This window comes from Leiobunum rupestre, chromosome 8, assembly GCF_980474605.1.
Source record: "Leiobunum rupestre chromosome 8, qqLeiRupe1.1.hap1, whole genome shotgun sequence".
In the NCBI taxonomy this organism is placed as follows: domain Eukaryota; kingdom Metazoa; phylum Arthropoda; class Arachnida; order Opiliones; family Sclerosomatidae; genus Leiobunum; species Leiobunum rupestre.
The window spans coordinates 33,607,045-33,751,223 of NC_143391.1; the positions used below are offsets into that span (position 1 = coordinate 33,607,045).

The 144,179-nt window shown below is 36.2% G+C and overlaps 6 protein-coding genes across 8 annotated transcripts; 2 read left to right on the plus strand and 4 right to left on the minus strand.

Annotated features, from left to right (window-relative positions):
• Positions 1–269: 269 nt before the first annotated feature.
• On the minus strand, positions 270–6,885 carry ND-42 (NADH dehydrogenase (ubiquinone) subunit ND-42). Its single transcript, XM_090156433.1, has 6 exons — positions 6,223–6,885; positions 6,070–6,156; positions 5,892–6,013; positions 5,742–5,830; positions 5,392–5,671; positions 270–2,186 (listed from the first exon to the last, which is right to left on the minus strand). The coding sequence occupies exons 1-6, from the start codon at positions 6,770–6,772 to the stop codon at positions 2,076–2,078; spliced, it is 1,239 nt and encodes a 412-aa protein (XP_090012559.1). The 5' UTR covers positions 6,773–6,885; the 3' UTR covers positions 270–2,075.
• Positions 6,886–16,627: 9,742 nt separating this feature from the next.
• GPHR (Golgi pH regulator) lies at positions 16,628–19,308 on the plus strand. The gene is made up of 12 exons (XM_090156247.1): positions 16,628–17,299; positions 17,360–17,463; positions 17,519–17,625; positions 17,689–17,793; positions 17,851–18,052; positions 18,123–18,244; positions 18,314–18,402; positions 18,467–18,559; positions 18,625–18,720; positions 18,778–18,867; positions 18,936–19,060; positions 19,118–19,308. The coding sequence occupies exons 1-12, from the start codon at positions 17,198–17,200 to the stop codon at positions 19,266–19,268; spliced, it is 1,386 nt and encodes a 461-aa protein (XP_090012373.1). The 5' UTR covers positions 16,628–17,197; the 3' UTR covers positions 19,269–19,308.
• Positions 19,309–21,368: 2,060 nt separating this feature from the next.
• LOC149933257 (uncharacterized) lies at positions 21,369–32,325 on the minus strand. The gene is made up of 9 exons (XM_090156248.1): positions 32,238–32,325; positions 24,470–24,535; positions 23,277–23,472; positions 22,938–23,215; positions 22,566–22,866; positions 22,338–22,502; positions 22,101–22,271; positions 21,823–22,048; positions 21,369–21,631 (listed from the first exon to the last, which is right to left on the minus strand). Exons 2-9 carry the CDS (start codon positions 24,526–24,528, stop codon positions 21,462–21,464), a joined length of 1,566 nt encoding a protein of 521 aa, XP_090012374.1. The 5' UTR covers positions 24,529–24,535; positions 32,238–32,325; the 3' UTR covers positions 21,369–21,461.
• Positions 32,326–34,045: 1,720 nt separating this feature from the next.
• On the plus strand, positions 34,046–36,889 carry LOC149933258 (transmembrane protein 192). Its single transcript, XM_090156249.1, has 6 exons — positions 34,046–34,333; positions 34,418–34,645; positions 34,710–34,932; positions 34,997–35,161; positions 35,229–35,458; positions 36,800–36,889. Exons 2-5 carry the CDS (start codon positions 34,541–34,543, stop codon positions 35,447–35,449), a joined length of 714 nt encoding a protein of 237 aa, XP_090012375.1. The 5' UTR covers positions 34,046–34,333; positions 34,418–34,540; the 3' UTR covers positions 35,450–35,458; positions 36,800–36,889.
• pnt (ETS transcription factor pointed) lies at positions 35,627–84,320 on the minus strand. Of its 3 annotated transcripts, XM_090156244.1 has the most exons (9): positions 83,831–84,320; positions 83,495–83,612; positions 74,108–74,294; positions 48,339–48,455; positions 43,546–43,746; positions 41,628–41,831; positions 38,488–38,745; positions 38,078–38,416; positions 35,627–37,110 (listed from the first exon to the last, which is right to left on the minus strand). In XM_090156244.1, exons 2-9 carry the CDS (start codon positions 83,597–83,599, stop codon positions 36,770–36,772), a joined length of 1,752 nt encoding a protein of 583 aa, XP_090012370.1. In that variant the 5' UTR covers positions 83,600–83,612; positions 83,831–84,320; the 3' UTR covers positions 35,627–36,769. The 3 variants fall into 3 exon arrangements, with proteins under 3 accessions (XP_090012370.1, XP_090012372.1, XP_090012371.1); XM_090156246.1 differs by lacking the exons at positions 74,108–74,294; positions 83,495–83,612; positions 83,831–84,320 and adding an exon at positions 68,233–68,251; XM_090156245.1 differs by lacking the exons at positions 74,108–74,294; positions 83,495–83,612; positions 83,831–84,320 and adding an exon at positions 65,843–65,906.
• Positions 84,321–93,729: 9,409 nt separating this feature from the next.
• On the minus strand, positions 93,730–117,152 carry LOC149933260 (retroviral integration site protein Fli-1 homolog). The gene is made up of 6 exons (XM_090157250.1): positions 116,360–117,152; positions 110,988–111,194; positions 110,839–110,892; positions 101,141–101,239; positions 100,567–100,614; positions 93,730–94,691 (listed from the first exon to the last, which is right to left on the minus strand). The coding sequence occupies exons 1-6, from the start codon at positions 117,150–117,152 to the stop codon at positions 94,138–94,140; spliced, it is 1,755 nt and encodes a 584-aa protein (XP_090013376.1). The 3' UTR covers positions 93,730–94,137.
• Between the last annotated feature and the right edge of the window lie 27,027 nt (positions 117,153–144,179).

Sequence of the window (144,179 nt, forward strand, 5' to 3'; positions counted from 1 at the left end):
AGTGAAACTTAATAATCATGTTAGATCAGCTAAGTTGCTTTGGCATGATAAAAAATAAATACACCTTTGATTTAAGCTAATATAATTTATATTTATATAGTACTATTGACTAAAATATTAAAAGGGTTACAAATAAAGAGCTAAATAACAATGTAATTTTCGAATATTTTAATTGACTCTTTTCTACATTTCGATTTAACAAATGTATAAATAACATCGTTAAAACACACTTTTCCGTTTCATTGATTCGATGTGTAGTTTTGCTAAATTGGCCAATCGTTCTTTCCCAGTAGAATTTCGTAAGTAAGTTTTAATTATCTTTAGCGCAGAAAAAGAGCGTTCTCCAGGCGCGGCAATACTGACAGCATATGTAACATAATTACTCATAAGTATGCTACTAGCTCTATTCCTTCACTAAAGGTTTATTTAACAGATATAACGTCATCTGTACCCTACGTAATATTTGACGTAATCGAATCTCAAATGCCGATTATGCCGTCGCACAATTAGCTCTACGTCTGATAAACCAACGACCATAGTCCTAGTCGATAATTCAAAATAACGGTCAAAAATGCCGCCGATCAGTTTTGTAAAATACTTTCAGCGGCGTAATCGTCGGCCATTTTCGGTATGGAGATACAGGCCGGAAGGCAGGCAAGGCTGCCAGATTTTGATAGATCGAAAACGGCCAACTCTCTCAAATGTTTTCGTTTTCAAAACGAAAATTTTGCGGCGTAGCTGATTATTAAGACTATTATTTTAGTAAACCAACCGGTTTGAACAACCAAGGCTTAGGAACTAAGACGAACTACAATATAGTGTGATTAATTTTCAAATTAATGAAGTTCTCGGAGTATCACTTTCTAAAATAAATTTGCATTGTCACATAAAAGAAGCAGGTTTATTGGAAAAATTAGTTGAAATTCAGGTTGAGCTTTTCTGGGGCATCTACAAGGTTGGAGTCTTTGCAGATTCTTTTGAGCCTAGACCTAACAACTCTTCTAGGCTTGATATGGGTTTTAAATTTTTATAAAATCCCACTTCGACGACTTGTTCCATTTTCGGAAAGCGATCACTTATTGGTCATTTTCCCCAACCTTTCATTTTTCTAAACTACTCATTACTACTTATTGCATGGAAGGGCTCAAGAAATATGGGTTAAAAGCTCAAATATTCAACCAGCAGTAGATTCCTAAAAGACTGGTTCAGATCGACTGGCGTTTGAGTCTGTAGATAGACGGCTAAGAGAAATACAAGAAATTTTTATCTTTAAATTTAATAATTAAAATCGTATCAATAAATTAAAATGGCTTGTATTTGTCTTCAAATTCATTTTACTTCTAAAAGGTCATTCAAGATTTAAGGCTGTGTCCGGTGTTTTGGGGTAGTTTTTTGGGAGCACATATCTCTGAAGCGAAGCACTTTAGGACCCATGTTTATTAGACATTTTTTACTCATAGAGACCCATAGAACGCATATAGAAAGTTTCGGTACTCTTATCCGTAACACCCTGTATAGCATGGACTAATTAAATAGTATTTGTACATAGCGTGGCTCAGCTGAAAATGACGTAGAGTAGTATTTTTTTTATTGTGATTCACTGGTAAATGGAACACTTTTTAATATAATAATGTGGTAGGGCACACGACGACGGGAAGGCACACTACTTTATTTTAAGTATGATCTTTGGATATGGAGCTTCTCCGGATTTTGGTTTTTCGGCTAAAATGAGGCCCCTAAAAATCTAACCAATTTGGGCCAAAATCTGTATTATTTTCTACATTCGGGACTGTTTATGACATACAAGGTAAGAAAATGAAAATAAGCATTTATCAACACCATATTTTAGGAACTTTTTTGGTCCTTTCAAATGTGCACATTCATAATTTCATAAGTCCCTGCATGTCAATAGAATGTTATTTGGATACTTCTCCCTCAAAGCTGGCTTCCTTATTAACATTTGGTAACACCGATTTCAAATAGACACATTGTAATTAAAGTACTACAAACACAATTCCAATAACTATAATTTATACGACCATTCTAATTACAAGAATCTTTTACTTTTCATTTAACTAGTAATACCTCATTTTTTGGTCATCCCAATAATTGCTTTTCAATTTAAATAACACATTTTTATCTCCAAAAAAGCTATTGAATCCAGTTGCGTAACGTAATTCAGGGACCTGAAGGGACAAGTATATATTATTGAGTAAAAATATAAAAAAAAGGAAATCTTTAGGCATGTGCGAGTACTCAATCGAGCTTCGAGCCGAGTACATCGAAAAGCTTTAGTTGTAAAGCTTGAAAATGGTTCAAGCCTCAAATCGGGGCCTAGGCTTAACTTTCGAGCACTCAAATATGACGGCTTTTAAAATTCATTTTGCGCGTGAAAATACTTCTACATGTTATGGTCAAAAAGCACGCAAAGAAGGCTGTGTGCCCAAGACATGTACCTGTAGTGTCGCGCCCTAAAACGTCATTTCAAAATCCGTTAATTATTCTTTAATTTCTTACCAAGGCACTTCTCGCGACCTTTTAAAAATGGCGGGAAAAGCTATTAAAAAATTCCCTTTAGTCCCGCCTTAAGATCTCTTATTGGGTGAGGTACAAGTCCTAGTTGTTTCTGATTGGTCACTGATTTTAAATGTACAAAACGAAACCAAAACCATAAGTTACATAACCTAGGGCACAGCCAACTTTGATCTCTCGCGCTACAGCGGCCATCTCATTCGTTGACGTTTCTGTGTTAACCTATGAGCAAAAGATGTATATGACGTGAGAGCCCCTAGCGGATTATTATTTTTAGAGTAGTTTTTACATTGAAGTCAATATAACATCCGAGCGTGGCGCTGAACTCCTACACGTTATAGTACAGTTTATAGGGAGAAAATCCTTGCTCGCGGAATTTCGAGGAATGTTTTGGCCGCTGTAGCGCGAACAGCGCGTGATCAAAGTTGGCCGTGCCTAGGGTGACTCTGTTTCCCGGTCTACATAGTACTTCCCCCTAAAATTTATTACATAACGTTGTATATTACTTTTTCCTGTTTACGTTTTCCTGGTTAATTTTCCATTACCATTACCTTTTATTTTTATTACTAGTGTATTATTGTATAATTAATGCTGAGCTCCCATTGGAGCCGCCCTGTTACAAAAGGGTGTACTTTGTACGAGCGAATAAAAAACCTTTGAACCTTTGACCTACGTTTATCCATAGAAATCTCATAGGTAACTAGAATGCTGCCGCCTACGGCCGAGCTTGACGCCAGTTCGCCTTGAACCTTCAGCCAATGAGAGGCCGTAGAGTGGTTCCGCCAAGGAGGATAATAATCCTCGTTGGATCCGCTACTATAGCAGGAGATAGGTGACGTCATTCTCTCTAGTGACATTAAATTCTTGGCAGAACCACTCTTTGAGCTCTGATTGGCTGAGATCTGGCAATCGTCTGCCACGGCGTTTGGCCCATTTGCCAGTTACACGGCAGCATTCTAGTTACCTATGAGATTTCTATGCGTTTATCGCATAGAGATAGAAAAGAAATAGAGGCACTATTTTATCTGGCGAAGTTGACCGCGAGTGCCGACCCCATTTTCGCCAATGTAGGGAGCCATGAGATGGGCAGATTACGTGCCGCCATCGACGCGCGGTGAAATGAAAATATGAAATACATTATGCCTTTTGGAAAATAAACTGTCATTTGATGTAAACAAAGGAAGGATAGATGGCGTTGCAAATTCTGCCTATCTCCGCTTTCATACATGTGTGGGGGGGGGGATTAATTTTCCTGGTCAAAAACAGGGGTGCTTTAACGCGGTAATCTTCCCTCTATTTCTTTTCTATCTCTTTGGTTTATCGTCAGTTGTTTGGCAGTTCATCAGTCCCCTAATTACTTTTTATAATAGTCTTAGTCGATAATTCAAAATAACGATCAGTTTAGTAAAATATTTTCGGCGGCGTAATCGTTGGCCATTTTCGGTATGGAGATACAGGCTGGAAGGCAGGCAAGGCTGCCAGATTTCGATAGACCGAAAACGGCCAACTCTCTCAAATGTTTTCGTTTTCAAAACGAAAATTTTGCGGCGTAGCTATCGACTAAGACTATACCTATTATGGCCAGTTATTAATTTAGACTTCACAAATATGGCTGCAAATAAACGTAAAAGTTCTGGTCAGAATCAGAGGCATGGTGCTCAGGGCCGCCTTATCCATAAGGCAAATTAGGCAAAGTGCCTATGGCCTACGAAACTTTTACGAGACATTAGTGCCTACGATTCTATATAAAAGGACCTAAAAAGGTCCGAAAAGTCAGTAAATGAGAGATTTTTGCCTAAGGCCTACGGAAAGGTTAAAACGGCCCAGATGGCGCTGCAATGGCTCACTAACTTCATCTCAGATAGGCGTCACTCTGTTGTCCTTCAAGGAAGGCGCATAACCGCTTCACCAAATTGACAAAAGGACTAGCCACTACCGCCTTGGCCTTGATGCCCCGCTACTTCGCCTCACAATTAATGACATTGTGCATATCTGGAGCATGTGGTCTGGTAAATCTGCACTCACCGCCTCTACTCTCTTCCAGTTCCCTACTCTGTGCAAGACCTGGGGCCATTGCGCTAAGATTTTCAAGCCACGTGCCAAAACTAATGCAGCTAGCCTTTAAACACGCTAACGAACCATTACTCTGAACTTTTTACGGGAGGGGAGGAAGACAATTTCCAAATTTTCCCTTTCTGACAGCAGCAGGCGCTAAAGCGTCTAACCAATGAAAAATGTACACGAGAAAATGCAGGACTTTTGATGGTTTGGGTTCTGATTGTGTGGGGTGCTGTGTTTGTTGCTCCTAGCTGCCCTTGATTGTGTAATGCGGTCTAGCTTCCTTAAGCACATCTGTGACTACCTCAGCAACCAACCTGAACTTTATTCTTAACCTGTGTTCATTTAACCGTCTTGTATTTCAGCTCCATCTCTCAATTTTTCCTTTCTTTACCTTTATTTTTGTTTGTTTTTATTTTCATTATTATCTCCATTTTAGTGTCACTACTTTTAGGTTCACTCTTTGTATGCATATATTCTTTTTGTATGTTATGTCATTATAGTACCCTTTAGTCACAATGTTTCCTGTAAGGCTACACACAAGCTATAACTAGCTTCGTAGCCATATTCTATTGGTTCAAATAAATAAATGAAATATTAGAACCTAGTGATAGAGCTAACCCTAATTATTCAAGTACTAGAAACCCTCTTTTTAAGCTAAGCCTAAAAGCTCGCAAAATTTAAAGCTAGGCTCGATACTCGAAAAGTGAAATTTATCATACCCGAACTTGAACTCGAACTCGAAGCCCAAAAATCTAGGCTGGCACATGCCTAGAAATCTTCAAATAGAGAATTACTAACTTGACTAAGAACATTCTCCATTTCTTCAATATCATTTCCAGACCTGAAAATCTCTGGCACACTCAAATCTGGTATTAATAGCTGGTCAAATAGTTTAGTTTTTTCATTGGAAAACAGTCTCCTCAAATTATTCCACTCCCATTTATCAGACTGGCGCCAATCTCGAAGCTTCATATCGTATTTATCATAGTTGTCAAAATCTACTTTTTCAATATCATCAATTACAGTGTCAATATCTCCAAAATTTGTCCAATCGAAGATTAGAACTTCCGAATGAAGGCTGTAATTGAAATATAATTAAAAGATGAAAAAATAAAATTTATTGTACTAGAGTTTAATGGAGCACTAACCTTATTTCTTTTAAAAAGTGCTGTTTGTATTGCCTTTCAATTTCTTTTAAATATTCTTTACTCAAAACCTTGGTGTTCATTTCATGTGGCTTATTTTGAAAGTACAAAGAGGTTTATATGGGAAGTATTTTTTAACAATTATAAACTAACCAAATTTCGTTTTTGAATTCGCTGCATACAAGTGTCAACAGGTACGTCCAAATAAATGACTAAATGGGGTTGTAACAGATCCAAAATTGTGTTCCTTTTCACTTTGTAATACCAATTTTTTGCTAAAATTAAATAGAATTAATGATGACCAACTTTTTTAATTAATTTTTTTTCTTACCAGGTGTACTCATATAACCCATTTTCCACATAGTTTCCATGAAAACAAAATCACTGTAAACTGAACGTTCCAAAACAACGCCTTCACCTATGTAAGAAAAAATCATAAAACATAACTTAAATTGTAAAAGTTCAAAAAGCTTATCATAAATACCAGTGTTTAATAAGTGAGCCAATGCATTTATATATTGTTCGTATCGTAGACCGTACATAAAGTGTTGAAAGTTTGCTACAAGGCGACTGTTAGGATTTTGATAGAATTTTTTCAAGTCGTACGATTTGCAAGATTCTGGCATATGGTTGTCAAGGCTTCGAACATCAAATCCCGTATCAGTTACATAAATACTATCAACTGAGACTTCAGGGAAATATTTCATTTCAAATTCCTCCGCTAATTTCTTAGCTAACTGGGTTTTACCAGAGCCAATATTACCATCTACAACTATTAACCTGGTATTATCATCAAACCTAGACATGGTATTGTCAATAAATCCATGCCAAAAAGTATATTTCTTCTCTTTGTATGGCCACGGTGCAGGTTTTTTAACGGATTTGTCACGAAAGTTTCGCGACTGAATACAACTAATGCTTCTTTTTTGGTCATATGTGTTTGAGACACTCAAGGTACAAGAAACAACTGGCTTTACGTTCGCGATCTTACTACTGCACGAACGAAGGCTGATGCGAGTAATTTGAAAAATCATGTTTGATTTCTATTGCGAATTAATTTTGAAAATATGATTATCTAATAATATAGCGGTTAAAAAGACTTATTATATCACCCAAGGAAGAGAAGTTAAAGGTCACTCCGCCATTATCCTTCTCTAGTACTAATAAGGGTGACGATAAATATTTAATTAAATCCGCTAGATGTCTCTTCCTGGGATCAAAATGAAAAGCGTTATATATATTAAAAAAAACGCGGATAATTCAAATTTCACAAGTGTTGAACAAATATATTGATTAGGATATTTTCGCCTCGCAGAGTCGCAGCAAGAGGGGCCGGGTTCGATCCCGCCAGCTTATGGTACTGGGTGAAAACTCAGAACAACTCCTTCTGCGTTGAGTTTGCAAGTTCTCTCCTCACTGGTTTAAGGGGTTTTCCCCCGACCTCATCGGTTTCCCCTTCCATAAAAACTTGTCGAGGTTAACGGTAGTAGTTAGCGTACGGAACTTTGGCTCGCGTGGCATGCAGGGCTTTCCCCCACCCTCCTACACATTGTAACCCGGCCACCTGATTTAATAGCTTTAAAAGCCGCTTGATGACTTAGGCCTAAGGTGGTGCCTTGGGTATTAGCCTAACTGATTATTATTTATTTTATTATTATTATTATCGTACAAATACTAAAGGTAGTCGTATAAAGAGGTTAGAGGTCTACAGAATCGTTTGAAAAATTCTGATCGAACTTTAGTTATCTCCTACCCAATACCTCTTCCATAAAATGAAAAGTTTTTGGCGGTAAGGAATTATGTTCTGTACATTAAAATCTAGGGTCAAATCTTTCCAGTCTAAAACATAGTCCTTTAAAGTCTTTGGTGTTCTTTTCATACTGCACAGTCTATCTAATTTGATAACGTTATAGACTTATAGTTTGAATTTCCATTAGAATTTTCTCCCATTTGCGATGCAGGTCCTCTCGACATGGTGAGATTAAATCCAAGTTCCATAAACTTATTTATTTCAGGAACTTTAACAATTTGTGGTTGAGGTAATTTTCGTGTAACCTCCTGAGTTAGATGCTGACTGGACTACTGGTTGAGGAACTTCTTGCGGTATGGGTTGACGAATATTTTGTTGTACTAGTTGACGCGTGGGACCTGTTACCCTTGTATCCATACTACTGTCGGATCTACGAGCCGTCGTCCCCTGGTGTGCTTCGGACTACACTACTGCTTTACTCGGACGTAATTGATTTAGGTACCTTTTAAGATTGCCGTTTTTGTGTCAATTTCAAACAACATGTTTCCTATTTTGTGAACGTATCTTGCCCATAATCCACATTTTGCTTTGGCTTTGGCATACCATCAATTCCACCTTCCCTCATGAATGGAAAGGTCTTTGGATGGCATACATCGAAGAACAACTTGTCCATTTGATGCTGGATGGTATGGTGATGATATCATGTGTTTTATTTCATTGTTTGTGGTGAAATCAGAAAATTATTTACTTGAAAAACCAGGGCCATTTTCCGTGATCAATGTGGGCATAATTTCATGTCGTGCAATCATATATAACACAATTACTCATAAATGTGCTTCTGTGTAACATTTTAACACTTTGTTTTACTTGAGCTCCAAGACAATTGTTTAGATTGGTTGCACAATATGCACTTGTGAAACTTGCCACTTTTTTTGTTTATAAAAAGTCAGCGTTCAGCAGATTATCTCCGTCGCCATTGTTACGTAATAATGTTGTATATTTTAATGAAGTCTAGGGTCTTGAATTTACTAAAATAATAATTTTCATACTGAAGAATTTTGAAATGTAAAAAGTTAGTTCCTACACACTGGAGCCCAGGATCGAGAATCGCTTAATCTTTTTCATTTTTGAGCTCTCACCTGCTCGTACTGGTGTATTCAAATTAACACTACAATCCTCAAAACTCAAACTATCATGTGGCCCTTTAAGTCACACGTGCAAAGGAGTTAATGACGATTCTGACTTTCAAGGAAATAATTCTTAAAGGGGAACGGTCAAGCTTTAACCAGTTAGATAGCCCTATAGCCCATTAAAAACTAAAATTTATGGCGAAAACCACATAAAAAAATATTGAGTGGTTAATTTTTAATAACATAAAGAAATTTCGGGAAATCGAAAAGCGCGCGTCCACCGTGACACCTGGTGAGAAGTCATTGAGACAGAAAAACCACGTAAAAGCGAAAATTTTGTTTTGCACGAGCGGCGCGTTCCAGTTATAAGAGACCTAAGCCTAAATTGCGCGATTTTAAAAGTTAGGATAGTTCGCAAATCACTCATACGGGGTTAGGGGCGCTGGCGGCAGCCCCTAAGATGGCGGCGAAAATTCAAACCCAAACACCTGGCGTTATTTTTCGTTTCAACTTTTTGGGCCAAAAGCTATTTTTTCAAGACAAAATAAGTTACGTGTTAGTATATTGAACGTCTTGTTAATCTTTTGATATGGAAATAAGGCCATATTTGGAAAAGCTTGGCTGTTCCCCTTTAATAAATTTAACGTGCCTCAAACTTAATTTCAGATTTTTAACATTCACTTCAGGCAATAGTGAAAAAACTCAGGATTTAAAAGGCTCGAATCTCTAGCTCAGACTGCTCAAATGGTCAATGTATGAGAATCATTTTGGCCTGCAGGCTGCCAACAAGCAGTTTTCATCAACACTCACCATCCTGCTCTTTAACGAAAAATTGTTGGTGCATAGACTATTGAGAAAATAGCTTATGAATTAAGGGTTAGCAGACAATTTTTCGATTAATATCCTACTCATAGACGAAATACATGTATTTTGAAACTAGCTTTTTTTGCGCCCTGTGCAAAGTTTATTTTTTGGGTAAATTACTAAGAACACAGAACGAATTGCGCAGGGAAAATAATTAAGTTTGTGGGCGTGGTGTTCGACGGTGAGAATAATGGTGGCTCTATGCATACAAATTTTAAATTGTTATGTCATTTTTAACCGAGCTCCTGGTCATTTGGCGTCTTTAAATTCAAATTATAGAGGTACATTTCCATTTACTAATTTCATTGCCCTTTTTGGATATTTACTGAATTTAGTAAATATTTGAAGTTTATTGGCCGAGTGAGCGAAGCGAGCGATGTGTTAGGCTTAAATACAATTCATAAAAAAAAATTGGTATAAATTCAGTAACTCCACTTGAGTATTTTCGCACTTTTTCAGAACTTTTTCCAAAGGGAAACCCGAGGAGCAGATAACTTCCTTGATTATTAGGACACCCTCACATTACTAAATCATGATTAAATATAGTTAAAATCAAATCTTTAGCTTTGGCTGTACAAAAAATAACAATTATTACTACATTATTAAATTTTGAATCATGATTATTAGGACACCCTGCAAAAGAGTGACCTGCATCTCGGGAAACCTCTATAATTCAAACGACAACGTTCCACTTTAATAGCCGCCGACAGTTCTATTAATTTAGTTTGCTTAAAATTCATTGAAATTTTTATCATAGGAAAAATCTAAGGAGACCATCAGCCGTGTAGAAACTGAATTTTACAGATTTAGTTATGAATGTCGTGAGGGTTCATGGGGGCCCATAAACGAGGTGAAAAACAAATACGTTAAATTATTTTGCCGAAGCTGTGGTGGGGTCTGTTGTAATTATTATCATTATTATTTATTACTCAAATTATATTACTATTATTTTAGTGAGGAGTAACTGTTTCTTTATAAACATTTTCTACATGCAGCCACTAGCTAGTAGTATACTTATATATCTTTTTGTGTCCTTCTTACTCCCTCACGCCATCTCTTGGGCGTGATTACAATTATAGCCTATGATAAGTATTCAACAGGGCCGAGATTATTTGTAAATAAGTAGGCACCCTCATTTTTATTATTCTTAAAGCTTAATGGCGAGCCACCGTCTACATTTCAATTTCTTTGTCCATTAGAAAAATGTCAATTATTTTGAAAAGTTTTAAAATGGTAGTTTAATTTTTTTGGCCACCTTTCAAATTACAAATTAAAGGGAATATAAGCTCTGGTATTTCTGTCGCCCTCCGAGGGTTCCAATATTGTCCGCTGCCTCCCATAGCTTTTCACACTTGCGGCGCTGATAATCGCTGATTGTGAAGGGAATAAACGAAATTGATGGGGTCTTCCATAAAGAATGCGTTGGAGGTTCTATTCCCATTAAGGAAGACCCCTTCAGTTTTTCAAATTAAACTGTACAATGGCGCCAAATACCTGAGGTTATATTCCCTTTAACCAGAAACAACTAAGAGTATGAGGAATCAATTACGAAATACGGAAGTTACGTAAAATTGTGATTATTTAGAATCTGAGCACAATCTTGAAATCAAGCAGAATCAAAGGTTTTTTTTGAAGGAATCCACATAATCAATTTGGAATTAAATGGAATAAATTATTTTTGGAATCAACGAGAATCAAGTTAATCAACTCTAAGATTCCTTGATTCCGAATCTTGTACGCTTTTTTCTTAAGTGGCGGACCCCTCGGATTACCCCCCCCCCCCCCCCCCAATCGTGCCAGGGTTTGATAATTATTATTTAAAACTCTTTTCAATCACACCGGTAAGTGGACAGCTAGGAGCAACAAACACAGTACCCCACACAAGGAAAATGCAACCCATCAGAAGTCGTGCATTTTATTTTGTACATTTTGCATTGGTTAGACCATGGACAGTAAATTAAGAGGACAGGTTTTCGAAACCCTTCCACAGTGCATTTTATTTCTCCCCGCGTATCAATCAGCTCGACAGCCTCCGAGGTAGTCTTGCAAGGTCGTTTGTACCACGTGATCTTAAAATTTCAAAATGGCAATCTAATGCGGTTGATATTGTTACGTAATTTTGGTTTTTTAATTCAATAAAAACTATCAACTGATATTTAGTATATCATATCAAGAATGTATTTATTTATACCTAGGGAGAATTTCTATGTCGAGACAGTTTTTAGCCTTTCCCCCCAGTACGCTCCTCCGCTTAAAATAAAACGAATAGTCCCGGTATTTCATTGGCTGCTTAAAATTTACGTCACCTAACGCGATGGAAATCAAACGCCGGTGACGTTTTGTCTTTCCCCCCGCGCGAGACGGGGGAAAGGCGTTCAACGTGCCCGGTGATTGTCGCAACATAATCATTCTTCCTAATAATAAATAAATACATTCTTGATCATATTTAATCTATAAAAACGTGAAAAAATACCTTTTAGCGTAAAAATGTACTTCGTGTTTATCTTTTTTCTTTTTTCGAACAGTATCGTCCACTCTTAGCGATACTTGTTTTTTTTTCAAATAACCTTGGCCGACTCCCTTAGTGTGATTGGTTTACGGGGGGCTAAAAACCAGGCTTTTTACCGATCCTCTAAAATCTACTATCCATGGTTAGACGGTTTAGCACTGCCGTCGGAAGGGGAAAATTCCGATATTGTTTTCCCCCTTTCCATAAAACGCTTAACGCTCAGTGTAAAGGTTCGCCCATTGAACTTTGTACACAACACTGCGTTAATGTGTTTAAAGGCTAGCTAGTAGCTGCGTTCTTGTGTTTGTTCGTCATAGGTGGACAGTAACTTCTAGGTATTTTCTTATGGTCAGATTTACTTGGCATTTTCCTACCAAACTAAAAATGAATATTCTCCAATTTGCGGCATAAATTTCCCTACGTTTTGACATTGGAAGTTATGAAATCTTTCTTCTCATTTAATTTTAAATAACATATGTTCCAGATTTTGTTATACTAATTATAGCGACAAGCTAGTTGCCCATAGCTTTGCCTACATTTTTAACTTCTTATCAAGGCCTGTGCGCGCCTCCTATTTTCGATTTTTATCTGACAATTTAAATTTCCCTATTTTCTTGCCATGAGTTAGACGTGTGACGTCACGCCAATTTGAAATTCTTAAACCTTTTTGTAGATATACCTGTTGTCATTTGCTATTTAAATAACCCAGGTTTAAAATCTTCCCTGGTTTTTTTAGGGCCCATAATGATTTAAAAAGTTTATAGCATTAATCTAATTTCCGTACGTTTTATCGCTTACATGAGATTACCAACAAAATGGCTACCTATTTAGTGGCTAGGCACGAAATGGTTTGAATTTTTTATCTCCCCTCCTGGTTTCATGGAGACCATAGGCCCCTTCCTTAGGTGCTAACTATGTATTTTAATAGTTTTCATCTGTGCTTTTAAAATGTGGGGTGACTAGAAACATTGAGCCCCCAATGCAAAATACAATTGTTTATTTAATTTTATCTACCTGGGCCCCAGATCATTGCAGGTACTGTATCTAGCATAACAAAAATTAAATTCCCACTTTGATTTTTGCCACTGCTATGATTATTCAATTCTATGTCGAGTTCGGCGTTTGGATAAAAATTAACCAAGTATTTTATTTTTATCCATAACCTACAATTATCCAAAAATATAAATTATTTTTTGAATGTTAAATCGTTGTTTATCCATCGATAATATCCACAAATAAACAGTTAACCAAAATATTTACGATTAATCAAAATTTTGTCAGTTAATTTATCTGTTACATAGAGCTGTAATTCTAAGTGCTTTATCAAAATCAAGCAAAAGATTGGAATATTTTCAACATTTAATGCTTTGCATGTAGTTAAATAAACATCATAAAGGAAATACAGTTTAGGTGTTCAACATCTTATTGCCATAGTAAACTGTAAAATAAATATAAAATTTAAAAATCCATCTGAAATAATATAAACAAAATGTTATTTTACGCACCTTAATGGAGAGAGTTCAGGCATACCAGGATCAGCACCTTTTTTGAACCCTAATAAAATTAAAACAAAAATTATGTTAAGGCTTAGTACTGTTGGAAACAATTTTATGGGTTCAAGTTCTTACCTAGGTAAAGTACCGCTGGAATAAATCCCCAGTGGAAAACTTCTTTTGTAAGACATAAAACTGCCGCTAGCCGTTGTTTAGCTTCAGGAGACATTTTATAATACTTTTATAATTTTAAATTCTTTAAAATTGAAAGAACGATAAATACCTAAACGTGAGAGATATTGCAGACGACGTTACTTTTCTAGACTCGAGATATATGGTGCATGCAGCATGTGGTACTCCTTAGACACCATTAAACAAAATATCAAAGCCAAGTGACTCAGATCAAAGATAATTTAAACTCGTACCCTAGATTCGAATACTGAGAGCTTTCCCATTGACGGTTTTGTTACGAAGCGTTTACCCTTTGACCTCAGAAAAATCGGGCTCCATCGGTTGCGGTAAGGCGCAAACCATGGAGCGAATTATTTCTGAGTTTCTGCGGGAAGTAAGTAAACGCTATCAGCCACGCGCGAGAGAGTGATTTCAAATCTAGGGTACGGGTTTAAATTATCTTTGCTCAGATCACGGACTATATTATACCTAAAGTCCGTGTTAAGATTTCTATGGTCATTACGGAACGCTTTTCGGGGGTTGGGCTTATCCCCTTCCTTTGGAAACACCCTGAACTGTCTATTATCGTTCTCCGCTCTTCCGGAAGGTAGCTCCCGCCCGGGATACTTCCGCCTGCTGTCGGGATTTTTGCGATCCCTTCAGCGCTTCTAACGTTGGTGCCGCTATTGTCTGTGACGTTTATTTGTTGTATTGGTGTCTAAGGCGCTAGCCGACACCATATCGTGTGACTAAAAAAAAAAACAACTCCAGGGCTATTCCTCTATGAATAATTGAAGCAAAGATAATATAACTACTGCCCTAGATTCGAAATTACGGCGTTTCTCGATAGCTCGTTTTCTCGTGAGGCTTTTACTGAGTTCGCGCCGGAAGTCGGGAAAATCGGGCTCCATAGCAGGGTGAGAAATAAGGAATTTCAATAGATAACCCAAGATTATATTACTCACCTTTAGTTTTCTTTCGTTTAGAAACATTTTTGGAGCTACAGGCATGATCCATTATTGTTTTAAAACAATATAATGCAAAAATATCTGATATCTGGTATCTTGAAAACCGCAAGTCAAAAACCACGGTGCAATTTTCACTAAAACTTTACGTTTTAACTAGATGTCGGTAGCCCTGCCAGCTCCATGGAGGCAGTTTTTTTCAACTTCCTCCGGGAACTCAGTAAGAGCATGCACGATTTACAAACCTTGGTAAGAGCCTGCGTTTACGTGCAAGGAGATTGATTTCGAATCTAGGGTGCGTAGTTATATACATTGAGTTGGGAATATTAATCTAGAGATCCAATCAAACCTGCTCCCCGCGAAACAAGTTTTTGAAAATTACGAATGTGCCGTCTCCTCTAAAATGACGATGAAACGTTATCATATGACCCGTGGCGCCATCCATTATTTTTGAAGAAAAAAATCATTTGACCGGAAAATGCGTCTTATTTGAACGAACCATTGAGAGATAGACGGCGCCACGGGTAGAATGATAAAGTTTTCTTGTCATTTGGGCATTTGGGAGCAGACGGGAGTATTCTGTTTTTTTTTTTTTTTTTTTTTTTTAAACTTGTTTCGGGAAGTACTGAGAAATCCGATGTTTTGATTGGACCTCTAGATTAATATTCCCAACTCAATGGTTATATCTTGGTCTAAGGTTATATTATCTTTGGTCAAAGTTAGCCGTGTTTTCCAAAAAAATATAGGAATATAGCTGAGAAACGTTTAATAACAACGAATAAAACAATTTCGTATTACACTGTTTCTTAAAATAATCAATAATAATAATAATTTAAAAATTTTGCAAAATTTGATCAATTATTTTACCAATTTGGAAAATAATTTAAAAAAAAAGCAATTTTTCTATATAAATAAATTTCCATCAATTCCTATCAATTTTGATCGTTTTGGATCGAAACTATTGATTTTGATAATTTTGTTCAGTGTTATTAACATTTTTCAATTTGGAAAAAAAATATTTCAAACAATTTTGAGATAAATGGTCGAATTTAATTTATTTTTATATAATTTTTACAAAACTTTAAAATTGGGCTAATTTAGATATATTATTTTCCAATTTTGGTCAAGTTTGATCAAATTGACCAAAATAAATACTTTTTTCAAAAAATCGCAATTTATCTATACATTAATCCAATTTTACACAACTTATAAATTTCCGTCATTTCCTATGAATTTTGATCTAAACTGCTGTATTTGATCAATATTTTTCAATTTTATATTTTTTTTCAATTTTGAAAAAAAAAGTATTTTAATAATTTTTGAAATATTTTTTTCAATGTTTGATTTTTTTTATTTCCTTCTCACATTTTTCCAATTTTAGCCATATTGGTTAATTTTCACCCATTTAGTTCAAATTGATCAAAATGTGATCAATTTTGATTTTTTTCGTCAATTTTAATCAATTTTTTACAATTTTGTTATTTAAAATTTTTTAAAATTTTTTCACAGGGGGGGGACCCTCGGAATCGGTCAAAATCCCATGTTATTTTCAATGGGAAAATTTCTATTTTATGTTGTAAAAACATTTTTCGTTGCCATGGCAAAACCGTTGCCCATTGAATAAAATACCTTTAGGATTTTTCAAGTTACATGAAGGTCTACCAATCCCCCGAGTTTGAACAAAATCGGTGAGTAACACCTCGGGTAGTCTCCTTGTAAGTGTCGGTAGCCCTGCCAGCTCCATGGAGGCCATTTTTTCCGACTTCCGCCGGGAACTCAGTAAGAGCAAAGATAATTTAAACTCGTACCCTAGATTCGAAATCACTCTCTCGCGCGTTGCCGATAGCGTTTACCCACTTCCCGTCGGAACTCAGAAAATATTCGCTCCATGGTTTGCGCCTTACCGCAACCACGGCCAACTGCGATCACGCGCTGCGCAGCGCGTGATCGCAGTTGGCCGTGCCACAACCGATGGAGCCCGATTTTTCTGAGGTCACGTGCCGGAAAAGGGTAAACGCTTCGTAACAAAACCGTCAATGGGAAAGATCTCAGTATTCGAATCTAGGGTACGAGTTTAAATTATCTTTGGTAAGAGCGGTACGTAGTCTAGATTATCTTTGGTAAGAGCCTGCGTTTACGTGAAAGTGCTTGATTTCCAATCTAGGGTACGTAGTTATATATTATATATATAGCAAACCTTTGTAATATAGCTTTAGCAGACGAACGTGACAGTTCCGGAGCAGGCTTGGAAATAAGCGGTGGTCACTGGGTCAAAGACCAGTTTATTAATTGCTCGGACCAGTTTTTTTATTCAATAGCTAGGGGTTCACAGGTCCAGTGTCCAGTTTATTAGTTCAAAATTATATACCGTTATTAACCAACTGGTCTACGTGACCACTTAAATAATTCAAGAGTTGGGAGTCACTGGCCAAATAGACCAGTTTAGAAATAAACCTTATTTCCAAGCCTGTTCCGGAGTTTTCAGCGAGATTTTCACAAGTTTAAGAATTTGCCTGTTAAAGAGAATGTTTGGATATTTAAATTTTAAATTAAGACGGTGCTTCGATTAAATTTAAAATGGGTATTGTTGAAGATACAATAATCATATTTGTAAGCCAAGTTTTATTCTTTGCTGGCGGATGGGTGTTCTTCATGAAGAAACTGTTCAAGGATTATGAGGTAGCTTCAATAAAAACTTGCAGTTGTATTTACGTTAATGTTATATTAATTATTAAATAGGTGCATCATCTTTTAGTGCAACTAATATTTTCAGTGACATTCTCCCTGTCATGCTCCATGTTTGAGTTAATCATTTTTGAGATTCTCGGCATTTTAAGCTTAAAGTGAGTAAAACTGAGATAAATCATTGAAAATTCATAATTATATTGTTATTATCAGCTCTAGATACATTCACTGGAAATTGGGACTTTATGCCATACTTTTCATGCTAATTGTTCTTTTACCATTTTACATGGGTTATTTTATCCTTAGTAACATAAGATTTGGTAAGTTTTGATAATAGACTATAGTAATAAAAAATCATTATATTTACCTATATTTCTTAAAAGTTCAAAAACAGATGATTAAACCTTTGACTGTTTTGGCGTGGCTTATTTTCATATACATGTTTTGGAAAATAGGAGATCCATTTCCAATTCTAAGCCCCAAACATGGTAGAAATTTTATTATTTAGTAAGTTAAACCGATTTAGCATCTTTGTATGTTTTTAGGAATTTTGTCAATTGAACAGGGCATCAGCAGAGTTGGCGTTATTGGTGTGACACTTATGGCTTTACTGTCAGGGTTTGGTGCTGTTAACTACCCTTACACATCAATGGCTTATTTTATGAGGCCAGTGATTCCAACTGATATTGTAGCGCTTGAGCGTAAACTAATGCAGACTATGGACATGATTTTAATGAAAAAGAAACGGTTCATAACCATTCTATCTACAATTCGTTTTCTATTTATATTTATATTATTTTTCGCTGTATAATACTAGAATAGCAATAGCTGAACGGGAAATGAAAATGCAACAGATCAATTCTGTTAGAAAACAGTCAACAGGGATTTGGGGAATGATTAAAAGTGTTGCATCTGCTCCAACCGGAGGATCTAGTGAAAGTAAATCAAATTCTATTAATGTTATTTAATATTTTTTCCCATAACTTCTTAACCTTTTAATGGAGGTAGATGTAACGCAATTGAAACAGGAAGTGGCCATTTTAGAAGAATTAAGTCGTCAATTGTTTTTAGAAGATGTAGATATGCACAACATGCAAGTTAGTATAGTTTTCAAGGGTAATTTAATATAATTTACATTTAATTAACTTTTTTTATAACTAGGAACGAATTGAATGGTCCAAAACTTTGAAAGGGAAATATTTTAATTTTATTGGCTATTTTTTCTCCTTGTATTGTATTTGGAAAATATTTATTGTATGTATTTTTACTTAATTTTGCATTTGCATTACAACCTAAACCGATATTTTTATTGTTTTTAGTGTACAGTTAATATTGTATTTGACCGAGTTGGACGAGTTGATCCAGTCACTCGTGGTATAGAAATTGCAGTGAATTATATGGGATTTGACTTTGATGTAAGGTTCTTTACTAACTTGTGAATTTGAATATTGAAAATGAAATTTTTAATTCAGGTTAAATTCTACTCGCAACACGTGTCTTTCATTTTGGTTGGAATTATTGTTGTGACGTCAATTAGGGGTCTACTTATAACTTTAACTAAGGTAATATTAGTGTTTATGTGAATTAGTTTTTATGTATTTTCATGTAATTTTTTTATCATTTAAAAAAGTTTTTCTACGCAATCTCAAGTAGTAAATCTTCAAATATCATTGTCTTGGCCTTGGCTCAAATAATGGGCATGTATTTTGTTTCATCAGTTCTCCTAATGAGAATGAATATGCCTCAAGAATACAGGTACATTTTTTATTCAGAGTTGTTTTATCAACATTCACTATTTGTATTTATTTATAGGTCCATAATAACAGAGGTTCTGGGTGATTTGCAATTTAATTTCTACCATAGGTGGTTTGATGTTATATTTTTAGTAAGCGCTTTATCGAGTATTGGTTTTCTATACTTGGCTCATAAACAGGTACCGGAAAACCAACGAGGTGCCATGTAAAAATATTGAAAATTGTAAAAAATAATTTTTTTCAATTGAAGTTGGCATATTATTACTGCCTTATGAAGTGCAAAAGCATTAAGCAACATGAGAAAACGTGGTCATTTCTATTTTGTTTTTTTAGGCTTTAGAAACATCTAATTAAAATTTTAAGACTCAGACTACCCAGAAGTAAATATATGTTAGTTAACAGCCAGTCATACTTTTTTTGTGAAATCATTCAGAAATGTGCCACTCATGATCAAACAGATAGTGATAAATCTGTGTCTGAAGTACACTTTTGAAACTTGAATTAATTGTTCTTAATGCTTTTGTGCTTTGCAATTTTTGCAAAAGAATCAAATAATACATTTTGAAAAGTAAATTAGAAAGAGAAAGAGAAAGAAACTGAGCAAGAATGTATTTATTTATACTTTTGAACAATGACTGTTGAGACGCTTTTTGGCTAAAAAGTAAGCTCCTTTTCGCCGAAATTTTTTCCTCCCTTTCCAGCTGCCATTGTGCCATTTAGAACTACCCAAAAAATTATTTACTAACTAATAGCCCAAGAGCCCATGACAAAATAAGCATGTGATAAGGTACATGGTGGGTCAATATATTTATAAATTAGGTTAGTGATTTGTAACCAAGAACTGTTTGCCTTACGTATCAAAGTGGGGGCTTTCCGGGAATACGAACCACGTGACGTCACTTCCGGTGACCTTGAAAATTGATATGACCTGATATTGGTATCATTCGATTGGTCTCAACGTGCTCTTACCAAATATCGCTAATTTAACTATCAAATAAGTACCAAGAGGCGTATAAGATTAAAAAACTAATTTTGAGCCCCCCCCCCAATTTACATGTATTAGTCTTATACGCCATTTGGTTCAGATTTGAAGGTTAATTTACGATATTTGGTAAGAGCACGTTGAGACCAATCAAATGATACCAATATCAGGTCATCTCAATTTTCAAGGTCACCGAAAGTAACGTCACGTGGTTCGTATTTCCGGAAAGCCCCCACTTTGACCCGTAAGACCAACAGTTCTTTGTTACAAATACATTGACCCACCGTGTTCCAGTCCTTATCACATGCTTATTTTGTCATGGGCTCTTGGTCTATAAACCCCCAAAACATAATTTCAATGAGCTGTAAAGGCAGTTGGAATTTATAATTTGTAGCAGATAAATATTTAAACAAAATTACGAAAAAAGAAAGGGCTGTAAATAAGTGACTATAGTTCAGCAAAAATGGCTACATTTGTCGATATGCCATAATCCCCTTGGCATCTAACATTTTCCCAAAGTAGAAGTAAATATATTCTTTAACAGAATTTAGACTTTGCCCTCAATTCTAAATTAAAATCTTGAAATTGAAAAAATGGTACTTACTCCTTCTGTCTAAAAAATGCATTAGATAAAAAAAGTAAACAACACTTCTTACAGAAAAAAAGTGCTTCCACAAATAAAAATTTAACATTCCCTTAGTAACTTAACATAGTATAACAATTGTTGTGGCTTTGCTCAATGAATTTTTAAAATCTATCAGAAGTAAAAATTTAATAAGCGCATGCTGCTGCTTCGCTGTTTGTTCCCTAGTCGTTCATTTTGTCGTTGTTCGAATATCCCTTTGCATATAGGTCTATATGAGCTGGATTATATTTTTTATATAGATTTATTTTTATTACAACCATGATGGCCCCAAACCTAATAGTCCAAAACTCTTTCATAAAATCTAAAAAGAACCCTGCAAGGAAACTTAATTAAAAATCAAAACCACCCAACTTATGAGAGCACATATTTCAAACTTTTTATAAAAAACTACCCAAATTTACTTAAGACTATCCACCAAATTACGCTATATCCTAAAACAGGGTTGCCATAGAGTAAAATTACCTTAAAAAAATGTCAAAAGAAAATTAAGTTCCCTGACTCTCATAAATTTTTAAAACTCCCTGACTTTATAGGCCCATTTTAAAATTCCCTGACGTGTGGCAACCCTGTAAAACTAAAAGCCAATGCCAAAAATATATAAAAAAAAAACTTAGACACGGTTTAAAAATCGCCCCTAAATGTTTCAATACAATTTGAATAATTCAAAGTTCATACCCCAAAACGGTGGTCTACATAAAATATTTTTATTTAAAACATTCTACACATGGCATAAATATTTCTTTACAATAAAAAACTCAACTAGTTATAAATACATTATTGTGTCAGACATTTTAATTGCGATCCCAAGTGTTCCGCATATTTATCAGTCAAATCTTCTCTTAATTTAGATAAATGTTTATTCAGATCTTCAGCTTCGTTAATTTCATTAAGGATTAATTTGTTTATTGGCCCATGATGTTTTGAGTGTGATATGACAGAAAGGGCTATTTAACACAAAGTTAATAGGAATGGTCAATAATAACGAGAATGTATTTATTTATACCTAAGGATAATTAATTTGTTAAAGTTCAATTGAATTTATGAGGTTGGTTGAGAGAAATGCAGAAAACAGTCTATCCCAAAGTATAAATAAATACATTGTGATACCCAAATATTTTTCTAATTAAATCTTTACCAGGATTTCCCAAAAGGAGAGACATATTTGGATTTCCTTCACTGACTTGATCTTCAATGATTTCGGCAATAGCTTTAAGCTCAGCAACGCAGACTCTCAATTCCCTGAAAAGTTTCTTTTCCAAGGTGTAACGTTCTTCCGCATCAGTAGTAACCAAGCTCAAACTCTTGACTTTCTCCGCAAGTCCCAAATTATCTTCCAAAAGTTGATTTCTCTTTGCATCACCCTAGATTACAGCTCTTTAAAAAATATTACTTAAAATATTAATATTTATTTACTTCTTTCATTTGAGCCTTTAAAGACAAAATGGTTTCATCTTTGAACCGCAGTTCAGTTTTCTGAGCCTCTTCAAAATTCTTCTCTTCTTCCAAACTTTCTCTCAGAGCTTCAACATCTTTATTATATTTCTTTTGAAGAGCATCATTTGCTCGTTCATAGTTGTTCATTTTCTAACAATTTAAATTATTATTAAACTAACACCTCCAATTAACAAATAATATAAACAGTGAAGTAACATTTTTTAGTAGTTTGATCTCCGCTAAAAGATTGTCCCTTTCTTGAACTACATTTGCTTGGCTGTCATCTTTCCCAGAATTGTGATTTAATATGTACTGATTCAAGGTACCAATTTTGCCCCGATAACACAAATTCTTCTTCTCCAATTGTTCTATGAATAAATTCTGAGAAAATAAAACAAATTAGTATTTATGGAGTAAAGAATAATTTACATTTAATCATTCAACCTTTTTTTTCAAGTCCTCTCTAACATCATTTAATACACTATTCAGTTCCTTATACTTATTAATGGTGTATTCTTTCTCGGATTCCAATCTGGCACAAGTTTTTTCCAGATTTTGGACTTGTTCCATTGTTGGAAGTAGTTTGAGGTAGTCATCAGTGGATAAAAGTTGCTGCTCAAGCCTCTTTAGCTGACTTTCTTTTTGTTCACACATGATTTTATACATAAGCACCTCTTCATTCTGTTGCATCTGATGAGTACAAACTGGTTGATGAGTGAGCATCTCGTGAGAGAGTCTACGTGGACTTGAAAAAAGGAAGACTCATTATTCATTCTTAAAAGTAGAAATTGAGAAAAACGTTTGATATGAACATACAGGCACTCGGGGGTTCCCAGAGTGTGTTCATTGGAACCAACATGAATTTCAGGATTAGGATAATGGTGATTTTCCATATGGGACAAGCCACCGTAGACTCGAGTATTCGATGGTGATCGCAGTATTTGTGTTTGGTGGTTCATTGGCACATTGCATTGTCTAGAACTCAAAACTGGAGCTGAAGGCCAATAGTTAAAGCCTTCTCTTGATTCCAAGTAAAAATGAGGTATACTTTGAGATCGGCTAATTCCAGTGTTAGATGAGGCAACGTTCAAATACTAGAAAACCAAAACAATTTTCGACATTTATGTCGCAAGTTCTTAAAAGCCCACCATTTACCTCATAATGATTAGAATGATTACGATATGAACATCCATGAGGAGATGGTTCCAATTTCTGGGTGACATTCATCCCTGGCCTAAATGTAGTGCTGGAAGATTGATTAGTAAGAGGACTGGACCTGCTTTGCCTGCCATTCTCCATGCACTGCCTCTGCATCTCCCTAGGACTTGTCGTCTGCATTTGGCGTGATAGTCTAATAGAAGTGCCAAATTAATATAAATTAAGATCACTATAATGATTAAAAGACGTGCTTGGGTGAAGCAGCTAAGATCTAAAAGAGCAATTTCCAAACAGTGCATTTTATATAAATAATTTGGTTTTTACTTAAAACACTAACATAGATAAAGATAACTGTTCATTTTTGTAAGAAAAAATTTGCTGATTGTCCACTTTCTTTATTATTTTTTTTTTTAGGATAAGCTTTGGAAACATTTTTAGAAAATGGCGCGAAAGTGCTGCCAGCAGCCAGTAAGCTACCTTGACACAAACTGGCCTGTGCTATGGAGAAAAACGTTTGATATGAACATACAGGCACTCGGGTATTCCCAGAGTGTGTTCATTGGAACCAACATAAATTTCAGGATTAGCGATAACTTTGCATTACAGTCTTTGCTTGAAACAACCCGTCAAACGCGAAACTCGGTCTGATTTTCGCTGCTTTGGGCTATGGAACGGGGCAATGCAAATAGTGGTTGTAAACTTTAAATTAAACAAAACAACCAGCTAACTACACTGCCAAATTCCAATACCAGAATAACAATTTATGTTCCCAATCCCCACCCACCAAACCAGTGATATGAGTCGAATACGTTTGTTATAATTATTCTATTGTGTAATGTTTACTCATATATTTTTTTTTTGGTATAATTAACACTTCCTATATTTTAAATGCAAAACGTTTAGTGAGAGCTATTCGTGAGCGAAACGAGTAGCAAAACCTTTGACCTTTAGGTTTCACCAAGGAGAATAGGTCATTGGTTCCACGCTCATGTAGTTTTTGCCATAATTCCTTACTCTTTGCCATTTAATGATGACGTCTGCTTGTCCACCACCTCTAAATCATTCCGAGGATACCGAAAGAGGAGTACGTAGCCATACATTACGGTTGCGAATTCCCAACACAGACTCTACAGCGGGCTTCCGCTCCATTATTGAACCATATTGTTCCTTAACTTGCAGATGCTCTTTACCTAAAGAAGTTTTTTTCTTGTGAGAACCATTGGGCTTCCGGAAGTGTGCTGAAGACCATCTTCGTCCTAGGATATAATTATTTTATGTCAATTAATGCCATTTGTATGTTTATAAATTATGGTTGTTTGTTTGTACTTTTTTAATATAATCGTTTAGTTTTTATTCACTGGTCTTCTTTAATTACTGACATTATTATTACGATCTTTTAACACTCTAGACAATTAAGTTTATTTTCCTAATTATTTACCCCCTTTACTCCTTTTGATTTTGCGTACAATAAAGCCGGGTTAAGTTTGGAAGCTTGTATTTTTGTGCTCTAGGCTTGTGCTTTAATAAATAAATATTATAGACTTATGGAGCCATGGAGAAAAGTGAAGAAATCGTGTTGTAAAACAATTTTAATACGTCACCATGATACTTGGTCTTTTTCGCGCGTTAAACTGCAAAATGACATGAAAACCGTAGAATCTAAAGCTGGTCGATCTCTCTCTGACGGCATCATCCGATGCTTACCCCTCTTTTTTTCAGCACCCCATTCTTCGCCAATACCAAGGTGACGCATTGAAATGGTTTTACAGCACGACTCCTTACCTTTGCTCCATGATTTAATCATATTATAGGTTTATTTTGTAATATCGCGGAGGCTTGAAAATCTCCCGCCAGCGATGATAGCGCCCTAAGGGCCTGTTGCAAATGTATGCTTGGCAAGGATTCGACCATAGAAGTTATATTGACAAGTCCTAGAGAAATATACTTTTGCAACAGGCTCTAAGTCGGCCATTTTCGGTAGTAGCATCAGAAGTTTATAATATATTCTTACGAGAAGTTTCCATCTAAAATAAAAATTACATTTTCGCCAAATCGCGGATGTTACAACGCATTACGACTAAAAAAATTCGCGTTTATTTGTGCCTAACGATGCAAAAATTACACTCCATAGGGATATTTACTTACATAAAAATCATTTATTCCTGATGCAATAGTTTTAGAAAGTTAGTGTATGATGTATTTTGAAGAGCTATATAATATGAAGGGGCGTTCATAATCGTGAATTTTTGTTAGTCAATTTATAAGTAGTTTAATTGATTTTCAATAAGAAACTGTTTATCAAACCTAAAGACGAAAGTTTGAAACCTAAGCATTACAGTTTGAAACCTAAGCATTACAGTTTGAAACCTAAGCATTACAGTTTGAAACCTAAGCATTACAGTTTGAAACCTAAGCATTACAGTTTGAAACCTAAGCATTACAGTTTGAAACCTAAGCATTACAGTTTGAAACCTAATCATTACAGTTTGAAACATAAACATTACAGTTTGAAACATAAACATTACAGTTTGAAACATAATCATTACAGTTTGAAACATAATCATTACAGTTTGAAACATAATCATTACAGTTTGAAACATAATCATTACAGTTTGAAACATAATCATTACAGTTTGAAACATAAACATTACAGTTTGAAACATAATCATTACAGTTTGAAACATAATCATTACAGTTTGAAACATAAACATTACAGTTTGAAACATAAACATTACAGTTTGAAACATAAACATTACAGTTTGAAACATAAACATTACAGTTTGAAACATAAACATTACAGTTTGAAACATAAACATTAAACTTTGAAACATAAACATTAAAGTTTGAAACCTAAACAGCTTTTCAGTGTACCATGCAATATCTCTATGAACATGAACTCGTCATTCCGTAAACTACAAAAGTCAATATTGACATGATTCCTCCGCGCTATCCGTTTCTTGTTACAGCTTGAATACGTAAATTACAAATATTGGTGATTTATGTTACTTATGGCAGTACCAAATACTGGCGATTTATGTGTGACTTATAGAAGTACGAACTTTACCTGAACCCAAAAGCATGCGACGGCTCTATCAAAAAAAGTTAACAATAATGCTTCAAAAAGCGCTTTTAGGTGACAGCACTTTCCGGGAAAGGCGAGTTGTCTGCCATCTATTGGCTTCCCGAAACCACGAGTTTAATAAGTTAATAATCACGTTATTCCGAAAAGACAATCAACGCGAGAAGCTCCCAATTTACCACACCTTATAGGCTAGAGTTTGATGCTTATTCAACTGGTTTTGATTATTACGCTAATTAACGACATCTAGTGCGAGCGAATGCAACTAGACAGGAGCCGCTACTGGCTTGACCTTATCTGCTAAGGTTATACTCCTTTAAATAAAATTATTGAAGTCCATGCTTAAATCATCCCTTCTGGGATTCCAGCTCCCAGCCCAGCTCCCAGCTAAATGGGCTACAGCCCAGGGCCCCCAGCCAGTTTTGGGGCCCCGGATAGGCCAGCCATACAGCCTCTACTCTAGGGATAAGGGTTTAGTTGGTTAAATATTATTTATGCTCATTTAATATTATCTATCTTTTAGTTACGTCTAAAGTAATTTGACTCATCGCCATATCGCGTATCATACGGTACCAATAATTTCTAAAACCTAACAGCGAGTCAATGTCAGTAAAAATCTTATTTTCAGTAGGCCTATGTTATACTTTGAAATTAAAAGTTTTCGTTTGATTATTGTGTAGTTGAATTTAGACAACGTACATACAAAGGCTGACCGTTAGGGTTCGCAAACGCAAAGGTCTTAGGAAATAATTTAGCCCAGGGCCCCAAAAGGACTTAAGACGGGCCTGTCCCAGCCTAGAATTCAAAACCCCTAGGACTTCCATTAATTACCTATAGCTGCTATCCTTTTAGTCAGTCAAAATATGAAATTTTCCACTCAGTTCTAAAAGCTTTCTGTACCATAGTTATATTCCAATTTGCAGCTCACCAACAATTTTTAAAAATTTTGGTTATTAAAAAATAGGAGTATTGAGCGATTTTGGTAAAATAACATTGCTCTAAATACTTTAATCTGCCAGATTTTAATGGGACCAAATAAAAATTATATACATCCAAATTTGATCAGTTTTCAAAGAATATCACAATCTCATTTAAAAATAAGTCTAACTTAGGTAAATTCTGAGAAAACGGAATTTATCTCTGAACCCCTAGATAGCTTCTCCCTGGGCACCGTAGCACTGCTAGGAATACCATCACTGCATTTTTTCTTTGCACAGGCCCCCCGGAAAAAATATTAATTTCGGTCCCTAATGGAGCCGTAACTATTGGACAAAACTATACATTTTAGGGGATAAGTATACGTCGTTTGTTCCAAATCGGGCCCCGAAGCAGCATGGGCCCCTGTAATTTGAACCAGCTTCCCCATCTCTTGTTGGGCCTGTACATAATATATATCAAAAGTAAAAAATTTAGGGCACTCTGAATGTTTATTATAATATATATCCCTATCCCAATCCTGCTAATGTTATTTGCTTGAAGCACGTACCTTCAAGCTCTCGCTTGTTATTTTCTAAGACTTCATGGGGAAAGAATGTTTTTACACATGTAATTTTTACATTTTACATCGTTAGGTAAATTTGGAGTCGTGACGCGGTGTATGGTTCCGAGATTTCTTCCTCGAACCTGCTAAGCTACGCGTTTCATTTGAATGGCCTTGATCCTCAGCTTTTGGTTCAGATTTTATGAAATTACTTTTCATACGATAATTCGATTAATAAAAGCGGTACGTCTCCTTGAATTATCCCATTAGAGATCCCATGTCTCTAAGACTAAAGCCTGGTTTTCACTAGGACAAAAACGGCACAACGGTGAGAGTCGACGCAAAAATATTGCATTAGGCCTAACCGGAATTTTTCGCGTCGACGTTCACCGTCGGGGCGTTTTTGCCGTAATGAAAACCAGCCTTTAGAGATGCGTATGTACTTATCAATAACCGATTTAAAACCATCGGTAAATTTTGTAAGTACAAAAGCTAGAAAATTATGTTGACCGATTACCCAAAACGGTCTTGGTTGAAAGCGCTACAGAATTTCATCACTTTGTAGCAATATAGCCCAAAATGAGCTACGTTTCAGTGACCATATTATCTCTTAAGGTGATAGTTCAAGAGGTTGTCACGATGGTAGATCCGAGGATAATTAATGTGATTAGGATAACATTGTGATAAAGACTGACTGAAATTTCGTATTAAGAACAATTCATTTTTAATTGAAAACTAAATAGTCTTACCAAAGAACCGAGTTTTAGCAAATATTTTAAATTACTCTTAAAATACGTTACGAATCCTACCGGATGTCCCTTTTAATTATTCGAGATTGTTCTAAATGCAATTAAATAAACTACCCTGCGGTTCTAACGTACAGAAGAAGTAAATTATATCTTAAGAGATATAGAACGTAGTTTTCAATGGGCGGGAATTTCCCGTCAAATTGCGAAAGCATACATTGTATTATTCAACCTACAAATGTAACATTTTCAAATGGAACTACAAAGGTACATTTATTTATTAATCAGCCATATTTTCTAAGTTGAAAGTCACTATAATAACGACTTTGAATAAACGAATTTTGAAAAATGCAACGGAAGTCTGTGAAGGCACTTGTTTCAAGCAAATTACATTAGTAGAACATACAAATGAACATTTATTTATAATTTATTACATTAAAACTCGTAATTATAACAATTCCGATTAAAGTAAGCACCCAATTTGGAAGGTTGCCTTCAAGTAACTGAAATTTAAACCTAACGAAAAAGTAATTTGGCCTTTATTATAAACGCCTGGATATACTCGTATTGTAATACTTTATTGAAAATTAACTCTGGCATTATACACTTTACTGAATTATCTCTAATATTAAAAATAATGAAATAGAAAACCAAATTAGATGACCATATTGCATTTTATTTTATAAAAAAATGTACAAAAATACCAATTATCTTGAAAAAATGAAAAATTTACAAGTTGTACAAAATCGAAGATATATTGAAAATAGGCTCGTTATTAAACAGGAAAGATAATTTACAAAAGAATTTAGTGCGGTGGCATGCGAGTGAGAAGAGAATGCGTTCAGAATTCTACATTCCAAATTATGCATTTACAGTTTAGCCAACTAACACGGTGTAAGTGCAAACTTGGAACGAGACTTCAGTCGCCCAAAATAAGAAAGCGGAAAAAGTGCAGCATGCAATTAGTAAAACTGAGAAAGTGCATCGAAGTGCTAAACGTTCCAATGTTAACATCATGCAAAAGAAATATTACCAGAGAAAAAAAGGAGAAAAACGAAAAATATTTAACTACAATTGGCGCCAAATTAAACGCTAGAAAAATCGTGCAGGGATTAATGTTAAATTTAAGGAAACAAAATAAAACTATACAAAAATTACCATAATTATGATAATTAAAAATAATACGAAGGGAATTAATTAACGACCCAAAGGACTAAATAAGTACAGTTGAAAATTGCGCGATAGCCTTTGACCTTTATACAGTGGTATAAAATCGTTAAAAGGGAGTACGCGCTTCGGAGAGAAGGAGAGAGATATTTCCTATTCCGAGAAAATTGGGGGATCTTCCTGGAAGATGCAACCAGAGAAGAAACATAAGGAATCACTTATCATCCCTGACTAATTCTCTCCGAAATATATCGGCTCCCCCGTTAAGGGGAGGTGAGTGCTCTTAAGTAGAAATTGGAAAAGCATTAACAAATGACATACCTTTCAAATTTGCTTTTCACCCAGGAATGCTAAGTCTTTCGGTTTTTCCCGATGAAACGATAAATGACTCGTAACCACTTACTTCCTACATTGGGTGAAAGAGGGACTTTTAATACCGCGACTCATCACTTATTGAGTTCTCCGGTCGGCCGCTTAGACTTAAGACGACTAAAAGTATTATCCTTGTATACCTTTTTGCGTCCTTTCACTCTGCGCAAATGAAGAACGAGAAAAATATATTTACGAAAATAAAGGTCTGACGGTAACGAGGCCTAACTGAGATACCACCAGCTGTGTTCACAATGGGTTATAACATGTGAACCCAGAGTGGTACTCAGTCATACCAACCAAACATTATATTATCGTTAAGTTACGATAATTATCGATCCAACGCGCGTCCATTTGAAAACAAAAGTAGTGTACAATCTAAGGGCGAAGAAACGTATTAAAACATTAATTGATCGAAGGTAGATGGCAATAAATACGGATCAGAAAAAGCCGCGTTTTCCGCTTTTTAAAACGCGTACTTCTTTATTTTATAATACGGCCTTCGAAACGATGTAAAAGAAGACGTTCCGCTATGAACTAAATTTAAAGCCTTCCGCGAACAATAGGAAAATATAAAGTACGCTCGAAATCTGATCCGTTAAAGCCACAATTACGTTTTTTTAAACTCCGCAAATAGAAGGAAAATAATACATTACCTTTTTTGCGTAGTAGAATCTTCGTTGGAAATTAGCAATGGGGTAATCCAAGTTACTTGGCGCATTTGTTTAAAGACGGTATACCACGGAGGTGGTCGATTGAATGATATAACTACGCAGCGAGAGTAGCGTTATTATATAGCCATGTTTGGCCTCAGGTACCGCCCATTTTCTTATCAGAAAAAGGTGATATCGATCTCGTTACCTTATGGAACCGTATTGAAATAGATACGCGTTAACAGAACAAAAAGCGCGGATTCCAACGAAGACAAAATATTCACTTATTTCTGGCTTATCTTTTTGACCCTGTTAAGTGGCTAATTTTTTTGTTATATTATATCGTTTAAACAATAGCGATTTCGATAGTTTTCGTCATTGAAAAAGGGGGAGGAGGAGGGTGAGAAACGAAAATTATCGAGGGAGTTTTAGTACGCTATCGCTTTTCTGTTCTACAAGCGCAAGTTGGGGAGCGATTACCGCGAAAAAATGACAATAGCGAATACACCAACGCGAATTGTTCTCCGTTCCCATTATCCGCTAATCGCCCGCACTTGTAAAAATACAATAGCACTTCCACATCAAATTGTTTATCGACATTTCACTCATTATTATTATCCCCTCTGTATAATGTCCGATGTCCTAATAGATCGTAATACAAATTCGTCGCGGGGGAAGGGGTCATTTAACATTCTTGAACGAGAGCAAAGGCTGGTATTCAGTAGGGCAAAAACGCCACGACGGTGAGCTTCGACGCTTAAAAATTGTATTAAGGCTGGTTTTTACAAGAGCCAAAATGCCCAGACGGAGAGCAAAGACGCAAAATATTGTATTAGGCCTAACGGTGATTTTTTTTGCGTCGCGCCGTTTTTTCTGTAGCGAAAACCAGCCCTAACTGTAGGATATTTCGCCTACTTTTCCGTTTTCTCCCGATTTTGCTCAATTTTTCTTTCTTTCGTAGCTTACGAAAGAGATAATGGCAACATAATTAAAAAGACCAAAATCGTCGACTTTCCTAAAATTTCGACGGCCAAATACAGAGGTTTATAGCCTAGGGGAGGCAAGATAAATAAATGAAAGGTTTGAACGCGGAAGTGGGAATGGGGAAAAATATTTTCCTGGATCAAGTCCAGCGCTTCCAATAATAGACGAAAAATCTCCTTTCTCTGATCCATTAGATCAAAAGTGTATAATGGTAGGTGTTAAGACCGTTTATCTAAAGCTAGGCCTACAATAGACCAATCATCGCGTTTTGCACCTGTTTCTCTCGCGTAAAGAGGTGATATTGCGTGGGTGGACGTGGAAAAGCCGAAATGGACCTCTACAGCGGAGAGAAGTCTTCCAATCGTCTCTAAGCGTTGGATAAAAGCAAACATTTCCGCCGAAGAAAGAGAAACGTAGCGGTAGACTTCTAGGCCAACGGAGAACGCAAAATTTCAAACCGCAAAATTTTAAATTGTTTACTTAGTGGCGTTGGTGGGATGGAAGGGGATGTAGTTGAGAAGACGCTCGCCTTCAGTCGTGCTCTTTCGGATTCCGAGATATTTGAATAAATATTAGATTTTTTTTATACGTTTATATTTATATGGCGTAACAAATACTCCTACGCGAATTTAAGAGATTTCTCGGGCCAAATTCATTCTTAGTCGGCTCTTTTCGGTTTGGGTAAAAAGGCAGCCACTGCCCCTCGCCAGCTGTAGAACGGTGACGATCCAGTGGAGAAGAATTACGTGATTTTCGCAAAGGCCATGCGCGCTCGGCAGCCAGATTTCAAGTTCAAGGCCAAGTCTCTTCGACGCAATCCGGAACAGCAGCCCACTTTCCCTCTCGCTCCGCCAAAGCGCCAGTGACGCCTAGCGGTAGGGACCTACAAACCCACTAACATTGAATCTTCTAGAGAATCTATAAAACAAAGTACGGGTGTTTAGTACGGCGACACCGGAATTTTTCGTTAGGCTTATTATTCAGAAAAGCTTCTCGTACCATCTATAAACGCGCAAAACTATAATATTATAAACACGTCGCCAATTAAAACATTCTACCAATCTAATCGTAATAAATATCGCGCAATTAGGCGAGTCGAAAGAGCGACGCATTTTTCATGGTTACCCCGGTTTTTCCACCAACTCAGCCTTTCTTATTTTCGACCGTATTTAAGCCTATTTTCGATTCGGAGTTTTGGTCTCCAGCAGGTATAACTGATTTAAATTGCCATTTTAGGGAGGTTCGAAGAAGTAAGAAGGTTAAATTTTCTGGCGTATGTAGAAAACTAAAAGTAAAATAAAATGCGGAGAAGGAGGAGGTGAGGAGGAAAAAGAAGGTGCGCAACACTGCGACGTACGACGCAGTTAAAAGGCGTTGATCATCCGCTACCGCCGGTCATAACAACAGTACATGCGCGATTATATAGGGGAAAATAAAAGTGGAAGGTCTATTCCTATGTCTCTCCTTCGCCAGGAAATTAAAAGCGCCGAAATTCGGATGACGAAAGAATCAGCGAACACGTACACTTCAGCATTCGGGGAACTTTTAATTGGCCATAGGTCACTTTTATTTCCACATTATTAAGATATATGATATACGTGATGGGGAGGCGTTGGAATTCTATTCGAGTAATCCCTATTGTTTCCCAGATAAAAACGAGATTAAACCGAGTATTTCAAAAGAAATCGACGATAATAGACCTATATTTGATTATAAATAAAACCCCAAAAGTGATAGGAGCATCTGAATTTTTTCTAGATAATACACCAGTCTACTTGATATATTTGGGCGTAGTCAACAGACATTTACGTAAAATTGAATCGTTTTTAGCAAAAATCAATCGAACGTTTACGTAATTCCGGAAAAACATTGATAGACCGGTAACGACGAAATTCTCGCAGTCGAAAAAAGCCTCTATAATCCTAAAACAACAATTGATGCTTGACAACTCAAATACAAGTTCGGTAACTTCAGTATGCGCGAAATATTTCGCTGAGAAGATATTATAATTTATACAATAAGAAAGGATAATAATTTGTAGAGAGTTAAGGGATTTTAATTTCCTGTTTTATCTTACGTAGAAAATAAGATAGAACGAAAACGTAAACACTTACGGTCACTGGGGAAGTTCTGCGTCATAAGTTGTTATCGGAGAAAATACTCGCTCGGCTGGAAGACAGCTTCTCCTTCGACATTTGACTCAAATTGCCGGAAACACGTTTATATTTAATGGAAACACCCGTTCTAAAATGAAGTCTACCTTCTCGAGGCATCTTGGTGTTTAGATCTATGTTGTCCGACGGACCAAGAGAAGAACTTCACTGAAATATTTTGATTTCGTCAACGGATGATCCGGATATGCGTCATAGCGACCAACACGAGAAACGTCAAATTATACATATACCTTGAACCACGTGGTTTCAGCCAGTTGATGTTGCGTCATCCAAAGGTTTCCTAGCGACGTCGTCTGCTTCTCAGGATGAAGACAAATCCATTTGAGATTGAGAAGCCACCCCTTTTGTTTCATTTTTAATTTAAAGTCGATTAACTTACCAACAATGCTGAAACGTATTAAAGTATGGCGATTTCTTTAATTATTTACTACATTAATTTTCAGTCTATTCGTACTACATCTTTGTGTTCTTAATTTTAACGTTTAGCCTTAGAAGCCAAGGGTTACCAACTAGTAACTGTGTGTCACCTTGGTGTCACTGATCTTTTCAGCTGCAACTTCATTTATTGTTTTGAAATTGATTCATGAAATAATAACATATAATAGCATAATGGATGACGCTCCTCTGTTGTCATTTATCACCAGAGAACAACAGAAAAACACGAAAAAAATGCGCCCTCTTGTGATATTAGTTTCCTTGGAAATGCTGTTTTTGGTATTGAACATTTTAAAAATTGTGACGTTTCACTTGGAATTATAAAAATTACATTTATTTTCAGGTGGCCTTTCTTGTTATATCTTTTTCAATTCGAATTCAGAGTTCAATAAAAGAAGAGAAATACTTTGTTCTGGTTTATAGTCATATAGTATTTTGGGGCATTGCGATGATCTTTGAACGTGCTTTGAAATATTATCACAGGAAACTGCGTTTGTATGGCTATTTTGGTGTGCATAAAAAGACCAAAAAGTTTAATAAAACACTGGGTTACGTATTATCTGCTGGTAAATTAAAATTTAGATATTTGGTAAACTATTTTGATAATTTCAAAAGATATTTAACTACTAGGTAACTTGCTTCTTTTGACAATGACTACTGTTTTTGAGAATTACTGTACGACTGAGAAATGCAAAGATACCTTATTCGGAGGAGACTTTAAACGCAGCCCTTATATGATGACGATTTTTGTTTTGGAATTCCTCATTGCACAGCCACTATTAATTTGGTATTTGGGTAAGGAAAAATTGTAATATTAAACACATTTTGCTAGATTATTACATCGAAATGGTCAATTCTCTAGCAATAATCTACCAACTCATGAGGAGCAACATCCTGCCTGATATTTTGTACGAAGATAGAATCATAGGGTCACCTCAAAGTGCTGATCTTCTTCAAGAAGTTGGGAGCAGATTGGAAGGCGATGTAACTGAAGACTTACTTGAAAGACAAGCCAATTTTATTCAGTTTCTTCAAGAGCGTAATGCCGTCCTGGCCATGAAAATCCAAGAGAATCGTCAGTGATAAATCAAAGTAAATTTAATTATCATGTTTAGTTTTCTAATTATTTAAAAGATTCCATATTGAGAATCGCTAGTTTTATTTTATTTGCTTTTTGCTTCTTTAAGAGCTCAATAAATGCTATTACTTTTTATAGCAAAGTTCCAACAAAATTTTAATGACTTTTTATAACTATTTTAAAAACTACCATACATTTTTTTCACATTTTGAAAGCTGAAATTTGACTCATTTGGTCTTTTAAACATGACTTCATTCAAGAGAAATATATACTAACAAATTTTCAGAAAAGGTTTTTATATCAAAAAGATTGCATAATCAGTCATTAAAACATTTTAAACATTTGAATATTTCTAAAAAATACGGCTACTTCCATGAATATTTCGTAAAATGTAAGGCCACTCTTAAATCACTTAACTTCTTTTAAGGCACTGAAAATTTGTTTTATCTAAAATATTTGTCTGTCCTAAATTTATCTTTGAAGTAAAAATACTGAAATAGATAATACTATAGTAGAAAAAAATATTTTGTTTTACCCATCACTAAAGCTGTTGCGTTTCGTAACTTTTTCCTACGAATAACATTATTTAAAGCAACAATTTTTTTTTAACCTTTTTAAAAAGAAATTGATAAGTGTAAAATTTTTCTCGATAGACAAATGTTCTATTTACATAAAATGCTTTTTTTCATCATACTGTGTGCGGGTGTTTTAAAGTAAGATTAAAAACCTTTGGAGCACCCATATATTTTTTTTGAGAACAAACTTATAGCGTCAGCCAAAGGCCTTAGACACCAAAAGCACCCATATATAGAATATATGTGGTCAGCCTTATACTACAAATTTTTCTGCCATTTGTTTTTTCTTTGGAAGCAGAAAACACAATCTGCGTAAAAAGCGGAGATCAATCCCTTTTAGACAAAAATCTTTTCTTTTTTTCACAATATTTAAGATAAGATTAAACAAAAATGCATAATTAATATACGCGCGATTTGGAAAATATAAAAAAAAAAGTCTTTTATCACTCGGATGACAGGCTGAAATAATACAAAAGTAGGGATCACCGCATGCCATATCTGACCCAGCCAGGGTGCTGGTCATGTTTTTCCCAACATTTTTCTGTCACAGCTTCTGACCATAAGGGATAAATATTTATATAGGCTTGTTCTATTTTTGAAAATAGAGAGAACGTAGCCTACAATATCAAAAAGTTAAATCTTTTTTTGAGACACTTGTGACCAGATCGGAGAAATAAAAACGCGTTTTTCAACTTTTGTTCTCTGTAAAAATACTCGCTAGTAAAACCCTTAATAGTTATTTTAATTTAATTACTCGTCATCTTTCTTTTCTGGTTTGAGATCCACCATGGCGTGAAGTTCTTCCGGAGCAAAACCCAAGAGACTTTGGAGATCGCATACAAAACGGTAAACGTATCGTTTTCCCGCAGTTTTATGGATTATATTTTTGTCATAATAATAACGCAAACCGCGGCTAAGTTTCTCGTAGTTCATCTTAGGTTTATTTTTACGTATACCCCATCGCCGAGCCACTTCGTCGGGGTCTGTCAGTTTAAATTCCCAGCCATCGCCGGTCCAACTGATGAAACCTTGACATGTTTTATCCGTCAGTAACTCTAGCAAAAACTGCCATAATTGTATAGGGCCGCTTCCTAAAAATAAAAATAAAAAGGGTTAATACATTATACATTAAATAGGAAATATAGCATTAAGAGGAAAAGCATGCTTTCAAAAAATTCAAAAATAAATTCTGTTTTCAAAGATTTAACACTAAAAATTCGACATTTACATTACAATTTCAATAAAGATTTTATATTTGTAACTCAAGTTATTTTTTTTCGAATAATATTGGGCATTATCAGTTGTTTTTCTTGGTGGGTTACTTTACCCTTAGCACTGGTATGATGCAACTACACACATGTACAAGACCACTTAGCAACTACAGTATTTATTAGCGCGCCATCTACGACAGTTTTTCAAAACAAGTACTATTTAAATTTTGTAGAAACATGAGATAAATAGACTATAAATTCAAGGGTCACAGAATCATTTGAAAATTTTGGCCAAATTTCAAGTGGCCTCTCCTCAAGATAGCAGATCTGTCCAATCAAATTCTGAACACTAGTGCGATAAATTACTGTACATCAAATAATACTATGTCCCTTAAAGCATTTCTCTTTACTGATAGTAGATGGGGCGTCAGTCACTGCACTTGTGTGTACAGTATTACTGAAGTGGTGCAATCCATTAGTAAACTCACACAGAGAAGCTAACGCCAAGGTGTAGAAATGGAAATTAGGACTTATTAGCTTCCTAGAGTTTATAATCATCATATGTCTACAACGTCATCCGTACCCATTCAATCTAAAAACGTTTAGTGCCTCGTGGGGATTATTGAAATTGTTAAGTTTGAGCTTGACAAACGTATCATTCAAGATTTCAAACCAAATTAAAACGCAGAGCATTCTCATCAAGGCAGAAAGATTAGATTTATAAGCCATAAATACCCAATCCCGAGTGAATTAAAGGAAGAAATGAATGGCAGCGTTCAAAAACATTTTAAAACAATCAGGAAAGGTAGCTGCCAAAGGATAGCAAATTTGTTACGGCAAAACACACCCGAGTAACCTGCGAGAACGGCGGCTTGAATGACGGGTTTGCTGTCCAATCCGTGGTTGCCTCCCACCAGGGGACCGCCGACTCCACCGTGGTTTGGACCCATATGACCCATGGCAGGATGACCATCCCGACTCGTCAGGCCGGGAAAACCACCTTGTTGATGAAGAGAATGAGGCGAAGGATGGCTAGCGGACAGTCCGGGGTGAACTCCCATGTCCGAGTTCCACTGGTCATTCATCTGACTCGGAGGGACGGACGAAGGGACCGTCTGAAACGGAGGCTCGTAATGACCGGGGTTGAAATTGTCCACCATACCCATGTCGTGATGGCCGTAACGACCTGAAAAATACCAAAAAGTTAGATCTAAGTTCCAAACATCGTATTACGAATGAAGTGAAAGCAAAACCAACCGCGACTGAAGTTCTTGTCCGAATAATGAGGGTGATACTTGTTTTCGTGCGGTATGTTGATGGCGGATGAATTGGGGTAAAATTCGGGGCTACTGTCCATGTAGGCCGTATGGGCCGGCGGCGTGTCTAGGCCGTAGTCTTGGCCATCCTCGAAATGTTGGTTCATGCCCATTTCGTCGTGACTCAGTTCGTTGAGCGTATGCATGGACTCTGAGATGTGATTGTATCCGCCTCCGCCTCCCACTCCCGCGCCGCTGGCTAGAATTACCAACAGAGCACACTCGTTAGCAGCTAGAATGTTCAAGTCAACTTTCACCCTTTCAATAAAAACTACTTATTCAATAAAATTAAAAAAAAGAGCGGAGAAAGAGGGGAATTGGTTAAGCCAGAAGCTTATAATATTTTTATTACGAGAGAAGTAATATTTATTTTACCGAAACATTTTTCATGTATGTTTCAAACGTTTAACATAAGCATTTAGCAAGATAGGGAGATAGATTCTTCCTCAATAAGACACTTATAAACTTCGGGTAAGAGGTAAAAAACTCACGTCGAGCTAGAAACTCAATCTTGATATACACACGACGCGTTTTATCCTAAACATGATCTCTTTGTCGAAATCAGGCGATACATTTAGGCTTTAGTTAGGCGCGATTATCCGGAAAAAATGAATGAGAGACAAAAAGTCAAAAGTAGCTCAATGGAAGGTTCTATCATCTGGGAGCCTAATGTCAGCCTCCCGACGCGAAAGTATAAAAGCGTCAGCCCCCCCTCCAACTTCTTTCCCATCGCAACTTCCGTTTGGGACAGGTGAACCAGCTGCCGCCACTTGCTAACCGGCCGGAAGTTCCGCGGAGGCTGTATACCAGAGCCCGAAACTTGGTTTTTGGGAGTCAAAGATTCAGGGGGAACAAACCCGACATCGGACTGCCACCAAAATATAGCAGAACACTTCTTTTTTCGCGCGCTCCGGACGTTAGCCCTGAATGAACCCGTATAAGGCTCACCGACATTCGCTGGGAGAATCCCGAACGAAGAGAAGGTTTCCCCCTTTTGTCAACTTCCGTTTTTCGGCTATTTCGGGTCAGGGGGAGACGCGTTATTAATTCTAAAAGGGGTGTGTTTTTTCGAAATTATTAAATGGGAAGAGGTAGGCTTTTTAGAACCCGCGGGGGTTGATCGCTATCTTTCCCAAAACATTAAACACTTTTACAAAGTAGTTTGCCGATTCATGTCGCTACGTTTTCCAATTGACGTCGAAATCGTGTGGTCAATCGGTGTACGCGGGATATTACAATCGAGGGTGGCGCCTCTAATAGGGTCAATTGCAGGAAACCAATTTCCTCTTGGAAAACTGGATTTACCTTGTTAACATAAATTTACACTAAAAAAGTCACGTAAGGCGGTGCTGAGGAGACTTTATAATCGTGATATTGATTAACATTTTATATTTAGGGGGTTTTTGTTCTTAGCGGTACCCATCGCGGAGATCAATATTAAAAAATAAACCATTTCCGTTGCGTGATTATAGGGGAGCGATTTTAAGATATTCAATAATAAAATGAACGAGGAATTATTTTAAATATGAAATATTTTTAGCTGGCTATATCATTTAAAATCCATTTTTAGTATCAGCGGAAAATCTTCTATTCTTATTTGCTCTAAACACGTAGTTTAGGTTTTTTTTTAAATTAATTCAGTTTCAACCTTGGAAAATTAAAAATTAAAATATATAAATCCCTTTTAAGTATTACCACAAGTGAGTTATATATCTCTTAAGTGAGAAGTTTTTATCTACCAGTGTGACCATAGAATATTTTAAAATCCTTTAGAGGAATTATAGGAAATTTCTCAGTGAAATATAGAAAACTATAAGAAGAAAATTGGGAGAAAAAATAGGAAAAATTAATTATACAATAAAAAGGTTGTCAAAATTGTTTAAAGGTGATATAACATTCAAAATAAAGTTGATAACCGATAGAAAGAGTTGAAAGCTATCGCCGAACAGTGTTGGAAATAAGCATCTTTAAAAAGTAGGACCGTTTAATGACTTCTAAGGGTAAAATATCAACTATTTTAATTTCTTCAGACTTGGACTTAAAATATAGAATATTATAAGAAATTTAATGAAATTATAGGATTAACAAAAGGAAAGGCGTTAAATTAGAAGGAAAAAATAGTAACTGTTTTCACCCTGATCTACTTATCTTTCTAATGTTATTCGCTTGATATGTTGATTTTCTAATAATATTTGATCGGGAAAATATGGTTTAGCAATAGGTACTGGCCCAGATGATACTTATCTCGTAAGAGAGATGTATATAATAAACTTCTGATAATAAGTAGTTGAATCAACCGAATTGAGATGAACACGAGCAGGTTAAACTATAACCAGCCAAATTTGAAATCAATTATTTATTTGCCCAAACTAGCCTTTTAAGACTACAGTGTCAGAGCCATGTACTGGCGAACGCGATAAGATCAATACCTTTCTGGATATTAGTCTGTTTAGCAAATTATTTGCTTAGCAGACAAAAATCCAGAAGTTTATGATCTTCCGTCATCGGAAACAGCTAAATTTCGGCAAATAAATTATTATAGTGATTTTATAAAACTTTTAAACCTGGAAAATATGGACTAAAAAGTAAATAACCCTAGGCCGAACACACGCATTCTATACGTTATTTTGCTTCGTCGCCATTTTAAACGAACCCCAATTTTGTCTAGAAAAAAAAAAGAGTATCCTCGTGAAATTGTCGTACACAATAGAACAATTAAATTTGGTGTAAGAAATTAGTATTAATACGAGATCCAGCTAATAAGGGGAGAAAATAACTGAATCGAGAAGAGACTTCGAGATCACGTACGCTATCTTCACGCTCAGATAAATCGAGGGAAACCGAAAACTCTTCTCGTCGAAGAAACTTAAGACATAACCACCCCCACCCTTTTATATACCGCGATGTCTTCTCACTTTCGGAACTAATTATCCGAGAACGCGAGCCACCGCCAATAAAAATCCAGGACGACCAAGAAGTCTCTACCACGACTAGCAGATATTCCAGACGGTTTAGGTTCGAAATACGATCTTTCCCTACAAAATAGCGGCGTACTGGACGCCAATTGGTCTGAGAACTTACCATCGATAAAGGGTGGTTGACTTCCGTTGGAGGCCGGAGTACCAGGGCCCGTGCCAGCGCCGTTCATGACCTGAGTGGCTTTGGTCTCCGGCAACGGGTAGCCGGCCGAACCCTGTTGCATGAACTCATCAAAATCGGGGATGCAGACGAATTCGTACAGTTTGGAAGGCACGTTATCCAGTGACGCCCTTTCTTTCTCGGCATCTAGAACGACGTCAAATATATCACACACGGTTTACGCGATAGTCGAGAATTATCTCAACCATCGAGGGGATACAAAATGATTTCCTAACAGGCGCATTTTTAGCTAACTACAGAGTGACGCGATATTGAGAGACGGTTGCGGAGAACGCGAGCAGGTGTCAAGAAAAATCTGTCCCCGATTAATAGAGATATTTTTTTAAAATGGGAAGATGACTTTGTAGCGAGTCTTTAGAAAAAGGCAAAAAAACTGGACTATAATGGATACCTTCGACGAACGAGCGAGTATTAAGTTAGATGATAGAATCGGAGTAGCCATCTTCAACGAGGATGATAATTACGCGGGACGATTCTTAAAAAAAACCCGATGAAAAAGCGATTTGACGTTCTCGCGGGTTTATGAATGTTTGAATTAGGAGCGCTTAGAGTCGAAAGGAAGGACGTTGGTGGCAGGGGTCGGTTAAAAGGTATCCGCGAGACGGAAAAGGAAAAACACTTACACAGAACGGCGGGAAGGAAGAAGGGCTGCGGAGACGAAGAGAGCGGATCGACGCGGGAGGAAGGATGCTGGACCGGCGAAGGGGAATAATTATTATTCCCGCTACGAGGCCAAACGGACCGCTGACCGCCAGTCGGATGTTGTAGAGTTGCCAGGATGCGCGATGACTTTGCTACTGTCGCTATTAACTACGCGCCGACTGTCAACCCAAAAGATTCCCTTATTTCATCCTAATACGGATGGTGGAAAAATCTAATCCAACACCAGAGCTCCCAAAATAGCGCCAGCCTCCGAAAAAATCTTTCTAATGAAATTTGGGCGCCTGATTCGTATTACGGGATAACAGCGATTTTTTTGGTTGTAAGGGGGGGGGGGCGAACGGGGAGGGGAAGGTTGGACGTCAGTGGGTGGATGGGTGGGGTGTGTAGCGGAGAGCCCGCGTATCGGAGGGTGGCTAAAATCGAAACGAAAGGGGGGTGGTAGAACGGCCCGATCGACTCTCGTGGCATGTGCATGCATAAAATTACCATAGCTATAGTGACGAAACAAAAGAATGCCTGGGAAAAATATATTTTTTATGTATTATACGTAAAGGTATGGGGGGCTTCCCAGTCAAGCTTCGGATGGGACCCAGAAACGCTTGGATGCTCTCTGCAACTTCATCGCGGCAGGATACAAAATGAACAATCGACTACACTCTGGGGCTCCCCGACAGGGTTTAAATTCGCGAATACGCGACGCAACCTGGAATTATTACGCGTCGAATTTACCTTATCCCCGCCTTTAACGAAACTACCACCGTTCCGAGCACCTTACTCGATTTCGGACATAGTTCAACATGGCGGTATTACAAAAACGGTCTTTTTAAAGTAAATAACAAGCCCAATCCAATTTTATTACGAAATTGTTATTACCATGTCATAGCATAAGGTAGATAGGGAACTTTTTATATTAATAACATCCTAAAAACACGATATATGGTACAGGTGATTTCATTTTAGCGAAGTTGCAACCTCAAAAGGGGGACTACTATTCCGCGCGAAAGACCCTCTACCATCGAAATTGACAAATGAATTTGGAGATTTTTTTTGGAGAAAATACAGTAATTAGAAAGATACGGTTTAGAGTCAGGGCAGATGTTTACCGAATGAATTAAATACGACAAAGCCTCATATACGCTAAGATGGGTACGGACTATAGACGAGATAATTATAATACCTTTTTGTAGTATTTCGAGGTGCTCCCACAAGATGTCGCCCATAAAGGGAGGCGCCTGCGCCAGAAAGGTGTCTTTGCCTAAGGCGCACATGTCCTTGCCCTTCATCGAGAAATTCTGGAAATTGACTCCTTCCAAACTGAACTCTCGAATAGCCCAGTTCAACCAACGGGCCACGTCAAGTTCCGTCCATTGCCGCGGATCTACGAGAAATTTAGCACATTTTAAAAGAGCTGAAATTCGCTATCTTCTATAAAATTTTAAATTTTTTCCTTTATTAAGAATGCTAAAACCATTTTTAAATACAGTTTAAACGTCAAAAAAACAAAACGTTAATGGCTTTGTTCAGAAGCAGGTTTTTTTTTGATAAAATAATAAATCAAATTCTTTTGATTTTCATTCAAATAATTTCGTAGTTTTTCATTAATGAATAATTTGCCTTTATTAAGTAATGTAAACTAATATTTAAATTGATCACCTTAACTACATTTCATTTTCACGGATTATTAAACTTCGTAGTTGTATGAAATTTAGTTTGCTCCAAATTGGTGATTTACATAAAATATTTGCGGAAATTTAATATAAATTGCGTTTTAAATTCGGATTTAATCTTACATTATTCGAATTAAATTTGAATTTAAAGAATGTAAATTACATTTTCGGTAAATGGAATCAGTCAAAGATTTGAAGGTTACGTTTCTATTAGCTTAAAGCTGCCATAAAGTATTGAACGTAAAACCGAATGAGGAAATAAGGTGTTTTTTCTTAACTGGAAAATAGGCGCTAACTAAACGCGAGTGTTATGGGGATGGGGTGACCACGGTGGAATGGTCACGCGACGGATGTGGTGATTTCCGGTGGCGTTCGAAAACATCACCTATAGTCACCCAGCACGTTTGTAATGGCCGGTTTTTTTCGTAGCCATAATCCGTCCATTTTGGGTCACATTGCCGCGGGTTACAAAAGGGGTTGAAGACCACGAAAGAGCGGCCGCAGTCAAAATAGAACGGAAATTGCGTTAGCGTTTTCATTTGATCAAAATTGGAGTCGCCGTCAAAGGCGCCGAAATTTCGATATTTGTAGCTCCGATTGTTGTCGGTATAGATTGGCGAGCCTTTACGCGTTTAGGCAATATATATTTTGGATGGGAAATTCAGGAGATACGCATCCCTGCAGATTCCATAGCGGCATCATCCCTGGACCTTTTGTTCCCGGGGAGATCATCGACAAACGTATACTGGCCACAAAAAAAGAGAGGATGGTACTGGTAGTCAGCGTCGTTAAAATTCCTCATTTTTGTACTTTTTACGGGAAAAATTGTCCATTCATTATCGTATGCGTTGAATAATTTTGACGTATTTATTAAAACAAGGGAAGTTGGCAATTATAAGCGCTATACGCGAAGTTTCTTTGTGATTTATCATATAAATAAGCGAACAATTGCATTTTCTGTTCTCAGAACACTGATATTTCGCGTTCCATTTTTAACTCAGACAGGGTTGCTACAGTTTTTTCTCATGCAAATTCCCTGACTTTTTAAGGTTTTCCCTGACTATCTCCGGAGATCTTCCCTGACTTATATTGTGGAAAAATTTTGTATTTGTTTACCCTAAATTTTAGTAAAGCTTTCCTATTTACAACCGCAATTAAATTCCCCGATTTTTAGACCAATTCTTAAACTTCCCTGACTTTTCCCTGATTTTTAGACCCATATACAAATTCCCTGACTATTCCAGGAATTCCAGGTACCATGACAACCCCGCAGTAGGGATGCACTGATATATCGGTATCGTTTACGCCGATATTGGCCGATACTAAAAATATTTTCAAGAAAAACTTTTAAATATAAGAAAATTATCGATTAACTAATGATAATATTTTATTTGATTGGCCGCGCCACGTACGCCAGACTTCAGAAGCTAGATCATACTTTTTTTAGACAGGGAGTTACGAGTGTATACAAAACAAAAGCAATTTGTGATAGAAAATATGTATCACGTAAAATGAAAAGAAACACTCGGATATGCTCTTGCAAACTGCTTTAAATGAAAAATTAGACTAAAATGGTATGACTGTTAACTAAACAGTCTTTTACAATGATTTTATCATAAACATTACTGTTACTATAGATAACTTTGTTGATAAAGTCATAAGTGGTAATGCCACTTATGATAAAGCCGATATTATCGGCCACAAATAGCCGATATATCGACTTTTTACCCATATTGGTGCATCCCTATACTAAGCCGTGCCATCTGACAGGGATCTGGGTGTGGTCAATGGAATTTAGAATTAGAGGGCTTCGATGAGGCTACAGTAGGGACACACAGGAATTACAAGGAAATTACAAGCCTACGCCTACAAGAATAGTTTAGCCTTCGATACTATCAATTCTAACATAGGAAATTGGTATGCCAGAGATCTCATATTTGACAGTTCGTTGTAATAGTTTTCAAAGCAATAATTCGTTTAACGTCACCCACCATTTCACCATTGAGAATAAATAGAGTTGTAAGACGGAAAATTACCTACGCTTTTTTTCCGGAAAACTTTCCGTATTTTTCCGAAAAAAAGAAAAAGGTTTTCGATCCATAATTAGCCAAATATTGTTCGCAAATTTAAATTTCGCGGCATTTTCGCCTCATTTTTCTCTAGAATAAAACCCTTAATATATATGTTTAATTTTTTTATTTTCCGATTGGCGGAAAAGTTTCTGGATATTTTTCCGGAAAATTAACCAATCTAAGAATAACAGGGCCCCCACTCAAATCTTCAATTTTTTATAGGAAAAATAGGATTATATTTCTAAAAATATAGGACTTTTTTTAACAAAATTATAGGATTTTATAGGACTATGTATGCTATTTAATTTACTAACTTTATGCATTTAAAAACAAAATCTATATTTAGAGAAATAAATCTTTGATTTTCCATTAAAAAATAGAAACTATTTACCCATGGCATTTTATCACAAAATATACTAGTAGCTAAACATGTTAACAATAACAAAAGTATAGACTAGAATGACTTGGTATAGGAATTTATCCTATAGCTAAAATAGCAATTTAACTACTGAGTGGTTGGATTTGAAATGAGCAAAATATGAAAATTATAGGATTTTATAGGACTTTTGGGGGATTTGGCTAAAAATATAGGATGTTATAGGACATTTTTGAAAATATAGGATTTTATAGGAATTATAGGACCTCTAGGGGCCCTGGAATAAATATTCCACACGAATTCACAAACTAGCGCTCAGAGGCCACTATTAGGATGTATTGGAGTTCCACACCAAATACCCAAGGTTGTATTCCCTATAATATATTTTAAGCAATGCAGCTAACACGGATAATAAATTCATTGGTAAAGAGAGTATGCTAACTACGACGTGTTATTTCCGTAACTAGCGCCAATCATTCCCCGATCTGAGATTCCTTGATACGCCATAAGACATGGAAGCTGTAGTCCAAGCTGGGTTGGCCCTTTTTTAGAAATCAAATCAATTTTTTGGATTTTTATACAATTAATTTATAATTATAATTAAAGGATATTTAACTTTTTTCAGTTAGCTAATCTCGAATGAAATGAAATCCTAATTAAATTTATTTAATACTATAATAAAAATAATAATCATCTAAGCTAATACCCAAGGCACCACCTTAGGCCTAAGTCATCAAGCGACTTTTGAAGCCATTAATTCAGGTGGCCGGGTTACAATGCGTAGGATGATGGGGGCAATCCCTTCATGCCACGCGCGCCAACAGCTCCCTACACTAACTATTACCGTTAACCTCTACAAGTTTTTATGGAAGGGGAAACCGAAGAGCTCTGAGGAAAACCCCTTTAACCTCTTGCTGCGAGGTGAAAGTGCTAACCACTCCGCCACCCCACTCCTATATATTTCAGTTAGTTTAGTTTGCTCAGATTTGATATGAATTTTAATATGCCTATTTTAAGAACCTATTTTTTACATATAGTATTCCTCCATTGAAATACATTGTGTGATTTAAATCAATTTTAAAAAAACTTTATTTAAATCAGCCAACCCCGAGGTAAAATGGTTCAAGGTAGTGTTGTAAGTCGGAAAATTTTTCGCGGAAAATATCCCGCTCAGAAAGTTTTCCGGAAATTTTTTTTTTTTTTTTTAGAAGCTCGTTATGAGCGATTGTGACGGGTGGGACAATACAGTCCGCTCGTCCATTTGATTAATCAGGTGCGAGATATGTGTTACGGCCACGCCAACGGGGGGATACTTGGGGATAGGGTGGGGACACCCGTGGCGGAAGTATGACAACCACCCGTTGGGGGATTAGTGGTCGTCCTCACACGGCCTTCCACAAACTCTGCCTCCCGGACGCCTGGGATTACAGGAGTGAGCCACTACTCCCGGCTCCGAAAAAAATTAATAACAGTTTTCAGTCCATGATTAGTCTAATATTGTTTGCAAATTTAAATCAAGCGGCTTTTTCGCCTCTGAAATAAAATTAAACATCTAGACTAGTTTAAACTGATTAACCATGCAACACTATTAATGTTTTGTAGTATGTTTACTGATATTAGACATTTTATATCGATAAAAAGTTATAAACATTAAAAATCCTTGAAAAGTAATTTCAGTTTCAATTTTTTATTTTTCCGATTTCCGGAAATTTTTCCGCATTTTATTTTTCCAGAAAATTAACCACACTAGTACAATGAGTTTATTTTCAATAGAATGAAATTTATGTCAAATTTCAAAAAGTAAGAATTTGAGTGTTTAAGCCCTTTTAAACGGTGAACTATCGGGGTGACGTACCTTTGGGAATGTTCAATTGTTCTCTCTCTTTTTCCCAGCTACTGAAACTGGCCGTCAGAGCCTGGGTCATCTTCTGATTGGTCCCTGGAGTCAGGGGCGGTACCTGAGTAGGGAGATCTGAAACGACAAATAACGAAACAAGGACATTTAATACAGCGTCACCATTTATCGGCGTGTGGCAAATAAATTTTGTCATTTCGCCCGTCGTTATATTAGCGCGTTCCGAAACGACGGGGAAGGCGGTTACGATTGAGCCTAATCGATTATTAATAGAGGGAGAAATTATTTGTTCCACCGCTCGCTTTTTTTCGCGCTTCGAAGCCGAAAAATAATGCCTCTTCACTGCCATTATATTCGTCATCAACGACCAGGTTGCCAGGCGGAAAATATCGACTAAACCCCCCCCCCCCGCGTAGTAAATCGAAAATTATTGAAAAATAAAAGCGTTCGAGGTCCAGGTTAGCGATAAGGAAATTTTTACAAATTAATTGTTTAAAGGGATATTGGAACGGGGGCAAATCACGGCCTGGGTGGGGGGCAATGTCATGTGGACTTATGCTGAATCACGAGACCAGGAAAGCGTATCATCGAGTTATAAAGATTCAATTTTTTACGCAAACTTAAACACGTAACGGCGAAATGAAAAGGATCTTTTTTACGGTTTCTTTTATTTTCGTTCTCCGCCCCCCCCCCCTCGTGCTCCACACCCCCCTGCCATTCTGTTCTCTCCACCGCCTTCTCTTTGATTCCACTCCCAATGATTTAACACAGGGATTTGTAGATGGATTATTAAATAGGATCGGTCTTTCGAATCTCTTTGACGAATGCCGACGTCTCGGAGTGAACCATATTTGCCTACTTCGCGCAATGTAGAGACCCCCCTTTCCCGTTATAGCTCCCCCCCTCCCCAAACCGAGCTGATAAAATAAGTAGTCGCGTAAATTCAATATATTTAACGTTAGGCATACATTAGTTCCAAAACCTGGTAACTCGACTTAAGTGAAATTACTTCCTTGGCGTTTTTTAGAGAAAAAATTTCAACCTTTATTTATAATAAAAATATTAAAAATAGCGCTATAGGAATCTACAGTTTTCAACTTAGGTCGACCACATTTGGTATACTATCTCAATGGACCCTGACTGTGATTTTCGACGGTTACGGTCGGAAAAACCACTTAAATTAATTGAATTAATTTAATAATTAGGTATATCCGCTATATACAAGATACTACACTTTGATCTTAGCCAAGAGATCGAGTTAGTAGTAATCGATATTTTAATATTTTTAAAAAGCAAAGTGAAATACTATATTTTAAAACCTTGGGTTGAAAATTTACTAATCCACAATCCCAGATTTTCTTTACCATTAACTATGTGGAAAATCCTTACAAAAATCCTAAATCCGTAGCCTAAAATCTCAATTTCCGACCCCTATAACTTAAATCATGTTTTGTTCAAATACACTTTTTTTTGAGATACCTGATTTTGGACTTTAGGTAGCGGACATAATGAAAAACTTCTAGAGCAGATTTTATTAGTTCCTACAAGGTTTTGAAACGAGGCCGGTGGCGCCATCCAGCCCGCGCGTGAGCAACTACAAATTTCCGGATACCCAATTTCCTGGGATCAAATAAATGGGCAATTTCCAAACGTGATATTTCGTAAAACCTCGTTTCATCACAGTCAGCCCAGACGTGTAAAAATTTGTTTACGCATATAGGAGTAGTCGTAAAAAAACGATCGTAGGCGCCTTACATTGTATTACGTTATGGCGGAAAAATCATTTTCGTGTAAATACGGAAAATATTCACGTTTGCTCGTGATAACGGAATTTCGTTCGGGGTACCTCGGGGCGTCAACTCGCGCCATTTATTCGTACGCCAGCCAACCTTAAATACCGAAGGACAATATTTGATTTTCCTACTTTCCCGTTTTTGAAGGAACCGCTGTTCTAACGCGTAGGTATATTGCATTTTCCATTCTGGGGAGTGTGACCTGGTCGACGGAATGGTAAACACGGGCGGAATTGGAACGAGCAGGAATTCCCCGAGCCGGACGACATGACTCTTCCCTAGTAACCTCCGCTTTTAGACAAAGCACGCCACCCACGCTAAACATCGAAAATGTTGGCGCGACTATCTTGACGAATCAAACGCTTTACGTCCACCGTGACTCATTCTCAGAGTGGCTCGTATAACATTACAAGCCGAAGTCTTGTTGATAATAAAATATATTTCCGATTTCGTAGTGAGCGTATTTCGTGTCAATTAACAAGTGTCAAGATAAGATAGAGAACGAAAAATGTATCTAGTTCGCCGTTTTGCGTCCGTGGCGAGATTTTCAAGAATTCCATTTCAGAACTACGAATGGAAGTTGTTTACGAAATAGGTTCTCTTCGAATCGAGACAAATCAGGGTTGCCACAGTGTTTTCACCATCAAATTCCCTGACTTTTCCATGTTTTCCCTGACCATCTAAGGAGATTTTCCCTGACTTACTTTAGGCCAAGATTTTTTGTAATTTTTAACCTATATTTTAGTAAAAGTTTCCTATTTGCAACTGAAATTAAATTCCCTGACATTTCCCTGATTTTTAGACTAATGTTTTTAAATTCGGAAATTCCCTGACTTTCTCTGATTTTTAGACTAATGTTTTTAAATTCGGAAATTCCCTGACTTTCTCTGATTTTTAGACTAATGTTTTTAAATTCGGAAATTCCCTGACTTTCTCTGATTTTTAGACTAATGTTTTTAAATTCGGAAATTCCCTGACTTTCTCTGATTTTTAGACTAATGTTTTTAAATTCGGAAATTCCCTGACATTTCCCTGATTTTTAGACTAATGTTTTTAAATTCGGAAATTCCCTGACATTTCCCTGATTTTTAGACTAATGTTTTTAAATTCGGAAATTCCCTGACTTTCTCTGATTTTTAGACTAATGTTTTTAAATTCGGAAATTCCCTGACTTTCTCTGATTTTTAGACTAATGTTTTTAAATTCGGAAATTCCCTGACTTTCTCTGATTTTTAGACTAATGTTTTTAAATTCGGAAATTCCCTGACTTTCTCTGATTTTTAGACTAATGTTTTTAAATTCGGAAATTCCCTGACTTTCTCTGATTTTTATACCCATATTCAAATTCCCTGACTTTTCCAGGAATTCCAGGTACCGTGGCAACCCTGCGAATTACAAAGCGACGGGGGTAATTTTAGTCGTAACATCGTTAACTTTGACCTTAAATACGTAAAATAAAATATTTTCGGGAATTATCAATTGGTCTGTTTTTATTAAATGGTAAATTTCGTTCAAATCGATCCAGTTCGTGGCGTAGACAAAAGTTAGGTTGGAACCCTTCGAAACTTCGATTGCTCAACCCATTTTGAAACTCTGTAATTTCACCGAAACAATTTTAGGACCGGAACGCAATCTACCACTTTAAAGTTTACTTTAGAGAAAGACAGTATGTCGGACGAGTTATTAATAAAACATATTCATTGACTGAACATGGTAAACTCTGATCCGAAACATTTACGGTCTCCTCGATATGTTCATGTGATGTTAAATCGATTGTACATTTCATGGAATTTTAAAATTCGACTTTCACCACAGCTTACAATGTTAGTGCTGTTACTTCCCCCAATAATTAGTTCGCACTTTGACAAATTTCGAAAAGTGAACCGTAAAAATTAGAATTGCCAAAATAATTATCCCCCTTTGGTACGCCCCTGGTTCCAAACGCATCGCTTCAAAAATTACACCTAAATCTACTTTCACACAAGGGAGTCTTCGGTTGCTCCAAGTCCGACATTTGACAAAATGCAGTAGAAAATTGGGGTAAAAATACACAAATCAATAATCCCCGATTTTCCCTTCCATAGATTTTATACGGAAAATCTAGGATTCGGTAAAAAATCCCAAATCCCGTAGCCAAAAAGGCATATATCCGACCCGACGCTGACATGTAACCCGGCCACCTGAATTAATGGCTTCAAAAGTCGCTTGATGACTTAGGCCTAAGGTGGTGCCTTGGGTATTAGCCTAGCTGATTATTATGTAGATAAAACGAATATTAGCTATAAAATTTCAAAACACGTCCCGATCTACGTCAATTCATAAATAATTTTGATCAAATAATTAATGCTAAAAATATCCAGTAAAACCGTTTTTATTAGCAAAAAAACTCCCACTCAAATCTCAAGACCATCGCGTAACGGTTTTTCCTAGACAATGGTCCGTGACAAAACGTGGTCCTAATAATAGTTACAAGACACATACGCGCCAGGGGACGTAAAAAGGACCACATTTTTATACCGCGTCCCCCAAATGGGGAAGGTGGGGGGAATCTGAACCCGCCACAAATTAAGGAGATAGTCGAGTCCCACCAAACTGTCCGCCAACAGAATTACAGGAGAAGAGAGGACCACTTTTCTAGGTCAAGCGCGCTTCATCCGCTCTAAAACCGAAGACGGACCATGTCTTTAAAAGGCGACATTGACATATTTTACATTGACAGTACAGACTATAAGTACCTTCCCGCCTTTGACACGACTGCCTAGTTAATTAGAAGTTCACCATCCGCGGAAAAATGGCGGAGGTCGGTAAAAGAAAGATAAGGGGGGGGGGGGATCCGAAAATACAGGAGCTACGCTTGGTCGGATTTTGGCCAAAAATGACGCAACGCGTTATCATTAATAAGCCATTAAGGTGGAGCCGCTATTAGTAGAGGTTAAATCAACGTCGTGCCGCGCGATGGCGACACTGGACACGTACTCTTCCTTTGTACGAAGGCGGAGGGTTGCGAAAGCGCCGCGGATTACGCGTGTACAAAGCGACCTTTGCAAAGAGAGTCGCCGAGTTGAAGTCCCAACTGCACCCGAGTGTTCCGTGGCACGCAATTCGTGGGTGGAGCGCTGTTGCGTGCTTGCCAACGTGAAGACCCATTCTTTCGTATTCTGGCGTTGGAGGGGGAGTCTATGTATAATAAGCGTCGTTACCTTTAATCTCTCTACTACAATACGTTTTCTATTGTACTGTTTAAATATGTATGGAGAAACGTTAAACGATCGACTCGAAGGTGTAATTAGAGAATAGTTTAATTTCACCTTGAAAAAATATATGACTGATAAATTTACATAGTTAATAAAAATGGCCGCTGATTTTGAAATGTCTTCTGAAGTAAGCGTAACACTGATCGTATTTTAGGGTAACAAATTAAATTAAATATATAAAAAATAGGTTTTTCTCAATTAGGGCTCGGGAATTATAGGCTTAGTCCTAAGATTCTTGACCCCACAATTTTTTAGCGGAGAAACAATATACAACAATAAAAAAACCTTGAAAAAAATCACCCTTATTTCCAAGCCTGGGTAACACACTTAATAAAGTACACCACAAAAGGGAAATTTTGATAAAACCATAGCGTAATAATTATTTCCAACCACAAAATTCCCCATCACCCCAATGATGTCATACGCAGTCACAAAACCCATTTCTACCGTTAAAAAATTTAATTATTAATATTCTAATTTAATAATTCCACCATGTTTTTTTACTTGGTGATTTTTACTAGAAAGCGTTTAAGGCTTTGTTAGTAAATCTCACGTGAGGCTGACTCCGTTGTAGCACCAAATCGCAACGCACGCGCGCGAGACTAAACTAAAATCGCTTCGGGTTGGTTCGGGAAGCAACTCGTCCAAGTCTGTTCGCTTAGAATCGCTTTCAAAACGACAAGGCGGGGAAGTAAAATTTACCTTATTTTCAAAAATAATGGGAATAAAATTCTAAATAATGTCAAATAATATAACGGTATGAATAGTGAATATGATTAACTAATTGTTTTGGGATATATTTTAGTATTTTCAAAGTTATGGTCATAATTTGAAATGACGTTAAGCTGTACCTATAAGCGATTTCGCGCTTGTGAACTAAGAATTATCGCCGGCGGTCAAAACTGGCATGCAAACCGACCTTAACTAGGTTTTAAGCTCTAGTGTGAACGTGGCTTGAAGATAATATTACGAACTCCATTACTCAGTTTAATTTCGTCGCGAAAAATCCTCCCTCAGGCTTACGAATCTATTACTAACAGCGAGAATCTATAGGGTTAACAGAATGATTCCCGGAAGATATTATACGCTTACACATGATTACGCCAACAAAGATAGAGGGGCGTGACTTTTCTTCGGGGAATCACCAGGGTCACAGGGTGCTAACCGCATACTCTTCGTTAACCCGAATTAATTTTGGCTAACAGCCATTACCACGATAAGATACTCGACAAAAGCCACGGTCACACTAGAGCTTAAAACCTTGTTTAGGTCGGTTTGAATGCCAGTTTTGACCGCCAACGACAATTCTCGTTTCACAAGTGCGAAATCACTACACCCCAGTTCTCTAATAGCCATTTCAAATTATGACCATAATTTTGAAAATACAAAAATGTATCCCAAAACAATTAGTTAATCATGTTTACTATACATACAGTAATATTATTTGACATTATTAAGAATATTATTCCCATTTTTTTTTAAAATAAGGTAAATTTGACTTCCCCGACTTGTCGTTTTCAAAGCGATTCTAAGCGAACCGACTTATTAAGTTGCTTCCCGAACCAACACGAAATAATTTCTCACGCTGGTTTTGAAAACTATATAGAATCTAAAATGAAGCGATTTAAAGGGTTAAGTGTGAACTTGGCTAAAGACAGCTAGCAAACGGTCCAACGTGCTTATATCGATGCGCCAAACGAGTGGAAGATGATGAATTTCGTTTGAAGGTTAAATTACGCGACAGAAATGATCGAGGGAAGAAGGGAGAAAAGGTTCAGTGAAGTGGAAAACAAAACATTAGAGTAATTCGTTGGAAAAAGAAGTTGTGACGTTTTGTTTCAAAATGCCTTCTTCCGAGAAAAACATTAAAAGGGGCACAAAGGCGGGATGATAAAAAAATAAATTTGCGACTAAGAAAAAGGGAACGGCGGACGCTTTAGTTACGTCGAAAGTGAAAAACTACGAGTGCCATCTGTTGGTTTCGGGGTGAAACTTGGCAATCAGAGGAGCGTGAAGGAGGTTTCTCTAGACCAACATACGGTTTCTTTTAAAGATTTTTTTCTTCGTACGCACCGCAAAACGAGGGCCCGCTCTGTGGCGTGGGGAATCGGAGGGGAGATATTTTTGCCCACTGGCCAAAGAAGTCATACCGCCCCGCAATGCATTTCAAATAGACCCTCGGAATTAGAGGAGTTTGCCCCCCCCCCTTTACACAGAAGTCAGCTGGTGACTGAAGATTTTCACACGATCAGCTTCTTAGAATTGAATTACTAAATTTGGTAAAAAGTATTTATCAAGATTTACTTAAGAATTTTTCAACTCAAATTTTATTTATTTATAATAATGTAAGACGAAGATTTTAAACAAGGTTTCTATTGTTCATTTAGTAAGATTTAAACAGGGTTGCCACAGTTTTTTCACAATACAATTTCCCTGACTTTTCCAGGTTTCCCCTGACCATCTCCGGAGATTTCCCTGACTTATTTTGCGTCAAGATTTTGAATTCTTTAACCTATATTTTAGTAACAGTTTCCTATTTGCAACTGAAATTAAATTCCCTGACATTTCCCTGATTTTTAAACAATTTTTAAAATTCCCTGACTGTTCCCTAATTTTTAAAATTCCCGGACTATTCCCTGATTTTTAGACATTTTTTAAAATTCCCTGACTATTCACTGATTTTTAGACAATTTTTAATATTCCCGGACTTTTCCCTGATTTTTATACCAATATTCAAATTCTCTGACTTTTCCAGATACCGTGGCAACCCTGTTATAACTGTTTAAACTATAAATCACTTCTACCAAAAATATTTTAGGGTTTTGAAAAAAAATATTTGTTTTTGTTTTGAAAAATGTTTTGGCCAGCCCTGAGCAAAATCTAAAATAAATCTGAGAGATAAAAAAAAACAGGTTAAAACGTGAAGGGAGAACTTTTAGCGGAGCGTAGATAGTACACAATTAAGCTACGTCTACACTCCTACAAGTTTCAACTACACCCTCCTCTAGCTCTGGCTTAACCAAGAACTAATGACACGCTCAAGCACATCATAAGTAACATAATAAGAATAAGTATGTCAATTACAGGGTGACCACAGAATGTTTTAAAATCCTTTAAAGGAATTATAGGAATTATAGGAATTTTTTAGTGAAATATTAGGAAAATATAGACAGAAAATTGGGAGAAAAAATAGGAAAAATTAATTATACAATAAAAAGGTTGTCAAAATTGTTTAAAGGTGATATAACATTCAAAATAAAGTTGATAACCAATATAAATAGTTGAAAACTATCGGCTAACAGTGTTGGAAATAAGCATCTTTAAAAACTAGGACGTTTTAGAGACTAATTCTAAGGGTAAAATATCAACTATTTTAATTTATTCTGACTTTTGAGTTAAAATATAAGTTATTATATTAAAATTAATGAAACTTTAAGATAAAAAATGAAGGATGTTAAATTCTAGGAAAAAATGGGAAATATTGAAACTGTGGTCACCCTACAATTAGGAATAAAAAATTAATAAATAATATAATATAATATAATATATAAAATATAATATAATATAATATAATATAATATATACAATACAATAATATAATATATACAATACAATCATATAATATAATAATATAATATAATATATACAATATAATAATATATATAATATATACAATATAATACAATATAATACAATATAATAATATATATAATATATACAATATAATATATAATATATACAATATAATATATAATAATATAAATAATATATACAATATAATATAATAATATAAATAATATATACAATATAATATAATATAATAATATAAATAATATATACAATATAATATAATATAATATAATAATATAAATAATATATACAATATAATACAATATAATATAATAATATATAATATACGTTAAATGAGAAACACAAAAGGTAATCTTTAAGTCGGAGGATTTTTGTCGTTCAACATCCAACTCCTAATAAATGTTTAATACGAAACACATTCAAACCCACTTTGTGGATTTAGATATTTAGAATGAAAGATCTAAATGGAAGCAGAGATTCCGTACCATCTTGAAAAATACGGTCAAGTAGGGATAACAGAATAGCCCAAAACGAGAGCATCCGAATTTAATTATTTACGTAGAGCCCAGCCCATAAACGCGAGCCATTCTGAAATACAAGAGGCATTGACTAAACTGAAAGGGGGCAGCGGAAGAAGCTAATAGAAATACAAGTACTCGGGCCTTGGCGGCCATTGTTCACGTAGCGTATGAAAGAGCGCCGGAAAGTACACAACCGGTAGCTATTATTGTCCACCAAAATAATGACTCAAAACAGATAACAAGAGAGCTTGGGCGAGGTCTTTCTCCGTTTATGAATGATGTATCAAGTCATATTATCCGCTCAAAAAAAGCGCTCTTAAAAAACGTACCAGAGGAAACGAGATAATTAGAGGATTTTTGAATTACTGAAAAAAAAAACCCGATGGCGCCAAAAACTCTGGCTACTTACAAGGACGAATTTAACCATTATTTTTTCGGTGGGGGTTTAAACTTGCTCAGGGAGAATCGGTTAAAAAGCGGGTCGATTCTGATTGGAATCTAATTATACCGTGTCGAAGTCACCATCGGCCGACGCGAAAAACCTACCCCGAGGGTTGCATTTCAGAAAAATCCTTTTTTCCAACCCGAGAATAATTCCAAAAAATATATCACTGTTGATTTTTAAGATATAAAATGGCGGTTGAAAGGAAGAGAGGGAGGGGGGTACTGAGTGGATTTGACCCTATTTTAAAATTTCCGTCTTCCTCCCCGTAGAAATACCCCGAGGGTTAAGCCCCTTTTCGGCGCCCCCCCCCCCTCTCACGGTTCCGAGGGGCATAAAAATGTCGACTGTCGAACCTCACCTGTTTTCCCACAGGGGGAACCTCTAGGGGGCGCTTCAGTCACGCTCCCACGCCAACAACCAATAGGAACGTTACTACGATTACTACGAGTTCCGAATCATGAATGAAAGCGTACATGTGGAGAGAGCGAAAAAAAATGAATGAAACCAGTTTTCCTTCGCGGCAGTCGGTGTGAGAGACTGACGAGGGGGAAACACTCGAGAAATATTTGGGTGGATGGTGGCATTTCTTTTTAGCCCTCAGGCTGCCACCCCTCCGAGCTATTTTTTATAAGAGTACGTAACAGAGCGGCCATTTTTCAAGCCACAATTTTTTTTTCCTTCTGGTACGAGGGCGAGCGACAAAGATTACCCGCTGGGAGAACAGGTCAATTTGTCAACTTTTCTTACGCAAACTTGGTGTCTATAATAAATCGACTGGATAAAAATAAACCGAACGGTTATATTTATAATCGAACGAGCGTATATAAACTATCGATATATATATTCCGCGATAGTATCAAGGACCAAAGTGGCCTTTTTTTGTCGCGAGCGCATTGATCTAATGTACTGGTAGTCTGGTCGAAATCTTTAACGCAAACCAGAGACAAACTCTCGAGACTGGCTGTAGAAATAAACAAGAGAAAATTTATTTGACAACCAGTCGATTCTGTTCTATAAACTTTAGAGTACGCGTACTTAGAATACCCTAATGGAAGTTAGCTTCGATAATATCACGCTAGGAAGTTGACGATATTTTTACATTTTTGTTCCAAGAGTCTAAAAAAAGATACAAAAATAAGTTTATTTCGTTTAAGAACGGAAGATATTATGAAGAATCTTTACTAAATTAAGATTTTTGGGTTCATTTGAAAATTTTCAAAATGGACGCATCTACCCTAAAAAATTCTACAATCAACATTGTTTTTTTGGTTAAGTTTGTAAAACATTCTCCCAAATCAGATCTACAATACACATTGGGTTTTTGAGTTTAGTGTTTCTAAAATTCAGAAAATCATACCTACCCTAAAAATATCATTTTAACATTCTTCTTAATTTAAAATTTCAACTTTGCTGCTTGTCCCTTTAAAAGGATTTCAGATATTGATTGTATCTTTGATAATTATAATTTTCCTTTTTAAAGCAACCTGATAAAAAAATCATCAAATGAAACTGAAATACGAAAAGTATCGAGGAAATCGTTGAAATACACGTAATTCGAAGATTATAAGTAAACAACACTTAGACTTCACCAAGCAAACCTATCGTTTAAACCTTTGGGCCTTAATAAAAACAACCCGCATAAGCTGACACCGTCGAAACGGAACCCGAAGGCGGGAAAGCGTGTATCAACAACACTGCAAAGATACCCGGTATAACTACCACACACTCTTCTGGAATAGCAGCGCCACATGCAAGACGTTTCCTCAGTCAGTCAGTGCTAGTAGAAAATACACCCCTCCCGCGCGTCACCATCATTCTAACATCTTCGCAACCCCCCTTATTCGCGCGTTGCCTCGGGGCTTGGTTTCTTTGGCGTAGTAAAACCTGCATAGCTCGGGGATACGAAATTTTATGAATGGAGCTCGAGAGAGACCGGATGGCGAATGGGGAAACAGGAGGGCCAAATATTTTTCTGCACCCCCCCCTCCCTGTTCGTTCTTTCCCGTCACCCTCTCCTCCTGCTAAAATCTTCCCAAATCTTGAACCCCCCCCGCCTACTTCTTGTAGATATAAGGGAAAATTGCGCTGGAGGATTGAGGGAATTGAAAATTTTTCTTCAATTTCGGCGGCGGCCATATTATGTAGCTGAAAAGATTTTTATTTTCTGTCGCGGGGAAAACATGTATCGTGGGAAAGTTGTCTCTTTCAATCTCATTATTGGGAATTAAAAATGGCCCGCGGACAAGCTACTAAGAGAGACACCGAACTCGAGAAAACTGTTTTTGCCAGCTCTTGCACATATACTCCCAGATTCCCCCCTTTCGAAGGAAACCATTACGCAATTTATATACATAAGTTTTTTTTTTGCATTTTTATCTTTTATTTTCTTCGAGCGCGAGTTAATTATCTTTTTAATTACGAGCTTTTCCACTTTAAATTAAGGTCATTACTACCGGCGCAGGGCCATACGAACCAGGGTTGCTTTTTATATGAATGAATCGTTGGTTTGTAAGGGATGTATAACTTAAACCCGTCGTGTTCAGTTTTCAATTTATACCTAGGTATGAGCGTATTCCAATTTGTATTTTGTTAAACTACTGGTTAAACAATTTTTATTAAACACGTATGAATAAAATTTTAATGATCGTTCAACTGGTTTTGGAATAAATTTGCAAATTGCTTATTTTCGGATTTTTAATGATATAATTATAACTATTGGATTTCCTTTGTGACGTTTGCGTGGTTCTCAAACATGTTTGTGGTTGAGGGAACCTCGATATATTTTTTGGGTGTTTTGTACTAAAGCTAAATTTCTCAAAAAAAGTTGAAATTTGAGATAGCTTCCCTGTACAGATATTGACGTAATTCTCTAACGTATTCTTTTTAAAAACTTCTAAGCCGTTGAAATATTTTATTTTTTTAAATTTAAAATCCTCGTCATCGTGTAGCTAAGATCAAAGTAGTATCTTTCAGCATACGCTATTAGAAATCTCAACTAATCCTAGGAACTAATTCGTACAAATCCCTACACTCTAGAGAAAAATGATTTTATAAATCTGGAAATAAACTGGAAAATACCGAAATCTGGGCGAAAATCAGCTATAAAATATCGAAATCAGTCTAAGAAACGAGAAATCAACACGAAAATTGCGCTCTGAAATCTCAAAATCAGTTTCTGATTTCTGAAATAACTTTGAGATTCGAAATCCCGTACGCAGACTTGGGAAATATTAATAAGTATTCAAATTATTTTATAGTTTCTAAGCGTGGCCAAAATTGAAATGAAATTTTGAAGCCTAACAAAAAATGCGTTATTCTCGGAGCATAAACACGGTAATAATGGGACGAATTTAAGCGTGGCATCTTTTTGAAAAGAGACGCCCTTTCGTAAAATATTAGCTTTACTAATTACAAAATCGCGTTAAAAAGAGGAAGTACGACCTTGATACTAGTTTCAAAGAGAGAAAGACCTTTCGAAATTTCCCAACAAAAGAGGATGTGTATTTACCACATCAATGTCCTTTTGCTGAGAAATTCACGCGCCGTAGTTATTTCATTTTTACCCAACACTAGAAGGTTAGATCACTTGAAATGACGTTTTTATTTTGTAATTTAATTAATAATATTACTAGTTACATTTAAGAAAAAATGGGTAGCAGTAACAAGGCTTAATATTATCCAATTATAAATTAATTAAACAAGGTTTGAAATAATTGAGACCAGGGTTGTGACAATATTTTCGGATTAAAATTTTACCAATTTTTTATTTTACTTCAATGAATTGACTGAAATTATATTTATTGGAAAGGTTAATTCTTTGTGCTAAGTTTTAGCTCAAATATTTAGAATTACAACGTTAGAATTAAAGTTTAAAAATGATCAGCACATTTAAGTATTAATCTTAATTTATCACAAACCTACAGTAAAATTACATTAAAAAAATTGTCAAGAGAAAATTAAATTCCTTGACATTCTTAGTGACATTTTGGTGACTTGAGAATTTTATTTTAATTTTCCTATTTTCCGATTTTCCCCTGATTTTTTGGCAACCCTGAAGACATTTATCATGATAATGCGCACTTCTCGTGGTTTTTCTGGGATGACTTGGCCCTCTAACCCCGATGTACAAAACTAATAAATTTGAATTTGATGATACCTCAAAAACGGCTTTAAGCAAAAGGTAAAATGCCCTTCGACTTTCAGATATTGTTGGGACACAGCGATTCGGTTACTTTTTGTCGTTATAAATTGTGTTAAAATAAAAACGAACCATTCATAAACGGTATACATTTCATATTCATTCGCGCGTGTGCAGGGCCTTGTACAAGAACCCCAATAACTAACCATGCCAATTTCTTACTGCCGAACCGCGGGTGTTCTACGTATAGTTAGTTTATACTTCAAAATTGTACGCAGAACAGCGCGTAAGTTTTCAAGTACTCAAATCTCCAGTGACTACTGAGTTTGTTCAAGTTGTTCAAAGAACAAATAGATAATAAACAGAAAATCATTGAGTCTTTTGAAGAGTTGTTATTTAAAGTAGCATACAGCAATCCGATTTTCTCAGGTTTTCGCTGATTTTTCCAGGTGCCAGATAGTCTCAAATAAAAATTAAGATATACAGATAAACTAATTTAATGATTGACATACAAGAAAAACTAATTTTTGTAAATTTGTATTCATTAGGGCAAACTTTCTAAACCCTCGTATATTTTCCTGATATTTCCAGGTTTGTATGAACCCTGATATAAAGGTAAATATCTTATTACTGTTAGCAATGTGAAGTTAATAATCGAACCGTCAAACAAAAGCCTTAATTTTTGTACCTTGAAAATTTTAAAGGAGAACCATATTTTCTACGGGTTCTATTCCTTAATTATATTTTCTTAATGTAACAAAAAAGTTATTTCAATAGACCCATAACAAAAGAGAGGCCGCAGACGAGGCTTAAGTGAGACCTCTGGACGGAACATCCTGTTTGTGACGTTTTGAACCACGTGACCGCCTTTGAAATATACAGGCGGAAGTAAGGAAACGGTTGTTCCGTCCAAATGCTGAGTTGCCAGGTAAAAATGTTAATTTTCGGCCCCCCAACTTTCATCATGGGTCTATAAGCGTATCCAGAAAAGGTAAGTAGGCATCGTGGCTATAGGATCAAATAACAGGAACTATATAGTGACATTTTTACCGGAAGCGAGCTTTTTCCCACTAACTCGTATCTTTTAAAACAAGCTGTTAATGACGTAATTGGCAGTACGTGACATCAACACTAGCACTTTAGTAGGAACCAAGGGCTCAGTTCATTGCAAAATTTTGCATACGGAACTGATTGAGATTTTTAGAGCGGGATTTAATATGCCTATTTAAAGATTTTGAAATTGGTTTTCGCCTAGATTTCTTTAGAGATTTTTAAGATGATTTCTAGAATAATTTTTTATTATCTAACGTACGGGTATTTTTCATCCAGAATTCGAGATTTATAAAATGGTAGTTTCTGAAGTGTACGGGAATTTAACAAATGGGGAAATGATTATCGCCCAGGTTTTGAGATTTTCAAGATTCCTAAACAATTTTTCTGTAAACTGCACGGGTTGTTGATAAATGTTAAACTGATTTCGCATAGATTTCTGGATTTTCAATATTAATTTTTCCCTGTACGGTATTTTGACAAATTATACGGGTATAGTTTATCTTTCCAACGCGAAACAAAACCCGAGAAATCCTCTAAACTAGCATACTGATAGCCAGATAAGTTACATACGACATTAGTCATAAACTTAAGCGTTTGAATACTACAGGGACAGTAGCGAGGTTCAGGCTGATTTACTCGGATGAAACGCCAACGTTGTTCGCCTGCGCAGAAATCAGAATGCTAATGGCTCTCGGCAGGAATCTCAAATTCAGAATCGGGTACAGGTAGGAAACCACGTTGACACGCAAAATATATACAGAGTGGTAATTCGTGTAGCTATACACCGCAGCAGATAAAAGACGAACCGCGCGCTCTGAGAAAAAATATTTAAGAACAACGTGTGTGATATATGGGGAGGGGGACAAGCCATTTTTTTAACGCGAGTTAAAAGTAGTGAAAAAAAAACTCGTTTGACCAGTTTCTATCAGAAACGGCGACTTTTTTAGCAGCTTACACACGTTCGAAGACAGGCTAAACTTAAACCCCCGTTGCTATCGAATCTCGTCCTTTCTTACAGCGCGCATTCATATATACAACACGTTATAAGAAATATACAAAAGTTACGAGTGGCTTTGGCAATTTTTTACTTCTCATACATACCCATAAAATTCACTTATGCATATCGAAGTTTCTTAGCTTTTTTTTACCCTGACAAAACTATACAACTTGAAATTCGCCCATAGACTTAAAAAAAAATGTTCCTTAATAACCTTCGAAATTCAAGGATTTTTTCACGCCTACTACGTACGGTTAATATTCAAATTTCAGCTACATTTACGGACGATTTTGATGTTCATAATTACGATACAATTAAGAATTAACATAATTAGGGATGTAACTTGTAAAGTGAAGTTTATATTATTACGTTGTTGCAGAATGTTTAAAAATCCAATTAGGTCAAAACCATGACATCATTCAATATCAGCAAGCATACGCGACTATTAATTTCCGGTTTATGAAATATCGTACGAATGATTGGGCTTCCCAGTCCTACTATCGTGTCCTATTTGGTATCGCTAAAGGCAAAGCTAAAACAAAATCCCTTAGATAATTAAATAAATTGTACAGTCCAAATCCGTAACTGTCAAATGAGATTGAAAATTATTGAAAAATTGCGTGGCTTTAGCCTTGCCAAAAATTGCGAAGTTTTCGTATAAAAATAACTTTAAATAGGGTTTATTTACGGAACTCTGAATGTAATCAGTAGGTGAAAACTATTCGCTAGTTTAGGAGTAATTTTTAGGAAATAGCGAGCAACTTCAATATACAGTTTGGCTGTTATTGTATGTAAGAAGTTGGTAGTTTGGGGTAAAAGGTGTACTCTTTTCGTCCCAAAGCGAGCGAATACTTTTGGCTTAGTGACGGCGATCCTGTGGGGGCTCTTGGGCTAGAGCCCCCACAGAAAAAAAAATGAGGAAAAATAGCAATCAGGGGAAATTTATAATCTCACTGCCTCTATTTAGGTCCGAATTCAGTCTTTTTACAGAAGTTATTATGAGATTGCAGATGCGAGTAGCATTAAGATGAATTAGATGATATAACCGTAAAATTGATTTCGATAGATTCGTCCAAACAGAAAATCGACCCGTCGTGTACCCCATTTGACCTAAAATACCTTCGTTAAGTAAGTGACCAAGAAGGGCTTAATTATCTAGCTATGTACATAGATATTTTTCTAAAGATATCGACTTAACTTTTATTATCAATGTATTCATTGACGGATGAGATATTAGAAAGAACACTTAAAATATATACAGTAATAAAAATTTAAGAGCTGTACATTTTCTTGCTGAAGTTTTAAGAATATGAATTTTTGGATAAAAGAATAATGGCCCGTGCCCCCACAGAAATGTTTTCCGATCGCCGTCGCTAATACGAAATTTCGAGGGAAAAACTGAAAAGTACGAGTTTGGTACATAGCGCGTTCGTCAATGACTTTTAGGCAATCGTAACATTTGTCGAATGAAAGGACGATGACATTTCCTCGCAAAATGGGGAGTCAATGTTTAAAATGTTTTCAAACTCCGATATATCCACACCTGTCACTACGCGTATTGGCAAACGACAAGCACACGTGGAAAAATACCTCAATTGGACAATTATTTCTTAGGTAGAAGACAATCTTGTCAAGTATTGAATATTAGGAATTAGAACGTCTATATAGCTAAGGAGGCATTATACCCGAACGAGAGCAAATGGCAAGCTTACCTTTGGCTTGTTTGGTAGGTTTGACTGGTGGTGGGACCGGGGACAACATACCGATCTCGCATAGTACCCAGTTTGGTTACGTTGAGGAAACCGAACGAAGAATATATATTAATTCGAATAAAAACAAATCACAGTATCCTAAGAAGCATATTTCTACGTCATCTTCAACCTCATCTTCGTTCAAATACAAGTTCCACTACAGGGACATATTTCGTGGTAAAATGTTTCCTTCAGCTCAACGACTGCGAATGGCGAATATTCTTAAAATATATATATTCTAAAGTAAAAATCGTGGCAGATGGTGGAGGGAGACCGAAAAGATCGAGGAGAGCCCGCGGTGCGGATAATATTTATTCTCGAGCGTAGCGCGCTCGGTCTGTCGTTCTCGGTACGGGAATCGAAACCGCGCGTCGCGATGTCAAATATTCCAAATACACCTGCTCTATACACCACGTGAAAACGGCTCGCGCACCAAACGCCGAAGATCCATCGACTTTGTTTGTTTCCAAATAAACGTTCGAAAGTACGTCGTTATTCCCGTAGCCAAATCCGAATGTACATTCAAATATTAACACCCGAATTGATCTAATTAACTTTTAATCGATGAGCTATTGAGCAATCGGAAGAAAGTGGAGGAAACTTTCAGTCTTGGAAGCTCGGAAGATGGGAATAAGGGGCAACGGAGTCCCGGCACTCTCGTACTTTGAAAAAGTCGGGGAGGAAAAAATCGAAACCTCCCTCGACACTTCCGGATTTTCGGCGCCGGAAGTCACGTGACGAGGTGGTCCATATATTACCGACGCGCGCGCGCGCGCTTTCGGAAAAGCCCCCTGATTTTTTTCTCAATGGAGGGGTTCGACGCCGGCTCCTCTCGCACCCCGAGGATGAACAGCAGCGGGGGAAAATCTTGGCGAAGGGGAGGGGGGGGGGGTTATAGGACCCCACCGCCGAAAAAGGGGGTCCGAGGAGTCCGAGAAAACGGAGCGCTCCCTCAACCGGACGTCGCGAGAGCCCAGACCGAAGAGTGACGGACTAAACAAATGGCGAACGGAGGAAAAGCAAATCAGGGACAACTGTTCTTCCGGCTGTTTTCGGGGAGGACCACCCTTCCACGCCTTCGCGGAGTTCCCGGGGTGTCCCAGTCGGGAACTTCCCAACTTTTTTAGACAAACGCGAGACCGTCAACAAGAATCGGTGACCCTTTTTTCCTTAGAATACTAACCCCGTAAATAGAAGACCACCTAACAAAAGGGGTACGATAAAAAACACCGAATACTTTGGTGGCTTACTAAACGAGTTCAAGAACGTTTAACCGTGGAAAGCGACGAGACTATTTTTTGTCGCCATTCGATTTCAGTCTCGGAATAAATTGTAAGCCGTTCCCAATAACGACACCGCGTTGTGGATAGAAAAAAAAAAGATTTTTTCGGAGATCGTAGTTCCAAAGAAAGCAGGTGGACAAACAGCTCGTTTTAAATTGAAGTCCGCGCGTTCGTCGCCGTTATACGTCCCGCTTTCGTATGGACACAGCCGTAATTATAAGCGTCTCCAGTTAAGAACTAGCGCGTCTACGCCGTACGAGTTTCGAAACGGAGTGGGGTACTGACGATTAGTAATTTTTGGCTAGGACCACCCCCTCTCTTTTATTACGATACAAAGACTTATATTTTTTTTATAAAGCGATTTAGAAAGGAGAGAGAGTGAGAGATATATATAAAGAGGGAGGTGGTTATTGTAATACGTTACGCGCAGAGAGAGAGAGCACGCGCCTGAATTCTTATTTTTCGCATTGGCCGACGAATTACGCTTTAGCTCGATGCGTTTTCACCGAGAGACGCTTATTATTATTACCAGTCGCGGAGAAGAAAAAAGGTTCTTCTACATATTACCAAGATGAATTATCTTCGTCCTTGGGACAAAAACCTGGCCATGGAATTCCAAGCGTTGGTAATAAGGGCTTTTAGAAAGACCACTTTTTTGAAAACCCCGCGCAATCGCTCGCTAGCGTTGCTTCCCCGAAACAGATAGTCAGATACGATGCGCATTCTTTACCGTTCATTTTGAATGATAGGTAATTTACGTAAGCCAACGCGCGATTGCTATAATATTCCCAATTTTCAAAATAAATTTAAAAATAGAAAGTTGGTCCCTCAGAAAATTATAATTTTGGAAAAATCAAATTTACAATTTTACGCAGTTGGAATTTCCAAAAACGTTCCTAACCCCTGAACTTAGGTGAAGGGTTTATTAATACTAGGATAAGACAGACGGGACCAAAAGGTCAAGGTTCAAACTGGCAGCGATTTATCGATTTCATCTTTCAAAGCGAAATAAGATAAAAGTGGTCACTTAAAAACGATTCGCCAAAATTAAATTAAGAAATAGCTTACCTTTAAATACTTAATCGCATTTGAATAAATAAAAATTGAACTAAAATTTCCTTTACATAAATTAATCGAAGTTAAAACTACATAATGGTCACTAATATCGAAAATCCATGACTGTCCTCCGAGTGGCCAATTATTACAATGAGAGTTGCGAAAAACAAAGTAAACGTCCCCCACTGCAGCGACTTTGTTTTAAACACACTAGTGTTATATTTCAGTTATGTCTGCTTATTAGAGAAAGCGTGTGTGGGAGTACGATATAATTCCGTGATTAGTTCTCATGAGGGGGGGATAAAAAGTATAGACGCGTTAAACCCCCCGGCGTGTATTTTTTAAGTCCGACCCTCCCCAGTGGCGCGCAGCGATGCTCGAAATGATATAGCACCCCTTTGGATTCCGCTAACGAGAAACGGAGAGGAGCTAGTTCGCTGGAAAAGGACTCGCGATGGCTAACCAATGTACAGCTACTCCGAAAACGTTCTGCTTTATTAAACGAGCCAGCGAGGAATTAACGCCGCGGTGTTCCCAGTTTCTTATCGTCAGCGACCAGAAATCGACGGAAGGAAGTCGGAGAGAACGGGGAGTGGAGGAGAAACAACGCGAACTGAGGAGCCTAACGCGTTTCTCTACGCTTAATTACGAAACAAATACATTTACAAACGTACGGAAAAAATCATATCACGAACGAGCTAAAAAGCCTCGTTAAAAGGTTCAGCCTGTCCGTAAGCGTCTGTTTATCACTGATAATTCTAAATATAAGAACGCCTTTTTTCCCTCTCTCTCTGACAACGATAGAATATATTTATTGACATCTATGCCGCGCTATTTGTATATATGCGAAGAAAGAAAAATAGTTCAACTCTTATCTGGAACGTTTCATACGGACAGGCTGAAATTGGTTTTGGTTCGGAGGGCCTACTTGGATGGCTGTTTTTAGGAGATACACACATACTGAGTCTTAATTTCTTGTTTCTGAATGTTTCTCAGAAATGTACCAAAGGGGTCGGATGGTATCGATTTGGGAGTCACCCCCGCAACCTCCAGAAGAATTTTGGTTTTGGGATTTCGTTCATCGAATTTTGGAAACAATTTGAAAAAATACTCGAGTCCTATAGGCCCAAACGAAACACTTTCATATTTAAGTATTGATATAGAATTTTTATTGAGCGAAATTACAGTAAAGGCTGGGTGACCACAGAAAACTCAAAATCTTATGGGAATTTTGTAGTTGATTTATAGGCTTTTATTCTTACAGCACCCCCCCCTCAAATATTTTATATGAAAAAAGGATTATATTTCCAAAAAATATAGGACTTTTATAAATTATAGGATTTTATAGGACTGTACATGTCATTTAATTTACTAACTTTATGCATTTAAAAACCAAATCTATATTTAGTGAAATAAATAGAAACTATTTAACCATTTTATCACAAAAATATATTAGTAACCATGTTAACAATAACAAAAGTATAGACTAGAATGACTTTGTAAAGGAATTTATCCTATAACTAAATCTAGCAATCTAACCGAGTGGCGGGATTCGAAATGAACAAAATATCCAAATTATAGGATTTTATATGACGTTTTGGGAATATGCTAAAAATATAGGATGTTATAGAACATTTTCAAAACTATATGATTTCATAGGAATTATAGGGCCTATGGGGTCCCTGATCTTATTACACGTAATTTAAGCAAAAGTAAATGAGCGGAAGTTATCGAAATGCACGTTAAATGACAGTTGTTATTCAAACTTTGTTTTTCACGAAATTTTTATTTTAAAATTATGGATGTTCACTGATCCCAAGTTTACAACTGGCAGTAATTTTTTTTTACGGTTTCCTCTCATATCCGCTTGGGGGCGATAACAAAAATTCGGCTTCAACGACTTGTTAGCGCGGGAAATTTAAAAACTGGGAATTTTCTTAATTGTTTTATTACGCTTGCTTTGCAACGGGATGCCCAAATAACGAAAAATAATAACACTGACAACGTAAGTTTATATCATTTTAGCTTCAAAGAAAAAAAGGTAACAAAACAATTTTACACATTACAAAAACATTTAAAAAAAAGTGGGTCTAGCCAAAAAAATATAGATTTTCTGAATTCGCAAAATCGAAACAATAACAACGTTTCTTTCTTACGCAGGTAACGAGAAAACGAAAAAATGAACGTCTTGTTTTAATAAAACGATTGTGATTATATTATTTAGAGAAATAAGTGTTTCGGAGGATTCGCGACTGCAGCCCGAATCCTGGCTTTCTCGGAATAGATTTTGGCGCTTTTCATTGTGCGAAATCGCGCGGCGTACCATCAAGGTTGAAAACGAAAATTGCGTGTTTCTAAAGGCCCCTCCCTCCCATTTTAAACGAACAGGGCTAGATTCGAACGAAAATGTTCAGAAAAATAAAATCCATTACCTCTATTTTTCGAAAAGAATTAAATCAAGATATGTTGCTGCGCACATACATTATACCTTTATAATAAATTTACTGTTCTAGTGAAAATGGTATGGTGTTACTTTGATTTATATTAATTGTATTAAAAGGTGTACTTCATTTTTAAAGTAAAAGTTTAACATTTTATCAAAGATTTCCGAATTATTGATTTTATCAAACAAAACCTAGAATTTGAAATTGGTACTAAAAACATCAATCGATATTTTGCAATAATAGGTTGAATAAAAAATAGTTTCATTTACAGAATTGTAGCCCCCTCCTCATTTTGATGGATAAAAAAAAGCACTTAACACTTCTATTTCGAAAGCGGATCGTTCATACAATGAGACATTAAAAATAGATTTGTGCTGACATCAAACGTTAAAGAAGACTACCTCGCCTTCAATACTCAAATATTTAACTTTCACAATGAGGGTTCTAACTTAAGATGGCGCCACCCAACACTAACGGGGATTTTCCCTTTCGACGTAATAAAGGCGAGCGACGCATGCGCCATGGCATATTATTAATAGGGTTGCCACATTATTTTCAGTTTCAAATTCCCTGTTTTCCCCGACTTTTTAAATGCAATTTGTTTTTACTTTTATCAGAAATTAATACATTTGTAAGGAAATAAATGATAATTATAGAATTTGCCATAGATCTAGAGTAAAATTACCTTCAAAAAGTGTCAAGATAAAATTGAATTCCCTGACGTTCAACAAATTCTTAAAATTCCCTAGGACCTTTTAGGCCCATTTTTAAATTCCCTGACGTGTGTGCAATTTGATATGAAAGATGGCGCTTATAGGCGACGGAGAAGATACTTTTGAAGGGGTGACGCCTTTAGAAATAGATTTTTAAATACTCGAAGTCTTACTAGATGGCGCCATCAGTCAGAAAAGTAAAAAGTTAAACTCTCTAAAAAGTGCGAAAAATGTGATTATTTTTAAGCAATTTTTTTAACTTTGTTTATAGTTTTTACAAAACACGTTTTTGAAAAAGTCTTAGCTGTAGTGCTTTATGAAAAGGATCTAGTATACACGAAAACAAGTAAATCGAACCTCTAAAAATTGGTTTTCGCATAAGCAATTTTCGAAGCTCTATTTCCATTGTAAAACAGTTTTGACACAACAGATTATCTGGAGTGATATTATTCCGAAGCCCTATTTAAACTCCCAATTATTTAATTAAGGGGGTTAGAGACGACTATCGAAGTAGGTTGTCCGATGACAGCTGGGTAACTTTGTCGCAAATGAAAAGGCTAATTAAACATCCCAGCACAATTATCCGAGATTTTTGAATTGAAAATGAAGAAGTGTTCGGGTTATTATAGAGCAAAGCGTGCGTTTAACAAACATCTGTTACGCAGTAAAATGAGCTTTACGAAAGTCCTAGAATTAGAAAATGTAAACGGGAAAAACGATGTGCTTTCAATATCAGGGTTGGCAAGAACCAGACTGGTTTAAATCGGTTTTAACCACCGAAAAAAACCATGGTTAAAACCACTTTTTTTATTAAAAAATAGAGAAAATAATTAGAAATATTGAAAATTTAAATACTATTTATTTCAAATTAAAAAAGCAGAATATAATATTTTGCATATTTTTATTCCAAAACGAAACTAAAACTTAACCTTCACTTTTTGTCGTCCGCTACGTTGTCTCACGAAGTAATGAGGGCTAGATATAAGCAATTGGGGGATTTAAAATTCATATTGCGCGTGAAAATACGCCGCCATGTTAGGGTATAAAAGCGGGTAAATAAGCCGCTAAACCTCACAATGTAAAGGTACTGTAACGCGCAAAAACGTAATTTTGAAATCAGTCAATTTGAGCTAGATATAAGCAATTTGAGCATTTTTTTTTATTAGTGGCTTTAACTGGTTTAAACCACCGGTTACGAACATACTGGATTTTTTAATTTAAAAAGAGTCGGTTTTTTCTAACCCTGGATTTCTTTCACAACAGCAGAAATCAAATGGCATATATAATTATAAAACTGAAACATCGCTGGCTTAGCGGTATAGGGTGTATTCTCGTGACGTCATAATCGCTGTAGTGGAAGGCTAGTGTCATCCCCTTTCCCCCATAGCTATCTACCTTAGAGCAATGGCCGCCATCTTCTCGTGAATACCACCTATAGCATGCCACGCTTTCTAACGACTGAAGATTACCAAATAAATTATTACGTAAAAAACGTTATTTTTAATTTGAAACGCAAAATTATTATTACTAAGAGTTCATCTTGTACGCTCGGTAATTAAGAGATTTTAAATTACACGCTTAAAGGTACGAAAAATATTAGTTTTTTCGTCAGAAAATTAGTTCTACTGCGCCTAATCTACGGATCGTCGCGACATCTACTAGCTAGTATATAAAATAAAATTTATTTACAATAGTAGGTTCCTATGGCTACGACCTATTTTGATTGTTTTAACTTCGTATTTCTTTATTTAATCTTGTTAAATTATTTTGATGGTAATATTTTTGATTAGCGCGCCTAGTGTGAAGGCTTCACTACAATTACACCAACCCGATTGTTACCATGGTTACGTCATATTTGACGTCATCCACTAACTATAGTAGCCTTTAATTGATAATTATTCTACAGCGTTTAAATTCCAAAAAAAGCGCGCCAAAATGTGTCAAAACACAGGTCAAGACTAAAAATACGACCAAGCGAGTCAAAAATCCAAACAAACCCGATAAAACCAGAAAAAATTAACCCCCCGACAAAACCGTTCAAAAATCCGAAAAACATTTGAATCGGTCGAAAATCCGAAGAATATTACACCAAACCGGTCGACAATACAAAAAAATAGGCAAAACCGGCCGACAATCCAAAAAAAAATAGGCAAAACCGGTCGACAATCCAAAAAAAATAGGCAAAACCGGTCGACAATCCAAAACAAAATAGGCAAAACCGGTCGACAATCCAAAAAAATAGGCAAAACCGGTCGACAATCCAAAAAAAATAGGCAAAACCGGTCGGCAATCCAAAAAAATAGGCAAAACCGGTCGGCAATCCAAAAAAATAGGCAAAACCGGCCGACAATCCAAAAAAAATTGGCAAAACCGGTCGACAATCCAAAAAAAATTGGCAAAACCGGTCGACAATCCAAAATAAATTGGCAAAACCGGTCGACAATCCAAAAAAAATAGGCAAAACCGGCCGACAATCCAAAAAAATAGGCAAAACCGGTCGACAATCCAAAAATTTGGCAAAACCGTCTAAAAATAAAAAAACCCGACTAAAAATAAAAACCAGATAAAATCTCAAAACTTAAAAATTCCGAAACAATCAACCACATCGTTACAAATCACAAACAAACGTTTAAAATTTGGTCGCCCTTATAGTGGCATCGCGGATTCGACTAAATCCCAATGGATAAAGAAAAGAGACGTCAGAAGAGAGCGAGAAGATGGATTACTCACCGAGAGAGCTCTCCTCCGAGAGATCGCTGATGGAGGGCACTTTCTGCATGGATCCCAGAGATCGGGACGGAGGCAGCAGAGCGTCCTTGGCGCCTCGCCGCCCGCCGATCTCCAGCTTGATGGCATCGGCCGGGATCAGGTCTCGGGCGTCGTGCGAGGAAGGCGAGTAGTCCGATTCGAACTTAATCTGCGGAGACAAAAGGAAGCGAAATAAAGATCGGATCAAAGGAAACCGAAAGAATTGAATACAATAAAAGCCCCTCCCATCATCACCAGTGATTTATCATCATCTTCAATAATAATAATAATGGGTACACGAGGATTAAACCAAATAAAAACGTTTTGGGTTAATCCCGGATAAGAAACGAAATTTGCCCAAAAATAAGATAAAACTGGTGAGGCTTATGGGCTAAAATAATATATTTTTTAAAATTATAGTATATTTTATTTTACTTTATTTTATATATTTCTATGGACAAATAAGAAATATTTATGCAAACCTCAATACTAATTCTACATCAAATTTTCGATAGATCAGGGTTGAAAAAAAACCCCTTTTGTTTTAAGAAAAACCCAAAAAAAAAAACGGTTTTTTGGTTTAAACACAGTTTTTTTTGGTTTAAATCAAACAGGTTTTTTGATTTAAATCAGGTTTTATTTTACTTTTAATCTATTTTTCGCTTTTGTTTAACCGTGCATACATATTAGCAATCAACTAAAAATTAATAAGAGTATTTTTACAAGTCTAACGTGACCAGATCAAAGTTTTAGTTTCCTTTTCGATTTTGTATAAATGCAGGGTGACCAGGAAAATGCCTCGAAAATTTAATATACGAAAAACCATAAGCAAAAATAAGGATTATTATCGAAAAACAGTAGATAAAATAAAGTGAAATAAAGGATGAAGAAGGGTACACTATGACGGAATGTATTCAGGTTATATATTACATGAGAAAACCCAAGGAATTTATGTGGTCACCTCGTAAATGTCTTAGAAATGTTATAATTTCGGTAAGATAATATTTAGTTAATTAAAAAAAACAAATGATAAAAAAGTCACTTAGTTTAAACCATGGTTTAAACAGTCAGCCTTACGATAGATTAATTTTGATTGATACTGTTTGTTTGATAAGTGCAAGGCTGCTAAAGTGATCTTATAAATTAAAAATAATTCATTATCAAAATCTCCGTAATACCAGCGTGTTAACCTTACAAGATGATAAAATTAGATTACGTTTAAAACCAAAACAGTTGCTACGAATTAAAAGTCAAAAAGTTCCTCATCCGATTCATTTCTGTATAATTTTTCTATCGTTCGCATTCTTATAGTCGGTATAAATTTAGAAAGACACACTCAGCACAGACGCACGTAGGAGGCAAAACCATATCAATAAACCAGCTGTGATAATCCATCGTCTACCAGCCGGTATGCAAATAAGATATAAACAAAGCTAACATTTACTTTAAATAATATATCCAGAATGAAAAATACCCCATCGCGGTCCAAACTGTAGAAATATCACAACAAAGTCATTCTAAGATTTCTACAAGTCGGTAGTTTCGGGGGGAGGGGTGGCGAGGAAGAGCAGGTGCTATCCAGAGGAGGACATCGATGGTCCGCGGAAAAAAATTGATCGGACAAAAGCGATACTTTTAAAGGCCTTGGAATCGGTTGGCGTGCCAGCAGGCCGATGATCGGCGCGGGGAAAAAAGGCAAAAAGCGTCTAGTCTGGGACGCGCATAAAACCCATACGGCAGAGCTCGGAGAGAAAAAAAGGTATGATTAGAGCTTGTCAAAACTGGGAACCGGGTAAAAAGACTTCAGCGCCGCGGAAAAAAGGCAGCGTGGCGAGAAGTCTGTGGGAAAAATCCACCGATCGACGGGATCGGAGCCCGACGGGGAGGAGGGGGAAAGGTATTAAAAACCTTGGAGCCCAAACGGGGGATGCGCGTCGAACGCTGGAAAATCATCCCCCCCCGTCTCCGCGTATAGCTCACCCCCACCCGGTCAGGGATCAAAGGACGTTGCTACTTGACTGCGTAGTTAAAGGCGGGATAGTATTACCAGCCCGGTGGTACCGGTGGTTATTGGTCCTCAGCTGATGTCTTTTACAAACGCGGCCACCGATACTATAACTCCGGGCCGAGTCGGTGCCCGCGAAACGCAACTTGAGAGCGGCTTAAGAGTAATCAGGCGCCTTTCGAAGGCATCTCTGCAGCGGGGGATGGAAATCTCCCCTCGCCGATGAAGAAGGGACTATATTTAGGAACCTTCGGCGGGGATCAACAAGCCACAGCACCGTGGGAATTCGTCTAGTTCTTCTAGATTCGCTCATTTACAACCTACATTTACACCCAAAGATTTCTCCCCACTCTCTTTCGACATCTACTGTAGTACTTTAAGTACCACATGATTTATAAATATCAGGGTTAGTTCATTATTGACTGTAACCAAAAGTAGATAATATAGCTCTTACGATAGAAGTAGCTATCTTCCAGTACCACATGATTTGCAAATATCAGGGTTAGTTCATTATTGACTATAACCAGAAGTCAGGGCTCCCACAAAAATTTGGATTTTAATGAAAAAGGGACATTTTTCGCGCTAAAAATAGGGTAAAATATGGACAGGGCTAGTTCATTATTGATTATAACCAGAAGTATATATTATCTTAATTATGAGATAAACTACCTATTTCCCTATACAGCTATTCGCCTGAAATCATGATGATTTTTCAAAATTATTTTCATAAGAAAACAATTATACGTCATATTAAAGTTTTTAAAGCTATTTTATAGATAAAACAGGGGCGTAGGAACCGGGAGGGGCAGGGGAGGCAATGCCCCTCCCTAGAATTTTGCTGAGAGGGGCAACTAATGTTATTGCCCCCTCCAACATTTTGGTCAGTTGAAATTTTCAAAAGGCTCAAATTATCATTTTAAAAGCATATACAGTTTATAGAACCTCAACTGTGTTTAAATTTCAGTCTTTTCCCGTCAATTTACGTAGTAGTAACATGTACACACGCATTCGGAGAAGCTACACTCCATTAAAAATTAAAAACATTCTCCAGACTCCTTTTCGTTTCTCTTTGCCCCTTCAACTTCTAGAACGTTCCTACGCCCCTGAGATAAAATATGATATATTAATAAGTAAAATATCCTTTTGTAATGAAATTTTAACATGTTGAACTATGGTTCGACTTCAAAAAGATACATAGTTATATTTTTAACCATCCTAAATGGATACTTCACTGATAAGGGTGTTATAATGTACTTCTGTTATAACGACATCGGGATAAGAATTCCATCGAATTATCAAGCGACAAAAACAATGCTTTCGCGGAAGATTTATGGTCGTGTTATTTATGTAGGGTCATATATAGTGGTCTTAGCTTCAGTCATAAATTGTACTAAATCCAAAGTATTTCTTTACATAAAGCTTAAAAGAAAATTAAGTAAATTACAGAAAACAATTTTAATTTTCTTTTGGAAAAGGAAATACGTTAGACATTTCTTCCGTACCGCTAACGAATATCCAAAAATGCGAAAAATGTTTGACAATAAAGGAAATAAGTGGTTCTTACTCAGGGTTCGTACGAAAATTTCTTATCTAATATCCCTGGCTTTTCCAGGTTATCCCTGACCAATTTTTGCCAATATTTTTTTTATTTTAGTTCAAAAATTCTTTGTTTTGCGTGGGGTTTGGTTGACTAACTAAAATCCCTGACTTTCTACGAAATTATTTAAATCCCTGACATTTTTCCTCCATTTTACAGATCCCTGTTCTCCAGGTTATCCAGGTTCTATACGAACCCCTGTTACACCTTATTATTCAATCAGTCTACAAAATTTCCTGAAAAACAGATTCTGGTAAATCCAAAGTAAAACATTCCTACAGTTAAAAGGTATAAAGTTAAAGAAGAAATTTATACATTTATGGTGGATCGCTTAATTTGTTATATTTGCAACCAGATACAACAGAAGCCAATAGTAAATGGCGCTAGTTACGTTCAAATTAAGTCGTAGGGCATGTTACCAGATTGGTTGGTTTAATTTTAGTCAGATATTTCAGTGGCTTTTAATTACCAAATCGTTTTTGACCAGGGTTGGTCGATAATTATCGATGGATAATTATCAATGATAATTATCACGATAATTATCGATATTTTTCCGATGAAAAAATCATGATAATTATCGAATTAAATTAAAATCTCTGAAAACAGTTTTTAAAGTTTAATTTAATAATTTTGAAAGCAATATAGAGCAGTATTAAGTATTTATGACATTTATGCTCGCATTTATGTAATGTTTACAACTATCCAAAATGTATTTTATCAAATTTTAAACTTTAAAATTTGAAATTGTTTCGAAACTTGAAAAGGTAATCTTGTTAATTCATCGGAATCATCGTTAAATTTTACAACTTAAATTCCAAATATTCATAATTATCAAAAAAATACGATATTTATCCAAATAATCCGATAGTTATCCAAATAATCGGATAATTATCAAATGATCGGATAATTATCAAAAAATCCGATAATTATCGTATAAATCGGATTTTTTGATTTTTCCCGAAAAAATCCGATTTTTTGCCAACCCTGTTTTTGACAATTTTAAAGTATGGTTGCTTTTCTTTCAATATAAAAGTTGTAATTTTAAAAATAGGAGAGGCTCGGGTACATCCAGAAGAGAGAGAAGAGTTAATTTGGGTCCTCACTCGGTAGCGGTCATCTACCTCCTCATGAACCCTATAAATCCTATACCTCTACAGAAATACGAAAAGATAATATATCTGTAGAAAAACGCAATCGCCATAAAGCACCGAAAAGTTTTAATGTCATATTTTGAATAATAACCGTCTTTTATCGAAATTTGATAAACCTTGGGGCTATCGTAACTAGAGAACGATACAGACACTAGCCGAAAGAATTATTTTCTCAATAAAAATTTCCAACTCCCCTCCACGCGAATTTTTATCAACGACCCTAGATATCATTTCATTAGAATCAGCCTATGGCAGCCCGAGTTTTAGCGACATCTAATGACATATTCACGCCCTTTGGGCTTCGCTATCATATCGCACGGAGGACAGCGGACAATCGCGACGAACCAATTACGGAGCGCCGTTGACGTGTTCTGGTCGCGGGGCTCGATGTGGAAAACTCGAATTGGTAATTAAGACAGTCGGGTTTCGGAGAGTTAATTATAGCGGTGGATGTCGCCAATTTTGTATTCGGAGATATACCACCTTATTAGAAATTGTTTTTGGTTTGTGAACAAAATTCCATTGAAGGGGAAAAAAGATTTCTCAAACTGGTTGTTTCCAGAAATGGAATTTGCTTAACATAAATGCCACGACAGATTTAAGTGTTGAATAGTATACGAGATGTCCGATATTCGTACAAATTCCGTACATTGTAGAGAAAAATAATTTCACAGAGTAGCCACTAAATTTTCCAATTCAAATGCTTTTGTCCCATTGGGTCGATCCTCATTCAACCGAATCCCATTCGACCGACATTTTGTTTGCTCACAAGTGAAAGCGTGAAACCTAACCTAACCTAAACTAAGTTAAAACCTAAACTAACCTTACCTAACCTACTTCGATTTGGATAGGTAAAAATATTCTATAAACGTTTTCGAATAAATGGGATTCGACCCAATGGGATTGTAAAATTAGAATTCGATCAATTGGGAAAGTATATTTTTTGATTCGATCCATTGGGAATTCGACCCAATAGGATTCTATCCAACGGGAATATACCATTCAAATTCCCTGTTTTCCCTGACTTTTAAGGCGAAATTTTTTATGTTATATCTTACTTCAGAAGTTCATAAATTTAAACGGACTTATATTTCAGCAAAAAGGTTATTGCAATGTGGAAAAAAAATTAGCCAAACTTTTCAAGGAAATAAATGATAATCATAGGATTGGTCATAGATCTAGAGTTAAATTACCTTCAAAAAGTGTCAAGATAAAATTTAATTCACTGACTTTTCCCTGAAAATTTAAAAATTCTTAAAATTCCCCACTTTTTAGGCTCATTTTTAAATTATCTGGCTTTACACTTATTTACATTACACGTGGCAACCCTGTTTAAATATAAATCTTGGAATCAACTTGAAAACCGCGAAATCGACAATAATTAGTTTCAAAATCTCTAAATCAACACTAAAATCACGCTTCAAAATATCAAAAATCAGTTTCGATTGTTGAAATCCCTTTTAAATTCAAAATCCCGACCACAAAATTTGCAAATGTCGTACCCCTCGATATTGTTTATATCATAAGTAACATAATAACGATAAGTATGTAAATTAGGAAAAATTCACACGGAACTGATTTTCAGAACTTTTAAGCAGTCTAAGTTTAGTTTTCAGCACAGAGCTCCCTAGTGTAGAAATATGCCCAATGGGAAATATACTAGTACCAAGGACGATAACACGCTACTCAGTCCGAATGCAAGTCCAAGTTGGAGCTTTACGACAACGTCAGTGTCCAAAAAGGGGGTTCGGTCAGGAAATTAACAATTAAACAATAGGGAATGTCATACTTATTACGTTACTTATGTTTATATTAGTCTATTTGGAGGCAAGGCTTTCTTTGCTATTTTAGAAATTGTACACCACGAAAAGGGTCGGACCAGTTAGGCTTTTCAAAACTGTTTAGGGTGACGGAAATCTGGCTTCAAAATGCGAGTTAAAATTAGAAGTCTATTTACCACCACACTTGAGCCGCTTAGTATTACGCCTCAGTTTGAGGGGACATTTTTCACCGAACCGAAAAACTTTCTTCCTAAGCCCTCTTTGTTTACGATTGCGCGACATATCGTTAAACATAAGTAACGTAATAAGAATAATTACGACAATTAGCTAAAATTAAAACCGAACTGATTTCAGAGTTATTGCGCAATCAATATTCTATTCGGCACAGCGCCCCCTAGTGTCTAAATATGATTAAGTAGAAGAATAATACTACCAAGGGGTTGTACGAAAATTACGATATGAATTTCCCTCACTTTTCCCTGATCATTTTTGTACAATAATTGAAAAGTTTGAAGTAAAATATTGCAAAATATTATGTATTTTTAAAACATCTTTCAAAAACTTTGCCCTGAACATTTGGAAACCATTTCCCCAATTTCCTAAACATTTGGAACCATTTCCCCAACTTCCCTGATCATTTGGAACCATTTCCCCAACTTCCTTGATCATTTGGAACCATTTCCCCAAACTTCCCTGATCATTTGGAACCATTCCCCCAACTTCCCTGACTTTTTGAAACCATTTTCCAATTCCCTGGCTTATTCAGGTCGTGTACGAGCCCTATACCATAATTAATGAAAAACAAGGCCACCGATGGCGCTACAATCGCCATAAAGGGATTACCGAACGCTCTCGAATTATTTACACACCAATTAAACTTAGGTAATAGCCATATCGGCAGACGTTTTTCCAATGAAAAGTATTACAAAAATAAACGAAAGTCTAAGTATAAAAATGTCATTATTTGTTTTGAAGGCCTTAGAAGTCAAACGAATTATCTTGGCGGAGGTTATCGAGAGTTCTCGACAAAGTTATCAGGAACAAAGATAAGCGCCTTTATAGTAAAAAGAAAAAATGTCGACCAACTAAAACTACAACGCCAGATAAGAAACACTGATCTTACACCACTTCTAGTAAACTACGATCGGACCATCACAAGGTAGAGGAAGGGAAATAGTATGACATTATAGACGAAATGTCTGACGTGACAGACAAAGAACGATAAATGAGATTTTAAAAAGTTGGGTGTGGCGTTGGAATTTATTTATTAAGCGAATTGTAGATTTTACAACGTACGAATCTCGTGTAAACTGTTTTAATCCTTCCAAGTGTTTCTGAAAAGTACCAGCTGTTTTGAAAAACAGAAGACCGCTCTAGAAAAATTTACAGAGTGCAAAGATCGGTTTTTCCATTTCTTGAAAGAATTCCGTCTTAGTCTGTTGGCGTCTTCCTGGGGCCAAAATGTTTGGGATGGCGGCAGTTGGGATGCCCTCGGGGACCCAAAAACGAAGACGCGACGGGTCGGAGGGGGGAGGGGACATCAATAAGGAAAACGGACACTAGCAGGGGCCAACGCGGCGACGTTGAGACCAGAGGAAAGAACGCCACAAAGAAGAGCCACGGACACCGACCAACTATCATTATTGGCGGAAGGGGATGCAGTCGGGGATGCGATAGCCTACAGCCAGTATATTCTGACGTCATAAGCGGGGTGTCATTCAAAATATCGAGGGGGGAAAACTCCATCAAAGGGAGGGGGGGAGGGGAATTCAAGTTACTTTATTTTTGCTCGCGTAGAGATGGTAAACGCCCCACAAACACAATGGGGGTCATGACTTGGGTTCCAATTTACTTTATTTTACCCCGCTACAGATTCGACTCTTTCCACCCCCCCGTTTTCAATTGAGGACCCCCGATGGTCACCCAACCGTGACATTACCATCCCTCCCCTCCGTAGGCAAAATTTGAGAAGCGATAACATAGGGGTTAACCGATAGTGTAAAAGAAGCTTTAAAGAGGGTAAAGTTTCCGTAGGTTTTACTAACAGCAATCTAAGCCTCGGTTAGCTCGTAAAACAGGATGAAAGAGGGGTTTGTAAGGGGGGGGGGGAGAGACAGGGACGGTAAAAGGCAAATATAATGTTTCTATTTCATGGCGAATTCCCTTCGAAATGCAGTGACGCGTTGTCTACCCATAGCGAGCGGAGACACTTCATGTTGAACGTCTATTATCATACGAAAGTGGGGGAGAAATAGACCCACTGCAAAGTTAATACCCCCACTAGCGAGGGATAATAACGACTCGAAGTGGGGGTTAGAATAGTCCAACGACCACCGCCCCCCCCCCCCCCGGACTACGCAAAAAACCGAAATTGGTAAAAAATATTAAATTGAAAACGACGTTATTCGCCAGAAAGTTAACAACTTACGTTATATTTCGGAAAATGTATGTTGAAATAGTTGGGGTATAGTAATGGGAAATACATCGGAGCCATGTACGAATCGCGTTTGACAATTTGAACTGTTCCCGAAGAGGGTTCGGGGTTACTGAAAGAGTTGGCTAAACTGGAGTCGATTACGTGGGGGAGCGACGAAACATTTCTATTAACTTTAATGTTCTTCTTCCTTATTAACTAGTCAGGGAGAAGCGTTTAGGCCGTCGAAGCCAATTGAACGTAATAGCTACTACGTAAAAAGTAAGCTCTCTCTCTCGAAACCGCGAGGATTTAACCGTGATTGAGACAATGATACACCGCGTTTACTGTATCCCCCGTTTTTGCGCGTATTAAAGCTTTAAAGATAAGTTCAATTAAAGAGAGCCCAAAATTAAACTCACCCTGAGCGTTTTGTCTTTTTTCGTAGACATCTCTTTGTATAAGGCACTCCTGGGGTACAAAGAATTCCGTTCGAAATTGTAGTCGCCGTAGAACTCCAGATCCATTTTATATTATGTGCTGGAAGTATTAAACTTTATATTAAAACCTTTCTTAATTTACCACTTCTCGAAATTCATTCACTTTGTTATTTTAATTTTAAAGATGGTGAAAGTATTCTACATATTTCGGAATTTAGGATTCTTACTGATCTCACGCTTGACATTTGGTAAACATCAGTAGGCCTAGGCTTAGGGTTAACGCTAATCGACGCTAGGATGATAAAGATTTACGCTTACCTAATCTATTTGTGATTTAGATCAGGCTGGGCCGCCTGATTTTGAATTCCAGTATCCAAAATTTTGAACGCAAAGTAGCAGACGACGCTTTCGAATATGGATGGAGTGTTTTCGGTACTTGGGCGCGCGATACGACGCCGCCGAGGCACTCGTAGCGGATTCCTCTCACGACCGAGAAAAAGATGCTCGGAACAGAACCGACGCCTTTTCGGCCGAGAATATCTTCGGCTTGGAATAGTTAACTCGTCGGCGGTACGCGGTAAGAAGGGACTAATTGAATTCGCGGGATTAATTCTTGGAAATCGAACGAACTTAGACGAGATACTGATGGTCGTAGCCGGTAAAACAGACGGACATATCAAAGGAGTCCGTAACGAAATTGACAAAAAGATCGAGGCGAAAGCTTGGCTAAGAAAAGAAGGCAACCATTTCGGGAGACCTTTGGCCCGCGTAGAGGCGTCGAGTAGAACGCGAGAGAGGGGGGCCCCGTTTCTCCGTTGTGAATGGGAACTAAAAGCGACCCTATTGGCTGGCGAATCTTGAATGACGGGGTGGGCGGTCATCAACTCTCTCGTGACGTCACTCCGCCACTCGACGCGGCCTTGCTCCGAACGCCGAGAACGATCATACGCCGGTGTCGAATTTCGTTTCGTTAAAAAACTAGAAATTTTATTTCAAACCCAAAACTCGTTTGGCTCTCTTAAATCGTAAGCTAACAAAAATTACGAACGACTTATTACCGAGACGATAATTACATTTATCGCGTCTCTCTTTCTAAATTAACAGTTGTAATAAAAGATATTTTGCCTCGGATAGTCCAATTTAAAAATAAAATACCAATTAAAAGAAACGACGATGAAGGGGGGTTTAAAACACGAGATTAACACAAGTCATCTTCTTTCTAACATTATTATTTTAGGTACTCCCAATCATAAGGCACTGAACCGGTTTCGACCTTCCCTTCTTGTTTGAAACTCTCACCGCCAGGGTGCGCCTCTTAACACGCTCCTTTCCTGCCAGCGAGCGAGACGAGAAAAAAAAGACATCGATATCCGGCGAAACAACGACGCTAATCAGAATGCGTCTCTACTTTATCGATTAATTAATACAGAAGTTAGAGTGGAAATTAAGCGGGAGAGTTCGGGTTATTGTAAACTTGAACTCTAGGCGACTCGTTGAATGGGTTTTTTGGCGCCAACGATCTCGTACTCTTTTTACTACGCGAAATAAAATATTAGAGATGGCTGACTGAGATAGAACGCGAAAATATTCGCTAAACGACTATTTTATTCGTCTTTACGCTCGGTTTTTGTTGACAATGAAGGCCGTCTCGATGCCAACTATCGTTACGATTAATCTCATCGGATGATCTTTAGAGACTTTTGTTTATAGAAATTGGAATTTTGGGTTAATGAATGAATTCAATCTTGGCCAATAACAATGAAACATTAGGGCGAAAAATTTCAACTTGAAAATTGTTATATTTTTTATATTGAACGCGTTTCCTCTTTCAAAGGATGTGGAATTCAAATATCTTTTCGTTTAGTTTTTTTTTCTCCCTAAGAAGGTGTTAAATGTGCCGGGATAACGAAACTTGTAAATGATAGAAGTAATTAAACACGGTATTTCCGTTATTATACCCCGATTTCGAGCGACAAAAATGTAGGGCTCTCTGCTAAAATTAAACAGTTTTTGGCGCACTTCACTTTGTTATTCATATTTCCTAGGTATATATCATAATAAAATCAATTCATTTTAGATTTTATCACGACTCTATAATTAGCTGCCTGCCCAGATTATAGTACATTTCGTGATATCCGTGTTAAACTGGCACTAGTCCCATTTTACGTTAAACGATATTTGAATTTAGTTAAAAATTATTAAGAATTGGTCTGGTAAATTTTTAACTAGTTCTAGTTTAAAAAATTTCAAATTCCTTAAATACCGATAATTCGTTAGTATCAATATTGGTCGCTTAATTACTATTACCAAAAGTGGATATAAAACACTTTTATATCCACTTTTGCTATTACAAGTTTACAACTGAAGAAAACGATTACGTTATACCATTATGTCGTAAGGTTAACATTCCTCGATACTTAAATAAAATACATACAATTCGATATTATTGTTATCGCTTAATTAATTCGTGTTGTAGATTAATTATAGACTTATGGTTTTATCAGTACCATTATCTTTACGAAAAATCTTTCTATGTACGCTAACCTAATCCATAAAGTGGATTTGAGGAAATGATGAAAAAAATCTAATATTGATAAACATATAGTGCCATCTATTATTATTATTTGTGAAATAATTGAATATGGTATTATCCTAAAAATAGACTAATTACTATGAAAACAAATTTATGTTATTGTTATATTTTATTGTAATAAAAGCAACTAATTTAATTATTTAAATTATTATATTAATGTCTTAAGCCAAGTAGACGCGACTTTGGTGTCACTACATTTTAAAAACTATCGATTTTGCCAAATAACTCTGTGAAAATGCTGCTGCCATCTAGGACTTTAAAAGAGAAATAAAAATATTTATTTTTCGTTTTTTTCTAATCCTAAAGAGTATCGATCTCTATGCACTATCGCCATCTACAGTACAAATTATCAACGTACGCGATCGGCTGCCCTCTATATGTAGCTGTAAGAAGCTCGCTCAAATATAGTAAAACAATACGTTCAGAAACTATTGTTGTCGGTACATTCGAATGTACAAAAGTAAAAGAATCGCACTTACGTCGACCAAAGGATATATTATTGAATCGTAACATAAAATTGACTATTTCAACAGTACTACATTCTTCGTTTAAAATGGTTCCCTTTTTTAAATTGGGGACAAACATGTTTTCGCTTGTAGTTGTATTATCAAATTAGCTGAATTTATATTTGTCCAAGTAATTTATAGAAAAAAAGCCAACAGCAAAGACCACTTTACACAGTGATTTTTTTCGAGGGAGGCTAGACAACGGAAAATGAGGCCCAAACCCCAAAAACGCCCTACACGTATGATTTGGGAGCCCCGTTCAAAATGTTAGATAAACGATGGCCTACCTAGACTACTACCTAAATGCACAGTGGCGTAACTAGGAACTCCAGCCCCCCCCCGCGAAAAACAACTCTGGGCCCTTTTAAATAGCACTGATTTTAATCATAAACGTTTGGGGGTTCTAGTTCTCGCCCCCCCCCGCGCTGCGGGGTCTGCGGGGGCGCTATTTATGCCACTGTAAATGCACCACGGACTTTACACTCAAAGACAAGTATTGCCTCGTTAATGGTTTTGAGGACCCTATGCAAAGTCTTCTAACAGGAACCCATATATAATTTTATTAAGTTCGTAACTAAACCAACTTCATATTTGTAAATTTTTATAATACCTAATACCCTTTGGAACAGTCAATATAGATCATGTTTACATTGGACCGACGGAGGGCGATGCAGTGATGCCAGATCGTGAAAATGAAATTTCCCTTTCACGGCGTGAAAATTTCCCTTCTTGGGAAAAAATTCCCTTGCTTTCACAAACCCGAGAAACATTCATATTTACTTTAAAATTACATAAGTAAGTTTTCAAAAAAACTATCCCTGTAGTTTAGAAAATAAAACGCCATCTATATTCTCAACATCGAACTATATAACCATAATTCATCTCTAGCATTGTTTGATTTTCAGTTTAGATCTTTAACGATAGCTTAAATAAAATTCCTAAACAAGATTTTAGGCTAATACTACCAATAGCTGATTGTATTGTATTTAGTTTTTCAAATTTAATCAATTTCACTAGATTTCGCGAATTTTCAATCTGATTTAACTTCTTTGGATTAAAGCCAGACAACGGGTTAAAAAACTCATCACGTCAAGACTAGAAGTAGCGCTAATCGTACAGGTCCAAGTACTTAGCGATGGCCTTCCGGAACTGAGCACGGTTGGGAAATCATTATTTATTTAAGACCAACATGTCGCTGTTCATAGGCCGCTTTGCTTTTGAGAGGCGTCGTGAACTGGTAAATAGCCAAAATGCCCTCAGGATTCGTTTGTTAGGTGTTGCCATATATTCTTTTTGGCTAATTAGTGGTTCATGCAACTATTGGCAAACCGATTTCCACGATATTTCCAGGTTTTCCCACTGCTATTTCCCTTATTTTTCCAGTAGCAAGAGTATCCAATGCCTTAAGATAAATGCCTCAGTAAAAATTAGGCTTTTATTTAATTATGTTGCAAACACTTACCCGAGGGGCAGGTCACTTCCTTGATTAACGACGCACCCCTCAAAAGATTGAATCCGATTAATCGTGATTATTTTGATTAAATTCAATTTAATCACGATTAAGTTGATTAAATCACGTTTAATCATGATTAGAATGTTTAAATCTGATTAAATCACGTTCAATCATGATTAGAATGTTTAAATCTGATTTAATCATGATTAAATGATTAAATCTGATTAAAATGATTAAATGATTAAATCTGATTAAAATGATTAAATGATTAAATCTGATTAAAATGATTAAATGATTAAATCTGATTAAAAAATTATATCGTGATTAGTATGATTAAATCGTACTTTAGTTATGATTTTAATGATAAATTCTCGATTCGACCGATTATATTGATAAAATCGTGATTAAAATGATTAAATCGTGATTAAAATGATTAAATCGTGATTAAAATGATTAAATCGTGATTAAAATGATTAAATAGTGATTAAAATGATTAAATCTAACTAAAATGATTAAATCTAATTAAAAAGATTAGATCATGATTAGAATGATTAAATCTCGTTTAAATCGTGATTAGATTTTCTAATCTTGATTAGATTTTCTAATCTTGATTAGATTTTCTAATCTTGATTAGATTTTCTAATCTTGATTAGATTTTCTAATCTTGATTAGATTTTCTAATCTTGATTAGATTTTCTAATCTTGATTAGATTTTCTAATCTTGATTAGATTTTCTAATCTTGATTAGATTTTCTAATCTTGATTAGATTTTCTAATCTTGATTAGATTTTCTAATCTTGATTAGATTTTCTAATCTTGATTAGATTTTCTAATCTTGATTAGATTTTCTAATCTTGATTAGATTTTCTAATCTTGATTAGATTTTCTAATCTTGATTAGATTTTTTAATCTTGATTAGATTTTCTAATCTTGATTAGATTTTTTAATCTTGATTAGATTTTTTAATCTTGATTAGATTTTCTAATCTTGATTAGATTTTTTAATCTTGATTACCCTGATTTAATCACGATTACCCTGATTTAATCATTTTACTATGATTAAGACGCACCCAAAATGAAAGTGACTTGCCCCTCGCACTTACCCAGTGTAATTCTCCATGTCATCGCTAATTTAATCGATCTTCTTACGAAGAGGTAGAGAGTTATTCATTTCATGATTAATATAAAACTAAATTAGTTTCTTAATATCATACATGTTTTTTTTGTTCGGACAAGTGTTTTTATCAAGAACTACTTAACGTAGAAAATATTATTTTTTTATGGTTAATTTAGTACACCGGGGAACATTGATTGGAAAAATTTCATGGTTTTCTGAAAATATTTTCACATTTTTAGAAAAATTATTTTTTCGCCACTAGGTGCTAGTTCAATTTTGGCATATGATAATTTGTAGATAAGCATATGAAACCTACGAATACCTTTTGTTCGATGAAAAAAGACTTATTTTTCACTGAAAAACGCGATTTGAGAAATTGACAAGCTGGGTAAGCCAAAATAAACTAGTTTTAATAAAATGTAAATGCCGCACATGCAGAATAGTTTGCACGTTCAAAAAACGTTTTCGGGTTTTATTAAATACTATAATTTATATCATCAAATGCACGCTTTATCATTTCTGATGTTACTACTTGACAAGCAATTTCAATTGTTGATTTTATAAAATGTCTTTACGCTTGCCCAGCTTGTTGAAATGTTGCCCTGGAATAGTTCAGCCAATGCCTAAGAATGAGTTCATAAACTCTTTAGTGGGAGAGATAACGGATCCACAGCTGAAGCGGGGAGGCAACATTTCAACAAGATGGCCAAGGTTATTTTATAAAAAAGTTAATCCCCACAGAAAAATGTTCAGCGTTGTCAGATCGGGAGTCCTTGCAATCCAAAGAACTGGACCATTTCTTCCATCTGCGAGGAAACTCGTTGTTCAGGAATTCAGTCAAATCTCGTTGGCGGGGTGCCACTTGTTGAAACCAAATTAGGCGTCTTTCAGCCAAAGGAAGGTCTTCGATTGCATCTGCAAGCTCGTTCTTTCCATTGAGACTTTGAGGCAAGAACACTGGTCCACTCAAATGACTTCGTAAAAGTTCCACCCAAACATTTCAGCTCTGGAACCAAACTTGGTGATGATGTTCGAATCCAGAGAGGGTTTTCGCCCTGACTTAGGTGATCATTTTGATGCTTGAAAGCTCCATCTCTAGAAAAAGAATTTTCGGTGTAGCGAACATGGCGTGTAAATCGGGGATCGCATTGAGCCGCCAGTTGCGGAACTAGTTACGTATGTGAAAATCCCAATCAATCAGTCTCTAGTGAAATTTTTCAAACATGGTTTTTACTGCAACCTAATTCGGCACACGCGGTCGCGCAACTTCTTCGAGGGTATGCGGCAAAATATGCAAGAAAAGTGTTCTCAAAGTCAAAATTAGGCTGACGCAATCCACGAAACTTAGGCTCTACATTACCACTGACAGCTCGTTTTACTGAATTTACGGACGGCATTCGATTTGGATGTCGCACTCGAAAAATCTCGCACAATCTTCTTGGATTTCGACCATCTTCTCCAAAATACAAGGCAACAATTTCTGTACGCGCCGGTCTTAAATAACGAACCATAATTTGAAAAATGGACGATCTCGATGATGTTAAACAAGAAGTGACTTCCATTTAAATACCAAAAATGTACGAGAACTTTAAACCATTTACTTCTAATTAGATGTTTCAAAATCCTTTTCCACAGAATTAGCATTAGCAAAGGCGGCATTCAGTTTCATATGTCTGTAATCGGTGTACAGAATTTTAATTATTCTGCGACACTTAATTTTATAATTCTTAATTTATTAAAATAGTTTTAATTTTTCTATGTTCTTAACGTAACCATTGATTTCTTAAACCATCTGGCGAAACTTTAATTTAGCATTTCGTATATAATAATAATGATAATTATCAGCTAGGCTAATACCCAAGGCACCACCTTGCGTCTAAGTCATCAAGCGACTTTTAAAGCCATTAATTCAGGTGACCGGGTTTCAATGCGTACCATCTTGACTTGTAAGTTTTCCCACATGCAGAAAGCATTTTCATTATCCCCTAGAAATTTTACTTTATGAACTTTTATATTTGCTATCCCCGTACGGGTGTCCAAGCCCAAATGTTTATCATTAGTGTTTTATTCTTACAAAAGTATTTTCTTGTTACTACCTCAAAATGTGTTCGAATGGCTCTCCTCTACATACGGTGTTTTATGCGAGGTACACATCTTGTCCTATTGTGATCAAAAACATTTTCGGTTGTCATAGCAAACCGAATGGGTAGTGCAACGTATCCTTTTGGGAAATTTCATATCTCACATAGGTCTACATTACGCCCGACTTTGAACAAAATCGGCCATAAACACCGCGGGTACTCTCCTGTGAGTGGAACTTGTATTAAGGTCGCGATTATAAACAGGCAGAGTTAGGAGAAGTTTAAATTAAAAGACTTTAAAAGGCGAAGTAGATCTCGAGGCTCGCGTACATCAGCCAACATTGCGGTAAAAATGGAAGTCAGCTGAAGCCAGTCCATATCCGAAGTCGCCAGGCAACAAATCCCAGGTCACCTGACACCGACCCAGCGATTGAGTGAACAGACTGTATTTATCTTTGGCGAGCCAAAGCCAAGAAAGGTTTTAAATTAATTTAGAGAGAGAGCCCCACGTGATTCCCACGAAACGAATTTTATTTGAATGCCCAGTTTATTTGAGTGTCATGTATATTTTATTTTGGTTTTTATTCAAGTGTATTTATTACCATTGGTTTTGATATTATATTACTTGGACACCCGATCATTTGTTTATTTATTTCTTTAACGTGTAATCATACCCCTAGACATTCTTATATCCGGAATAGTATTTGAACGACCAAAACGAGAATCCTTCTTGCATTTGCTGACTCCAGGGAAACCCTAGAGCCAAAAATAATTAACTAATAATTAAAATACACTTTTAGTACAACACCCAAAAATTTGCGTCGCAATTCTTTACAGACAAAACCAGGTAATTTAAGTTACGAAGTTTTGGTTTTCAAGCACCGATGTAGGATTTTGATTTGGTTCAAGTTTAAAGTTTGTTAAAACAATTATTAGAGGGTTAATAAAAATGTGATATTTACAAAATCGTTTAGTTTTATCTCCAAAAAATAATTATTTACCAAAAACCAAACGAGAAATTACTTAAAATAGTTTATATGGTAGTTTACACAATGTGGAACGTAGCATTTCGCATTTGTGTTGATTTCATTAGCTAAGATAAAGCTATACTCTAAATCACACAGCATCGTAGCAACAAGAAGGAAATTTGTTGTAATGATTTATAATAAAAAGTACTGGAATTTAAAAAAATGATTTTATAAAAATAAAATGATTCGGAGCTTTCGGACCGTAGTCCTTCGTCAGCCGCTACAAAAAAAAGAAGGAAATGTTTTTTCGCTTGATTCCATTAGTGAAAATTAATTAAAATATATAAAAGTTAAAATGTAGACGTTCGCACAGAAGGATACCCGGGATCAAAAATGTCGATAAAAATATAAATATTTATATTGAAACAATAGACCATTTTATAAAATACTACTTATGTGGTTATTTATGAACCAGGGAGGGCCAAAAAAGGATTATCTGGCAAACATGCCAACCTATTTGTTGGATAAATAGTGGGGTTTATTTCAAATTCCTATTCATTTAACGGTTATAGTTTTATACAAACCGTTATAAATAGTTAATTAACTATATCTCCTTGATTTTGTAAGTAGTTCAGTTATGGACTTACTATATTTTGAAAAATACTATCTTCACGTAGGCTACCTTAGCTAAATTTTGATAATTAACTTTATGGGTGACGCAAATTTCAAACATTCAGGAACAAAGACTATATATACGTTTCACTAAATAGACTGGCGTATTCAATGGCTAAACTTGCAGACGCTGGTCAAATTTCCCCGTGCTTCCGCGGTGCTACTAGTGGCGCCTCTAACGGCTGGTCAAAGGCTTCTCCCGTGTTTCGAAAGTGTTAACAGGTTTCTTGCATGAAGACGCCTGTCTAGTAAGCGAAGCGTATATATAGTCTTTGTTCAGGAATGAGCTTAAAAATTTTTAAACTGATGAATAAATAAATTTGCAAGTCCTACTGAAGTAGCGCTATGTTGTCTTTGTGAAAGTGTTCACTGTTCAGCTAGGAATTTATAGAAAGGTCTATTTAAAAGACGTATAATTAAATTGTGCTTAAGAATCTTTGAAAACGAGTCAAAATCGTTAGTCTAGGATGTTTTTAAAATATTTCACAAAACTATGAAACTTTTTTAAATCTGCCAAGTGCCAATGGAAGTGGCGTTGCGCTGGTAACCCAAAGATCACAGGTTCGATTCCTGCCCTCTGGTATGAAAACTCGATTATTTTATCGTTGTAATGAAATTCAAAATATCAGCAGAAAATGATATATGGTGTTTTCAAATTCACCGACCTAAAGAAACTGAAATGTATATGCAATTAATATCAATAATAAAGTCAAACGTTTCGTATCTTATTTTATTTGAACTTTTTAAAACGAACGTTTCAAACGTTTGGATAGAACAACAAAATGTAAAAAATTTGGCAAAGCCGAAATCATAAAATTTCGGGTTGTAATACTTCTTAAAATATTTGAAATTGTAGCAACTTCTAGATGTCTGAAAATGGAATGGCATTTGAGACATAATCACCACCGGTTCTCGTTCCAAAAACTCAAAATTAATTACCGGGTACCGACAAACCAAAAAAATAATGGGATGTTATTTACAAGATAATATATATTTATAAACTATGTAATTTACAATATCGCACTCAAATACCGCCACTTATCCGGAGACTACCTTGCGTCCCACAAAGTAAATGACCACGAAATACTTGATTTGGTCGAAACAGCTTTGAAATCGAAACGTTTTCCGTGTCTTTGGCTACAAAGGTGGACGGAAACGTAATGTTGTTTTCTAGGTAAGTGGCGTAACGTACCACTTGATAAGATTCATGGTTTCTTCGAAGGAAAACTGGCAACTCTAGTAGTAAGGTCCCAGGTTGGCTCTGGCGTTGTGGTGAGACAGCGCGTGACTAGATATGTTCGTGTACAGAGGACAGCTTCCGGATGGCGCCGGCGACCAGGAGTAGGGCCCTGGCACCCCGGCGGCGAACAAGGCGGCCCCCTGATGCGAACCGCCCGATAGGCCGGGCGGCCTGGAACCGGCGTGCAGATAGTTCAACTTTGGCGCGTGGTAGGCCGGCAAGAAGAGGTCCGATTGAAATTTGTAGGCCGAGGATTCCCCCGAGTTGGGCTGGCAGGCCTGCGCCAATCCGTGGAAGTCGAACTTGTAGGCGTATCGTTTGCCGTGTACTTTGGTCATGATGTTCTTGTCGTAATAGTAACGCAAGGCTCGACTCAGCTTGTCGTAGTTCATGTTGGGTTTGCTCTTGCGCTCGCCCCATCGTTTGGCCACTTCATCCGGGTCGGTCAGCTTGAACTCTCCGTTCGTGCCCTCCCACGTGATGCAACTGGCGTTCCCACTGTCCGATAGCAGCTCCAGAAGAAACTGCCATAGTTGAATCTGACCACTACCTGAGAAAAGAATATGAACAACCATCAGTTTCCTCAAACGTTTGTGAATAAAGCGTGAACAACACCAATATCCAGTATTTTTATAGACTTTCTACCATAACTTAAAATATATCTTAGATAAACCGTATCAGTATATACACCGCGGGTTACCTAATTACATTTTTTTTTAGATTTCAAAGCAGGAATTCTTAAGCATTCTGGACATCATCACGACGAATCAATTGACAACGAAAAATCAATAAATTTTGCGTTACTTTTGTTGTGTTCCAGTTTTCTGTAATTTGTTTCTTTTATACCCCGCATACAAGGGCATAGGAACGTTTTTGAGTTTGAGGGGTACATTGCGAGCGTCACACAATATAAGCTATTATAAAAGTGGACAGATATTTGGAAATTTAACTTCAATTTGACCAAAAATCGAAAGTTGAATTTGAATTTGCTTTTACCTTGTTGTTAAAAGTTTTAAACGGCAAATTTATCTTTTTCATAATGGTTGTAAAAACAAATTCACAAAAATTTCAGGGGGGGGGGACAAACACGGGTGTTGTCCCCTTGTAGAAAATTTAGGAGAGGACATTGTCTCCTTGTCCCCCTAGTGGCTACGCCATTGCCCGCATACGAATATAACCCGAACCAAAATCGGAAATTTATTATCAAATGTCTCGGGTTATATTCGCTAAAATAAGGTAACACATCCCGTTGTTTTAAGGCTAATTTTCTTACCAAACCTTTTCTCGACACTGACACTCTCGCCTTCAACTTGGACTTGCACCTGAATGCTTAGTTTATTATCGACCTTGGAAGTATTATTTTCCCATTGAGAATATTTAAACAATAGGGTACTCAGTGCTGAATTAAACCTTGATTTCGTAACCACTCGGAAAATCAGTTCGGTGATACTTTTTTGTAATCGTCATACTTATGGTAATTATGGTACTTATGCTTTCACTTAATAAATTGTACAAATATGGAAGAGTTTCCACACATTAGAAAATTACACTTTTTTGGACTAATTTTCATTTAGTGGTTCCCATAACGACTAATTTTTACAAACTTTTTTAGGTTCAGAAATATTAACTTTTTATTCTTTGCCTAATCTGTTATTAAAGATTTTACTAAAATTTTTTAATGATAACAGGACATTATAGTACTACGCGCGTTATTTCGTATTAGATTTATCATCTATTGAAAAAAACGTGTTAACCCCTACCTGCTTCAGGGGCATACTAGATTGCTCATGAAATGATAAGTCTTGTGTTGGCTAAATTCGATTTTAAATGTTTTAATTTTACATTAATGGTTGAGCTACAAAACTGGCCCTATAATACGATTGACAATTAGGAACTCCTTGAAGATTCAAAAGTGATAATAACCCTTTTCGTCCTAGCAATTTATTTTTAATTGTTAGAAACGTTCATAGACCAGCTACGTTACCATGAAAATCTAACTTGGTTACGTTTGGATGCTAATGAGGTCTTAGAATCGGTGGTTAAGCAAAAGTGTCTCAAAACATTTCGTTTTAGAAATAAAGCCGAATATATTATATAGAGAGGTAGATTACTCCCTTAATTATGATTAAAACACAATTATATCTAATTAAAATCAAGCCTGTAAATTTGGCTGTAGATTGAAAATTATTAAATTTGACTTTATTTAAAAATATTTTACCAATTGTCAAAATTAAATATTTAGTCAATTACTACGAAACTGACAAATAATAATAGTCAGCTAGGATAATAGCCAAGGCTCCACCCTAAGCCCAAGTCATGTAACGACTTTTCATGCCTTTAAACAGGTGGCCGGGTTACAATGCGTATAGGAGGGTGGTAAAAAGTCCTTCGTGCTACGTGAGTCAACAGTTCCCTACACTCACTATTAAAATATAAAAGTTAAAATAAACAGGGGTATAACATTTTTGGCTGTATCTCTAGCAACTATTAAATTTTTGGCATTCAATGTTTTCCCTAGCACCGTTTCTAAGATACATTAACATGACTGCTATCGTGACTTGATTTCATACGGAATGACCCCATTAGATTTAATCGAAACTTTGGAAAGTCCACCACTTGAATAATTTTTTTGGATTTTAAGATTAATTTTTGTTTGAATGCCCCTAAATTAAAATTATGAGTTTATATGGTGTCTGAAATTTGGACCAGGAAGCTCCCAATTGGTTGCTTTAGTTGGGATAAGTTTGAGAACTTTACTTGATTTCCAAAAACTACTCTAACACATGAAAATTTAATCTAAATTTGCCAAAAACAGAGGCCTTAGTTGCATACTTAGTTTTAAGGGAAAACCCTGCGAATGTTTAGCATCGATTTCGGCAACCAGATGAAGTAAGGACTCCGCTCAGCATCGCGCTGTATTGTTAGAGTAGCGCTCGAATAAATTATCTGTAATCAGAGGCGAGTAAGAGCCTGCACTTTTCGAAACATCGTCGTTTTAATTAATTCGTATCTCAGCCGCAAATTTAACTAATATAAAAATAACAGTTAATACATGTTGAAACTGTAATAAATAATATAAAAACCGAAACTATAAAGCAAGATAAATTTCGAGAACGATGGCTAAATCGTGACTTCAAACGCCAATTTAAAATATATTTTATAAATAATTAATGGTCTAAATTGTGAAATGCGCTCTGAATAGAATTAAAATTATCACCTATTTAATAAAATAAAACACACCCGATTCATTTATCTTACGACATTATAATAAAAACATTGATTTAAATATATTTTAAATGTATGGTTTTGAGTTTTTAAAATTCCTAAATGATTAATCGTTAGTTCATTTTATAGTTTTATTTCCAAAAAAAGATATTCTAAAACAATCAAACCGCAGGTAAACTGATCCAAAAATAATATAAATCGTGACATTCACATGTTTTCCGCTTAATTAAAAAAAAGCTTAAGCCGACTACTAAGGCTAGGCGCCCACTGGCTCTCCGTTTCGTATCCGTCCTGCCTTCCACAAGGCATTGTCTCCGTTACGAAGCAAAGGCTTGTGAAAGGTAGGACGGAGACGTTACGAAGAGCAGTGAGCACCTGGCCTAAAACGGCGTCAATAACAAACCAAAAGCCTATCTAACAAAACACGAACTATGACACTGAATAATAATTAACAACTTCACATCTTCAATTTCAAATATTAAACTTAAAATTAATTTATTTCAAAGCTAGAACAATAAATGGAGAGCCCTCGTAAGTCAAGCAGATTCGAATAACCGCGGGGATACAGGGAAATAGAACTGCGCCTCCTCAACCTCTCATTTTTGGGGGTCCGTCCGGGACCTTTATATCACCATTATTAAACATAACCCAGGATAAATATGACTGAATTTCGCGGCCAATTTGATCGGGGAGAGGAACAGCGTTGAAATATTACACACTATATCAGCTAACCCTCGACGTGGGGCGCCAAAGATTACGCTCCCGTCAGTGAGAGGGGAGACGAAGCCCCCCCCAAAACGGGGCTTCACGCGTCTACCCAACCTTCTTTCTCCGCTCATTTTGATTCCGCGAATATAACCTTCGTCATGGGTGACTAACTTCTCTACATATTTTGAAGAGGTCGCTAATGGACGTGGAATGATGCGCAAACATTACTTAACAATGGTGTATATAATAACGTGGTCCTCCCTCCCCCTCTCTCTTTCTCTCGTTGCGGGGGTTGATAAGGTTGGTCCACAATCGTCGAAAAAGTCAACCTTTCTATTATGCAAAAACCTTGTCTGAAATCTCAACAGCTGATTTGGGGAGTGGGAGGATGTAGTTAATGCGACTTTATGATTTATATCCGAAATCCCTCCCCGCGATAAAAATCACTCTCGATCGAAGCTGGTTTACTTTTGCCAGATTATTAAATATAATATATCGGAGATTAAAACCTTTCATTTTACGTTTACTTTCAATCAGAAATCTGAAGTTTATTTATTTTGAGTTCTTAATTTTAAAAATTCTTTGTGTCGTCGGTCAAAATGTCATTACATTAGATTCGTTGTTCTGACATTTTGATAATTAATAGTACAGCAATGAATATAAAGATGGTGCCAGGTTTGCGGTCTTAATTGGTTGGAAATGGCTTATTGACTGTACGGGCTATTTTTCGTACTAGCAGACGTAATAAATATTTCGTTATACTGATAATGTTATTTCCTCGCAATATGTACCTTTTCAGCCCACCGCTGATTTTTCAAAATACGTTTTGGAAGAAAAATTGGGCTGGGCTAAATACATACTAGCTTTCCAAAACTTCTACATCGGGAAAAATATAGTTTTTACGCATGCATATGTAAATATTTCTAAACATTTTAGGATATACGGAGCTATACAAGCGGTAAAGGTTGGGGACGGTTAATCATTATCCATGATTAAATTGATTTTTTTCGGAAAAAAAAGTAAACAAAGTAATTTACCGGTTAATATTTCGGAAAATGATTAAAAAACATGTATTATTCGTAAAATTTTAGCTTTTTATCGAAAAAAACGTCGTTTTTCTGATTAATTTTACAAATTTATCAAAAAATTAATCGGATCAAAATGTTTTACGAATAAACTTGAGAGCTTTATCTATTGAATAAAAGTTAACCATCCCCGACCTCTAACAAGCGGGTTATTTAAACGAACTATGTATCTTCGAGCTTGTTTCCATTTAATGGCCTAGATGGACACTTCTGTTTTATCAGCTAGGCTAATACCCAAGGCACCACCCTAGGCACCACCCTAGTCATCTAACGACTTTTAATGTCATGAATTCTGGTGGTCGGATTACAACGCGTAGGAGGGTGGTGGAAAGCCCTTCATGCCACGCGAGCCAACAGCTCCCTAAACTTACTATTACCGTTAACCTCAACAAGATTTTATGGAAGGGGAAACCGAAGACCTCGAGGGAAAACCCCATTAATCAGTAATGAAATAAGCAGAAGGAGATATTCTATAAACCTCTGATACTAGTGGTTATCGTATGGTAGGTGTCTCTAAATTTAATTTTAAAATGTTTTGATCTCATGGACCTAGAAGACACAACTGTTGAACAAAATTGCAGGGTCGTGTTAAGGGGGGAGCACCCGATAAATTTAAGGTTTACAAATTTTAAAATATCTGAATTTTTTGACTGAGATACATTTCCCTGGGATAAATCTTTCTGAACCCAGTCCTGTGGTTACGGCTCGGCGTTAGGATAAGAAATTTTCCATTAATTTCTTTTATATCCATATCCGAAAATTATCCGAATAAAATCTTATTTATTGCATATTAAATCGTATAATAGTCGCGAATATTAACCATAAATAAACAGTTAATCGAATTTTTATGATTAATTGAAATTTTGGTGGTTAATTTATCCGTTTCACTGAGCTTTACCCGTGGTTTCATTTTTTTTAAAATTTAAGGTTATACCGTCGAAATCAACCCGAAATCCCGCGTTGGGATATAATACATCTATGATAAGTATTTTAAGTAACGGATAAATTTTCAGTGTTTTAGAAAGTCTTGGTATGACTAACGGTTCTACATTAAATTAAATTAATTAAATAAGAAATCTACTATCTATTATTATTTTTTCAATTCTTAAAATTATTTTATGTCCCTAATATTTAGTACCTAAATATACTCAAATATGGTTATTCATCATCAAAACTTTACTTTCTAAGCACCTGTAATAATTTTAAGTAGATTTGTAACGAATTTAAAATCTAATCCCGAATGTTTCCGCTAATTTTAAATTTATGGTTTGCCAGGTTAAAATTTTTGGGTTCCCTTAAAAATTTTAAGTTAGGCCAATGCCTACCTAAGCTACATAGCTTACCCCTTGATGCCGTCACTGGCTACACCGCGGTACACCATTTCACAAAACAATTTGAGAGACTAACCTTGAGATGCTAGTCTGCTACTGGCAGCGCTGAACAGTTGATAAGGATCTGTTTACAAAGAAAATACAGACATGAGAAAATTGCGTTGCTTTTTTAACTCAGAATGGCTTCGCGAATGCACGAAGAAAAACAAAACGCAAACACGAAGAGAACGAACCAGTTTATCACAATACGAGTCTAGTTTTTTCTGGATCAAAGAGACTAAAAGCGGCAGTTGTAAGGCTACACTTAATTGGCAAAAAGGCCCCGGAAAAACACCCCGTCCGAGGAAGCCATACGGTGTCTTTAATTACGCCACCTCGCTGACACCCATGGATAAGGCTGGTTTGTCGCCCGCGCAAAATCGTTCAAACAGCGAACATCAACACCAGAAAATTCAATTAGGCTTAATAGTGTTTGTGGCTTTGCAATAGGCGCGTTTTCGTACAAGTGAGAACAAAGCTTTATAATCAAGTAAATAACTTGAAACGCGTAATATAAAAAATAACGATTAGCTGACGGAAAATTGCTTAGAAAATTTCCCCCGCCAATTTCGCGTCTCGAGTGAAATCATCTTAGAAAATAGAACGCTTACCTTGACTGGGATTTCTGTTTTGGCTCGCCGCGTTGGCGGCCGCCGTCGCGGCAGCCGAACAGTCGCTCTGCTTCGGTCCAGCCGAAGAACTCGAGAAACCTGGCAAATTTAAAACGACCAATTTAATTTCTTTCTTAAAAACCAAATATTTGATAAACGTGTATAGATTTGTCGATAATTTCGAGAGAAACGTGAAACGTGACGTCTCTATTACGTAATAACGTGGTGTAGATTGAAATACGGACCGGTAGAGTTGGAAACAACAGGTTGACTACTATCGTAAGTGGAAGCGGCGCTATTGGCTCCGCTTCCGATCGGCGCTGGTACCCCGGGCCAGGTACTCTTTCGCAAAGATTCCGAGTAAGAATGGGGAGAATCTGTGGCGGAGATTCACAAAATTTTGCAAATCATTTATCGCGAATTACTAGATTTCAATTCGTGGAATCAAATTACCGTTTGTGGAATATATCATGGCGCTACCGATCGAGGCCAGTCGATCCTCCTGCAATTTCAGACGTTGCATATAAAAATTACCCGTTTCTTAACGGCGTTCGATCGCGGAATTAATACACGATAAATAGTCCGCTAACATTATTATCTTTACTTAAACGCGACGACAATTTAAAGACGACTAATGTCGATCTAAATAGTGGAAGAGATTGGACGAGCGTGGAGGATCTGTTACTTCATAAATAACCGTTCGGGTCGGCTTCCAGGAAGGAAAGAGGAGAATTTCTTTATCATGTTGGCCTTTTTAAGGGGAAATCTGCGCCGGGCCCGCAATCGTCACCGCAACGTTCAAAGTTTACATCGTAGGAATATAGGCGCTTATATCGCGGGCTCTCTTTTTTAGAGATTCGGTCGGGCGATCAGCCCTATAGAACTAACCAATCAATTACCGAACGCGTATACCAGAGATCGGACGAGGAGAAAGAAGCCAGAGAGAACCCGAGGATAAGATACGGAAAGGGTATATCCGAGGATGGAGAAGCGAGAGAGAGAGGGAGGAGTCGCTCTTGAGCTTCCCATCAGCCGTATAGAGATGGAAGCGCGTCGCCATGCCAACGTCCATCCGGAGAACCAATAGGAAAAAGGCAACTTCCAAATCCTCTTCCGACTCCCCGCGGCGCGAGCGAGCTCGGAACGGCAAATCGCGTATACGCATTTGATCTAACCCCCCCTCGTTTTCACCGCGAGCCTTTTTCATCTATCTCGGCGTGATTAACTACGTAATATTCTCCCGCTGGTTTTAAAACGGATCTACACTAGAGCGGCGACAACGCCGCCGATATACGCTGAAAGTCAATATATAGAGAGAAACACTATATCAATTTAAATGTCGCCGGGATTAACAACTTTACAGAAGAAAGGTAGAGAGTATACCACGTTCCCGACAGGAATTGTAAAAGAAGTGTACTAACCGCGTTTGAAAATGTGTAACTATCGGGCTACGTTTAGGTCCTTTTTTTCACTCTAGACTTACAGATTTTAGATTTCAATAATCAAATATCTTCAATGTTTTCGATTTCAATAATCAAATATCTTCAACATTTTCGATTTCAAGAATAGTCTTTTTTTAAATTTTCCTTTGGAAGATGTACCGCAAAAGATGTTATACAAATACTATATAGTGTTGTTCGAGAAAAGTTCTAATTGGTAAGTCTTGATAGAGCTAGGCGTAACAGATAAATTAACCGCCAAAATTTCGATTATTCATAAAAATTTCGGTTAACTGTTTTTTTATGGATATTGTTCGCGGTTATAAAACGATTTAATATCCAAAAAATAAGTTTATAATCGGATAATTTTTGGTTATGGATAAATACAAATAAAACGGTTATTTCTTATCCAAACCCAGAACTCTATAGTGAACTCTTTTCTTAGGGTTAATAGTAAAAAAGTGTGAATATTCAGTACTGTTGTAAGTTGGAAAATTTTCCGCTCGGATAATTTTCCGGAAAATGACCGAGGCCTTTTTTCCGAAAAAAATTAAGTTTTCATTCCATGATTAGTCTAATATTGTTTACAAATTTAAATAAAGCGGCATTTTCGCCTCATTTTGGCGAATCTAAAAGAAAAGCTAAACCTCTAGACTAGTTTAAACTGATTAACAATGTATCACTATTAATGTTTTGTAGTATGTTTACTGATATTAGACATTTTATATCGATAAAAAGTTGAAAAACATTAAAAACCTTTAAAAAGCAATTTGTGTTTCAATTTTTTATTTTTCCGGAAAATTAACAACACTAATATGCAGCAAGAATAATTTATTTTATTTGACAGAAGTAAATTTAGTCGACTCATTGTCCGAGCAGGATGGGTTCCCGGCGTAAAACAAAGTCCAGCGGGTCGATGCCGATATATCCTTGACCTTTCCGGAGTTTTAGTCATAGATCAGTCTCCGCTTATCGGGATCATCTAAATTCGAGGGTCCCCGGTGGCCGGCGGAGAGAGAGACAGAAGCCAAGTTCGTCGCACCCCGAAATACAACGCGCTATCAACACCATCGGGAAAATGTGCAGGCCAGTATTTCCCCACGTGTTGAACTCCCGTTATTTCGCCGTCGCCCCCGAATAAAGGCGGCCCAGTTCAGAGAGGTTAAAGACCCTCCAACGGCTCTCAGTTATTCTTTCTCTTTTTCATTTCTCTCGGGCAGGGCCTTTCAATGGACGTCATTGAGGAGAGCGGCCCAACAGGGCCCGAAAGGCGCCGCGCAATCATTCGGTCAATCAGAGCGAGATTTAGATGTTTCAATTTCTTTTCTCTCTCTCTCTCTCTCTCACACACACTCTCTCTCTCTCTCTCTCTCTCTCTCTCTCTCTCTCTCTCTCTCTCTCACTCTCTCTCTCCAGAGCGCCCATCATAGAGCTTCCATTCAGGGGCAATAAAACAAAAACTACGAGCCGACGAAAAATCGCATTGAACCCAAAGTGACGTAAATTTTCCTAAAAACTATTTCAACGCCCTCTATCGCCATTTTCTTTCTCTCTGTTTATTTATAGTTTTCTTTACCGCGTTCAATAGGTTGCTGCCTATATAAACCTTCAAGTTATAAGATCTGGTATGTATACAGGGTGTTTCAAAAGCTTATGCAAAAATTTGAAGGAGTTGTCGGGGTTGAGGTAAGAAGTAGCCTGTTTTAACCCATTTTCCTACGATGAGTTAAAAGAGCCCCAGAGAGCTTCCAAGGGTGGCCTACTAGCCCCTGGAAGTAGGCTGCAACAAGCGCAAAACCATCAGCAGGTAAATGCGAACATTAAGGTTTGTGTTCGGGTGATAGGTAAAAAAGGAATTTGTAAACAAATCGAGGTAACCAGCGTAAAACAGTAAACTTATACAGTATTTAAAGTCCCTGCTGCTTGGTTTTGCGCTTTTTGAAGGCTACTTCCACGGGCTAATAGGCTACACTTTGAAGCTCTCTGGCGCTCTTTTAACTCATCGTAGGAAAATGTAAAAAAAGCATACTTCTCAACTCACCCTCTACAACTCCTTTAAATTTTTGCATAACCTTTTAAAACACCCTGTAAAGGAAAAGTTAAATATTTTTTTTATAAAAACTTTTGTTTTAATTATTAATTTAATAATTTTAATTTATTTGGCATCAAAATCAAAACGTTCCAGGTCTGACGAGGTTATTATAATGGCATTCTGATGGTATAATCCTCAAACGTGTAACGGTAGTTGAAGCTTAATCTTTCAGTAAAGAATCAGTTAACAGTTTTTAATTATATTTTCGGTACTTCCGTACAAAAAAATTGTTTTAAAATCAATAAATTTCTAAAAATAATTTTAATAATTGATTTTATAAAAAAAAATGTGGTCTTGCCCAATTTGTTAAAATGTTGCTCTTACGTCACAAGACCCAGCTTTATAAGTGTATTCTTCACACGAGCGATTTGCACGCGCACTTGAAAAAGCTATATTACTCTGGCGACTGAAGCGCGCGCCATTGACTTGTAAAAGTAAGAGACTGTGACGTAAGAGCAACATTTAGACAATAAGGCCACCATACTTTATAAAAAGATCTATTACTCTATACACTCTTTTATGAAGTCGGCCATTTCATTACAGGCCTAATTTCAAATAGTACAGTCAAGGGCGCCTGCACGTGCTCATCAGCTCGAGACGTCGCGTGCACTTGACCGCGTGAAGCGGCCTTGCATGCACTATTTGAAATCAGACCTGTAATAAAATGGCAGCTCTCACAAATAATTATATAAAAGAGTGTATACAATCAGTTTCTACCTTGGTTTAAAAGAGTTGGCGTCTAGTTTAAATTAATTTGGGCTCTCTGGATTCGGGTACGACTGAACACAATACGAAAGGAAAACTCTTCTAAATTATCTATAAAACCTAGTTTAGTAAGTTAATTTTTCATATTTACTTTACTATAAAAGATTCACTGTGGTTTATTAAAGTCAGTATTTTTCCGTTACTTTTCTATGAAACTTGTTGACCCAAACTTAACTCCTAGGGGCTGTGATGAGGTTAGCTTACGTTTGGAACAGACAGTGTTAGGAGCAACAAACACAAGGAGTACGCAGTTAGCCTTTAAACACGCGAACGCAGAGTTGGGTACAAATTTCATTGGACGAGCCTTTACGCTGAACGTTTTACGGGTGAGGGGGGGGGGGGAGACAATTTCATAACTTTCCCCTTCTGACGGCAGCAGGCGCTAAAGCGTCTAACCAATGAAAACTGTACGCAACAAAATCCAAGACTTTTGACGGGTTGCGTTCTCCTTGTGTGGGCAGTGCTGCGTTTGTTGCTCCTAGCCTTCAGCATTTTCAAAAGGGAGAAAAATGCTCATTATTTCGTTAAAGGGGATAGTAGAGTTTGATCCCCGTAGTTTCCTCGCACCGTTTCGGGGCACACTAGGGCCCGCGAAGGCCCTTAAGAAGATAAGGAGTCGGGCCAGGAAATACTCGTACGAAAATAAGAAGAAGACCAACCGATAGAAACCAAAGAAGGGCGGCTCGTTAACCCGGCAGGAAGAGATAATTGAACTTACGACCAGGCCGTGTTTGGAGACTTTCACCAAAGACACCGCATCGAAGGGAGAGAATCGCGACACAAAAGAACGAGGAGCGGAAAAAGACAAGGAAGAAGAGAGAGAGAGAGAGAGAGAGTTCTTTAAAAAGAAAAAAGCTCGCGCCTAGTCCCGAGAGAGTGCAAACACTCTATATGGAAAACGTTGTGGACGATAGGCCGGCGAAGTATCCGCAGTTTTAGGCGGGCGGGAATCTATTAGGAGCGCCGTGAATAGGTGTGCGGTGTCTCGCTTTTCAAGGCACCGGGTTTTCGTCGGCGTGACGAAGTGACTCCTTTACCGCCGACTTCCTGCAATTTTCGCGTCCGCCGCCGCTCGCTTATCTGTGACAAGGAAGGAACTTCCTTCTTTTGGCCTTCCTCTCAGTCTCCGGCGAGCGGGCCACTCCCGAGATCCGTCCGCCGACAAGCGCGCCGAACGCCACCCGCCGAACCTAGCCGTCCCGACGAGCCCTTTTATCGGCTTGACAGCCCGCTGATCGAGCGACATGCTACTTTTTCCTTTTTTTGAGTCACTTTTTTCAACCTATTTTCTCTCGTAAGATACTGGAGAATCTTTCGCGTAATTTCTTTTAAAACTGTGTCGAGCCAGGTTGATAATTAAGACTGTTTACTAACTTGTAAGATCTAACGTTCGGTTGTCGATGAATTTAGAGAGGAAATAATCGAGGTGGCAGCACACTCCAATGATTATTATGACACCCTCGTATGATTAAATCATGATTAGATTAGATTAAAATTAAATCTGTAGCTTTGGCTGAACAAAGATGAAAAATGATTAGTCATGATTATTAGGATACCCTGTAACCAAGTGATCTGCCCCTCGGGAATATTAATCATTCTACTTCTCGATATCGCGGAACTTTAGGGCTAGTTTTCACCAGGATTTAAACTCCACGACAGCGAGCGTTGACGCAAAACAATTATATAAAGGCAGGTTTTGACTAGGATTTGAACGCCACTACAACCGGCGTTCCCGTTAGGCCTAATATTGTAATATTTTTGCGTCAATGCTAACCATCGTTGCGTTTTCCTCTAGTGAAGACCAGCCTAAAGGCCCATTTTCATGCTCGCTGGTAGCGGATAAAAATCGTTAAAATTTGCATCCGCCACTCGCAAGCGTGAAAATTAATCTAAAATATCTGTTTGAAACAGATCGACGCGGAAAGTGAAAAAGTGTGTAGCGGAAGCGGATTTTGTCGATTTTTACCCGCTACCAGCGAGCATGAAAATGGGGCTTTATGGCCTAAAGCTTGGTTTCCACTAGCGCGCGTGTATAAAGGCTGGATTTAAGCGCCACGACGAGAAAAATCCCCGTTAGGCCTATTACAATATTTTTGCGTCGACGCTAACTAGCGTTGCGTTTTCCCGTTAGTGAAAACCAGCGTTAGAGGGCGACTACATAGTTGTTCGGTTTACTCTGTCGTTTCACTGAAGTTGGCTGCCTGCATAGCTCATGTGCCACGCAACCAGCCAAACTTACAGTGAAAAGACAGAGTAAACCGAACATTATGCAGACGGCCTTTAAGGCTTGGTTTCCACTAGCGCGCCTTATAATGTATTTTGCTTTACGCGTGACAAAACGTTGTACATCCGAATGTTAAGTAACGCGCCGTTACGCGCGCTAGTGGAAACCTAGCATAACGAAGGTTTTTTGCGTCGACCAAAAACTGTATTGGACCTAACAAGGATTTTTGCGTCAACGCGAAAAATTTTATTGCGCCTTAAGTTTGGTTTCCACTAGCACGTCTAAAAATGTATTTTTCTTCACGCGCGTGAAAACGATTGCACGTCCCAAAGTTGAACGACTAGTGGAGACCAAGGCTAAGGAGGATTTTTTGGCGTTGACGCAAAAATATGTATTGGGCCTAACAAGGATTTTTTGCGTTTCTTGGCGTTTTTTTTCGTTTGCCTCCACCCGCTCTGAATAATGCAAGGGGCGATTCTATATGGTTCGGACGACGGTCGTCGGTTATTTATCCGTGGCGGCGGGTCGATGGCGTAGCAGCATCCTCAATTCCGGATGGAGGGGCTATTTCCATAACAAAATGGCTGCTTCCGAAAAGGGGAAACGCTATCTATGGCTTTGATATTTCTTTACCCTACCAAAAAAATGAATGGGGTGTAGAGAAATAAATAACAAGAAATAAAAATAGTCGCTTTTGGAAAAGGTCGCGCTTGCTTTCACGGAAATTTGTAAGCGCCGACTTGCGGTGGTGAATAGTTGACCAGTGTTACCAAAAGGTTTATTTTTCAAAAAAATCTTGGCCAGTGGCAACTAGGAGCAAGAAACACAAGGAGAACGCAGCTAGTCTTTTAACACGCTGACGCAGTGTTGTGTACAAATTTCATTGGACGATCCTTTACGCTGAACGTTTTAAGGGCGGCGGAAGACAATTTCCGAATTTTCCCCTTCCGACGGCATCAGGCGCTAAAGCGTCTAACCAATGAAAACTGTGCATAAGAAAATGCACGACTTTGGACGGGTTGCGTTCTCCCTGTGTGGGGTGCTGTGTTTGTTGCTCCTAGCTGGTAAAAAGTGACTAATATTGGATAATAAAGGAAAATTCCGGGTAAAAGCTACAGTTCATTTCATTGAAATTTTCAAACTATTTATTTTAAAGAAGTAACGTTATTCTTTAATTTTCCATAATACAAAAATAGTCAAAAAAGTACAATTTCGAACACCCTTGAACACTTGAAACTATAAAACCCTTTTTAAGAATAGATGCGTCTGTTCCGCGTTGTTTCTTCCATTGGAAACATGTTGCAAAACGTCGCCCTGAAGCATTGCAACCGTTTAGGTGTTTATGAATATTGGAATATATTAATAATATAATTAATAATATAAGATATGTATCGTAAACACTTATAAGTATGTTATAAAAGTATTTTCTTTAATGAAACCTTGTTTACGGAGTATATCAACTTTAAAGATGGAAAACGGAAGTTAGTGAAGCTGATTTTGAAAACGCGCAGAATTCCTCGATCGTTTCTAATTTGGAGAATTTTTAGTTATAGATTGTGTTTCATGATAAAATTTTTAACAAAGCAAGAAATAAAATTATATTTCATTAACTGTTCACTAATTGTTCGTTCCGTGTGAAGCAACATGGTCTCGTTGAAATCATGAAAAATATTTAAATGTTACTAATAAAATCTCTGCTGTTATTACATCAAAAACTTTGTTTTCTCCATTTAAAAAAAAATGTTCCAATGGAAGTTATGTAAATATTTCTCAATTATAGTTTCGATTTACATTACAGACTAGTATTACATGATCAGAACGATCTCTAAGCGATCTGAGAACCGCTTATTGTCAGAGCGGATAAATCTATACTAGCGACATCTGTCTTACCGTATACGAATCTATAGACTCACAAGTCCGTGAAAAACCGTTTTCTCTTCTCGAGAGCTATATTTCAATTATTCAACGAACCGCAACGGCGTGGTTTCCTTGTTGGGTACCGTAAACTAAAATATGTTAGCTCATATACAACGATTTTATAGTGTTGATAATTTACCGGAAAAATAAAATGCGGAAAAATTTCCGGAAGATTTTCCGCAAGTCAGAAAAATAAAATTTTTAACATAAATTACTTTTTTAGGGTTTTTAATGTTTTTAACTTTTCATCGATATAAAATGTCTAATAACAGTAAACATACTAGAAAACATTAATAGTATTACATTGTTAATCAGTTTAAAGCTAGTCTAGAGTTTTAGATTTATTTTTAGATTCGAAAAACGTAGGTGAAAATGCCTCTTTATTCAAATTTGCAATGAAAACCTTTTTTATTTTTTTCGGAAAAAAAGAGCTCGGTCATTTTCCGCGGAAACTTTTCCGGCTTACAACACTACATTTCTATAAAGTAAAGTGGCCATTTGGTTTTGATGCAGCTCTTACGTTACTGTATCTTACTCTTACAAGTCTCCGAGAGGGTGCTAGAGCGAGGGGTCGGACATTTACCAAAATCCCGTACACTTTGTCTAAAATCGCGAAATCTTTTAACTCTCTCTATGGTAAATTAACATTGAAATCCCAAAATCACTTCAAAAAGTAATGATAAAATCGCCAAAATCTCTACCAAATCCCGAAATCCCGTACAAAATAATGGCAAGTGTCCGACCCCTCGTGCTAGAGTCGTCAGAGTAATTTTGAATTTTGAATCCTACATTTCGTTATCTTAGTTTAAAAAAGTCGTAACTTGAGCTGCATTTAGAGTCACAACTTTTTAAAATTAAAGAAACGATTTCTACTTTTAATTAATTTCACACTTCCGTAAAATTATATACATTAACATACATTCAGGGTGCCCTATATGTGAGCAGTCCATTGCATTTTATGGTGAAATTCTTCACCAATTATTGCATGGCGGTCGCTATGCAGCGCGGGCTTATAAATTGCAATGAACTGCTCACATATAGGGCACCCTGAATGTATATTAGAATTTAAGTCAGAGTTCCTACACTGTACTGATGAGCCACAAAAGGGTGAAACCGGACTACTGGGGGAATCTCTGGCGGAATTTTTGACTTTTGATACGTACATTTATTTATTATTATTTTAGTTTGTTTAGCTATTTAAAAGCACAATAAATGGCGCACGAAGAATAGGAAAATGTGTGTTTTTTTTTGTGTTTCTTACCTTCTTCCTCGTCTGAATCCAAAGTCAGATCAATGGTCGATTTCTTCCCAACTTCTGTTTTAGGATGAAATGAAACGGATTTTCAATTATTGAGAGCTCGGGAAAAATGGTCAGCGATCAATATAATTATTTAGAAACGGGGTTCGTACTATGGCACAGATCGTCGAGGTACTTGGCTAGGAAGAGTCCGGTAGCCCTGTCGGTAAGTCGCCGGAACTGAGAAAGGGTCATCTGGCATAGCTCGGCTCCTGTCCGAGGAAAAGCCTCCCTTCGAAGGGGCACCTTGACCACGTAGTCCTTGCCCTGCGCCCAAACCAGCCACCTAGCGACTTCTCTTTCGTTCCACAACGTGGGATCTGTGGAATGCAACAAAAAAATAATTGTTACCTGACTCATAAGCGACAAAAAATTTATATTATTTCAAAGCGTATATATAAGGATGTAAGGGGATGACGTTTCTCTCGGCCACCCCCCCCCCCCCATAGTGACTTCGTAGAAGACTATGATAAGAATGCTGTTCGCTCAGATTTTTAACCGCCTCTCAAGAAATACGGTGAGAGAGAGGGGTCAGTTTATTGGGCGCTGGAATTCCTGGTATGTGAAGGTTACCATGCTCGCGGGAAAACTATATGACGTTATGTAAATACCGCTTTTGACCAGGACCGTTAAAATTGCGAAAGGAAGTCGTTTATTATTTAGTTGATAATTGGATCTTTCTTGGAATTCTTAACAATCTGAAAAATGTTATATAGTGAATTTAGGGCGAGTCAATTTAAAATTTTAATTTCCCCAAAAAATATTTGCGAGGTAAATATTTGAAGTTTTATAACTGGTGAAAATGAGTTGGTGTACAAGTCCCTAATTTGGATATAACTGGAATTGAAAGACATCCATGTAGAATTAAATTCAAATACTTTTGGTTAAATCGAAATTAAGATAAATTTTATACATTGTAATTAGTTGATATATAACACTATTTGAATTGTAATTTTTGATAAAAGTCGAATTTGTATCTGCGCAACTTTGGGTATAGTTTTGGAATTAAATTTGATCTGCTTTTTAGCCTCACCCTTCTAGTTCAGGATAGGATTAAAGCTATTATTTTGCTTTAGTCCCATTCGACCGAAATCCCATTCGACCGAAGGCGGTTTTTGAGGTGTCCCATTCGACCGAATTCCGCCGAAACGTGCGGTTTTTATGTGTCCCATTCGACCGAACGCTGCTATATAAATTGGCTTTTGCTATGTTTTCAATTTAGTTACTGTAGTCGTTTGCAATGGAGCGGATATCTTTGTACTATGCATTTATTTGAAAATAAAATGGAATGAGCATGAATTATATTTTTATCTTCACCTAGTCAAGAAAAGTAACTGAACCAAAACTGAAATAGTAAACTTAACCAACTCTAACCTAACCTAACCTAACCTAACCTAACCTAACCTAAACATGGATCTTCGATAGTACATACCTTATAAATAAAATACCAAATCACCCCGCCAATTGGGCTACATTTTAAAATTATTTCGGTCGAATGGGAATAAACGATTATTTTCACTCTTGATGTTATCGGTGGTGGGCTATTATTTTCACTCCGCGAAAAGTCGATTGCTCATCAACGGCACTCGATAAAAATTTAATTGATACGTTGTTCGATTGGTATTAGTTCCTTCTATCTAACCATGTCAAAGCATCGACGTTGTTATTTAAAAATGGTTGAATTTTCGTCCCCCAAATGAAAAAGTTACTTCTAGGTCCCCGGGAAACTGAGATTTATCCTTAACGGTACTTGATAAAAATTGATACAGCGTTCGATTGTTATTAGTTCCCTCTAACTAACTATACCAGAGCCGAAACTTTATGGTTGAAAAAAGGGGTTTTTTTCACCCCCCCCCCCGAATAAAATTCTGACGTAACGGTCGATTATCTTCGGTGGTGCGTGCGAACGATTTAATTAATACGGCGTTCGATCGGGATTAGTTTCATCTATCTAACTATACCTTTGTTGTTGATCAAAGGGTTTTTTTGCCCAGAATAAAAATTTTACGCAAAAGTCTCCGCGAGACAGTCAATTTATTTTTGAGCGACCACTGAGGTGACAATTATGAACGATAGATACGTCCATGAATGTTGTATGAAAAACTCTCAATTTTTTTATTTAGATTTATCTAAATTTTCACCTCGAATATTGCGCGCTCCTAAGCCGAAAAAAAACGTTTTTGTTTTCTGAAACCATTTTTTATACATAGAAATAGCTATACCTACAATTCCCAAGTTCATTTTATCACGTCCAAAGACGAGGATGGATATTAGATTTTATTTGACTCGATTTTCTCATCATTTTCATAAGGAAAACGCCCTCCGATTCTGAGCGCTATTTCAATAACTTGAAATAGCCAATAATAATATGGCTAGTTTAAATTTGAATTTCATCAAATCAACTGGAAAATCAAATATTTGCAAATTTATGGAGTAGTCAATAATAGTATAACAATTTCAAATTTGAATCACCCCAAAAATAAATTTCCTCAAATCAACTAGTTGGAGTAGCGTTGAAGTACAGCGTTAGGTGTTGCGTATTAAAGGGCAACATTTGCTAATGGTTCAAACGCTAAAAAATAAAGGAATTTTCAGTAAATGAACCAAATTTTACTAAGCGGAGGTTTTACTAGATAAAACTATTCGTTGAAGAAACACTTATGGGGTCTTTTCCAACTTGAACCTCCAAAACCATATTTAACATTCGAAGAAATAGGAAATAAGCCATATCAAATCAATTTTAATAATTATAAAGCTGCTATTACGAGAGTGAACTAAAAAAATTAAGTTTTGGACGCTATCAGCCATCCAAATTTTGGGGCTTAAGTCAGTTCCGCCGCTAGGATTTGTCAACACGTAGGCTGGATATTTGCACCCTAAGTTAGTATTTTGAGAAATGTCAATGGTAATTTACAAAAAAATTATTTTTGAACCAAAAATAATTCTTTTATGTAGGAATATCGAGACTCCCTTGGAATTAAAGAAACATTAAGATAGTAGTTACCACATACAAGTGTAGCTTTTACCACCTGTTTAAAAATTGGTAACCCAATAGCCCCAAATTCTTAAAACCATTACACACCTTTAAAAGTAAAGTCACGAATTTTTATTTTAACGTAATATTCATTAGTTATAAGCGGAGCTGTTCAAGGATTTGCTATAAGACCCTAATCTAGCATTAATTAAACTTATCCGAGTGATAAATGCATCCTGTATTACAAGGTTTGTTAATACCTATAGTATTAAATTGAAAGAGTCGTTAATAACAAATCGACAATCGAACAAAAGTTAATGACGTTTCCGAACCGAACGACTCTTAACGTTACTCAACACCGAACGTGGTTACGACGCCAAACCGAACTTATAAATGTAGAGCTGTCACCGACTAATGTAAATTAACCCGAAATCATAGCCGATATCGAAACGTTTTATCGACAGCTACGCGGAATACTAATGCTTCTAATTCTAACTAGGAACTAAACTTACAATGGACCCCGAGGCTGTCGGCACGTATACGAATTCGCGTGTAGATTTTTCGCGTGGGACTGTTTATAATCGATACTTTACTTATAAAGCACCATTAATAAAACATTGTTCGCCCCTAAACGTCTAAAAAAATGACTCTTCCCCAGCGATAAAATATGATGTCACTCGGTATTCTATCTGTAAAGAGCTTCGAGTCAAAAAAGAGGCGCCGGCCGAAAGGGTACCATTAAGAGACGGAACCGGCGACACAGTCATGGTAACCGCAACCAGAGAGTGCGAGGCTCAGGTGCCTGAACTATTACTCAACCGGGAGCAAGATGTTTTTACCTTTAAACGAGTGGGTGTGGAGCATATTTTTTTAATTGACTATTTTACAGTTATCGTGGGAAATTTTACCAAGTTTAAATCTACGTTTGTAGATGAGTTGTTTGACAAATAATTGTGTATATTTTAAACGCGAATTATTGTTGAAATAAAGAAGTGCTCACTTATAAATGAAATTTTTCACCGAAGCAATTATAATTAATTAATTGAATCACTCTCTCAGGGTTAAAAAGAAATTAGAAAGTAGAGAATGCCGCGTGGTGTATACATTAAAGAACTAGTTCTTCGTTTCCGAGAAAATTCGTCGAAGCGTACGGATAAAAGCCAGTGTTAAGAAACTTATAGAAGGTTATTTCGTTTCAATTTTTTCATAACATAATATGCTTCGAGGAATTCTCATATCGTATCCGAGCCGAATTCAGAAAATGCACACATATATCCAAATGAAAACATTTATGATCTAAGATAAATCCACTTCTGATAAATCATATTCTCTATTGGTATTATTTTTTATTTACCATTAAATACCAAAATTTACCATTTACCATTAAATACCGAAATCTTTCAATTACAATTACATACCGAATTAACCATTTACAATTAAACACCGAAATTTATCATTTATGATTATATACCGAAATTTACCATTTACAATTAAGTACCGAAATTTATCATTTATAATTATAAATAATACAGAAAATTTGCCATTTAGCGTTATTTACGGAAATTTACCATTTAGCGTTATTTACGGAATTTTACCGTTTGCCATTATTTAACAAAATTTACCATTTAGCGTTATTTACGGAATTTTACCGTTTGCCATTATTTAACAAAATTTACCATTTACAATTATTTACCGAAATTTACCATTTACAATTATTTACTTTAATTTACCATTTACCTTTATTTACCGAAATTTACCATCTACCATTATTTACTTTAATTTACCATTTACAATTATTTACCGAAATTTACAAGTTACCATTATTTACTTTAACTTACCATTTAGAATTATTTACCGAAATTTACTAGTTACAATTATTTACTTTAATTTACCATTTATCTTAATTTACCGAAATTTACCATTTACTATTATTTACTTTAATTTACCATTTACTATTATTTACTTTAATTTACCATTTACAATTATTTACCGAAATTTACTAGTTACCATTATTTACTTTAATTTACCATTTACCTTTATTTACCGAAATTTACCATTTACTATTATTTACCGAAATTTACCATTTACCATTACAATTATTTACCAGTTACCATTATTTACTTTAATTTACCATTTACCTTCATTTACCGAAATTTACCATTTACCATTATTTACTTTAATTTACCATTTACCATTAATTATAAAAATACTGTTATTTACCTACTTTACCAATATTTACCGTAATTTACCATTATTTATAGTAGCTTACAATTAATTACCATAAATTACCAATATTTATTATTGATTTTCAGTGGTATGCGCAAAGAAATTTGAACATGAGTATTTAAAGATCTTTCGAAGTATCTAATATAGGATACTTTGGCGCTGACACTTCGTCACCCACGCGTTAATCCAAAGGCCCAATTTCAAAGAATTTTAATTAATATTTTATGTAGTAGAATTATAATTCTACAGGACCCATAATAGACCTAGATATCGAGAGATATTTACCCGGTGGGAGATACACATCGTCGTCATCCGATTTCGATCGTACACTGCCGTAATCCGACAAATCGACAGAGTTCGAGTGTAAATCTTCGAATTCGTTGTAGTCTCGGCTCACGCTATCGAGAGAAAGCCAATTTTGGTCGATGTCGACGCAGGTTTCGGCCAAGACATTGTTCGTCAAAGAGTATGCCGGCGGCGAATGTACGTTACCGTCGTCCAACAAATACGATTCGGACGACCGAGTATTGCCGGACTGATGATACACCGAAGTCGGCGAATACAGAGTTTCGTAACAGTTCGAATAGGTGCCGCCGTAACTGGCGGATCCGTTGTTGGGAGAAAATTCTGACAAAGAAAACGAATAGTCATTCCCGTAAAAAGGTGAATTGGCGCTGCTTTTATGACGGTTATTATTAAAATTTGATAAAGCGGGTATGGCGTACGAAGATCGCGGACTGGAATTAGGAGAAGGAGCTTGTGCGCGAATCGTCGGGACAATCGTGTTGGCGTTAGTTTCCGTTTCTGGCGAAATGAAATTGCCGTCGGCGTCTATCCCAGTCAGACAAATATTCTCCATTTCGTTCTTCGAGGAATCGTCGGCTCTGTTTTTGGGAGCGGCGTAATTCGTCGGCCCTCCGCCGCCGTCTACACGCGTCATTTCCCAATCGTCGGAATCGAGACAATACGGAGTTTTCTGCTCGTTGATTCCGTCGGAGATGGCCTGGGCCAGAGCGTCCAAATTGAGTTGGCTGTCCGAACAGGAGAAGCTTAAGTTCCAGTCCTCCATCGTACGCATTCTCCCTAATTAAACCAGCACTAATATCGGACGACAATTACGTCCTAGTTGAACTCCGGTTTGCGTCAACTGATCGCGAAGATTCCATAAAGCCATAGAATCCCGGAGGATAATCAACACCCTAATATCTTTTTACACCGTCTATTACACGATCCCCTTTTACTACACGGGCAAAGAATCTTGTATAGATAAAAATTGAGCAGATTGTAAAATTTTCTATACACCTGTGGCGGATTCGTATAACCACCATGATATAGATTCGACCAATAGGGGTGAAGTTTAGCGTAGAGCAACACGCTTTGGGAACCTACGCATTTTTGGAAAAGGAACCGCCTCTCCAGCTTTCCCCGTCCGGATGAAATTCGTGGAAAAAGGGGGGCCGGAATATTATAAGGTGACGAGAAGGATCTCTCTCTAATCATCGAAAGAAGACTCACTTCGGCTTTAAGAAAATAACCCCCTCTTGGTATCTAACAATGGCTCATTGGTTAAAACTCCGTAAGTACAGACGTAATAATGTAAAATATTAGGGGGCTAGTCCGTGTAATATCTGGCGGCAAACCGTACACAAATGAATTCTGACCCTGTTCAGCAAACTGGTCACGTCTTTAACTGTCTTTAACAAAATATATGGTAGCTATATCAAGGGCTACTATAACTACCGAACGAAAGTGGTTGATCGAAAAAGATGAGTCTCGAAATGTGTCTCAAAAGTAATTATCGTTGCTCGGTTGATATTTTGATTTTAATGAACTTTTAAGAGGGCATGACTATAGGTGTGTTGACTACTTATAGGGAGGGTTTCTGTACCTACTTTTTCCAAGAAATGTTTGAAAATGAAAATTTGAATACAGGCGAGACCTCTTTATCGAAACTGGTTTTAAATGTCGCACTACTTGAATTTTTCCCAAATAGCGATCGAGATATTTTTTTTTCTTTTTATCACTCAGGAATTATCGAAAGCTTACGATGGTAAACGTGTGACCGTTTCTCATAGTTAAGTCACCAAAAACGTTTATTAGCAAATCTCATACGTCAAAGGCAATGGTATCAATTTTGTAAAGTTCGATATATGGCAACATGTATTCTGACGTAAAACCATGTTCGTCCTTGAGTAACCTTCTTAACTTAAATAAATTTTAATGATAGTGGTATGCTGTCTCAATCTTAAGTCACTAGATCATGAGGTTACAGTGATATAAATTAATAATTTTTTATGAATAGCTAATAACCTTTTATGAAACGAAGAAATTGACTCTTAACGCGTTAAGTATTGTTTTAATCTAATATCAAAATTAATATTTTTTAACCTAATTGATATTTTATAAAACGTAATTTGTATTTTATAAAAAGTAATTTGTATTTTATAAAACGCAATTAGTATTTTATAAAACGTAATATGTATTTTATAAAACGTAATTTGTATTTTATAAAACGTTATTTGTATTTTATAAAACGTTATTTGTATTTTATAAAACGTAATTTGTATTTTATTAAATTAAAAATTTTATAAAACGTAATTCGTATTTTAGGAAATTAAAAATTTTATAAAACGCAATTCGTATTTTATTAAATTAAAAATTTTATAAAACGTAATTTGTATTTTATAAAATTAAAAATTTTATAAAACGTAATTTGTATTTTATAAAATTAAAAATTTTATAAAACGTAATTTGTATTTTATTAAATTAAACATTTTATAAAACGTAATTTGTATTTTATTAAATTAAAAATTTTATAAAACGTAATTTGTATTTTATCAAATTAAAAATTTTATAAAACGCAATTCGTATTTTATTAAATTAAAAATTTCATAAAACGTAATTTATATTTTATTAAATTAAACATTTTATAGAACGTAATTTGTATTTTATCAAATTAAAAATTTTACAAAACGTAATTCGTATTTTATTAAATTAAAAATTTTATAAAACGCAATTCGTATTTTATTAAATTAAAAATTTTATAAAACGCAATTCGTATTTTATTAAATTAAAAATTTTATAAAACGTAATTTGTATTTTATTAAATTAAACATTTTATAAAACGTAATTTGTATTTTATCAAATTAAAAATTTTATAAAACGTAATTTGTATTTTATCAAATTAAAAATTTTATAAAACGTAATTCGTATTTTATTAAATTAAAAATTTTATAAAACGTAATTTGTATTTTATTAAATTAAAAATTTTATAAAACGTAATTTGTATTTTATCAAATTAAACATTTTATAAAACATAATTTGTATTTTATCAAATTAAAAATTTTATAAAACGTAATTTGTATTTTATTAAATTAAACATTTTATAAAACGCAATTCGTATTTTATTAAATTAAAAATTTTATACAACGTAATTTGTATTTTATTAAATTAAACATTTTATAGAACGTAATTTGTATTTTATCAAATTAAAAATTTTACAAAACGTAATTCGTATTTTATTAAATAAAAATTTTTATAAAACGCAATTCGTATTTTATTAAATTAAAAATTTTATAAAACGCAATTCGTATTTTATTAAATTAAAAATTTTATAAAACGTAATTTGTATTTTATTAAATTAAACATTTTATAAAACGTAATTTGTATTTTATCAAATTAAAAATTTTATAAAACGTAATTTGTATTTTATCAAATTAAAAATTTTATAAAACGTAATTTGTATTTTATCAAATTAAAAATTTTATAAAACGTAATTTGTATTTTATCAAATTAAAAATTGTATAAAACGTAATTTGTATTTTATCAAATTAAAAATTTTATAAAACGTAATTCGTATTTTATTAAATTAAAAATTTTATAAAACGTAATTTGTATTTTATTAAATTAAAAATTTTATAAAACGTAATTTGTATTTTATCAAATTAAAAATTTTATAAAACGTAATTCGTATTTTATTAAATTAAAAATTTTATAAAACATAATTTGTATTTTATCAAATTAAGAAATTGATAAAACGCAATTTGAATTTTATTTACTACAATTAAATTGAAAGATTTTTAGCAATATTAACATCACATTTTTATGAAGATGTCGAACGTTTATTGAAAATGGCACAGTAAAACTATAAAATTGTTATTTCCTTAACAAAAACAAAACAATTCAGTTTATAAGTAAATAAGTTTATTTGAACGTATTAACATCGTCGACAATCTGTCTTTAAAAATGCTCTGCTTAAACAGAATTTAATATTTTAAAAGGTTATTAAAAATAGCCTTTTCAATCAGCAAGTCAAGCGAGAATAATTTATTTCCAATAGATGAGAATCCTGGTTTTATATTCCAAACTTCTCGAAGAATTCGGATGGCAATTAGAGTTCACGGAAGCCCGTCTCCGCACACCGTATAATTTCATCTCGGCACCGTCCCCCTCTCACGCGGTGATGGTATCGGCGCGGATATTTTGGGCGCGGCCCGGGTTAGAGGTGAAAATTCCGGGAGTAATCCGTTTCTGAACACCGGTAAGGAGCCTCCGAATCGCCCAAAGCCCAAAACTGAAACCCAACAGCCACCTAATATTGCAATTAAAGGCTGAGTTTGCAAATGGTCCGCGCTATCCCAGCGAACAGCGCGCGATCATGGTCACCGTATTTTAAGTCATCCATAACGGATTTAGATGTCAGTAAATTAGTCTCGTCATGTAGAGTTCTTCTCCCTTTTTCCTTTCCCACGGCTTGACCGATATGACCCTACGCATTCTATCCAGTGACCACTGCTCCCTCCTCGTTTTAAGTTGTTGGGACTATATCCGGGATCCGTATATTCCAGTTTATAAGGTTATTTATAAAAATATTATCAACATACGTTCTATAGATAGGTTTGTTAAGAAATGAATGAACCAGCCAAATAATTTGAATTACTTAGATACTATTTTTATTTTATAAATAAGGGTTTTTATTTTTTAAATAAAGTTTTATTTAGGTAACTGCTGAGATTATGATAATTGGTTCTTGAATGCGAAAGTCCGACATTCAACATTTTCCCTTCAAAATCGTCATTTTATTCAAAGTCGGGCGTAATGTAGACCTATATGAGATATGAAATAAAGGAGACGTTGCATTACCCATTCGAATTGCCATAACAACCGAAAATGTTTTTGAACATTTATAACCAAAAAAATCTACATTTAAAAAAACATGGGATTTCAAACCGAGAAAATCCCATTTTAAAAAAATAAAATTTTTTAATTGTTTTTGAAAATCACGAAATAGGTAATTTGGAAAACATTTAGGTAAATTTCATCAAGTTTGGGTAAATTGGAACATTTTCGTGGTAAAATTGTAACAATTTTTGGGAAAAGAGGAAAATATCTTATTTTGATAAAAGTGGTAATTATGGTAAACTTAATTGAAATTGGGTATTGCAACGTCTCCTTTTGGGAAATTTCATATATCATATAGGTCTACATCACGCCCGACTTTGAACGAAATTGGCAAAAACACCTAGGGTACGACCAAGAACGTTTTAGAGCGGTTTAATTCACTCGATAATATGAAAATATTGGTTAAGCGTTCTTGTTTTATAGTTAAAGTTAAATAATGTTCGACAGTTTATATTACTGAAATGTTTTTCACACGAAGCGGTGGAATCTGAAAGAGTGAATATTATTATTAGTAATATTTGGTTATGACTCAAACCAAATCCGAAGTCACGAATGACTATGCAAAATATCTACGGGATTATAATTTTGTATATTTTATAGGCTTTTGGCGTAGAATCAAAACGAAATACTCGGTGTACTTAAATACGATATTAACTACATTGCGGTAGCCAAAATAAGTTAAAATGGGAAAAATTTACCCTTTCCTGAGTCAGATTACTAGAAAATAATGAATCACCGGATTTGGCGAAAATATAGCACAGAAATGTCTAAATGTCGGGGACAAATTAACTATTTATTACGAAGATAAACTTTTACTATTTTCCAAAGACTCCAGAAAAACTTTTTGTCGTCGTGTACCCGTTTTTACCTAATTCATTATATATATATATATATATATATATATATATATAGCAGAATAGAAACCTTCTCGTAGAAAACGGTAAAACTAGAAACTCTATTAAATACGCTTGCGCGGAGCAAAAATATAAAATTATTTATTTATAGAAAGTCCCTTCTTGGGAGACGACCCGAGGTGTAACGCACCGACTTTGTTCAAACTCGTGGGTTTGGTAGACCTTCATGTATCTTGAAAAACCCTAAAGGGAAATGTCTCCATAGACAACCGTTTTGCCATGGCAACCAAAAATGTTTTTGACAACACAAAATGGAAATTTTCCCATTGAAAATAACATGGGAATCTGACCAATTTTAAGGGTTCCCCCTTTCAAAAATTTAAATTTTTGAAAATGCTTAAAATAGAAAATATAAATATAAAAATAATGAAATAATTCGAAATTAATTAAAATTTTTAAAAGGGGGTACCCTTAAAACTTTTCAGATTCCTATGTTATTTTCAATGGGAAAATTTCCATTTTGAGTTGTCAAAAACATTTTTGGTTGCCATGGCAAAACGGTTGCCAATTGAATAAATTCCCTTTGGGATTTTTCAAGTTATGTGAAGGTCTACCAAACCCCCGAGTTTGAACTAAATCGGTGCGTTACACCTCGGGTCGTCTCCTTGTAAGTATCCCCACAACGAAAGCTAAAAAAGATTGAAAAATAAATATTAATGACCTTCCTATAGTATACCATTACATTTATGTCTAATTGATAGTCATAAATGTTGAATGTTATATACATTATCCCCCACTGTTAATTTCAGAATTTCGATGACGAAACTTTAATAAGGTTTCACTTTAGTTGGTTTTTTTTTCAGTATTCGGTACGTTCTCGTAGCTAAGCCCCTCCTTAAAACGCTCTCCGTGAAATTTTTCAATTCACAGATCACGAGATAAAACAACACACGGACTTGCGATGTAAATAATCAGGTGACCACCATGGGCGTCTTAGTGTCATGGTTGACTTTAACCCATTAACTTTGGCAAAAATTTTTCAGGAGCGACTCTTGTGGGTGTCTTAAAAGCCCTGACACCAAAATATTTAATTTTGAATTCCTTTTCCATTGTTTTTTGGACTTCGGCTTAAAACAACGGACCACTAAAAATACGTAATAATAATCAGCTATGCTAATATCCTAAGTCATCAAGCGACTTTTAAAGCCATTAATTCAGGTGGCCGGGTTACAATGCGTAGGAGGGTGGTGGCAAGCCCTTCTGCCACGCGAGCCCACAGCTCCCTACATTACCGAATATGACATAATTTTAAATTTGGGGCGATGTTAAGCAACATTTTGCTTTTTTAAAAATTAACTTACGTTTTGGTTTTAAATAAATATTGTACATAATATGAAATAATAATAACAATAATCAGCTAGGCTAATACCCAAGGCACCACCTTAGGCCTAAGTCATCGAGCGACTTTTAAAGCCATTAATTCAGGTGCCCGGGTTACAATGTAAGCCCTGCATGCCACGCTAGCCAACAGCTCCCTACACTTACTATTACCGTTTACCTCTACAAGTTTTTATGGAAGGGTAAACCGAAGATCTCGGGGCAAACCCCTTAAACTAGTGGGGAGAGAACTTGAATACTCAACGCGGAAGGAGTTGTTCCGAGTTTAGACCCAGTGCCACAAGCTGGGATCAAACCCGGGTCCTTTTGCTGCGATACGAAAGTGCTAACCACACCACCACCCCACCTATACGTACGCGTATCTGCGCTAGCAATCATCAACGGTTTACGCAAAAACTCCAGCATGGCGTTAATTAAATTGAAGACCCAAAATATTCGAAGTTTAGAATAAACAAGAAAATTAACTTCGATCAAGTTGTGGATCCCATTTGGGGGCGGAGCTTGGAAGGCGAGAGTTAAGTATCAAAGGGACCCTGAGGAAAACGTAAAAGAAATCAAATCTATAATAGCAGCTCTTGGAACGAAGATTCTTTCTTTCTCTATATTGCGACTCGAGGCCATTTGAAAAACATTATTATATTTCCGCGCATAGTTTCGCAAATTGGCCTATTACGTGATGTTAGAAAATATTCGTCTAACTATACAGTACCGGGTCCAACGCATTCCGACTTATTAGAAAAATATCTATTTGCCACGAGACGGGTGTAGTCCCGATTTTAGGACGGAGGGGGTCATTTATGATCCTAATTAAAGGGATAAAAGACTAATTATATTTTGGGGTTATAAGAAAAAAAATTCAAATCTGCTTATTAAAAAATATTTAATTTTTAATAGTGATACGTCGAAAAGGGCGTTCTTAGAAATATTCCTGAATCGAACCATTAAGTATTCTATCTCTCAAAATGATAATATTCACTCGGATTGAAAATCCGAATCCTAATTCTATTTTAAAAATGGTTTATATTTTTCGGTTAGTGGCAAGTTAGAACTAAGTTGTCTCTTGAGCTTCGATACTGAATCGAAGCCAACTAATAGTAATAAAAGTAATTTAATTCAATTTTCAGATATTTAAAATGATTAAATAGGACCTCAAAAATACAGATTGAATTTTAAAATTCGAAATGAAACCTTTATCGATTGATATCTTCATACGTATGAAACAGTATGAAAGTGGTACCTGCGTACATACGTGGCAATTCCAATTCTCGTGATATGACAAAAGTGACACGAAATATCTCCCTCTACAATTCGAATTTGTCAGGGCTATGTCAATATTCTTGTTATATTAGAAAGTTCCTTCAAATCAATACACTTTTAATACGTTTCCTGCTAATAACTACATTACCAAAATGTACAATTCAAACTCATTTTTTATCACTGTAATGACTGACGTAATAGTGCTCTTTTAGCGAATATTGTAGCAAACAAATTAATAAAACAGATACACATACAGTTAAATTTGAAATCAAATTTCTCAGGTCACTGGTCAAATATTTACATTCGAGGTTCGTCACGGTCTAGCCGATGGTCCTCTTTTTTATGTATACAATTTTACTGATACCGTTTCATCTTTAGTGTGATTTACGCGCGACAGTACAAAATGAAGCTTCGCTCGCTTCTCTTCTCCACTGAATTATAAACCCTGTTCTTTACCATTTCGCAATTCAAGCGAAAGGTAATACATATTAACATTTTAAAAACCTTGTTTAGTTTGAATGTATTTTTATATTACGATCTGATTTTCCTTCGTGGTAAGAAATGTTCTAATAAAAAGTTTTAATTTATTTTGTTAGCAGTACTTGAATTTTTTTTGACAAATTTGAGGGAAATTTTCGTTAAGGACAAGCAAAAAAAAACTTCTTTGACAAACTATTGGAGAAACTTGTTTTTGGTTTTAAGAATATGACGAATATCGGAATTTTTCAGTATCAAAATTATGACGTAGAAGAATCACACCACGCTATTTAGTCATAACCAGGTGAATTTAGTGGAAAATAACCAAATTTTGGGATAAATCTAGATCGGAGAATTATTCTTGGAATTTTAAAACCCCGCAATCACTCTTGGCGAAAGTTATCAAAATGTGAAATGTTGCGATTTCAAATTAGGAAATTAGGTCATAACAGCTGAAAAACGCCTGAAACATTCGATACACAAATCCTGGTTCAACAAAGGATGGGTTCGCGACTCATCGTGTAAGCCATAATCTACTCTATCTGGTTTTCTTAGTTCTTTCTTTCCAAAGGGAAGGATTTGAAAGAAAAAATATCGTTTTCCGAAGGGGAAGACGGCCCGGAGGCAAATTTCGCAATTTCGGGAAATCACCCAGCGCCCGAACGCGTTATCTCCGCCATCGCTGTATTCTTAACCCGAGGCGGCGAGGTGAGAGGGAGAGAATAGAAGGACAAAATAACGACTCTTTATAGAGTTTTAAGACGCGTGAACGCCCACATAATGATTACAAACGAAAAACCGAAAAATATAGAATGAAATCTCGAGCAAATGGAGCCGCTAGGAGCAACAATTAACGTGTCCTTTCGTTTTGAAAAATTTCCCAATTTTCGCCATTAAATTTGAATTATCGGCGCAACGACTAATTGACGAGTGGTGGTAAACTTCTTGTTCTTTATTCTAAGTAAGCGGAGAGAAATTGAATAAGTTCCCGACGTGACTCAGAAGGAACAGGAACCGTTCTTTTTCGTTCTGCCACACCCTCTCCGTTAGGTAACTTATTTACGAGTGAACCGTAGCAACACTTCTTTCACACGCAAACTGTTATGTCATTGTTCGAAGATATTTTACTACGTCAAAAAACTGTACTATTACCTTGAACATTTGTATACTGACGACCATTTTGTAAACAAATTCCAAAACATTTTGTTTACGTACGGAGCTTAGGAGCTATTATAAAATACCACGCAATTGATTTACGTTTAGACAAATACAGAGGTCAACTTTCATATTGTAAGTACGCGTTGTAAATATTCTATTGAACAAAAATTATTTTAAATTTCAAAAATTTCACGGCCTCTCCTTATTATAAAATATTCGTTGAACATTGTAAGTTTTTAGTTAAAACTAAAGATCAACAAATATGATTAAATATTTTGCTTATTATGATCACACACAAATTGATTTTTCGAGATTACTTCATTTGGTGCAACATTTATTCCGCCAAAAAGAAGATAAATTAAACATCGTGAACGTTAAGTAAATGTTATTTTAGACTAAACTAACATTTTTACTATTTTTTCTTCTAATTTTTGCTTTTGTAAAATGTTCGGCTCTTATCAGAGACATAATTCAGTGAAACTGAGCTTTTTTATATTGGCACCACAATTACATTTCCGCTGAGTAATTGAAATTTCTAAGCTAAGATGTCGAAAACATCGGATGACAGAAAAGTGTTTCCAATCAAATGTAATTCCTTGGAAAATTTTAAATATACGTGGAAATATAGATTTAGTTTTACTTGAACTAGAAATCCCATTTTTTACTATCACATTTAAAAAAAAATAAAGTGAAGTTTCTACACAGGGTGTCTGCATTTGATCGGCACAGGCATTTTTCTCAAAAACTATACTTTCTAGAAATGTGATATTTTCAGTATGTATTCTCTCGGGGGAGATCGTTGTTATTTGTATATTTCAGAAAAATCGTGAAATGTTTCAAGGTTTTAGAATTTGTAGTTTTTGAACGCTAGGTGCTAGACGAAAAGTTTCAACATACAAGTTGTAGAGCATAATCGAAAAACATTAATGGAATTGGTATGGTGGAATTCGGACACTGAAATATTTGGTCATGAAAATCAAACAAAATCGAAACTACAAATTCTAAAACCGTGAAACATTTCTCGACTTTTCTGAAATTTACAAATAACAACGATCTCCCTCGAGAGAGTACATACTAAAAATGTAACATTGCTCGGGCCGATCAAATCAAGACACCCTGTACAGAACTGGTTTATGAGTCGTAACGGTATTTCCCGGCGCCGCAATGTCTGAAAAGGGGAAAAAAAAACCCTTGGGAATGTCTTCTCCAAGTAGCGCGATATTTTAATTGAGGATTGCGTTCAAACAGGTTTAAGGAGCGTCAATAATACAAGTTTATAAGAAAAAGAATGTGATCAACACTTAAATCTGGATAAGATATTAACAGCTCTGTATAAAAAGATCGGGTGGGCGGGTTTTCACAAAATAAACTTTTTAAACCACAGGGGGGCGCGAGTTGAATGAAAAAAGTTAATTACGCGTAATCAACGGGATGATTCCCGCCAGTGACCCCCGGGCCCCCAAAATTCAAATTCCGCCGAGAGCCCTCCCCGAAAGTAAATCTAGAGCGCCGCTTGACTCCTCTTTTATACAAAGGAATAGATAAAAGATGTACTCATTTGATTTATGGCCCTCCCATAAGGCACCCCATCGCCTAAGTGCGCTCGCTGGTCCGTTCCCAAGTTAATTCCCATTAAATACACGCGGATGGCGTTGGCATGTTGCTGGTTACGTGGAAGTGGTGACAAAGGCCTACCTTCCTTGGTCTCTTTTTACCCTAGCTTTATTTCATGGCTCGAGTATATTGTTTTCTCTAAAGTATTTGAATCCCTCCCGATTATTGGTGGGCGACTGTCCACCCGACGGCGGCGGCGGCGGTGGGGGATGCGACCGAAGTGATATAGAGAGGTGGTTGCAGCGCCCCCTTTAATCCCTTTTTGGTGAGCGTCTCGGCGACGTCTGATAAATCCATTGGCCACCGATATTAAACGTTCAATTAAACACCTTCTTATTGATTATTTTTAAAGGCTTAAATCTATCGGCTTAAGATCCCCCCCCCCGAACGTCCGTTCACTCGCTCTCATAATGACGATTGGACTTTACGTCACAAGGAGAAACGACGGAGGCCTAAGATACAAGCGAGTTCAGCAACTATTCAATGGTAAACTATACAAGGTTTTCGTCTATATGCTTTAAAGCCAGGTTGATAAAATCAGAGAAGATTTTTTCGAATCGGTTATTGAGAAGAGGACGTCACGTTCAATATACAGTTTTTACAATACTAGCATTACACTAAACCACTTTAAATTTTATAAGATTTACAGGCTATCAATTTTGTAAGTACATTATTAACTAAATTTCGTAGACCTAAAATATTGTTAATTATTTTTTGTTGACATAAAATATTGTGAATTAAATTTTCTGACCTCATATATAGTTCAAACAATTTAGTGACCTAAAATAATATAACTAATTTATATTTACCTAAAATATTAAAACTAATTTATATTAACCTAAAATATTATATTTACCGAAAACTTAGTTAATATAAATTAGTTATAATTGTTTTTCAAAACCAATCAATATTTATTGATCTAGGACAAATTAATTTTTATTGACTGGAACTAATTAAATTTTATTGACCTAAGACAAATTAATTTTTATTAGCCTAAACTAATTAATTTTTATTGACCTTAAACTAATAAACTTTTATTGACCTAAGACTAATTATTTTATATTGATCTAAAACTAATAAATTTTTACTTACCAAAAATAATTAATTTTTATGGACCTAAAACTAATTAAAGGATGTTTATTGACCTAAAATATTGTAACTAATTTATATTAAACTTAAGTATTGACTTAAAATATTGACCTAAAATATTGTAACTAATTTATATTAAACTTAAGTATTGACTTAAAATATTGACCTAAAATATTGTAAATAATTTATTTTAAACTAAAGTATTGACCTAAAATATTGTAACTAATTTATATTAACCTAAAATATTGTAACTAATTTATAGCAACCTAAAATATTGTAAGTAATTTATAGTAACCTAAAATATTGTAACTAATTTAATTATTGTGAATAATATTTAGTAACCTAAATTTTTTAACTAATTTATGTTAACTTAAAATAGCCTTTATGTTTCTTAATTATTGCAAGTAATTTTTAATGACCTAAAAAGCTGTATCAAATTGTTATTGCCACAAAATATTGTAATTATTACTTGAAATAAAATTAAACCAACCACATTTCTCTGACACAATACTTTGGAAGAAACATCGATAAGCGTAGAATATAGAAAGGTTTTCTAAACGGTGTGAATTTTCGAAAGGGCTCTCTTTGTAAAACGCAATCAAAGAGGGATTGAAACTGACAAGGGAATGAATTAAAGCACATTACGGGAGTTTTCTAAATAAAAGGAGAATGGCGGAGGAGCCAGTGTTTATCGCGCGCCGGGAACTCTGACTTCTCCGATGTCCTCCGTGGCGAGAGGAGGCGCGAGAGGAGGCTTGGCCGCCAGTGAGAGGAGCGCCACTGTTGGGTCGAGTCGCGAGGTTATTTGGGATTTTGCGGCCTCCCCGCGGCGATTGCCTCATTATAAAGTGTGGCAGATAAATCGAGCCTCTTCCCCCTCCAAACCTCTCCTTCTCTCCGCGCCCGCCCGTCGAGCTGATGAGACAGACCAGATTTCAACTCCGTCACCACTCTTCCTCGGGAATTATCCCTCGCTCTAATATAATACTTTAAGAATAATATAACGGATAATCTAGACCCATCTACGTCGATTTACATCATCGCCCGTAAATTTCCAGTTATAAATTAAATTCGTTGGATGCTTTCAAATTTTCACTATGCAAAGCGAACATAAATACTACGGAACGTTTTTACTAGATCGCTGCTCCCTGAGCACCGGTGCATTGCCGGTGGAACACTTCTACAGGGGCTTGATCTAATTGTGGCCTACTGGAGAAAACTATTTTTATGTACTTTGGTGAAGTTCATAAATAGCGTTCTGGTTTAGCGTTCGTGACTCTCGAACGTCAATCGCAATTTGTAGTATTAGCCGGTATTGGACGCCAGCGCATATGGTATAAATCCCACAAGCGCCTACAGCCTGCACGGAACACAAAAGGTCAATTGCTAAAAAAGCACTTTCTTCGGATGCTGATAATGGCGCGTGCCTGAAACATTATACATGATACATCGCGGAGGCCACTTCATTCGCTATCGCGCCAAAATGGCTCGTTCACTTTCAGTCGGCGTATTTAAAGGGAACAGCTTGATAAGACCCCGAACAAATACACTAATGGTTAGTTAATGTTGACTCAATCGAGCCAAGTTCTGCCATCCGTCCATCATTCAAGACGCTTCGTATTAAATTCATCCGAATGTCCAAGGCTTACGTCACGCCATTAAAAGCGCCCACGTCGCTTTCGCAGTTAATTAACAGCGAATTCCATCGCGCGACTCCAAAGCGCTTCTAGAGTAGCAACGGTGACTTTTGTTTTCCAGAAGCACTGGGAGGGGTCCAAAAGAATTCGCTGGTACTATACTTTAGTTATCTTAATGAAAACAGAGGGGGGGGTTGTAAAGAAACCTCCCCTGGCAAGGTGGGGGGTAAAACTATCAACCGAGCAGTAGCACCCACGACTTGCTTAATATTAAGATGTATATTGCCCGGGGCCGGAATTTTTTTGACCCCCAACGGCGGAAGCTAGAACAACTTTGCAGTTTATTTGGAAGTCGAGGTAGGGTAAAGTCGCATTCCAGTTTCTACCAGTGTCACGACCATAAGGAGACATCGTAACGGCCTCTTAGTTCGTATCGATTCAGCGGTCCACTGTTAGTCGCTTGGATGTGTCACAATATATACTCTCCCCCCTCCGACCACCTTCCTTCTCTCTCCTTCTTGCCGAGGTGTGGCGCTGCCCGCGACCGGATGCGATTTCCATCCAAAAGCCCGGCTCGGAAAAACTGTCATAATCACCGCGCCTCGGTCGCCATCGCTGAGCTGGTCTTTATATCTCTTTCTACCCCCCCGCGGTTCCTTCCTAAGACGCTAACCCCGCCCCCCCCGCTTATAAACATACGTATAAAAACCAAGCGAGGTCGCGTTCACTTTGCGAGCTAAAAAAATTAAAAAGTACCGCAAATTTAACAATTTATTTGGAAATATATTTTTAATTAGCGGAGGTAAAGTACTCTGGGTCCATTACTGGAAGTCGACGAATGGGGTGGGTGGAAACGACTGGTTTGGTTTCGTGGCGAGACGCGATTGAAGGAGTGCGATTAGATACCGCGCTGGAAAATAAATAGCCCGGGTTGCGGAGAAGAGGCCTCGATGGAGAGACGCGAAGGAGGATGGAGAGAGCGCGAGGCTTAGCGAGTGACTGAGTGAGAGAGCGACTGGGCTCGCATCCTAACGAGGATCGGAGCCGAGAAACGGATTTCCACGTACTAAGTGCAAGCTTCCGAAAGCCAAAATACCTCTTCCCCAACTATTTCCTACTTTTCCTTCCTTTACTTCTTATTTTTCGCCCTTTTTATATTCTCTCTCGGCCCTTTTTGCAAGCCTGACTTTCCTCGGCATCCGTTGTCCCTTCTTGGGGGTAACTATCTTACCGGCGCGCGCTGGGATTTGGTTGGACCAAATATTTTGGTCTCGAAACCGCCATAAAGGTTGCCAGAGGTACGCTCACACGGAGCTTCGGATTTTATCTTTTTCCATATAATATTTTACCGCGACCGTCTTTGATATGTCATATCGATGGAATAAGGTGGAGACCAAAACTGTTATATAGTAAGGACGTTAAGCCGTTCTTGAAATATGCCCGCTACCTGTCAGCGAATATTGTATATGTCATTTGACTCGGTCTACCAGGAGCCTCAATTGAGGTTTGAATGTCTTTCAATGTGACTTCACGCTTTAAGATCATCATTTACAATTCATACGGTGGCTCGTCGACAGTGGCGTATCTAGCATGGGTTTTATATCATGGTGTGATACTTACTAGTCAAAACGTGTAAAAAAGTTTTTCCAATTTCTCTAGTTTGTGTAAGTTTTGTTTGGTTCACTGATGATAAAATACTCGAAAAAGTAGATAAGTCCATAATTAAAAGGGATAATATAGCTAAATCCTAAACAAATTTGAAGAAATTAAAAAACTTACTAATAACTCGTACCGATAGGTCTTCGAGCAACGTGAAACTCGGATCAAATAGATCTTCGAGTAATAAACTAAATTAAAAATAATTAAAATAGCCAGAAATTCCAACGGTAGACCGGTTTCGTTCTATTTGGAACTCATCAGTACCGTGCGGGAAATCTGGCTGGCGACTATCAAATCGATAAGATAAACTAAGCCTAAACATTAAAAATTTCAAAACGCGTTGCATATAGCAACGGAAAGCCGAAAAGGGGGGTTCACTGTCGGGTGTCACACACAAAACTGCTCCAAAGGGATTGCACCCGCCCCCCCAAGCTACGCCACTGCTATTCGATTTGAATTTTAATAATAAAAATTGAAAGATTTCTAGTTTCAGTAACCTGATGAAGGACATGAAAGGTTATTGAAACTAGTAGTGGCTTTTAAATTAAATTAAATTAATTTTAATTAAAGTATTATACATTTCACTACGCAACAGTAGTCTTCACATTTTATTATTAGTTTTAATGGGTAGGGCTAGACATTTTTTACCTATTTATAATTTAATTTTTTTAATAAAATCAAAATTATATCAACTCGCTTTAAATAATTTTATTTTAATTTAATTAATTTTATTCTTTTAGGAACATTTTGTTCCTTTCTTCCTTGCAAATTGTGTTTTTTAAACTACATATAAATTTAATTAGTAATTTTAATTTAGTTTTCTACGAATTAGTATCGCCACAGAAAGATTTTGAACTTTTTTCGAAATACATACGATAATAATATGCAATTCCAAACAACGACTATGGGAAAACGACTAACTTATTCGGCTCAGATTTCAAAAATTTAAAATAGGATATCGAGGGTATAATACATTCTTTCGATTGACATATCACTGACCCTTTATTGTTGAAGAGTTATGTAAGATTTGGAGACGGCGGCGCCGTCGGCTACACTAAGCGTGATCTTAGTACACACAAATCCCTTGGCGATTCTGTGTAAAAACATTTGCGATAACTACATTGGGGTTTTAATGTCACACTTTTTACTTCTGCTTTAATATATATGAGCAATCGTTGTAAATCGAACAGAAACGGCTGTTAGAGGTCCGAATTATAGTTTAGAAATATAAATACTAGATAGAAATTGTAGTATTCCATTCTGAAAATCCCGTATAGGCAATCTCAGTAATCTAAAGTTTATTCATTTAATAATAGTATAGTATTTTCTTGAAGTTGACAATTTGGTTTAGCTAATTATATTGTTTTAAGTTTTTAAAGTTCAAATTTATATTAAAAATTTGGAATTTACAAGAAACTAGAAAATTAACAATTTACTTCACTAAATAATTTAGTCATTTTAATTTTGTAAATATTAATGAAGAATTAATTATTCATCTACAAAATTTAAATTAGAAACTAGCTATAACACTAAAGTTGGTAAATTACCAATTTAATACAATAACTAATTTAGCAATTTTATTTTTTAAATTAACGGTTTGCTAATAATTAATGATTTAAAAAAATTATAAATTAATAATTTTCGTATTTGGTAAAAGTACTAATTTTGTAATTTCCTATAAAAAGTTATTTATTATTTAAAAATAAAAATTTCGTCTTCATCTATAAATAGGAATTTAAATGCAAAAAGTAATTTATAAATTTTCCATAATTAGTACTATACTGTTTTACTCTATTAGAAAGTTTTTAATGTACTGCACTTAGTAATTTCCTTATCAGAATGATTACGATGAGTAGAGAATGATTACGCTGAGTACAGAATGATTACGATGAGTACAGAATGATTACGCTGAGTACAGAATGATTACGCTGAGTACAGAATGATTACGCTGAGTACAGAATGATTACGCTGAGTACAGAATGATTACGATGAGTATAGAATGATTACGCTGAGTACAGAATGATTACGCTGAGTACAGAATGATTACGATGAGTACAGAATGATTACGCTGAGTACAGAATGACTACGATGAGTACAGAATGATTACGCTGAGTACAGAATGATTACGATGAGTACAGAATTATTACGATGAGTACAGAATGATTACGCTGAGTACAGAATGATTACGCTGAGTACAGAATTATTACGATGAGTACAGAATGATTACGCTGAGTACAGAATGATTACGCTGAGTACAGAATGATTATGATGAGTACAGAATGATTACGCTGAGTACAGAATGATTATGATGAGTACAGAATGATTACGATGAGTACAGAATGATTACGCTGAGTACAGAATGATTACGCTGAGTACAGAATGATTACGCTGAGTACAGAACGATTACGCTGAGTACAGAATGATTACGATGAGTACAGAATGATTACGCTGATTACAGAATGATTACGCTGAGTACAGAATTATTACGATGAGTACAGAATGATTACGCTGAGTACAGAATGATTATGATGAGTACAGAATGATTACGCTGAGTACAGAATGATTATGATGAGTACAGAATGATTACGCTGAGTACAGAATAATTACGATGAGTACAGAATGATTACGATGAGTTCAGAATGATAACGATGATTACACAGGAAACACAAAACTATAAATATTGTTACAGATAAGTAATTGAGTACGGGAGAATTCCAATGAATACGCGTGATTTTATAATGATTACGGGTGATTACAGATGAGTACGAAAATTACAAATGATTACGGGATTACGAATGAGTACAAAAGATTACAGAAGATTACGTAATCATTACCGTTAGGGTGTACACCGATTACGGGAAGTGGTTAGCCCCTCGATTTTATGTTCGGAGTCAATAATTCAGAATTATTTTAATTTTTTTTAATTCTGTATGCGTGTCAATTTTCAATAGCATTGTTACCTGACATTTGCAAAGCAGTGGCGTAGCTGAGAACTTAAAGGCCCCCCCCGCAAAAATCTCTATGAGGCCCCCCTATTTAATTTTTTTTATGGTTAGCGGGGATCCCCCGAAGCTCGAGGCCCCCCTTGAAGCTCGAAGCCCCCCCCCCCGCGCCGCGGGCCCTACGGACCATCAGCTACGCCACTGCTCCAAAGGTAGTTGTCAGTCCCCTGGGGAACCGCCTACTTCCAGATTTGGCAAAATTTGGTTTGAGTTGGCAAAACCGGTAAGCTTCCGACATCACCGCCCTCGTCCCGTTCATTTCGCCCTCCAATAAGACAATTTTCGTTAGGCCTCAGTCAGTCTCTATAGCGCCGTGACCAATCTTAAAATAAAGGGGCCGGGGCCAAGGTGGGGCACATTTTTTAGCTACATATTTGTCAAAGGAAAATTAACGTTGCAGTAAATGAACCGAAGTTATCAGACTGCTATACTCCTCATGTTGGAGGCGTTTTCCTTATGAAGTTACATTTTGACCTCGAATTTGAAAATTTGCGTGCTCCTAGGCCGAAAAAAAAGTTTTTGTTTTTATGAAACCCTTTTATGAAACCCATAATTCCCAAGTGCAATTTATCGCGTCAAAATACGGGAATGGAAATTAGCTTTTATTCGACTCGATTTTCTCATCATTTTCATAAGGAAATACTTACTTGTAATTTTACAAATATACTAAAACTTTTGCTAGGACCAAAGGCTCAAATTTGAATTTCTCCAATAAACATTGGTGAGGCCAAACAAACTACAAGGTAGGCCCGGCCCCCCTCTGGTGTCCCTATCCACGTTTTGTTTCGTATTTCCACTGGAAAAACAAAAAAAAATTGAGTTAGGAGAATAGAACATACTGTCATACTTATGTTATTATGTTACTTATGGTGTTATTATTTAACTATCATTACGTTGATAACTTAATATTTCGCATTTCCCATTATATCAGCTCGTTGCTCCACGTTCAAAGGAAGTCCCTGTGGAAATTGATACAACTTTAAAAAATAAACAATTTCGTAAATACGTAAAAATGTGTAATAAAACACACGAGTCACCCGTAGTAAATTTCCTGGAAACTATATATGTATTTCTCAACAGAATATGAACCAATTTAACCCGCGACCTCTTTCAGTCAATATTTTGCCTAAAGATCGCATTCTTGATTACACGGAAAATCCTTCCTCACGAACCAGAGGAAACCACGATTCGAGTTTGTAAACCCCGCGTGTGGCCTCCTGAAAATCCAATTCTCTGGAAAAAATATTATTACAATAACGCTTAAGAATAAAAAAAATCGTTAGCTTTCCCAACAAACGATACCGCGATATGGGCGTTCGAAGAAAATTACTTTTTCTAAAATGATACCTACTAATGCGTATAAAATAGCGAAAGATGACCAAACCAAAAGAAATACCGACCCATCCACGCGACCACCCTGTTAGGGCAATAACAAAAAAAAATACGCGTATTTTATCACCATCTAAGAGCTTCACCTCGAGGAATTTCAAAGCGTTTAATTGGAAAAAGGCGACGACTTTGTCGGTTAATAAGGCTTGATTAACTACGAGCTCTTTTATCCCGGACCGAAATAGTTAATAAGTGTGAGGGGTGGCTACAGCGGGGTTGAAATATATCGCAGTTACAATTTACTTCACAAAGCGATGCCGAATAAATTGGTTTGGAAATGAATTCGAGAGGCCACCCGGCGTCACCTCGTTAGGCGTCCAAACCCGGTGGTCTCCAGTATTAAGGGCGTGCACACTTGCCTTTTCGTTTTCTTCACTAAATTATATTACTCAATTTTCAAACTTGAGAAAAAAAATACAGAAAACGCGTTTACCGAGAAAATAGTCGGCACTTGAGCCTTTGAAAGGCGTGACGAAGCCGGCTGTCTAGTTGGCCCATGACACCCTGCAACGGAAAAAAACCAGTTTAGAATCACGTATAGATTTTCGTTTGTTGATGTCTCCCATAACGGATTACTCGATCTACATATAAAAAAACACCCACAGTAATAATGGGTTAAATTTAAAAATGCTCTCAAACTCCGTCACTATCCTTCAGATTATAGCCGAAATGAAAATTTAAGATTGAAATAATAACACTTTTTCTAATATTACCATGGCGAATAATTTCAACCATTGAATTTCAATAACATACACAAAAATACATGGCCGTAATAAATATGTATTTAACTAAAATGTTTGATCAAAATCCGACCTTAATGTCATAACTGGAACCAAATTTTGAAATTAGACATGTGATTGAGGTCAAGATCGTCGCGTGTTAAATCTACGGGGATATTTTGATTTGTAGCGACTATGCAACCTAATTAATCGATTAACGCCATTTTACAGGGTTCGAAAAAACCCGGGGTTTTTCCCAAAAGCTCAACCCAGTGGGTTTTTAGTGGGTTTTTCTTATTCGGGTGGGTTTTTTATTTTAGTATACTATTTCCATATTTGTATTACATGATATGTCAAAAAAAACCCCAAATCAAGAGAAATTAGAAATGTCTTATGTCGAGCCCTGCTAAAAAGATTGTAGGGACTAGATATCGTCTGCTATGTAGACTGCTTCACTTTTTTTTGTGTCAGAAAAATCTGAAAAGCTTGTAAAAGTGTCAAGATACTGCAAAGGCAGCAAAGCTGAACCAAAGAACTGGTAGAAATCTGAAGTCATAAGTCTCAAGTCTCAACTATTAAGTTAACAAGCCGGTTAACTTTGTAAATTATTGTATTATATTATATTATATTGAATATATATATATATATATATATTTATTAAAGTGGTCATTGCACCTTGAAAAAATGCCTTTTCATTAAAATATGAAATTTCAAAGTGGGTTTTTCTCAGGTGGGTTTTTAAAGTGGGTTTTTTGGTAAAGTGTTGCCGATGTCGCCGCCGAATTCTAAATAACTATCATAGTGGTGCAGACAGGATTTAAGATCGGGTGGAGCTCACAACTGAAAAACAATGTACATACATTTTGCATGGGGCCCCTATACCCCTTGGCTACGCCACTGAAATCTCAATGTTTTAGGGTTAGAATGGGCAATCAGAGGTCAATCGATAGGAAATATCATACCCTCTGTAGCACATGCAATTGTTTAACGATCGGAGTCCCAAACGGTGACCATTTTAGTGATTTTTGACGATTTTAGACTTGAAATCCACGTAATTATATTTTAGAATAACTAATTTACCGAATATTATTTACGTGATAAAATATCAATGTTATAAGGAATCGTGAAATTCGAATGCCATTTTTTGGGCTTGTATATAAAGATGGTAAACGGATTTTGAAACAATGCGTTAAACCCATAATGTGGGATTTACAAATACCTTTTTATTTTTAAATAATAGTTCTCGTTTCTTTGCTAAACCAGTTAATCGTTTCCAGGCTTAAGTGGCTTAGGAATAGGTTGTTACTGTAAGACAGGTGATTTAAAAAGTGAGTGCGTGTAATTTCGATAAATTTATTTTGAACATTTTCAATTTTTGTTAAAAGATATTCGGCGCGTAATATCTCGATATATAATTTAAAGACAGTATCTGCAACTAAATTTCAATTACATGAAAAGGTTTGTCACCATTTGAAACCAAAATTTACGAGGTTTTTTTTACAGAAAATACATCAATGACTATGTCCCTGAAATTTATAGTTATTGGAAAAGTATTTAAAAAGTGACGCTACTTTTGCTGCAACCAACATCAAGCGGCTCAAAAAAAATCAGAAATCGCGGTTGAACCTACGTACAGCGCCAAAAGAGAGAAGCGGCAAAAATTTGCGAACGGGTGGCAGCGTCAGCTGATTTATTTTTTTTGCTAATTCATTTTAAAAACACGATAAACAACAATCTACGAATATAACTCGGGTAAAAATCCAAGGAGAATGTCGTAGCAGACGACAGTTCCGACCGAAAAACGATATAACCGGGAAAAATATATTTCGCTCACGAGATGGCACTACTTTGGTTGCTAATAATAAATCAAATACGGAAAATATTGAAATGAAATTTTTAGTTTAACAATTTTCGGACATCCAATATCCATTTAAATGGTTTTTAACCAATCTTACGGCGGTGACAATTCCCCTTTAATAGAGGCATTGAACATAAAATGTTTTTCACATCTTCCACTAATAATAAAATTTAAATAAAGTATGAATATGGTTCTTAGTTTTTTAATATTTATCTGGTTTTATATAACATTAAATTTATAAAATCAATATTAAGAAAGCGATTTCATTTTGAGATGGCGCCACATACTAAAAGTGCTGATTAAAATCAATGCAGCGAAGCCAAAGACGAATGTCGATAATATTTGACCAGGAATGATTTCTGTAAAGCCTCATAATCCTTTTATAGAAATATTAGTTACGCTAAAAATAATAGTTATTTTTAATGATTCCATACCTACAATGTTCATTTAGAGGTACCTACTATATCTATTCAATCAACAAATTCCAATTATCGATTTTTTCAGTCTTGTTTGTCTTTTAGCAAACAAATCGATGGTAAATAAAATTTATTTTTAATAGGGTTTTCAGAAAAGGTATGTAGAAATCCAGTAAATTTTTTGACGGTGATAAAGTTTTTAAGAACTGAATATCAACTAAGGTTATGGTTATCCAGGTTCGAAGTCAGATGGCGCCACGCAACGTGTCGTCACCCAGGCATCGAGCAACTTATTAACCCAAAATCTGAAATGAAGGCTACACGTAACATGGTACAACACTGGTTTGGACAGTATAGTTTATGTAGGTAAATTGGGTAAAGAAATTTAAAAATAAAAGAGGGGTTAAGCTACCTTTTGAAAACGTGAACGGGGGAACTTGTAAGAGACTAAAGGTACGTCTACAAGTTTCACCTACACGTTTTCTGGCTACGGCTTAAGCTGTATATTATCACCTAATTTATTGATGTCCAAAATATCAATAAGGAATCAGGGTAAATTTAAGCCAGGATAAATATATTGGAGTTAGTTTAAAACTAAATTGAATTATTATTTAATACGCGATAGAACTAAACCAAATACGGAAATGAAAAATATCTTTTCATTCAAACAAATATGTATTCGGTTCAGGCCTTATGGAATTTGGAAAAAGTGAAAATCTGCATCGCTATAAAAGCTTTTAAAGGGAGCGTAGAGGCGATTACGTGGAAAAGAGATTAGATGGATGGCTATCGTTTTCAATTCCAGAGCATAAAAAAGGGTATACGCCGATAAGAAGGGAATTTTTTCATCTTGTAATACAAGATTACGGATATTTATGAAGCGCTTTTAGGAAGCTCGAGAAGCACCAACCTAATAGATCGACTGTCCGAGGTGGACGCGTACACTGCCAACAGCGGGTCCCCGGGCCGGATGGCCCCCTCGTCCGACGCGAAAAGAAAGCTCCGGGTAGAGTGAAAAGCGACTCGCGCAAATAAAGATTTGGAAATGTAAGGAGCTCTATTCTTTATCGCGAGACCTTTCAACTCTGAGTTCTTTACTTTGAAAAGACGTTTTTTTCTTCTAGCCGCCGCTTTATCATAATACAGTGCCGTATTTTCATGAATATTTGATTTCAGAATAGGAATATCGTAAGGGCAAAGACTGATTTAACTTTGTGTGGCGGATTTTTGATCCGTAGCCAGCCAACTGTGTATGAATATTTCACCAGCCTTTTCCTTACCAACTATCTCGTAAAGAATACGCCAGGGACCCCGGAAAAATCGAATAGGGTAGTTCTTCTTTCGCTGCTCGAGGGTGAGAGCCCCGCGTTTCAACCGGTACGGCTAATCTTCCTCCGCTGTACTTCGCCGACGTTTGCGTCTAGCTAACTTGGCAAATCCACCGAGAATAGACGACGTTCCAGTTAAATCACCCAGACGAATTTGCTCAACTTCTATAATTCATTCTTTCGGTCCCTACGCGTTTTCTTCTCCTCGCCAAGTTATTTATTTCACAATCCGGTTCGGGTTTTTTTTTAACCGGCCACAAAGAGTAAACATTCAACTTCTGGTTCTTCAGTTTCTTACCTTTCCACTATGCTTAAGAACCGTTTCGTATCCCTTGGCTATAAAAAAATAAATTATTAAAGAATGAATTTATACTGCGCTACTTTTAAGTTGAATTAATAATGTGTCTGTGTTCTTTTGTATACAGGATGTGAAGGATTTTGGTGCCCTACACTTTGAAGAGGTCAAATGGAAGAATTTGTTAGTTGCGTAAGAAACAACTCGATCGAGTATTAAGTAATTATTCACAAGCAAAGGTTTCTCGGGGTAAGTCAAATGAGTTAAGACAAAACGTTTCAAAGCAACATTTTCAATAACCATTTCGACTCGTAACTATGCTTTTTTTAAGGTTCTTCTTAAAATAAACTTTGTACGGAACTAGAAGATAGTTATTGGTATCTTCATCGAGGCTTATAAATTCCCAGAAAGGTTTGAATCCCTAATTCCATGTATCTAACAGTAAGTATAGTAGTAATAGTGAGTGTAGGGAGCTGTTGGCTCACGTGGCATGAAGGGCTTGCCACCATTCTCCTTCGCATTATAACCCGGCCATCTGATATAATGGCTTAAAAAGTCACTCGATTACTTAGGCCTAAGGTGGTGCCTTGGGTATTAGCCTAGCTGATTATTATCATTATTCTTATTAAAAAATTCCTAATTTCAGATTAGTCCAAAAACTTCTCAAGGCAGGAAATTACGTAAAAATTATTTAATGAATCTTTTAAATATATATTCAACACGAGTGTCACTTACAAGTAGAAACAACTACTGATAGCTGTGTGTAGTGACATAGAATTGACGTCATACCGATACAAATTAAGTGCCTCTACTGACATAAATAATTAAGTATTTAAAAACAAAATATCACGTGTCTCCCTGCACGCGCTCACCATGACGACGAGGCGAAGGGCACCTAATAAGATTGACCAATAATTAGACTGAATATTTTAACAACTTATTTTAACAATTTATTTCAACAATTTATTTTAACAACTTATTTCAACAATTTATTTTAACAATTTATTTTAACAACTTGTTTCAACAATTTATTTTAACAACTTATTTTAACAATTTATTTCAACAATTTATTTTAACAACTTATTTCAACAACTTATTTCAACAATTTATTTTAACAATTTATTTCAACAATTTATTTTAACAACTTATTTCAACAATTTATTTTAACAATTTATTTTAACAATTTATTTTAACAATTTATTTTAACAACTTATTTCAACAATTTATTTCAACAATTTATTTCAACAATTTATTTCAACAATTTATTTCAACAATTTATTTCCACAATTTATTTCAACAATTTACTTAGACAATTTATTTTTACACTTTATTTTTACAATTTACTTAAAAAAATATTTTTATAATTTATTTCAACAATTTACTTAATTTATTTCAACAATTTATTTCAACAATTTACTTAAACAATTTATTTTTACAATTTATTTCAACAATTTACTTAAACAATTTATTTTTACAATTTATTTCAACAATTTACTTAAACAATTTATTTTACAATTTATTTCAACAATTTACTTAAACAATTTATTTTTACAATTTATTTCAACAATTTACTTAAACAATTTATTTCAACAATTTAGTGACTGATACTGCATGGTACACTGAAAAACTCATAGCCAGTATAATTTATTTTTAATAAACCGTGTTTTTTGGTAAGAAGCAGTTTTGTTAATTTAAATGAATTTGAAGTGGATCAAAAATGTGTGGTCATTCTAGAAATTTCTCTAAGACGCGGAAGATAGACATACTTATGTGAAACGTAATTATTAAGTGACGATTATTTCGTAAGAAAAAGCGTTGGTGGGAGGAGAACGAAATTAACTTTTGTTTGGAAAGAAAATTTCCGCGTGTCACGAAACTCTGTCAGTGTGTTTTATCTTCTCATTGCAATCGCTCACGCTCGGCAGAGTTCGTGTTTCGGTCGGACGATGAAGGCGAATTCCGTTCCTTCATTAGGAGCTCCCGCCATCGAACGTTAAGGCGACCCATTATTATCAAAGAATTAATTGAAATGTATTTTTCCCCTGTCACCGGCAGTCCAGCCCCCGTTACTCTATCCGCCGCTAGATGGATTATTGCCCTCGACGACGAAAAGATTACCGATAAAAATACGCGCCATTTCGATGCCGCGGACTGCCTCGCGCCCGCTCCGAGGCTTATTGGCCGAGTGACTAAGCCTAATGGACAAGGATGCCAGATCACGCTCGCCAAGATTGTTCTTTTTCTCACGAAAACCGCCCAATGAGAGTTCCAACATTCTCAAGAACCCTTTCGCGATAATACAACAACAACAATAATAATAATAATATATTAATTGATGATGAAAAACTAGGGTTCGTGGAAATCTAGGAGTAACAAACACAACACCCCACACCAGGAGAACGCAACCCGTCAAAAGTCTTGTATTTTCTTGCGTACAGTTTTCATTGGTTAGACGCTTTAGCGCCTACTGCCGTCGGAAGGGGAAAACTCGGAAATTGTATTCCCCCCGCCCGTAAAACGTTCAGCGTAAAGGTTCGTCCAATGAAATTTGTACACAATACTGCATTAGCGTGTTTAAAGGCTAGCTGCGTTTTCCTTGTGTTTGTTGCTCCTAGCTGAAATGCTCATGCGCGCGAAGGTCTCCGGCGTTTGGGGTAAAACAATGGGGGTTGGAAATAAAGCGCTCTCGAGTCTCGACGTCACAAGCTGTCGAGAGGAGGGCGCCAGCCCCGTTACGCGCTACAAGGTAAAGGGTAGAGACAACTAAATATCTT

What these genes read in the sequence shown, in the direction of transcription:
- ND-42 (XM_090156433.1), bottom strand. Translation starts at nt 6,772, where the DNA reads ATGATTTTTCAAATTACTCGCATCAGCCTTCGTTCGTGCAGTAGTAAG. An exon ending in CACTTTTTAAAAGAAATAAG is followed by an intron (nt 5,672 to 5,741) that starts GTTAGTGCTCCA and finishes TTTCAATTACAG; the next exon opens with CCTTCATTCGGAAGTTCTAA. An exon ending in TGGAGAATGTTCTTAGTCAA is followed by an intron (nt 2,187 to 5,391) that starts GTTAGTAATTCT and finishes TTGTCCCTTCAG; the next exon opens with GTCCCTGAATTACGTTACGC.
- GPHR (XM_090156247.1), top strand. Translation starts at nt 17,198, where the DNA reads ATGGGTATTGTTGAAGATACAATAATCATATTTGTAAGCCAAGTTTTA. An exon ending in AACTGTTCAAGGATTATGAG is followed by an intron (nt 17,300 to 17,359) that starts GTAGCTTCAATA and finishes ATTATTAAATAG; the next exon opens with GTGCATCATCTTTTAGTGCA. An exon ending in ATATGGGATTTGACTTTGAT is followed by an intron (nt 18,721 to 18,777) that starts GTAAGGTTCTTT and finishes TTTTTAATTCAG; the next exon opens with GTTAAATTCTACTCGCAACA.
- LOC149933257 (XM_090156248.1), bottom strand. Translation starts at nt 24,528, where the DNA reads ATGGTCTTCAGCACACTTCCGGAAGCCCAATGGTTCTCACAAGAAAAA. An exon ending in ATCATTCTAATCATTATGAG is followed by an intron (nt 23,216 to 23,276) that starts GTAAATGGTGGG and finishes TTGGTTTTCTAG; the next exon opens with TATTTGAACGTTGCCTCATC. An exon ending in TAAAGGCTCAAATGAAAGAA is followed by an intron (nt 22,049 to 22,100) that starts GTAAATAAATAT and finishes GCTGTAATCTAG; the next exon opens with GGTGATGCAAAGAGAAATCA.
- LOC149933258 (XM_090156249.1), top strand. Translation starts at nt 34,541, where the DNA reads ATGGATGACGCTCCTCTGTTGTCATTTATCACCAGAGAACAACAGAAA. An exon ending in CCTTGGAAATGCTGTTTTTG is followed by an intron (nt 34,646 to 34,709) that starts GTATTGAACATT and finishes ATTTATTTTCAG; the next exon opens with GTGGCCTTTCTTGTTATATC. An exon ending in ACTATTAATTTGGTATTTGG is followed by an intron (nt 35,162 to 35,228) that starts GTAAGGAAAAAT and finishes TCAATTCTCTAG; the next exon opens with CAATAATCTACCAACTCATG.
- pnt (XM_090156244.1), bottom strand. Translation starts at nt 83,599, where the DNA reads ATGGATCTGGAGTTCTACGGCGACTACAATTTCGAACGGAATTCTTTG. An exon ending in CTCGGAGGAGAGCTCTCTCG is followed by an intron (nt 48,456 to 74,107) that starts GTGAGTAATCCA and finishes TTGTCGTTTCAG; the next exon opens with ATCTCCCTACTCAGGTACCG. An exon ending in TCAACCACCCTTTATCGATG is followed by an intron (nt 38,746 to 41,627) that starts GTAAGTTCTCAG and finishes TGGTAATTCTAG; the next exon opens with CCAGCGGCGCGGGAGTGGGA.
- LOC149933260 (XM_090157250.1), bottom strand. Translation starts at nt 117,152, where the DNA reads ATGCGTACGATGGAGGACTGGAACTTAAGCTTCTCCTGTTCGGACAGC. An exon ending in GGATTCAGACGAGGAAGAAG is followed by an intron (nt 101,240 to 110,838) that starts GTAAGAAACACA and finishes TAAATTTGCCAG; the next exon opens with GTTTCTCGAGTTCTTCGGCT. An exon ending in AAACAGAAATCCCAGTCAAG is followed by an intron (nt 100,615 to 101,140) that starts GTAAGCGTTCTA and finishes CTTTGTAAACAG; the next exon opens with ATCCTTATCAACTGTTCAGC.